At 41.7% G+C, this 144,179-nt stretch overlaps 5 protein-coding genes and 2 long non-coding RNA genes across 9 annotated transcripts; 4 read left to right on the plus strand and 3 right to left on the minus strand.

Annotated features, from left to right (window-relative positions):
* The first annotated feature begins 10,238 nt into the window (after positions 1-10,238).
* Positions 10,239-73,311, plus strand: kcnq1.1 (potassium voltage-gated channel, KQT-like subfamily, member 1.1). Its single transcript, XM_030413423.1, has 20 exons — positions 10,239-10,355; positions 10,913-10,984; positions 13,621-14,366; positions 22,651-22,741; positions 35,374-35,500; positions 35,954-36,032; positions 37,347-37,443; positions 43,802-43,942; positions 48,005-48,115; positions 49,684-49,779; positions 49,977-50,093; positions 51,325-51,463; positions 57,475-57,501; positions 57,790-57,846; positions 60,691-60,820; positions 65,559-65,634; positions 67,540-67,634; positions 67,811-67,857; positions 67,970-68,031; positions 69,953-73,311. Exons 3-20 carry the CDS (start codon positions 14,014-14,016, stop codon positions 70,208-70,210), a joined length of 2,103 nt encoding a protein of 700 aa, XP_030269283.1. The 5' UTR covers positions 10,239-10,355; positions 10,913-10,984; positions 13,621-14,013; the 3' UTR covers positions 70,211-73,311.
* On the minus strand, positions 62,471-64,288 carry LOC115579759 (uncharacterized). Its single transcript, XR_003983722.1, has 3 exons — positions 64,230-64,288; positions 62,994-63,027; positions 62,471-62,838 (listed from the first exon to the last, which is right to left on the minus strand). It is a non-coding gene; the product is annotated as an uncharacterized LOC115579759 (long non-coding RNA).
* Positions 73,312-76,235: 2,924 nt separating the features above from the next.
* cdkn1ca (cyclin dependent kinase inhibitor 1Ca) lies at positions 76,236-77,534 on the minus strand. Its single transcript, XM_030413745.1, has 2 exons — positions 76,993-77,534; positions 76,236-76,877 (listed from the first exon to the last, which is right to left on the minus strand). Exons 1-2 carry the CDS (start codon positions 77,417-77,419, stop codon positions 76,777-76,779), a joined length of 528 nt encoding a protein of 175 aa, XP_030269605.1. The 5' UTR covers positions 77,420-77,534; the 3' UTR covers positions 76,236-76,776.
* A 2,937-nt stretch (positions 77,535-80,471) lies between these two features.
* On the plus strand, positions 80,472-104,947 carry trpm5 (transient receptor potential cation channel, subfamily M, member 5). Its single transcript, XM_030413587.1, has 26 exons — positions 80,472-80,498; positions 82,256-82,323; positions 86,124-86,280; positions 86,373-86,553; positions 87,013-87,179; positions 87,314-87,491; positions 88,684-88,748; positions 89,152-89,337; positions 89,675-89,774; positions 89,997-90,115; positions 91,671-92,018; positions 93,299-93,442; positions 95,610-95,733; positions 95,963-96,108; positions 96,869-96,981; positions 97,504-97,605; positions 98,531-98,789; positions 100,977-101,095; positions 102,367-102,499; positions 102,629-102,803; positions 103,237-103,405; positions 103,530-103,708; positions 103,960-104,092; positions 104,274-104,346; positions 104,460-104,550; positions 104,684-104,947. Exons 1-26 carry the CDS (start codon positions 80,472-80,474, stop codon positions 104,827-104,829), a joined length of 3,702 nt encoding a protein of 1,233 aa, XP_030269447.1. The 3' UTR covers positions 104,830-104,947.
* Positions 104,948-105,583: 636 nt separating this feature from the next.
* Positions 105,584-114,734, minus strand: traf6 (TNF receptor-associated factor 6). 3 transcript variants are annotated; one of them, XM_030414347.1, is made up of 8 exons: positions 114,590-114,734; positions 112,437-112,762; positions 112,014-112,164; positions 110,489-110,647; positions 110,285-110,356; positions 109,841-109,918; positions 109,377-109,703; positions 107,486-108,091 (listed from the first exon to the last, which is right to left on the minus strand). In XM_030414347.1, exons 2-8 carry the CDS (start codon positions 112,760-112,762, stop codon positions 107,486-107,488), a joined length of 1,719 nt encoding a protein of 572 aa, XP_030270207.1. In that variant the 5' UTR covers positions 114,590-114,734. The 3 variants fall into 3 exon arrangements, with proteins under 3 accessions (XP_030270209.1, XP_030270207.1, XP_030270208.1); XM_030414348.1 differs by having other exon boundaries at positions 114,490-114,602; XM_030414349.1 differs by lacking the exon at positions 114,590-114,734 and having other exon boundaries at positions 105,584-108,091.
* Positions 114,701-130,616, plus strand: ttc17 (tetratricopeptide repeat domain 17). Its single transcript, XM_030414346.1, has 25 exons — positions 114,701-114,929; positions 115,509-115,598; positions 115,847-116,016; positions 116,192-116,303; positions 117,383-117,514; positions 118,008-118,117; positions 118,242-118,389; positions 118,608-118,747; positions 119,205-119,365; positions 119,769-119,881; positions 120,121-120,273; positions 120,862-120,977; positions 121,115-121,271; positions 121,493-121,564; positions 122,657-122,881; positions 123,769-123,988; positions 126,124-126,243; positions 126,669-126,964; positions 127,060-127,213; positions 127,327-127,447; positions 128,010-128,169; positions 128,609-128,692; positions 129,559-129,678; positions 130,088-130,231; positions 130,361-130,616. The coding sequence occupies exons 1-25, from the start codon at positions 114,759-114,761 to the stop codon at positions 130,490-130,492; spliced, it is 3,621 nt and encodes a 1,206-aa protein (XP_030270206.1). The 5' UTR covers positions 114,701-114,758; the 3' UTR covers positions 130,493-130,616.
* Positions 130,617-139,513: 8,897 nt separating this feature from the next.
* Positions 139,514-144,086, plus strand: LOC115579631 (uncharacterized). The gene is made up of 2 exons (XR_003983705.1): positions 139,514-139,899; positions 142,765-144,086. It is a non-coding gene; the product is annotated as an uncharacterized LOC115579631 (long non-coding RNA).
* The last annotated feature ends 93 nt before the right edge of the window (positions 144,087-144,179 follow it).

Below are 144,179 nucleotides of genomic sequence, written 5' to 3' on the forward strand. Positions count from 1 at the left end.
CTTTTCTCCAAGCACTCTCTTTTATTGTTCGGTCTCTGTATGCGTGTACAGCGGTACGGTGGCACAGAGCTCGGGGAGCAGATGGAGCGCTGCAGTCGGCGCTGCAGCCCTGGCTCGGAGCGACACAGCTGGGGCTAATGCTCGTTAGCTCCGTACTACTACCACACTCCATACGCATATAGATACCGGAGCTCGGGAGCTCTGGTCTGCGGTAGCGGTGCGGTGGCACAGAGCTCGGAGAGCAGACCAGAGTGCTGCTATCGGCGCTGCAGCCCCGGCTCAGAGCAACAGGCTGTTCTACTGTTGTGCTAACTGGGGCTAATGCTCTGTGCTCGGCGCCCCGGTACTACCACCACACTCCATACGCATATAGAGACCAGAGCTCGGGAGCTGCGGGACAGAACCAGATACACAGAGACTTGGACACATCAGGAGAGAGCTTGAAGAAAAGTCCGTGAGGTAGTTGGACTCTGTGTTGCCCAGAGACGGCTGGCACACGGGCCCTAACATGGTGTATTATGGCTGGACCGTCCAGCCCCGCCTTCCCGCAGGCTGCTGCCATTACCTTCTCAAATGATATGCAAACCGCGCTCTACTTGCCCCTCCCCTCAGGCCCCTCCCTCTCGACGCCAAAACAGTGACAGAAAGTTGAAACTGAAAATCAGTGACACTGAAAAAAAATTGACATTGTAAAAAAAATCTGTCACTGAAAAAAGTGACATGAAGAAAAAATCTGAAGATTGTCATTGAAAAATACAAAAAATCCAAATAAAATAAAATGATAAGATTTTCGGATTTGAATTTTTTGAATTACTTTCTTTTTTCAGTGCCAATACTTGTTTCAATGCCAATACAACTGTTTTCGATACAAATGTTTCAATGACAATGTTTCTTTTTTCAGTACTGGTTTTGTTTTCAATGCCAATTTTTTTTTTGGATGCCAAATTTTAAAGTCACCGTTCTGGCTCCATATATATCTTTTTCAGGGAAAACCCAGATTTGCAATTTTTGTTCTATGTGAGAGGGGACAATGCAAGAATACAGTTGTTTTCCGAGGGAATATCCGGAAATTACAACTGTCAAACAGTTGCAGTTTTAACAGCTGTTTGATTGACATCAACTCCGTGATTCGACCTGTGAAAAAGATTTACGGTTTTTATAAGCCTCCTTTTGGGAGACACTTATTCCAAATTTGGTCTCAGCAATCATTACTGTATATGTTTATGCACTTCCCCCTTCAAATGCACTTCACACTGAGCGAAGAAGTACAGACAAGTTTGTCAAGGATTTTTCATTGGGGCAAGTTGCTGGTGCACTTTAGCCATCAAATCACTTTAGAAAACCATAACTACAGTCCATCATTCAGTACTTCAGACTTACCTACCCCATTTCAGGCACTCAGCCTGAAGCACCTTATGTTCCTACTGGAGATGTATGTCCTAAAAAAAAAAAAAAAGGTAAATAATTTTCTAATAAAGCTGGGCACTGTAGATTTTAATCAATGTTACTCAGACAGGAGTGAAGTAAGCCTTTTGTTGTAGACCATTTTCAGCAGTGGATTAATGAACAATTGCTGCTCTGGTGAGTATCTGCAGCGGCAGGACCGTGTATGAGGAATTGAATGAAAATAAAATACAGCACTCATTTGCTCATGAACAGATAATTAAGGGCATATACAGTACACTACAGGGATATGAGAAACCGTTCCTACAATACTTGAGTGAACTCCTTCACATTATCTTCGGAGTGAGGCCATATTTTTCAGACGTGACCTCCCAGAGGCTACGTCTCCCAGATGACCAATTTAGGCGCACTGCCACTGTAAGCCAGCATTTGACGGTCTTAGAGGGAAAAGGGCTGGTAGGCTCGAGTGATGTGCAAATGTGATATTTGTAATAACAACTGCCAGATACAGAGGAGGTGAGAGCTGATCAGCGCGCTCACAACAGTAAGTCATCAGGGCTGTCAGTCCTTGCGTCAAGCATGGGCGGAAATGTAGTGTTTCAGATGATATACTTCCTTTCCTGTGCTGCCTGCACTGCACCATTTTTGTCCATGCGAACAGAAACATAAGCTTTTTCATCAACCAGAGTGTACCAAACTTATAACTAAACACATACTAACTATATCATAACCTTTATACTTTAAGCTGACCTTATACTTTAACCTCAAACTTTCACTTGACCAAAACTGTCACTGCCTGCTGACTATATTTTCATGTGTCAAAGTTGTATAACTTCCCAGATCTTGTAGCTGTCTCTAACACTTGCAGTACATGCCATCCTACACAAAATAAAATCAGTTCGAACATTATGCTTCCACAGCTTCCATCTCGCTCCTGACAGCATCATACATAAACGCAAGCTGCCCTCGCTGCTTCTCTGCAGGCCACACAGCACAGAGGCATTGGGGAGCACCGGCACCCTGAGGACACAACAGAAGAAATTACAGTTAACTCTTGGCATGTGAGTGACAAGAAAAATGATTCAGAAACAATCTGTAGCACAGACTACTTTTAAGTGCTAAAATCATTGCCGGGGAGGCTGTCAGGGAGTTGGACTGACACAACAAAGAAAGTTAAGTCACTATTTTGAAGCCTTTGTGCATTTCAGAGGGCTCAAGAAAAGTGGTAATCTGCTTCCTGTGATACGGCATGATAACCAGATGTGACAACACATCAGCATGGACCATGGGTTTACACTGCTAAGTCTCCAGCTGTGGAGTAGAAACGGGCAGTTCTTTTTGGTTTGATTTTAAGAGCAGAGTGTTAAAATCATCCCCTTTGAATTTTACACTTGACGGCAGTAGGGCACAAGGATGGTATCTGGGAAGCAGCAGAGTCCTGTCTTGTGTAGAGGGTTGTTGACACATTCTCTGCGTATAAATTCTCGTAAATCCATCACAATTGTTCATGCAGCGAGAGATCTGGCCATTGGAAAATATTACAGTGTTTGTGAGGCAGAGTATGACTGGCGACCGGGAGCACCAAGAGTATTCCCAGTGGGTGGGTGGCTGTGTAGGCCGGGCTTACAACAAATCACAAGTAACCAGGCACAGTGTGGCTGACCGGCCCCAGCAAATGGGCTGAATGCAGTTGGGTATTACACTTGTCAGCCTCTTTCTCCCAGCCAATAACCTCTGGTCCACTTTGTTCTAACTTTACCTAGATCGCTCTCCCATCTCTGTTAGGTGGTGGTCATTTGGATAAATAGTGGAACAGAGCATATGGTCAAAAAAACAGGGATAAATCATACAGTACGTGCTGAGGAAGAGAAGAGGTTTTAGTTTCCTTGAGGCTCATGCAGCCGAATGTTTTAAAATAACAAATTATTCATTTGGCTCTGTTACCAGTCAATCATCTGAACCTAGTCAGCCTGAAGGCATTGGCAACAGAGAGGAGAGAGCTGAGAGAGCAGCCCATTGAGCCCAGTGATACCAGCTCGTCAAGGTTTTCGCAGCTGAGGCCGTTAAGCAGAAGACAGTAAGGATAAGAGAGCAAGGTTAGAGTTTGGCTGGCTGGCTGCCTCTTGTTGAAACATGTTTAACTTTTCATAAAGTTGATGCACTCCTCAGTGTCACTTATTATTATAATGCCCAGTCGCAGCCTGGAGAGGGAAGGACAGTAAAAAAAGACTGACACGCTATGGTAAACTTTTAAAATTATTATGCGTGAATGGTCACGCTTATTGACAAGTTAGTACATAGCGTTAACAAATTAGAGTCAAACTGCCATTGTAGACTATTTTTCAGTGATGGAATGTAACCAAGAACATTTACTCGACTACTGTACTTTAGTACAATTTTAAGTTAGCTGTACTTAAGTATTTCCATTTCCTGCCATGTTGTTCCTCACTCTATTACACTCTGGGGGCAAATATTGTGCTTTTTACTCCACTGCATTCATTTGATAACCTCGGTTGCTGGTTAATTTTTTTGCAGATTACACACTGCATCAGAGCCAAAGAGGAGCATTTTTTAAATTCATCTGTTTTATCGGCAATCACAGCGAGAAATCATGGATTACGAGTATCAGAAAAATGCTAAATATCAAATTCAGTAATTGTACAAGACAATGACCCATTGTATACAGAATATACATACCTGTAAATTATGTAAAATGATGTCATTTTTATCAAAGCAATATTTAACAGGTTTCTTTACTTTTACGCGAATATGACTTTTAGGTACATTTTACAACACTGATTCTGATATACAAGTTTTACTGATTATACATCTAGGTTGTGGATAGTGCATCAGTGGACTTAGTATTTAGCCACAGCCAGGGTAAATGGCTGTACATTTAAAAAAGCAAAAACATGCATAACAGCTGCATGGGGAAAGTGAGACAATAAAAGTATATTGCCCGGAGCCATGCATGAAAAAAGGATTGCATTTGCCACATTTAGGGTTTAAAATGCCCTTTATTTTATATTGACAATCATTTAAAGAAAGCAAACCCATAATTTCCAAAGTATAACAATAAATGTCACTGCAAGCACTAAAGCATTGGCATAAAGAAAAACAAATGTCAGACACTGGTCACAGTACATGCAGACATGCCAAATGTTTATATATGTAAGGCCTGGGGATACAATAATCTCTTTAGTTCCTGCAATACAGTTACAAGTTTTGTGTTTGTCACAGCTGCTCCTGCGCCACTATCATCCCCCGCCTCTCTTTGTGTGTTTGTTTATGTCTCTTTTTCCGATGCCGACATTTCCCACCTGTCCACCAGTCAGCCTTGGTGTGTTGTTTCCCTCGTGCCTGACGTACGGCACAGCTGGCGGTCCTGTTTTCTGCTGTGACTTAATCTCATATCATACACTAATTCTCAATGTGTTTGGCGTTTCCTTGCCGCTAAAAGGAAAATACGACGCATATTTACTTGTCAGAAACAAATATTTTTTTTTTCTGTGGCCATAATAACAGGTAGTCTGCTCTACCTGGCAGGGCATGGCCGCATGATTTCAAGGGGTTGTGAAAGCAGATTGGGATAACATAGGCTATTAAAGAGGTATTATGTAGCCTCTGTTACAAACCATAAAACTGTGGTTCCTTCATGTTAGCCACTCCTCAGTTTTGATGTGGAAAAGGCTCAGGTGTGTCTCGCAATGATCCAAATTATATAATAGTGAAGCAATAACAGGGACAAACCTTGTTTGGCCATGATGAACAGCCCCCCACCACCACCACCACCACCACACACACGCAATGTTAGTGTCGGCAGTAACAGTTGTTTTGGAGCATATCCTACATACAACAGCATAACCCAAATTGTTGTTAACCAGAAGCATCCCCTCCCTGCCAGTCTTTTCCAAATGAATACTTTCATGAAGAAAATGCAGCCGGACAGTGACTTGCGTTTACTCCGATGGCCTCTACAGACGCTGGATTTTAACCGAACAGAGAATCTCAGGGACGAGTTACAACATATTTAACTCTGCAGGGATCATCTGTTTGAAGCTGATTAATCAGGATGGAACAAGATTTTTGTAAGTATCCCCAAAAAATCAAGAGGTGAGGAGCAGATGAGAAGCAATAGCTCACATGATCGATACAGATGATCATCAGGCCATGTGATGTTAAATATTCAATATTCGTTTGAATTCATTAATTCAGCCTGCCATCCTGTTAATGTTATTATTTCTTGTTGGAAGTGAGGGGTGTTCAGTTTTACCCTATCCAATCAGAGTACCCTACCCTAAATTCAGAGGGTGTACATTCTACTTTGACGTTACATTCAGGGTGGGAAGCTCAAATGCTAGGATTATTGTTTATTGCTGTGTTCCAGGTTGCACGTCGTAAAAGTGTAGGGAATTAGACAAATAGTTTCAAGTAACCGTGGTGTCAGGCTTACAAATTTTGAAGCAATCTTGCCCCCTGTCAAAATTATTCGGTTGTTTCACAATTACAGATGTTGGAACACAGCCCAGAAACTGGCGCAGTGGCTTGGCAGCCTCCTCATCTGTAACCGCGACACCATCCCCTCCACCTTTGAGTTTGAAAATCAGGTCATGAGAATGTAATTTGAGCATCATATGGCGCGTTTTGTTGAAATGTCAAGGTGCTATGGTGGTTCAGGTGGTTTTCACCAGTTAGAGGTGTCACAACATGGAGACGGGACTTGGAAACCATTTTTTTTATTTTTTTATTCTGGTTGTGCTATCAGCGTGCCATCACACCACTGAGCAGCTTCTTTCATCAAGCTGTACATAAAAAAAAGGTTTTAATTATATGACTTTATTAACCTGGATAAATCAACCTTGCTCACAGTCATTAAGAATAACTGCAATTACTATACCGAAACAGCCATTCTTCTCACTGATGGTATTAAATTGAGATAACCAGGTTCATAACCAGTTAAAAGTTCCTCGTCGTCATTTTAAGAGGTTCCGGAATGAGGTTGGCACAATTGCTTTTACTGTCTTTAAACAAATCTGTCTGTCATCAGAGCGGAATTTGGGTGTGTAAGAAATATACGGCAAATACAAGAACATTTAGTGGTAAGGGAATACACATAAAAGAAGGCAACTAACTAATGGACAGAAATCTCTAATCCAGAGTGTTAATCATAAAGGCTAGATATTTCCATGTAGCTTCATTATTACACTAAGTAAGGCTCTCTTTCACTGATAGTAGCATGAGAAACCACAACAAAACAGACAATGAGGGATGAACCCCATCAACATGGCTGCACGACAGTTTCTAAAACTGTTAACTGAACAGTCCACTTACATTCTGTCACCTTGCACACAACTGGTAAAGTTTACTTGGAAAAAGTCCCTTCACAGAGATCCGCTGGGGAGACTGTCTGCTGCTCAGGGATTTCTGAAGCGGGCCTTCGCTGGCGTTGCTATGGTGATTAATTAGCTCATTAACAAGTACACTGCAGAGGCTGTTCTTCTTTTCCTGAGATTAAAATGTTTCCAAATGTCTGAATCACCTCCCAGATGTGCGATTCATGCAGAGAAAGGAGGTCAAGTGTTTTGCCCATTGATGGCTGTTGCCATGGGCTCGAGCAATTGCGCAAACAGTGCATTGTAGGCAAGATTAACAATGGGGATGTCATTGTCCTTCATAGTTAGCTTGCGAGGCAGCTATATCCACAAAAAATAGCAATGGGAAAAAAACCCCACATGTGTAGTTGAAACAGTAGCAGAGATTAGTTTAAAAGTTAGTCATCTTGGTCCACTTTTGTGACAGAACAGCATTATAGAAAATGTTCATATGACAACCATTTTCATGTGACATTAGAGTGGGAAGCTCAACACAGCACACGGAGGCCAGGTCTGTGTGTGTGATACACATAGGGAATTTGTCAAATTGTTTTAATATGACTGCTTCACAATTACCTACTGAAAAGATAATGGAACGTGGAAATCTGGAGGGACAGGAAAAATAATACAATACATACTTGCAAGCCAATAAGATTCCATCAGAGAACAACTTTTGCATTCAACCACTTCTTAGCAAATATTACTGTTTGATACATAGCACAATAAAAAGGCGTGAATTAATTAGAAAAAACCAACACATGTCTTGGACACATTCATAATGAAACGCAGTGGATGCAATTAAACAATATAGTTAATTAGGAAGTGGTTGGAAGCTAACATTAGCTGATGGGTAATCAAATATGGTTTTGTACCTCGAAATATGGCCTGGTGTCACTGCAGATTTTCCCTATCCATCCAAAATAAACCAACTGCAAACAAATAGCGCTGTTATGTGCAAATTGCATTTTTTGCAACTTTTCAGTATTTGGTCCAGGTCATTTTTGATATTTTGACCAATGATCACCTGAACTCTCCAACAAAAAAGCATGATTTTTTCCCAGAACATCAGGGGCACATCATATGGCTTTAACATAACCCAAAAAATCAAATGTGTACAGTGCTGTGGAAGACAATTTCCCATTGGGCACAACAAAGTTCTAAAAGTTACATTTTCCAGCGAGTGCTAGTCAAAGTTGTTCACCAAAAGTATTTATTTTTTTTGTTATTCAAAATGGAAGAAAGTTGACAGCTTGTTTTGTAGTCCCCAGGGTGCTTCAGCCTTGAGTATCTGCATGTAGAATTAGGTTGGCAAAGGCTACACCAATTGTGTCCCTAAAATCCAAACATAAGTGGGACTCGTTTCTCAGGCTGCATTCAGAGGAACCTTCGGACGGGGACGGCCTTGTCATATTTGGTCTAGAAACACAGACTTCAAAAGATGCAGCCCCCCAAATTGGGCCACACTGAATAAGTGTACAACAGCCTCAACTCAGTGAAGCAGATGCTGGAGACTCTTCATCATTATTAATTGGGTTATATCACAAGATGTGATACCCTTACCCATCTTTACACTTTATGTGCCATGGCTTGATTAGCCATGTATTTACATGAATAGGCTTAGTCACTGATAATTTGTTTATACAGCCATCGAGGGACGGCTCTCCGTCCCTTTATGTGTTTATATTACGCATAAATATGGGGGACAATATAGTCTGAGATCCCATGACTAATTCCTACTGACTGGCCTGAACGCTTGGACAGAGCCTGTTTGGAAATGCTGTCTGTGGAGTACCCTGCAGAAACATTTCAACCTTATGTAACTGCCATGAGTTCAAAGCATTTACAACCAGAAAGATTGGAGACCGCTGATTTCTCTTCAGAGCTGTAATCTCTGTATCTTTTACTCCTTCTCCCCGTTTCCTTTTATCTCTGGTGTCTATTTCCTTCTATTTGAGTTCATCAATTAATTACATGGAATGTTATTGTTTGTTTCCACCACAAACTAAATTACGTGTTGCTGCTGTGTCAGTCGGGGCTTGGAAGGAGAATCCCTTAATCTCATCTCGATCAGCCTGGGTAAATAACAGAAAATAAAAAAGAGCGTCTGCATGCCCTTGCGGACGGAAATGAGCTTCTACATTTCTTCAACTGCATTGCAATGAGCGACACCAGACTCCAAAAGCTTTCTGGCTGCCCTCTGGCGTCAAACTCAGCAGGAGGCTTTTTCCTCTTGAGGTGAATTCAGTCTTCCAAAGTACTTGTAGACATGGGTTAATATGCGTAATATTATTAGCTCATGGGAGAATGAGTAAAGGATGATGAAACATGAATGTTACAGGGGATGTGTAGAGTGGAGTGTAGAACTGTCAAATAGATGTTGAAAATCTATATAAAAAAGTCCTTCTCAAAAGCAACATCACTATACATTAATGTACACTAAAATCGATTCAAGCTTCAGTATAATCCTTCTTTAAAGAAAACTTATAATGTTCCCTGTTTTGCCTGCACAATAATTGTGTGTATCATTTGAACAATTATTTGGTTAATTATTAATCTGCCAGTTGGTTCCTTGATTAATCAATTAACTATTAAGCCATAAAATGTCAACAAATAGTGTAAGTTGCCCATCTCACACACACGCCAGGCTGACTGGTCAGCATCACTGGCACTATAGTCTGGACTTACTGTTTGTTTGGGCCGGCAAAAAATGATTTATGGTTTCATGTTGGATCCAGACAAACGTAATTGATGCAAGTGGCCTATGTTGTGTTGCTGGTCAGTTGACTGTATGTATCACAAGCTGTACTTTACTTTAAACACACCGACCCCTTCAGCTCGCCGCTGTGTCTCTCGGCTAGGCAGAGTGTCCACATTCTTGCTTGTCAGCTCTCTCTAGCCCAGATACAGTCCAGCAGCTAACTGTGGTTCCAAAGGAGGAGTGTTAGCTCATAAGAGCAACAGCCTGCTGGTCAGGAGGGACCTGAACAGCCTAAGAGGGTGGTGTGTTTACTGGGGAAACTACTGCCATGCTACCAGCCAACCAGTCACAGTCATTGTGGTCTGTGTTGCTGCAAGAGCAATTATGTTTCTGGGGATGTTTGCGTCGGGCTATTGCACAGGGCATACATCTACTCAGTGGCTATGCTGTAGGTAAACCGTAGATGCAATGCAGAAGCATAAATCAAGCTTAAGCGAGTCAACTCAATCGCAGAGCCCATCGATGAGAAAAAAAATCTTTAAAAAAATCTAAATAGCTTTTAAGCTAAGGGAATCTACGGAAGAGGATTAGGGCCACATGTGAATTTTTTTTTTTTGTTCTGACTTTAAAGTCAGAATTCTGAGAAAAAAGTCAGAATTCTGAGATTAAAGTCAGAACTCAAAACAAATTTACATGTTCAGACTTCTGACTTTAATCTCAGAATTCTGAGATTAAAGTCAGAATTCTGATTCTCAGAATTCTGACTTTTTTCTCAGAATTCTGACTTTAAAGTCAGAACTAAAAAGAAAATTCACATGTGGCCCTAATCCTCTTCCAAAGGAATCAGTGTATAAGAACAGATATGGAAATAAAAAAGCAAAGTACGTTGAGCTTGGAATATCCACGATTTCACCCATTTAGAGGGGTTTCTCCATATCTTTTTGCCTTTGCAGTACAATTTGCAACTTCTTTTCAGTCATTCTCGATTAGAAGTGGCTGCAAAAGCGAGAAGTTTGTAGTTTGTACTGTATATCTGAATTACAACTGCAGACTACCACTCTATGACGGTATGAAGAGTTAATACCTCTGACGCAGGCACAGATTATACTGTACAAGCTAGTTGGCCGTTGGCTGCAGTCTTTGCTTTGCGTTCAACTTTTTGCCCAAGACACTGGCGATGAATCAGTCCTTGAAGTCAGTTCAGTTTGTCTGGGCCTTAAGCTGACACATCATCACTGTCCAAACAAAACCATGTATCTCCGAATGTGTTGTTCCTTTAGAGTTTGAGAACATTTAAAAAAATCTCCTGCCTCTTTAAGGTACCCTGTGGTGTTTTGGACCACTAGCAGCATTCTGGAGCATTTATTTGTATGTGGGTCCGCATTTTGTTTGTCTAAAGCTCCCATCAATGGTTTCACCCTGTTCTACTGATCAACAGGTGGCTGAAATGTGCCGAGAAATGCAGCAATGTGCAAAGGCAGTAAAAAAGAAGACTGTTAGATGGATGGAGGTAAGTAGTTTTAAAAAGGCAGCTTTCCAAATGTTTCCAATGTACATGCAACACGTTCGTTAGATGTCAGGCATACACATAATATGTTTTGGTGAATGACATTGAATGTAATGATAACTTTTGTTAATTCACAGGAAAACTAGGGGAGCTTTATCTTAAGTAAACCATTTAAAACTGCGACAGATGAGCAGAAAAAAGCAATGCCACAAAGCTTTCTTTTTTAAATGTTCATTTTCTTGAGTTACAATTTTAAGCAAGAGAGTACCAACAATTGTTAACATTCAAAAGGCTCGACCCAATGAATCTTTGACATTATTGCTTAAAAATGTCTTTAAAAAATAGTTAATTCTTATGATGGTGTCTCTTGACTTTTGTGTCAGTTGACTGGTGAATAATCTACTGATCGTTTCACCTCTAAACATCAACGCATATGTGTTTAAATGGGACATTTCTAATCAAATATTACATTTCCTTCACACAATCAAATATATGAGTGTGGGTGACCTTCAACATGAACTGCCCTCTCTGTATCGATAACAAAAACTCAAATGTAGTGAGTGGCATCTAACAGCAAGAATCAGCCAGAGTTGTGTTTAATATCTACCTGGCAACAGATCCTGTCATCACATGGATGCCACACGACTCCAATTAAAATCTGCTGCAGCGAGCTTGTTTCCTACTCCTTCCCTTGGACTAGCTTGGCCAAGGGCACTGTAATATAAATCCCACAGGGTGACCTTCTCAACGAAGCTGCATGTGTCCACAGAGTTTTCTTAGATTACACTTAAACCAAGGTTGACGACTCTAGGTCTAAACTGTGATGAATCTCCCATGAGTCAGGAAACAGGGATAACGTTGTATTACTCCAGCTCTGTAATAACACAAGTATGGTATTATGATCTATAGTCTGTCAGTAATTCTTAGTTGTTTTAGATTTTAGTTTTTTTTTTAATTCTGAACAGCTCAGAGTGGAGAAAATAGGAGATTGGATACGTTTTTATGTGTGAAACTGAGTGGCAAGTTAAAACCTAGAGAACAGTTTGCACATCTGAGTGCTGTTGGTGACAGCTATGTAAAAGAGGAACTGGATATAGCTTCCAAAAGTGCCAGACTTACGCACAATCACTGTTCCTTCTAATTTACTTCCAACTGACAGTTCAATGAGGGACAGTGTCTCACAGTCTGTGCCTTCTCAAACAATGGGAGGCCATTCTGTACACCCCTGCACAAGCAAAACTGGTAATGTGAAGTAAATGTAATGTATATACAATAGAGAAAGCATCTGTTTACATTGGATCCTAGTAACAATGCTATCATTACATGATTTTGTCTGCCACCAGACACGCGGTCACCCTGGCAAAGGAGGGTAAACTGGTGATCTGTTTCTTCTACAAATCCGATTCAAACTGAATGATTGAATAAACACACCTTTTGCCCGGTGTTGATGGAAACGTTCCAGTTGTCTTTGCAACAGCGGCGCCTACAATAATGAAAAAGGCCAGAGGGGAGAAGTTGTCTGTCGCCACTTTAATTAAATCAATCTTTAGAGATTATTTCCTGAATAATCACTGAATTGATAAACAAAAAAAAAAAAATAATGAATACAAAACTAAAGACATGTGACTGGTGTTTTGCTGATTATACATTCGTTTCAGTCGGCCTCCAAAAGGTGGAAATGTGTGCATGCTTGCACTAAAAACACATAAACGCAGTGCACTATGTAGTTTTGGGGAATACATTTTAATTGGAAGAGAAAGAGACAACTTAGAGCTTGTTTATTTATTTATTTATAAATAAACTAAATAAATAGTTTTCATGACTAAATAAGTGAATAAACAAGCTGAGGGCAACACAATTTCATGCTCTTTTACTTTGTTTACATTTGGCGGACCCTGCCACCTTCCTAGCCTCAAACAGTGCTTTGTGGACCTTATTTTTCCTCTGAGAACAGCTCGTTAATTCACTCATGGAAGAATATATATTTGACTTTGTATTATTACCTCATTAATATTGTACATTTTAAAATTCCAAAAACCTCAAAGGGCTCCTGTAAGACATTCTGAAGACATTTTTCTTGCTTTGTCATTATGTGAAAACTTTTTTTACTGCATCATAAAACAGTCATGACATATCTTTTTTTAAATTTTTTTTATTGATTTTAAATGAGCTGCTAATCACTTTAGAGAGGATAAAAGCTTCCAATCTTGCATTCTGAATTGGTGTCAGGCTTTTGTTTGTTTATGTGTCCCTCTAGAAGCTATAAGTGTATGATGCGAGTTTTTTTTTTTTTTTTTTTGTCTTTTTTTTACCCCATTGCAACTCAACTGTTAGTTAGTTAGTTAGTTAGTTAGTTATTCAGGTATTGTACTCTGTACTTACAGTACCTATATACTCTAAGTGAATGTAGTTTGCTGCTCATTTCCTATTGTCCATCCAAACCATCACACCTGCATACACCCTGTGAGAGTGAGATCATTTCCTGACCATCAACGTCACCACATCTATTCCAAACTACTTTTTAGAATTTCATCATGAAACCACATGACACCGGCGTTTACAAGTTCGCACTTTGTGTTAAAACTAATTACGATTGAAAAAAAAAAAACTGTTAATGGTGTTGCGTTTCTTTCGCACAGATTTGAGGATGGAGTTCATCAGCTGCAGATTGCTCAGCGGAAACAGTGCGTGTGTCTCAACAGCTGCCGGCTCGCAGCGCACCGCCTGGCGCCCACTGCTCTCCAGGCTGATAAGTGCTCGGAAAGAGGTAGGGGATGTTCATTCAGGGGCTGATACTCGCCATATCCTCAACGACCCAGAGAGCTGTAAAGTTAAATTAAAGCAACGCCGTCCTGGTGATTTGGAGCATTAGTAACGCAGTTTACGCTACAGTTATACGCGCCCAGGTGCGAGTCGGGCGCACAACAGAAGGGTTAAGCGCACATGGGCGAACATTTGTTCTTTTAAGTAAGTGACCGAGAAATAACTGCGATAAAGTGAACCCAGCGACAGCCCAACGACGGGAAGGTGCGATGTCTAATTCTGCCCCCCACGAGGGGAACATGAGGAGGTCTTCTGGTGTGGCACGTGGAAACCGACCACCGGATTTGGAGCTGTCGCAAACCACGTTCAGCGCGCCTGAGCTGGGGACACCTGTGGACACTTTTCTTGAAAGAGACAAAATGCCTGAGGACGGGAACACCCCTATCGAGGTACCCCCCGTCCACATCCACCCGTACTTATCTCATCCCCGGATGTCTGTGCGGATGTCGGTGTACAGCACCGGGGTCCGTCCTATCCTGACGCGCGCCTACATTCAAGGACGCGTGTATAACTTTCTGGAAAGGCCGTCTGGCTGGAAGTGCTTCGTGTATCACTTCACAGTGTGAGTGTTTTTATTTTTCATAATCATCCCGATCCACTGGGTATTCAAGGGTATAATTGCAACTCTAAGATCCTAATTAAACAGGGAGTTAATTGCGCATGTAGAGCCTTGGAAGCCCTCACAACAAAGAACTGTTAATCCTGTGAATTTTAGAAAGATGCTGCCCAGATATCACAGCACTACTGGAGGTCCCCCCCAGGAACATTAAAAGGATATTTTAGTCTCGCCTCGGCAGATTAAAAAAAATACCATATAATTCATCATAGACAAGAGAATCTCAGACAAAATATGCCCTCGCAGGAGTACTAAAGGGATATTGCACAGATCATTCATGTGGGAGACTATTTTCCTGGCCGCCATTGAGCATTTAATTTCGCAGAAGTGCCTGAGTGCAGCAGCACGGCAACAGCAACACATGGAGTGAGCCTAAACCAACAAGACTTTTAAACTAATTCAACCAGACAGGGGAGGTTTTAAAAAGTTGTTCCTCCCTGACAGTATGACAGGTGTGTGAGACTACCTGTTTTTTTTATTAAAAATCAAGCTCGTAATGAACATAAAACTTTGAGTAATCCCGCGTGGGGCTGATTTTATCTGCCGCAGCTTCGATATCATGAAGATGTCACATTACGGCCCACCATCCTGAGCTGATGTGACAGTTTTGCCAGATAGCTTGAAACACTGTCTTTTCTTTTGACAAATGCTGTTACTAACAATGAAGATGTGTCTTTAAAACATTGATGATGCGCCAAAGGATACATTTCACTGTTTCTGTTTCGTGGAATAACCCACATCCATGACACTGTCAGTCCAGTACATCCAGACTGGAGCATCCAGGCCGAGGTTCAGGAATGTGGGATATGATTGTCCACCTCACCCCCATGTGTGCATGTCTGTCCCCACTTGCTGGAACTGATAGCAAGCAGCTAAACTTGGCAGTGCGCGCGTGCGTGTGTGTGTGTGTGTTGTGCGTTGCTGTAGAGGAGGTAGAGGCACTGTCTGGCACTGCTGCCACCCTGTGACCCCGCAGTGTCTGAGGGGACGCAGGGGAACGCAGCCTGTCGCAGCAGGTTAGAGTCTCAGTGACTCAAAGGGAGCCTGAGCCAACACAGTGCAACTCAAACACGCTGGAACATTACAGAGAATAAGCGCACAATGCATAGTCACAGGCAAGCGAGTGGCTGCCATGATAGAAGGAAAATTAGCGCTCAGGCGTCTACATTTCCAGTGTTGTGCTATTCGACTGCACAGCGGGCGCAAACCAGCAGGACGAGGTGCCTCAACCTGAGCTCAGGACCGCACGAAACGACGGGAAACACCACAAAGTGTTCGTCAAAAAAGGCTAAAATGTCACATTGTCAGTAAATTAAACAATAATTAAACGATTGAACTCCACTTAGGAATGAAAGAGGTCTTTTCTGAGGTTGACCTGGCTGAGTGTTTTCTTTGATACTCAGCCGTGGTGGATGTTTGTTTACTGCAACTCAGCTCCATCCAGCTCTTGTTTGTCCTGAGCTGAGATTTCCGGTTTCAGTAGGTAAAGGTCACATTAGCGTCACCTCTGAACAAAATCGCCCTTGAAAGGAAAGGATGTCTGCAGTTTCTCTGTTTGTAATAAGCAGTAAGCAGAGTGATCACAAACTGCAGTTGTCACATTTGCGCTGACGTTTGCTCTGGCTGGTTGTGAATACACACGGTCGTACTTGAACGGAGACGGCCTTCAAACATCAAGTCCACTGGAGTCAGACAAGGAACCACAATGTTGAATTCCTCTTTTTTGTGGGTTTCAGTTCAATATTTGCACGACCAAACCAAGTTGGCAGAATAAATGTCGGAATCTTACACTCCTCAAGGTTTTAACTTTCAATTTTCATGTTGTCACTGTACACTGTGCTTATGATCTGGTTAGGTTGAAGCCAAAATCACGTGGTTAGGGTTACAAAAAGATCGTGTTTTAGCGTTAAAAAAAAAAAAAAAAAAAATTCAAACTAGAAAGCAAACAGTGTACTCTCGTTTGACGGCCCTCTCGCCTAATGCCTGACTTTGTTTCCACGAAGACGGCTGCGCGTCTCCCCTCAGCCTTCTAAGATTGGATAAGAAAGTGAGATCAAACACATGCAATCTAAACCTGATATGATAAGTCATGTGGACATGTTTATATAATACGAATGAAACGTACAAGATTAATGTATGTGTTTCGCAGAAACCTAAGTATGCTGTAACATTTTGTTCTGGTGACGGACAAAGATAGCAGGAAGCTGTACACCCGGAAGGTGTTTTGAGGGCAAACAAGGGGGGACGTCACCTCTCCCGATAGCCAAATGCTGACCCAGCGACATCCTATTCAGACCAGGACCTATACCTGAGTTATTTAGAATGATGACATTTTGACAGATCATTTTATTTTTATTTATTTATTTTTTTCTCTAGCCTTTACTGCAGCCCAGGAGACTCAGGCCCAGGCCAGCACGTTTTGCAAATCACTCACGTGACGCTACTCGGCCAATCAAATCTGTGCATTGCCCTACGGAATGTGATTCAAGTCAGACACAGACGAGAGCCGGGACGGGAGGCAACGGTCGGCTGAAAGTACACAGCGAAACCAGAGCTTTTAATCAAGTGCGGGCTCTCACACTTTCAATTCTTACCACGCCAGTTCAAAATCAGTATGACTCATATCAGAGACGCAGGGAACGCTAAAAGCTGCAGTGTGAAGGGCCGCAACTAAACAGCAAAGAGCATGTTCTGAGCAAAACATACCCACTCAAATCAGAACTGAGGGCACAGGTAATGTTATATTTTTGAGTTTTTATTTCTTTTTCTCGAGGTCCTGCTGTCCTGTCTGGGGGGGTCCCCCGGTTTATTCAACCCTCAAAGACCTGCACAGCTGGCATCGGCTTAAAAAAAAGCTCTAAAATGTTGAACAACTTTTGAACCGCTGATACTGTTGATATGCTTTGAAAACAAATGTAAAGTAGAGTTTCTCAGCTTTTCACTCATCTTGTTTGGGCTCTTCGGTAAGCGTGGTTATGCCATCACTCGAAATCCCATGTAGTGTCTTCCTCTCTGCATTGGTTGTCTACTTTTGTTGTTCATGTTCAGTAGATTTTATTTTATACTGTTTTTTCTGTGTATGTATGTGTGTGTGTGTGTGTGTGTGTGTCAGTGTCCTTGGTTATGATTGAATAACCCTCTTTTAATAACACATCTCTCATCTACATGGTCAATAAATGAAATATAGGACTGCACATAATAAGCTAACATAATAAATGGCTCTAACTTGCCCGGGAAAGGTCAGATATAGACAAAATAAATCATGTAAAAGTCTGAAACATCCACATCCACGTACATCTTTTAAAATGAGACTAAACTTATTATGGTTCCCATTTAAAAAAACACACTTTGACAGCCATTTTTTCTTTTTTCAATCTTGTAAATTCTTCCATTCTCAGACAAAGCAAATGAAAATGTGAGACTTTAAACGAGACAGACTGACTCAAATGATGTATGGCACTTGGTGCGGACAGTAGAGGAGAGTCAAGCACCCCAAACACTGTTCCAGGCCTGTTTACACCCTTAAAACTGAAGTAGGCTCCGTTTGGGAGTGTATCGTGGTGCATTCATACAAATCTCCCTCGGTGCTGGAACACAACCAGCTGTTTGTTGTAAGAGCATATTGTTGTGATGGCTCACCATCCTGCAGGTTTTCGGGGTCAGCTCAGTACCTTGTTTTGAACGTGTTTGAGTGGGAGCAAAGCAGTTAAGAACAAGCGTGGCCTTATCACTGACCCAGAACTGGAACGTCAGAGGGACCCAAGGCCTTATCAGAGGCTCCCTTGTGTTTGCGTGTTTGCACATGCATATGTTTGTCAGTCTGTGTGTGTGTGTGTGAGTGTGTGTGTGTGTGTGGGGTGAGACAGTATGCCTCCAGGTACGGGAGTAAAAAGAAAGCACTTGCTCCAATCTCCGGACAGAAAGAGGTGTATATATCGAACTTTATACAATTAATAAAGCATGTGTCTGGCGCTCCAGCTGCCCGTCTGTCTGCAACGCGCTGCAGTCTACAAGTAAATGCAGCATTTCAGTCAGCGTGCAGTTGCCCCGCATGCTGGTAATAGATGAGTCCTCCAGCAGAGATAAGAGAAAACTCAAATTTTTTTTTTTTAACTGAACCAGATATTCTGTCAAATTGTATCAAGCCGGAAGATTTCAATTCAGGCACAATGCTTCAGGATTCAATAGGCAGAGACTTGAGTGCATACATTGTTATTCTTCTCAATTTGAGCGGTTTGCACTCTGGCCTGTATTTCAGTAATTGGGGAAAAAAGCATCCGAGCTTTTATCTTTCCCTCTCTCTAGCCATAGCTCAGATTCTTAATGGAGCACAGAGACAAGGTCGCTCATTGTTGACCACCTTATATCTCCGAGCTGCTAACCAAAGACAAAGGCCTCTCTATTAGCTGTCCGAAATTGCACACACGGGGGGGGGGGGGGGAGGATTCAGGCCTGAAAACCTCACTTCATGTCAAACAGTATTTGATCTTTTATTAGCTTATTCTTCCAAATCTGTTTTGTGTGTCGTTGCTTTTTGGTTTGTTTACTTTTTTTGCGTGTGTCTTTTATCACTACAAGGCGCTTCGCAACGGTGATAAAAATAAGTGTGACTGTTGTTCCAAACAGGATGTTTGATGGTAACAGCCAGTGACATTCTCAGCATCATCACTGCTAACTCTTATCCTGTCCCCTGCTTTGTCTCGTTCTCAAGCTGAGGAGCGGGGGGCTCCCCTGGGGATAAGGAGGGTGGCGGGAAGACCAGGGGGTAAAATATTGAGTGAAGCGTTGAAATGTTGGAAAAATAAAGACAAACAAACTTGTATTGATGCTGTTGAGCTGACCTTTATGTCACCAAAAAAAACATCAACTTGGACCCTTGTTTATTCGCTGCTTTCCCTCGCACTGTTAATGATTGATCAAAATTGTCCCACAGGGGGGCATGAACTTTTTTTTTTTTTTTTTTTTTTACTGCTTCAGAAGCGGGGCATGACAGGGAAAGTGAAAACCATGGCTCTACACTCACTGCACAGCGCACTGTGAGTGAATCCGTCCATCAATAATAGATATGTGCAACGCTTTGAGCTTTTGTTTGAGTTCAATGGTGCCGATGTAGCCGAGCCAATGTATTATTTTGTCTGTAAGCTCAGTGGAGTTAAGGGAAGTGAAATATGATGGTGCAGTTGGTAGAGGGGGAGTGACGAGACGGATCGTCTCCGATGGATTAGAAGTGGAGCAGAAGTCTCCGCTCTGCATACTGAGTGTGTATGTTTACTGATATTTCAGACGCTCTGAAGCACAGATTCGCTGACAAATTACCACCATTAGCATACTGAAGTGTTTTGTCTGGAAAGTGCGGCGTTCGTTTGTGTCTCTTTTTGATCCTCTTTTTAACTTCCTCTGTCAAATTTCAACAGAAGATCTGGTGAATTGCACCGCATCCCCGAGAGCCATGCATGTTGTCTTGCATTGTAGCCTGCTCTTCTTAACAGACTCATCTACTAGCCATCTACACAGGTAGCAGACTGTGGACATCTCTTTGCAGGAAATGGCAAACTGCAGTCATTCCGCTGCGCTGCGTGGTCGAACTGTTAGACTCGTTACTCGCCAGTCGATCTTCCCGGAGCAATTCTCCCTCCCCTCTGTCTTTTATCTGTGTTGACGTGTGGCGTGCACGTTCAAGCCCGTGTTTGTGTGTGTGCGTGTGTGTGTGTGTGCGTGTCAGTTAGAAGGGGGGTATTTTGATTCCTGGCCCGTCTTCAATAAACTCAGACTGTAGCATGTGGCGATAAAGGCCTCCACGGCGCAAACACTGACTGGAAACTATAACTCCCTCTACACATAGTTTCCATCAAGTGTGCTCATATAGGAACAAGGCAGACAGAGTTTAGGGCTGTTTCCTGAACAAAAGTTTTAGACAGTATCAACATTGGAGTAAAAACTTCCAACCAATTCTGTATTTTCCAGGTAAGCCCATTCCAACATTGGATTTCTTCCATGTGTTTCAGTTGGACATGATTGTTCAAATATAACTTTTTTTAAAAGGATTCAGGTGGCTTCAGGTTGAAGTTACACTTGCCTTGGTAGCCTAAGGGACACTGAATAAATGTTGGCAATGTATGTTGCAACAAACCATGGACATGTTAAAACATTACACTTTCTTTATGGTCAGGTTAGGTGTAGGCACAAAAAAAACACTTTGTTAAAGTTCTGAATAAGGTCATGTTTGGCTAGAAATAGGTGTTTCAGTCACCACAAGCACGGCTGGAGATGTTACAAGGGCTCATCATAAAAACTAGGGATTGATTGATATGTTTTTTCCAGGGAAAAATATCAGTAATGATTATTTGTGTTAAAGGAGACAAATAATCCATTAATGAAATGTAAATAAGTAAGTACAATTTATTTTTCTGCTAGTTTAATACACATAAGATAAAATAGAATACATTTTGAGGCAATGTTATATACTTAATAACCCACTACACTGATTAGACAACTCAAGTTTATGCTTTACTCACGACGTGCAACCAATCAGATAGTGTTGTGGACGGGACATTGTGTGAAAGGTTTATATCCGTGACAAAGTAGCACATTTACTGTATCGGCAAAAAAATTACAGATATCGATGACTGGAAAAATATCGAGTGTCAGCCCTGATAATTGCCCAGGCAGATCATCCGTCTCTCTCTACTACAGACAGCTGCAACAGAGCCAAATTTGTGTGTTTTCTAAATTCATTTATTTTACTGGCCATTGCACAGAAACTCAGTGTCGAACTGCAGCCAGCCTCCTCGTCTGTAAGTTGAAAGTCAGGTTATAAACATGTAACGTGAACGTGATGTGATATGCATTGTAGAAATGTCTATAGGGTACGATTGATCCGACTAAACGTGAATGTTGTGGTTTTCAAAAACATAAACTATACTGTCTCCTGTAAATAATAGGCAATTATACTGGCAATGCAATTACTGGAAAACAGCTTTCCTGTGACTCCATTGCTTTTGATGGCGCCGAACATGAAAGGTTCTCCTGTCTGCTGCTTGATAAATAAAATCAGATGGTGTCATTGAATCCGTTCAAATATTCTTTCCTTGACCGACACATCTCTGCCAAACAGACGGGTGAAAAAGGGTCGAACTTCAGCTCATTGAATCAATACAGCAGCAACACAAATAAAAACAGGAGCCGAGGCTGCTCCTGGCTCGACGGGCTGAAACAGGCGTGAACAAGGTTATGAGTTTGGGGATGGCTCGTCATCAGCGATATTGCGGTCAGCCCTCCCTTCCTGTCTTCCTGCACTTTCATCAAATTAAACAGGACTTCTTCTTCCTGCTTTCATGTGCAGCTGTGAAAAGCAATCACTAAACTTCATTTGGTGTTGCGAGATGCTATATGGAGGCCTTTGTTGTCAGGAAAACTGTTTTTTTTTCTCAAGTAACAGAAACACGGTCATCAAGGGATCGCTGCTATCCTCTTTAAATGTGTCATTTCGTTTGAAGAGATTAAAACTAAAAAAAAACAAAAAAAAAACTCCAGCTTGAAGCCTTATCTCGAAGAAATAAAATCTCTCACTCTTAAGAAGGTAGAGGAGTTACAGACGTCTTATTGTTGCTCCAGTTAAAACGCATGTGACCTTGATGGGGAATAAGGAGAATGTTAAGGAGCAATTTAGCGTTTGTTGATACTGTGTGCATGTGTGTGTGTGTGTGTCATTATTTGACAAGTTTATCGCGCGCTTTGCATTCATATGGCGGAGTTCAAAAGGTTCGCAGAATTTCCTCCAGAGGGCTGTCCTTGAGTGTTTGCTCGCATTTACTCACATACACTCCCTGACAAAAATATAAAGCGATGTGATGATGTCTTAAAACTTTTTCTTTTTTTTTTTTCTTTCTGAGAAGTGGTTCAGAAGCTTAGACTCGAACGAGACACAGAAGCCGACTGAAGTTGCGCTGTGTAAATCAGAGACCGAAATGTTGGCATAAACATGAGGTGGAATGCAGAGAAGTGGCCTGAGCAGATTCTCGTTTGCATAACTTGACTGATGACAGCTTATGTATAGCTCTGATTTGAGGGAAATTATCATTTTTTTGTTAAGCGAGCGACAGCCAGTTGGACATCGTTATCCAATTAACTGCTAAGAATGTATTCGACGGAGAGAAGAATGACCAACAAGTGCAAGTGAAATAAAAATGAGACGCTTCAATCATGTGCAATTTGCTTTGTTTTCCTGCAGGTTTCTCATAGTTCTGGCATGTCTGATCCTCAGCGTTCTGTCTACCATCGAGCAGTACCAGGCCCTGGCTCATACGACGCTCTTCTGGGTGGTGAGTGTTTAAGAGTGACTCCTGGAATTAAACCTAAAAATATTGTTTTGCCCCTAAATATCATATTGGATCTACTTTTCAAAAAGCTTTTCGGTCAAAAGCTTAAAGGGATATTCCGGCGTAAGTTTAATTCATGGTCTAACACACCGTGACACCGAGTAAGACCCCCCCTCGAGAGATCAAGTTTTCCAACCGCTAGCTTATGTAGTTTTAGCACGATAACAATACACTGCAGTCTCTGCCTCCGCCATCAAAAAGCCACTCATAGCCAAAAATAATGCTCAAAACAGCACCAAACTTCAGCGACAGTACAAATAGGGTCCAAGCACATAGTTCCAGGCATCAAACATCTGCTAGCTTTGCTGGATTTCTACTGAAAAGAGAACACAACTCACCACTTTTACTGAGTGTGGTTAGAAATGCTCAATTCAGTTCTTTTCCCTGTCCGCTCTCGATAATAACTGTTATAAACTGGTAGGCAAGACACATATGAACTTTGATTGCATTTCCATGGAGTAATAACCATACATTTTCATCTTTGAGCTGCGGAACTCTACTGCACTCGGTAATCAACTTGTCAGGGCTTCCCCACGACGAGCAAGCTGCTGCAGGAGAGCGGTGAGTTGTGTTCTGTAGAATTCTGGCAAAACTAGCAGATGTTTGATGCCTAGAACTATGTGCTGGGACCCTATTTGTACTGTTGCTGAAGTTTGGCGCTGTTCTAAGCATTATTTGTGGCTATGAGTGGCTTTTTGATGGCGGTTTCTTGTTGGAGGCTTGGACTGCAGTGTATTGTTATCATGCTGTCTTTTCTGAGGTTGCTAAAACTGGGGGTGTTCTTACTCTGTGTCACAGTGTGTTAGACCATGGATTAAATTTACACCGAAATATCCCTTTAACATCACAATTTGATGATTTAAGTCCCAACTGGACCGTCCTAACCCTGAGAGTTGAGATCAGGGTTTCGGGTCAGACCGGTAAAGATTATTCTGCAGGCTTTAAGCCAACACCACAATTTGGCACATTGTCATACCGAAACGACTGGATAGCTTGATTGATAGTAATCCAAAACATGTATCATAGTTCCCAAAGCAGCTTGACCCTTGCAGTGTATGGTACCCTTGTCTTATGCTTGCAGTTTGGATGGTTTCAGGCCAGAAAACTGCCTGCATTACATACTCATTTTCAGGTACATCGTGTAGCTGATGTCCTGTGCTTGTTTATCCCAACCATCGGTCCCCGACCTCCTCTCTGTGTGGAGTTTCCACTCTTTTATCTATACTTCTCCGCCTTGCCTGGCTTTCTCATGAGGATGGGCCCCAATATAAGACAATCGGAGCCACTGCGCCACTCGATGCAGTATACAGAACGACAGTGCCTAGGGAGAGGTGGAGGTTTGGGTTGAATAGGGCTTCACACACGGGAAAGGGCTCCAGACCCTGAGCATTTCAGACAGTGCCACAAACTGTTAGAATTTGAGACTTTAGAAAGTGTACCAGATTTTTAATTTTTTTTTCACAATCATCATCATCATCATCATCATCATTATCCAGTAACAGTTTGACAATCATAGACAGGCGGGTAAAGGAACAAAATGTTAGCTTTAATAACAAACCCCGATGTCCAATTACAATATCCAAAAATCCCAAATGCAAGTTACAAAAGGCAATCGGCAAAAGAAACAAAGCCGTCAACAAAAACAAAACGAGAACGAAAGGCAAACTGAAAATGAAAAGAAGCACAAAAAAAACACAAAAAGCTAAATGATGCACAAACCAGCGAAGCACTGGGAGCACGAGGAGCAAAACAGGACGGGAGAAGCAGGACTGACGTGTGTAAACAGAACAGACGCACTGACTCAGACTCAGGGAAAACAGGCTTAAATACACTGGGACTAATTAACAAGTGTGCAGAGGTCTTCGCATAAAAAAGAGCAGGAAGGAGACAGACACAGGAAGTGGAAAGTCAGAACAAGACACATGAGGATGAATCTACAACACAACACAGAACATTACTAGCAAAACACTTTTTGTTATAGCTGCCTATCCTAACTATGAAAAAAAATCATTTGAATTAATGCAAACATTCTGTGATCAGTCATCTGATCCACACATATATATGTTGTTGTGCCTCTTTCCAGCGAGTCATGTCCATGACACATTACTATTTCATTTCAGTTCTGTAACACAGGAGCCTATAACGGATTTGTGCAATATTATATCACTGCGATATAGCTCGTGTTAATTGTGACCGCCTGAAGTTTAATGCTTTCTCTTTCTGTCGTTCGAGGGATCTGTGTGGTACTGGTACTGCGACACAACTGGTTTTAATTGGTGATCTGCTGAAGTGCTATGTCTCTTCCACACCACATTAACGAATTTCTTGAAAAAGACTTTCCTCACGGGGATAACAAAGTAGACCTAACCCAGGCACCGTGGTTATTGTTGATGCCTAATGCTCCACCGGCAGCGGGGCGGTGTCGCGAGGGCGCAGCCACTTCATGCGTGAGATCTCTGTATAACACGGACCTGCCGTTGAACTCTTCATGAGTCAGCTGTCACAGAGAATCCAGTCTCTGTTGTAGTTCAGACACTCGACTGCTGAATCGCAGAACTGTAGAGTAGCACTGGGCTTAGAAAGCTTTGTATCACGTTGCACCCCAACCCCTATTTTTCGTCTGGATGACTGTACAGCACATTTAACCATTACATTAACACTGTGATGAAACCTTCGTGTTTAAGAGCAATCTTTGGTTGTTTTTAATCAAGAGCTCAGACCAAATCCTGACCAGTGTCCCATCACAGGACCGGCACACGGGTGTCACTGTAAGCAGCAGTAATAGAAGTTACCTTGTTGAACTCCCTCCATGGGTCCGTCCCTGACCCCGATGTCTGTTACTTAGATTCTAAAACACCTGAATGTTTTATAGAGTCTGCATCACAAGGAGTCTGAGGGCTTTGCACGTCGCACACATCTGCGAAAAGTGGATGCTGTGCGTCTGGGTGAAATGCCCAGGGGCCTGGGAAAGCAGGCGCATTTGTCAAAATATATATTTTCATCCTTGAAAAATAGGCGATACTGAAAGCCTGCTGTAGTCATTACTTTTGGAACGAGCCAGCCTGATCACAAACAGGACAATAATCTGACATCGTTAGACATATTATTGGCATCGTCTGCTCCCTCTGATTGAACTAATTGTATCTCCAGCCTTCGGTTCCGTTCTGCCTCTCTAGACTCCAGCACACCAAGGTTACATGAAGTTTGATGAAGAGACATCAACTGACATGATGGCTTTCTCCCTTTGGTCTCTCTGCGAACAAGACGGCACTTCCAGGACAGTTTTTCAAGGGGTCTGCAGTGTGAACTCTCGAGTGAGTGTAGCTCCATTAGGATTCACTTTGCCTCCAGGACTGGATCTGCGGACTGCAGTGATTTTGCTGAAGTGAACTGATCTCCCTCGCACCTGCTCCAAATGCCACCAGACCAATAAGGAGGAATAAGACTTATTCGAGCGTGTGTGATTTTTTTTTTTGCTATACCCCGTCTGGTTGTGCTCATGTGGTGTGAAGCAATCAAAGGCTGAAAGACAGAAATTTGAAAGTGATTCTGGCAGCAGCTGAAGAGAAAGGAGAATTGCCTTAAAACCCCAGCCTTAAGCATCGCGGTACACTCCCAAAAAGCTTATATGGATTAGTGTAGCACTTTCACAGACAAAAAACAACTTGTGTTTCCGCATGTTAAACTGCCTCATGTTGTGATGACAGCAGGAATTTGTAAGAGTATCTGTTTTTACAGCTAATGGGTGTGTTGCTCTGTTTAGAGGAAGCATCTCACCAGTACAAAGAGGCAGCCCAGACTCCAGGGTAAAATGCTGACAGTTACCGTCTCTACAAACCACAGAGATTTTAATATTTGTATGTGTCTTAGGCTACATTTCTACAATCACAGTGCCAATTTCAAGCTGCGTTTTGGTGATTAAAAACTTGACCTTTTTGACGAGAAGTCTGGACATCCCCAGTTGTGTTTGCGGTGTCAAAACTGGGTGTCACTGACGCGACCTCAGGACATCTTCACCCGTATTTGTGCCGACCACAACCTGCCTAATCGCCACTAGAAATGTTCGCCAACCACGTTTCCGCAAAACCACAGAAAGGTCCAAACTTGAACGTTCCATTATGTGGCAGCTTTACGTCTGTTTAGGTTGAATTTTCTTGTTCTCCCTTGTCACAACACTGTGCTCTTGCTAAGCTTCGGTTCGCGTACAAAAACCGGCTTGGTTACGGTTCAGGGAAAAAAATCACGGTTTGGCTTAAAAGTATCTGGTTTGGTCGGAGATGGTCCAACTTCCTGTGATAAAAACACAATTGTACCCGTGTTTGTGGTGACCAAAACAGATATATTAAGTGCCTAAACATAACCAGGTCATAAACACAGGATTGTAACATAAACTAGAAAGCTGAACCTAAAGTTAATTATTTGTAGTTTGCAGAAATCTACATTGCCAACATTCATTCCGGTGATTGGGTTACAGCTGTGAGAAGACAGTCAGCTGATGAAAATAATGCAGGTTCACATCAGGTTTATATATACATATATGTATCCATGTTTTATACGCCTTAATGATGCACATGATGTGTCCGCGGGGGGAAGAAACGTCGAATGTAAAACAAAGCCGTGTTTGCTGGCGTGAAAACCCCCCCACGGCGTGTCTTAAATGATCCCCATCAGATATAAACAGAGTGATTGAGTCTGAAAAGAAAAGGATCTGAAATCTCAAGAGCAGGACGCACCTCTTTATCCTCTCACAGCGCTGTTTACACTGCAGACACAGCCCGCAGCCTTTCCTCCCTCCGCCGTCTCCTGATCTGATCTTTCCTTTGACTTTCACCATCTGCTCAGCACTTCTGTTTCGTCTGCTTTTGTTGGCTGGCATCTGCAGGAACAGGCCCGATTCTTACACTGTATGCGAGGTTAAGGAGGGCTTCCGTTGCCATTACATGCTGCCGACCTCATTTGACTAAACCAGAAGTGATAATGACACTCGTGAAACAATGCCGTTAAGAGACATAAAGTATTTATAGTTCATTTGAATGACAGATGTGTCGGGTAACCTTGTTTATCAAAGCCCTGAATAGGAGCAAACAGATGTCCAATTAGTTGTCTTTGTATATATTGTGTGCACGTAAGTGTTGCTGCAGCATTGTGTTGAATGTTGCTGAAACAACGAATATCACAACTCAGTTTTTGTTGTTTAGAAAAGCAATTTCAAGGGCAGATTGACCTAACCGCTGCCTGACAAGAAACAATTTTCGGGAACCCTACGTAGGCATCTATTTTTACAGACAGTTTCAGGGCGCCCTGCTGGCCTAAGAGGATGAAGGCTCCTCCTCTCGAATCAATAGTAAATGGGATAAACTTAACCCCGCGACACCGGCTGCTGAGATCAGGAACTGCTTTGGCGATGCTCGAGTCACTCAGGCTCAGATAAAAGAAACCCCCAAGAAAGGATAAAAAGGACTTGAGGATTTTCTTTAAAGGAGGACCGGAACGTGCCACATGTGACAAGTTCACCTTGGCCCAAGGATAATAGGATGAAATGGTCTTGGAGCGCCATGAGCTGGAGAATCAGAATCCTAAATCCTACAGGTCCGGTGCTGGATTCATGGAGATTCAGGCTCCTGTGTGTGAGAGTAACACCTGTAATTAAAAAAAAAAAGGAAAGTGTAAATTCGGTTCCTAAACAACACCATATCATGAACTCTCCATCTTATAACAAAATGTTTTCCAGCTCAAAGTTCGCCCTCTGGAGATGTTTAATCTTCTTATTCGTCTTTTCTACACAGATAATGAATAATTAAAATTTGCCGTGCTGCTAAACCTACTCAAAGCTCAAACATTCATCTTTTCCAGCCTCCCTCCCAGAGGGACTGTTTTGTACTCTGTGCTTTCTAGTTTAGATTTGCTCTGACCCTGCCGCTCTTTCATTCTCTCCTCCTCCATCACAGAAGCGTCTTCTTTGTCTTGCCTCTTTCTTCCTGCACATTCAAGGTTAACGGAGACCACTCTTTTCTCTAGTCGGAGAAGCAGCAGTGGCTGACAGTGTTTGTAGTGGTATGTTTGGCCAGATTCTTGGCAGCTTGCCCAAAGGATTCACATTCTCAAAACAACTTTGTTTGTTTTTGGGATCCAGAGCGGTTGTGAACTATTAAAAAAAGTACTGCTGCATTTTATCTCATGCTGCAGAGAAATCCTGGACACAAAAACACGTTACGCTTGAGATTTCACTGACAAAAGATGATCAGGTCTCTTCTGGATGCAAATTATGTTTTAGTACAGTGAGCTTGAATGCGTGTTGGGTGCCGGAGGGATGAGAGAGGTAGAGACTGAACGGTCGGATGGAATGCGGGTTGGATGAAGGGATGAACCGTGGGTCGAATGTCGACCATTGATTGGTTTAGGTTGGAGCTTGTTGTGGTGAGGAACCCGGGGAGTGAGTCTCAGTGTGGGGGGAATGATTAGACGAGGTGTGCTGGTTTTATTGTGCCCCTTGTGGTTCCTCTAATGAGAGAAAGAAGGTGAGGCAGAGCAGCGACTGCAGGGTGAGGGGTGTGAGAACTGAGAGCTATCAAAGACAAAGGCTTTAGCTACAGGTAGTTTGATGGGGATGAAGATTAGCCGTTGTGCGCAAATCAAACTTATAACGATTCACAATGAATCCATCATCTGTAACTAGGTGTTTAAAAACCACTGCTGCAAGATCCCCTCACTCACTTTTCCTACGGTATCACAAAGTAAAAGCTTTCTCAGGTACAAAGTCCTGATCTAAATTGGCTTGCGGATAATCAGACTTGATCTGAAATGCTGTCGTCCAGAACAGATCCTAATCTCGTAACCAGTTTAACATCTGTGAATCCAAATCCCAAAAAGTAATTTCACATTTCATGGCAGTTTTTAAAGGCACCACGTGATCAGAGCTGATATGCTCCAATCCATCCCGATCGTTACGACCCCTGAGGTCGTATAAACATTTCTGTATGTGCTAGTTTCTCCTTGAATTAACCATCTTTTACCTGAGTGTGTGTGATTGGTTGCAGGCGTGTTTGACCGCTGCGACGCCTGCCAGCTCCACAGTAGTGTGTACGTTCTGCGCTTGCGCGAGATGCAATAAGTCTCCTTAACATCGTTTGGCGCTAGACTCTTGCCAGTAATCCAAACCATGAAAAGAGGAAACGACGGAACGGCATGCATAGAAAAACAAAGTGCACACCATAGAGTTCAGTGGCGCACATAGTATTCCGCCCCTCCCACACACAGCACTGATTCAATAGCACACCGCCAATCAGAATGGTCATACAGCTAGCACGCAACCAGTCAGAGTATCCAATGGCTCAGACGGCCAACAGCCAACACTCTTAGACTTCGCAAGTTGAATCAGAGCAGATGCTGTCCACGCGGCTCCAAAAGCTTCCAACGCAGCTGAACACACCGAACAGATTTGTTCACGACCTCATCCGAGTCTCCCCAAACGCTTCAGGGCCCGTATTCACAAAGACTTTTATCTTAACGTTAGGAGTACTCCTAAATCGGACTAAAAGTTTTTATGTGGGAGTTGTTTCTTAAGAGTAATTCACAAAGCCGCTGAGACCTACTTTTACTTATGAAAACAGTGAACTCCTAAACTAGAAGTAACTCTCTGTTGCTATGGATGACGTCATTTTATAAGGACGCACTTAGAAGCGGTGACAACGGTGATTGGCTGTTGAGTGACAGGGCAGCCCATTGAAAAGTTATTTAGGCTACGCAATGCACAAAGTGAAAATAAGGAAGTTGCCTACAAGCCCGCCACAAAGCCTATGAAAAGATATTGGATAAAGAAATGTATTCATGAGGAGAATTAAGTGCACCCCCCACCCCCCGCCAAACAAAAACGCTTCGGACAAAAATGACAAATTTGAAGATAAATAAAAAAACGGCAATAAATAAAAACGGCATTTGCTCGAAAAGCTGCGTCAAACCACTCTCCATTAAAATTCGTGAATCGTGTGTTGATCCGGGCCATTTCGCAACAATGTCCAGTAGGCTATATTGTAATGTGTGTCAAAGACAATTTGTGTATAGATGGAATGCAAGCCCTATTCGCACGGGACTAGAATAACGTGGGGACCTCCAGTAATTCGTAATAATTGCGGAGGTCGTCTGTGATCTTAATCCCGTGTGAATCTGCCATGTCCGTAATTTGTAAAGTAAAAATTCCACTGCAAATTACCTACTATATTTCACCAAACACAGAGTTCATGTGATAATATCAGTCCTGTGCAAATCAGCATCTCTTTTTCCCGGTCCAGAATTATGGAGGCTGCGTTGGGAATTATAAATTAAAGTTTTGACAGCATTTTGGGTGCAAATTCAGGAGGCTCATCAGAAGAGCGAAATCTCGAAAGATGATTAGATGGATTACATGCATGGCAGCATGCGGTAAGGAACATTTTTCCATCTTTCAACAGGCTCACCAGTTATTATATTAAAAATATCCATATCTAACCGTTGTGCTGCTCCAGTAAGGGCTCCGGTGCGATCGACCCGGGGGATAATGTCAGTAAATTCGAGTTAAAACACAGACTTTGCTTATCCTGTGCGAATGCGCCGCACGAAACACAGACATGGTGGGATAATTTCTAAATCACTTGAGGTCTCCAGGTAATACTAGTCCCGGGTGAAGAGCTGCATTTTCCCCCTAGTCAAACACCGGAGTGTTGCCAAACATTTTAACTCTGGCGTTATTGGATTGTTTCAGTTGGTTGGGGACATTATTGCGTCCCTCACCATCTCAACCATAACTTCAGTCCCTTCACGGTCCATCCGATATCGTTTTAATAATTCCCTGTTATTTAGCGTCTCCAAAACATTCGGCTGTAACCAGGTCTTAGCGAGTTAGGAGTCCTCTGGACTACTTCTAAGGTCTCCCAGACTTAGGTGCTACTTTTAGGCTTAAAATGTTTTGTGAATAACTCTTATTTTCAAAAATTAGGAGTCCTAAAGTTACGACTGACACGCCCATTATTTTTAGGAGTTGCTCCTAAATTCGCCTGTTAGGAGCTACTTTTAGCCTTAAGATTCTTTGTGAATACAGGCCCAGACGTCCAACGGTTGGTGTTTCACGCTTCAGGGCCAGCTCCTCCCAGTTCCTGAGGGCTCTCCTCTGTCAGCCAGACTGCCAGTATGTTTGATTGTGTACAAGATATGTTTTGAATAAAATATTTAAGAATACTTTGCTGCTGGTGGTGCTTGGAGGAAGGGGGGTCTCATTTTCATGTTGCGGCAGGGTTTCCTTTAGGCCCTGGTCGTAACACCAATCTACTCAGGTGTTAACCATCAGCTAACTAAGACCCCAGCTGACTCGTTTAGAGATTAGTTAAGACCCAGTCCCACTATGGTCCTTGGTCGTGTCTCATTTCCTCGTGGATCAGTAAGGACCTCAATCACATTATGGTCATTAGCAGGTTGGGATTGCTCGGTTGTCATGCTGTTTGTGTTCAAACGTTCGGAAAAGTCTCACAGCAGTCAAACAATCACAGAATATCATCTGCGAGAATCGTGTACATTGATGGCAATGTTTTTCGTGCTTTCAGCATGACTGTATTTTCTGCAGGTTCTGTGTTTCTTTGACTGAATGACATTTTTTTTTTATTAACTATTCTGGCTTCAAAGGTAGAAGGTCAGGGTGGATGGAAGTGTACAAAGTTGATAACCCTCGCACTAAAATCTAACGTTCACACCCACTCTGTGATCAGGGTTTAGACAATAAAAGCATATGCAAGGAAAACATAGTTTATTCTGTGAAACAGTCCCAAAATCTACATGATTATTTTGGTTAAAGTTTGGAAAAGATGTTGATTTCACTTGCATGTGACAATAAATGAAACTGTACCTGTTGGATTCATGAAAACGGACACTTGATTTGATGCTTTGAGTGATTTGCTTCACTTCACTTGCTTTGACTGTCAGGGAAAAAAGAAAAAAGTGTCTGACTCACAAGTTCCATTTATAAAATTGGAAAGACTAATTGATGAACTGATTTTGTTCCAGGTTGTTTGAGCATTTTTAGTAGCTGTTCAAGGTCCCCAAAATTATCTGTTAAGCTCAACCTGTAAGCCAACACCTAGAGTTGTCTGAGAAAATCATAATTTGTTAATGAAGATCATGTTGTGCATTCAAAAGCCCTGGAAGGAGCAGGTAAACAGACATCAGGGTCATTTGCTGTTTAAAAGGTCATAATTAGCTTTCCACCTCGACCGAAAACAACTGTTCTGATTCTCTTCTGTGTCTGTTTTTGAACTTTTCCTGTTTGTTAATGTATTCCTTATTTGGATAGACCATTTGTTTTTTAACCTTGAAGCAGAAATCCTCCCTGAATAAATTAATATAGCATTTATTGCTTCCAAGAACACAACTTAACATATTACTAATCCAATTTTTGTTTTACAAGACATGCTGTTTTATATTCACTGACACTTTAATCTTTGGCTCTGATGAAGAAAAAACACCTCCAATAATTTAAAGCTGAAAACGTCTATGGCTCGACGACAGTGAACACATCTTCTGCCTGAATTATTCAACGCGGAATGATCAAGTCGCCATTCAGAACCTGTGAAAAGCTAGTGATTCACTTTCAGACTGCTTCATTTCCAAACGCTTGTCAGTTATAAAGAGACATGTGGAGGTAATTGCATTCACACCAGTTCATTAATTTCCACATGTTGGTGTAATTGTGTGCGTTAATTGATTTTTGGAATCCATTTGTCCTGCAGGAGCAATGGAGAAAACTTGCATGAAATTAAAACAGAGAAACTCTAATTAAGAAGCTTTAATTATCTGGGCTCCATGTTTGGACACATTCTGTCTGCTCTATGTAAATTATTGTCATGCGAATTCAAAATACGAACAAGAAGAAAATGAGGAAGTGATCTAGATGTGTCACGGTGAGTCTGAGGCTACCACGAGCTTAGCTTAGCTTAGCTTAGCTCAAAGATTGGGTAAGAGCTGGCATAGCTGTGGTAACAAAACCAACCAAGAAGGACTTTAAAAATTCACTAATTAACAGTGACATTTTGTGATTTTATGAGCGATTATGTGTGTGATTATTTCCTAGAGTCACCAGGAGCATCCAGGAACTGTCCGCCAAGACATTGTCCTGCACAAAACACATAATAACCACAGCATCTTGATTTTACATTGCAACTTATTGAACTGATTAAACTGTCAGGTATGACTTGTAACTTATAGACTTACGGTGAGCCAGGATGTAGCCAGGCTACCTGTTTTCCCGTTTCCCAGCCAACTAGCAACTGGCTAGACCTTCCTCACCCAAAAATTGACACATAGGTCATCTGTGAAAGCAGCTTGTTACGACCCTGGCAGCGACCTCTACTGCCCGTGGTGATTCTCATATGGTCAAAGAAGGAAGTGAGGTGACTTGGAGCAGGATGGGGTGGATGGATGGGTCCAACACATCAGGAGGCTGCTGTCCGTGTCCCAGCAAACGTGAAACCAGAAAAACCAGAAAAAGTTTACCAATTTTAATTTATATACATACGTTTACTCATCTGGTTAACTTAGTCACATACGTGACTTAAAGCAGCTACAGCGAAATTTCACTTTCTGTTGATGTTGGTGACCCCTGTGGAAAAAAAGTGGTATGAATGCCATGTGCTGAAGATCTAGATCTGGCGCGAATGTGCATTTGTTTTTAGAGGGGGTCGACCGATATGGCTTCTCAAGGGCCGATACCGATATGAGAAATTAGGGAGACTGAAGTTGACACTTGCTACTTGAAAAGCTTTTTGCAGGATGTATGGCGATGGTTCAATGTATCTACTTGTGGCTATGTAAGATTACTCAATGTAGTATGACATTATTTTTGTGCTGTACCTTTCCACCAGATTACAGAGCAGCTTCAACCTTCAAGCTGAGAGACCCCACAGCTCATCCTCAGCACTCTGCCACAAAAAAATAATTTTCATTTTATGACTTATGCAACCTGGATATGTCGGGAAGTGGCCTGGTTACAGGCAGTAAGAATGATATAACTTTATTGAAAAAAATAAATCAGTCTCCTTGCTGATGGTATGGTCTGCTTATGTAGGTCATAGAGAAGCATCAGAATTAAATTGAGACTGTTTCATAACCTCTTTAAAGGTCTTGAAGTACATTTTGTCGTTTTGGTGTGAGTTTGTGTTGCGTCCCTTTTGCATCCCGCTGTGGTTTAATCCCTCTTTTGTCCGACAGCTTCAAGAACATTTTGCAGCCGAGAAAAAAAGGAATTGATCAGCTGCGTGGTTCAAATTAAACAGTGATAAACGGTGTATCCGTTGAGCAAGAATCAATAATCCTTAATGAATTACTGGAACAGGCTTTGTGAGAAGCTCCACTTCAAAACAAAACAGGCAGCTGAGAGAACAATCGTTCAACCGCTGCATCTATAATTCAACAATATCTGTTGAAGCACACTTTGTTCAAGTCTGAGGTGTTGCTGCACCGCATGACCCGCAACAACATGTGGTGGTGGATTCTTTTTTTCTCCACCTGTCCTTCTCCCTCATCTGTCTGTTCTGTTTCCCTCATTTCTCTGACAGGAGATCGTCCTTGTGGTGTTCTTCGGTGTGGAATATTTTGTCCGCCTCTGGTCGGCAGGCTGCCGCAGTAAATATGTTGGCATCTGGGGCCGACTGCGCTTTGCCAGGAAGCCAATATCTATTATCGGTGGGAACACAACCCTTGCGCACACACACACAAACACACACACACACACACACACACACACACACACACACAGCAGGCACACAAGCAGACGTCTCACTCCCCACCCACACACAATATTTAAACAATATCTGTAATATATCCTGTGCTTTATCCCTAAATGAAATATCTCAGACAAATTCAGCATGAAATTAAAACAGGCCCTGCAATATTATTTCTCTACCTTCCTTTTTATTCATGGAATTGGAACCTCCAGGTGTTTTTCGAAATATGCAGCAATGAACATGAGCATTAATATTATTTGTAACCCTTCTCACCTCAATTGATTTATAGAACCATTTTGTAATGAAAACCAACGGTAATTTCTTAATGGAGCACTTTCCGTCCACTTTTTTGAATATATGCACTTTTCCGAATACCTCGTATGGTAAACCCCCTCATTTTCTATCAATACAGATCTGATTGTAGTTGTTGCCTCAGTAATTGTGCTGTCCGTGGGCTCCAAAGGCCAGGTGTTTGCCACCTCTGCTGTAAGGTAAGAGACACAGGTGTGCAGGGGGAAACCATAGGGACGAAAGTATGTGGACACACTCCAATTTCCAATTGTTTTGGAGTTCCTCCATGCCCCTGAGCACACAGTTACAAAGGGTATAAATCTCCCCATCTGAAATGGGATAACTGTTCAAGACCCTCACATGTCATCAAAGTTGTCAGTGGCGTTTGTATAAACAGACTGGACCGGACATTTCCAACATGCCATCAGCTGTGGTGATTCCTCCTGTGTTACTCTGGCAACTCTGGTATTATCGCTACCATTTTTTTTTGGTAAAGATAGAAAAGCACAGACACTCTCAATTTGTTCACGACTTCACACTGTCAGTTACGTTATCCATTAAACAAAGAGCACTGCATCATTACAGGGCCTCTTGCCTCTATATATGTTAACATCACCAACCTGTGCTCCTACCCTGCCAGTCTGCACTGATATATGAGGAGCGGTACAAAGTGCAGCAATTTCGCTGCTTAACCTTTGTTAAATTTCAGGGGGGGTCATATGCCATCGAAACTGCAACTTTGAAATACATAAAAATGAGAGTGTGTCATGAACAAATCAGCAATAACAATGTCAAAGCAGCCAGCAGTTTCTATAAGCGTTTTATAAAGAACACGTCAGTAACACATGGCGTGGTTTGAAATGTGCATCTAAAAAATGTGCCTGCATTTCAAGGGCAGCGTAGCTCTAACACTTCACACCTAGTGTTTTTGGAGCGGTAGGCCTTAAGTGGTAGAGGTGTATTGGGGTTCAGCCTTTGTGTGTTTCTGCTCTGGGGTTGTTTTCCATGGTTTGGGTTTGGCCCACTAGTTCCAATTAAGGAAAACCACAACATTGGAGCATATGATGTCATTTTAATAGTGGTGTTCCAACTGTGTTGCAACAGTTTGAGGAAGGCTCATTCAGGTCCATGAAGACATGGTTTTCACAGTTTGATGTGGAAGAGCTTGCCTGACCTGCACTTCACCCCCATCCAACACCAGTGGTAAAAAAAATTAACTAAAAGTGAGCCAGGTCAGGCACGACATCAGCGGCCAACCTCACCAGTGCTCCCAGGAGGACCTACCACAGCAAGGCTCCAAAGTCTTATGGAAACCCTTCCTAGAAGAGAGGAGTCTCTCGCAGCAGCAGATTAACGCCCATGGTTTTTGAATGACATGTTAAACAATCGCATAGAAGTGTAATGTTTGGGTGTCCACATACTTCCGGCTTTATTTTGTGTGTACACATGAATACCTACATGCACTTGGTTTGGAGTACAATGATAGCTTCTAAACACTCTTGTTATTTATCCAGAGGGATTCGCTTCCTGCAGATCCTGCGAATGCTCCATGTGGACCGGCAGGGAGGAACGTGGCGTCTCCTTGGCTCTGTTGTCTTCATCCATCGGCAGGTACACAATCACTGCTTTTAAGATTGCATTTCACGTCCTAAGGCGTCAGGGCTTTTGATTATTCGTGGTAAGCTGGATGCTTTCTGTCAGGGGATTCGTGGCGCTACCTTGTCATGTATTATTTTTCACTACCACACGGTGCAGAATCTCTAAATGGGAATGCATATTACAACAAAAAGAATATTCAGCAGAGCCAGATGAGAAGAGCAGGATCTTAGGGACAACTGTCCCTCCAGAGAATCATTCAGCTGAGACACAGAGGTGGCCATGATTACCCCCAGTGGCCACTGCTGATGTCTTCGATGCCTGTGTGAAAACAGAGAGTGAAGAAGGTGAGCAGAGCGTCAGGGATGTAACTCATCCAGCACCGCCTGCTGTGCTTCCTTGTATTGGCCTTGGCTGATGACCATATTGCTCCTGGCTGAGGGTGGCCATCAGCAGCCATTGACCGAGTCTGTAAACACAGCAAGAGTCGCAGAGGCAGACACTGGGGCCCTCTCACGAACTTACCAGCAAGCTGCAGGGTGCAACTCAATTCACTTCAGATTGAGGGTACAAAATAACAGGTACACTCTGAGATGCACTAACTAGGAAACATCTGTCACCATGGATACTGCGAAATCATGACTGCTTATGAAGCTGTTGTGGTGTTGTGTTTCCCTGCAGGTCGCTCATGTCCCACAAGCAATCACCATGTGTAATAAAATTGATGGTGCAATCTTTATTAAGTATAAGACGTATTAAGTTAGTTTTGATAGAACAAAGTCATGGTTACTTATTTATTAGCACATTCTGTGATACTGAACTGGCCATGAAAAGGCAGCGTGCAGGCTGAGTGTAACAAAGGTTAAGGCCAGTGGTTTTACAGCCATGTCTGCTGTGACCCTCTTTACTTGTTGTCCTTTTTTGTGTGCGTGATTTGTAATGAGTTCCTTCCTCCTTGTTTTCTCCCTCCCAGACTGCTTCATCTGAAGTACATTCATCTGATATTGCTGTGCTGTTGCTACAACATCATAATTAATGTTGCTCCAGAACTGTTGATGCACCTGACCAGAGAGAGACAAAGTCCTCACAGGTAGTAGTTCAATTTGGTTGAGGGGGACAACCACAGCACCTGTACAGAGGAAACCAGGGTTTTGATTGTTGTTGTTGCAGTAACCTGCCACAGTTTGAATACCTGGTTTAGGCAAAGTACTTAATTGAGTTAAATATCTAGTTTTGAGTAAAAAACTTTTCATGAGATGAGTCAAAGGACACACACACGCACACACACACTCCTTGAACACCACTTATCTCTTTCATTGTGGTACAGGAAAACAAATCTCCCCCAAAAATCTAATTCCAGTGAAAAAGTGTTACTTCCTGCTCACATCTGCACTGATATCATTGCAGAGGTCGAAATTGTGTGCAGGGAATTGACTATTTTTCACTAAAATTAGATAATCAGGCAGTACAGAAAATGCAAGTGGTCGTTTGAACGACATTAATTACGCTGTTGAAGGAACAGCACTGACATGGCAATATCCTTGAGGCAAACCAAGCAGAAATGAGAGAAAAACAAAGTTAATTTATGTAGAATTATTATTACTGTGAGGCCTTCTGATTTGTTGACCCCCGAGGATGAGAACCAGCCTTTTAGGCTACGTACATGACCAATATGATATTTAACAAAGGTGAAAGATTGAATTAAAATTAATATTTAATCCATTATCCGACACCTGCGTTGGCGATGCATTCAGGGTAGGGGACAATGATGAGTCAGCACTGGTTTTGCAGACTATTTGAAGGCTTTAGTGGCAAGTTTTGCTTCGTACTAGCTGGTGATGGACCTTAATATGGCACCCCGATGCACAAATTGCGACAGAGGAGAAATGGCTCCAGAAAGAGACTGACCTTGGGATACCAGCGTTACACTTAGCTATTGGGCTTTCAAGACATCACAAGCTTTACCTGAGATGTTTTAGGTAAAGGGAGCTTTCTTGTGAGGGCTTGCTGCTTGTGTATTCTTTTTTTGTCTCTGTTCCTTTTTTGCACAGTTTATTTATTTTTTGGCTATAAAGTAATGATAGACTCTGTTAAGGCCCCACAGAGCCCTGCGCTAGGAAAACACGGCGTGCTTTTGTACAACAGGCAGCACAGCAGAGGTCAAATTGTCACCAACCAGCTGGACGCTACAGTGCAGTGCCTCCAGAATTTGTTTCCTTTGAGAATTTCTAACTGTGTTTGAGTCAACAGGAGACATGGATATTTTGTTTGGCCATGCTCTCACACAAACACACAAAGCCGCGGCCCCTTCTGTGTAAACAGCTGGAGCTTTTTAAAGTCAATCGGGTTTCATGCACTCCAATCAGCATCCAGTCTCCGCGCATTTTAAATACACGCCGGGTAACATTCTGGTGCTCGTGGCTTGTAAACACAATTTTGCACAGTGGTTCCTTGCTGGCAGTATTTCTCCTGAATGCATTTGCCAGGTCACAGCGGCAGCTCTACACATCTACTAAATCTCTGGCAGCAGCTCGAGGAAGATGTACCTGAACGCTTTAGTCGCTTCTATTTCCAGAGAATCGTGCTCTTATGAGTTTGGAGCTCTGGTAGCTGAAGGTGCTAGAGGCTCTCGTATTTACTGCCAACTCTTTGATGCTCAGGAAACATTGAGAGAAAAGTGTGCAGTTTTATGAATAATACAAAGACTCACGCTGAGTACCAGTGGACCGCATGTGCCGTGTGTGTAAGGTAATGCAAGGGATGTTAACGATGCTTCGAGGGAGGCACAGAAAGCAGCCATTTCGCGCATCGTTTGTACAATAATCTGCTGCCGGTGCTACGTGACGCTCTGAAACATCTGGGAGTGACATTTTTGGGCCGAGGCATGAATAAGAATTTCACTCATCATGGATTCAGGACGATTTAGTGCTGTGAGTGGTTAAACACGGTTTAAATCACAAAGTAGGTGAGAGCAAAAAGGACATTCACTTTAAGAGCTCTTTCACAAAGCAGTAGTCCAATTAGAGTCAGAGGGGATAAGAGCCAAGCCCAATTAGGCCTCCGGAGCAAATTACAGGCAGCTCCTTATTGAATCTGCAATAAGATGCTTCATAGTTATTTTAAATGCAGCAGGGGAAGTCAGCTCTCTGAGATTCAAAGTAATATATACTGATTTATTCAGTCTACAGCACCTCACGACCCAATTGCCAGAAACAATGTTGGCAGCATACGTTTCTGCAAAATACTGATATGTTGAAACTTGACATTTGTTCATGTTGCATTTTTAGGTTTCTTTAGGTTAAATTTTATTTTTATTTTATGTTGTGACAATGCTGTGCTTTTGGACTGGTTAGGTTTAGTCTCCAAGACCACTTGGTTAGGGCTAGGAAAAGATCACGTTTTGCGTGGTAGTGTCACGCTTACAAATTTGAAAACACAGTCTTGAACTGCGGTCACTGGCTTGGCAGCTTTCTTGTCTGTGACTCCACCACCATCCCCTCCACCTCACGATAAGAGTGTCAGGTCAGAGATACTTAATGTGAATGTGACATGACACGTTTTGTAGCAGTGTCAACACAGTACGTAGCATGTGCAAACCTAAATGGTCAGCGGTTTGCAGAAATGTTAACTGTCGTCTTCTTTTTCCTGGAAACCGCGCTGAACCACAAGCGATTAGTGATTTTTATTAACCATACTTTCATTTTCAGCTGAGCTGTACTTGATTGCTTTATAACTGCATAAAGCATAATGGTACATGTGCTTTATGTTCTCCTTTCACATTAGTCGTTGGCGAAAGAGCTGTGTAAACAATACATGCTAAAGTTGTGTTAATTCTGTCCTGTAATCAAAAGTCAGTGCCAGCTTTAGTCACGTTTTTAGTTGACTATATCCTGTCAAACACAAAGAAAACGGGGAACACTTTTGTCTATTCATGGTGGATGATCAGCAAACAGCAGTTGGGGAGCAGGGGAGATGTATGTTTTCCTCGAAGGCTAAAATAACTTATGCCTCCAGACTCAAAACTTCACTTCTACCATCAGTGATGAAACAGCACATGGAAGACTTCACTTTGGTCTTGAGAAGCTGCAGCCTTTACTTACATTTTCTTTCCTGCCATACTGCAGAAATACAGCTAACTGCCCTCTTTTTTTCAGCCACTTTACTGCACACCTTGTCGCAAACTCCCTGCTCGCTCTCACGCTCAACCACTCCCAGCTCACATGCTGCCCTATTCTTAAAAGAGCCACACTACTCCTCTAACACTAGACTGAGACCTTTTTCATCCGCTAATCTCTTAACTACAGTAATCTGATCAACAAGAATGACCAAAACTTTGGAAAACTGCTGTCAAATGAGATTCCATCTTATTATTTTTAGACAAACTAGAGTTGATCTTGCGATGGGATCACACCGGCCACTACCCATGATTACTTAGTACTCTACTACTCCCACCTACCTCTGGCTGCCTTGATCAGACCCCGCCCATCTTCAAACTCTGCCTTTGTGTTTGTCTTTTGCACAGTTGTTACTCTTGTGAAACTTGTGGGCAAAAAACTGTCCACAGACACCTGCCAAAAACCTCCTCTGTGTTAATTCCAGCAAGTCCTATATGGAGGCGACAGGGCCTTCTTGGCTTTCTTAGAGACGTTTCTTCTCTCATCTTCTCTGAGGGGTGAAACGTCTTCAACAAACTCAAGCAAGTCCAGTTGCCTCAGTAGAACATTTAGGTAAACCACTACCCGGATGACTAAGAATCTTCACCAACGTGTCTCCAGAGCACATTTTACCATGATGACACACACACACACACACAAACACAGTCTTACAAGGTGGAAACATTACCAACCGATGCTGTCGCAGCTTAAAAGGAACTGTTACTGAAAATTAGTCACAGAATGACAGCTTATATGATGAAGAATGCAGCTTACAGAAGGGTTGTCTCGCCTGATGTTTATTTAAGCAGTACACCTCCACATGAAACATTGTCTGATTTGCGTATTTATTCTGTACAGAGACAGTTCAACAACGTGTTGTTTTGAGCAAGAAGGAGGTCGTCCCATTTGGCAGGCCAGGCTACTGACATCTAAGTTGAGCTAAACCCACAAATGCAAGCGAGTCCAGTTGTTTTGAAGATGCTTTTCATACACAGTGTTTACACCACTGCCTTTTGTAACTTACTCGGCTTTGGTGACAGGTCCTATTTGTGAGGAAAGTGGATTTCATTCCAAACTCGTCAAATAAATGACTCTTTGGGATTGTGGGATTGGTCGGCTGCCATCCCAGAGCTTTTTGACAAGTTTTTGGAATGAGACAACAAATAGGAAATTTAATATGACCACAAAATGTGATGGAATGTTTTAGAACATCTTGCGTTACTTTGATGTCTTTGTGCCGTGCTGTTTCTGTGTCTCGTTTTTTTTTCTTTGCTTGGCATCTCTCCTGGCAATAATGTTACGACACGCTCACTTTTTCCATTTGCTGCAATCGCGCAGATTTTGTGCTGGCTCCAAGTGTCGACCCCTTTGTTTTCAGTCCAATCCCCACCGTTGCCATCATGTGCCGTACCGATCACTGTCTCACATTGGCCGAGCTCCTGCAGCCATCAGCTCCGGGGCTTTAAGCTCAGTTAGCTGTGCATCGCTGGTGGGCAAAGTCACAGAGAAACACGCAGCCGTCCAGTGACAAGCGAGAGTTGGATTACAAAATTGTTTGTTATTTTAAAAAAAAATGTTGTTTCATCCCCTCCTTTTTGTCAATAACATTGTGTGGAGGTTTAGTCACTGATCTGGAATCACGTCTTATCATGGAAACACAATTATGACAGAGATTATGTTATAAAATAAATCACATAAATCATCGTCTAACAATTAATTCCTAAATATGTGTGGGTCCTTAACAAAGATAACAAATTGTTGTTGAACAATAATAGTAGAAAGTGTTGAGAAACTTTGATTTGTTAAAAAAAGGAGAATATAGAGATAGTAGCATCCCCTCAGTCAGGCATCATTCTACCAAACTGAAACCACTGAGCTTAAAGTGAGTGGGAATCCATCTTTAGTTCATGAGTAACACCGGCCAGAAGAGACAGCAGAAAAGACAGAATTATTATTTTTTCATCATATTCACAGCACATTTACATGAATATTCACACCCTTGTGTCATATTATTCACAAACACAGTCACAGCAGACTCCAGGTGGTCAAATGGAACATGGATATTTAAGCAAACACGAGGGATGGAGTAACAAATTATGTATATATAGATTATATTTACAGGGACAGATATCCAGTGTTCTTATGAAATTGTCTCTTTGTTGTTTATCGAGTTTGAAATATGTCACGTTTGTGTGTGTATTTGTGCGTATTTATTTCAGGAGCTGATCACTACCTTATACATTGGCTTTCTGAGCCTGATCTTCTCCTCGTACTTTGTCTACCTGGCAGAGAAAGATGCAGTGGACAGCAGCGGCTCCACCGAGTTTGGAAACTACGCCGATGCCCTGTGGTGGGGAGTGGTAAGAATCGGTGTGGATGTTTGCCTTTCTGTGTGCTTGCAGATTTTGCTCGTGGCGGTTGTGTCAGAAATGTGTTTTGTTCTACTACTCCCAACCAGGGCCTCAATACTTACAATACTTAATAAGACCTGGTCCAGTGTACACATGTCTGATATACTGTATGATGAAGTTTGAGTGACTGATTTGCAGAATTAATTTATTTAGGGAATAGTTTGACACTTTTGGAAACACGCTTGAGATGAGAAGATTGATTCCACACTCAAGTCTGTACAATAAATAAGGGTAGCTCCACCAATTTTACACATTGAACTCTGTCCTGGGGGAGTACAACTGCATATATGAAACAACAGTATAAGGCCTTTTGTGGCTCCATAGGAAGCTGCATATAATCTGATAAAAAGCCTCCAGTGACATCACCTAGTGGCTAAGTTGCATTGTTGGTAATGTAGACATCTGGTTTTGAAAAGGATAAAGAATTTGTTGAATAAAAAAAGAGGCGATATCTCCAAACAGTGTTTAAGGAGTACAATGCAGACTGTTTTTCAAAACCTGGTGCCTACATTACCCACGATGCAATTTAACCACAAAGTGATGTCTTTGTAGCCAGTTTATCAGATTACATGCATCTTCCTCTCAAAAGGCGTTATACTACTTTTTTTTAAAGACACAATGTTGGTTGAGTAACACTTTAAGGTGCAGCCAGTGGACTGCTACCTTAGCATAAAGCCTGATTTATGCTTCTGCGTCGCGGCGACGGCGTAGCTACGTCTTCGACGCAGACCCCTACGCTGACCCTACGCCGTAGCCTGACGTGCGCCTCCAAAAAATCCTGACTACGCGTCACGTCGACGCGTCAAGACGCAAACAGCAAGGACTGTGAATGGTCCGCTCAGAACGTCATTTCCGGCAGTTGCTTTTCCGGTCAACAGTATAACAACACCACCATTTTTAAAGTTTGTAATAACAGCATTTGTTGTTCAATAACCACGAGCTCCAGCTCCAAAAACACCCGCTCCATCTCAGTTGCCATTGTTTACTGTCTGACCAGAAGAAAACCAAGGAATCCGATATGAACCCCCCGAAACCAACAAAGACACAGCCACACCCCCCTAGCGGCTTGGCGGTGAATTGCAGAACAACGCGTTCCCTCGACGCAGAACTTCGAATGCTCAATGACGGCGTAGGGTCGACAACGTAGCTACGCCGTCGCCGCGACGCAGAAGCATAAATCAGGCTTAAGTAGGAACCTCTAAGGCTCATTGGTAATACATTGTATCATCTTTGTTTAAGCCACACACAAAAAAAAACAACTATTGTTTTTGTGTAAAACAATGGTCTGGGAGATTTTATGGGGGGGGGGGTGTTTTGCGCCTGATAAGAGCAGGGGACAGATCCTGGCTAGCCGTTTCCCCCTGCTTACAGTATTTATGCTAAGCTAAGCTACCAACCTGCTGGCTGCAGCTTCACAATAAAGGTGCAATATTTAAGAATTTTAGTTTAAGACATTCAAATATAAATGATGACATACAAATGATCTGAATGTCTGGAAAATGATCAACAGAATATGAAAAAATAAGGGTTTTGACATCAAAAAAGTCTAAGTATTGTATTGCAGAGATATCTATTGAAGTAAGCATGCTAACCTGCTACCCCCTCATCACTTTGTACAATAAGAGGTGATAGACCGATCGTAAACAAAACCGTCACTCCTCCACAGCTCTGAGCTCCCAGTCTGGCTGGATTCAGCTAATACGAACACTAGCTCCACAGTTAAGTGAGGTAACCGCTGTTAGAGGTTACTACACTGGTGATATGTTACCCCCTACTTGTTTGGAATATAATTTCAAAAATGTCAAAAAACTAATTTATCTCTCAGCTAAAAGGAAAATAATATTCCAAACTGCTATTCTGAATACTATATAAATTCAACTCTAAGTTAGAGTTATTTATCATTATTTTCAAGAATGTTATTCTCCCAATCAGAATCTATTCTGATCAGATTACACAGAACTAAGTTACTACATCACTAAACTACATCACTGTAACATTAACATGACCTTAATTGTTTTATTTTTTTTTAAAGAAACTGTAGTTTTCCACTTTTCTAAATATTTGTTTTGTGTGGCTTACTCATCCAGCCAACTGTAAGATTCTGCAGTAATACAACACTGACTTGTTTTAGACAGTGTTTGGCAAGTGAAAGGTCAAATATAGACTCTGTTTCATCTGTACTACTGTTGATACAGTAGGAGTTGTGTTGAAACCCCTGGGCACATCCAGTGGGCCGCTAATATGAGCAGCAAAACAAGTAGTGGAGAGGATACAAGATGAAATTTTATTTTCAGACAATAAGTCACCACCCACTCTGCTTCTTAGAGACTTCAGGGACTCTGATATTAAGAAAAGTGTACACACACACACACACACACACACACACACACACACACACACACACACACACACACACACAGTCAAACAACTCCTCTTTAAGGTTTACTTACAGTAAAGTAAAGAGTTAGCTCAGGTTTTGGTTTCACATACTCCTCTGTCTCTGCTGGGTATATTTCTGATGGTGTGAGAGGTGAAAAGGTCAGAGGTCATGTGCTACAGTAAAAACTGACAGTTAGCTGATCACATTCAACAAGAATTGTTTCTAAGTCTATTGGGACAAGTCCGAAATACAAATCATTCTAGTCGCGTACATGTCAAGAATTCTGAACAGTTAATTGACAGCATTTGGACAATTCCCTAAGCCTATGATAGCAGAGATCTTACTTATTTAAAAAAAAAAAAAAAGCCTTTCAGTGCTTCTTGTCAGCTGTTCTACCAACCTCTGTTTCTGAACTGACATAACCTTCTTGCCAAGTAGATCTGTCATATTGAACAAAGACAGTGATGTAGCCGACTAGATGGCTGTGCTGATTGGATGAATTACTTCATGTAGCTCTTTCTTTGGTGATGTAAGCGATGCTATTATAGCTTGCATAGTCTTTAATGCAATATTGTGTTTTTAAGGGGCAAATGGAGAAATTCTTAGGCTATTAAGTGTGGCTTTACTGTACAGGGCATTTCAAAACTGGCAAAAGATATCTCAGTTTAGATCATGGACCATTATTGCCATTAAACAGACTTTTTGACCAGCTCGCCCGCTTTTAAGGATAAAACTGGTCGGTCAGACATCCCGTCACTTTGGACTAGACTGAAGTAACTGTTGGACTGATTGCCATGTGATTTTGTACAAACATTGATGGTCCCCCTAGGATTAAGCCTACTGACTTTTCTCATGTAGTTTTTCCTGTTGTGTTACACTGTTGTCACATTCGTGGTTTGGGGTGGAATGTGTCAGACACTATTGGATGGATTACAGTGATTATAGCAAGTCTCCATTTTTGTGTCCAAAGTGATGTGCTCGGCAGCAGATGTTGGTTGGATCCAAGAGCGGACACCAAGGCGGAGGAAGGTTTATAAGGTTTTCATTGAATCACTCTGTGGAAGGTGTAACGATGAAGGCAGGGTGAGGCTCCGAAGAATGACTCCGCTGGTGTAGAGGGGAAGACTCACAGTGGCGCAGATGGAGGGCACAGAAGCTCAGAGGTTGGAGCACGCTGGAGGCAGAAGTGCTGGAGGCTGGGTCGCGGTGTGGCAAGAGCTGGTTCCAGAGAAGGTCACCATTCTTTCCAAAATAAAAAAACCTCACTAGAAACAAGAGAGGCTCGAGCAACAGGAGCGCTAATAGAGGACCATGTACCACGGCTCAGGAAATTATATGTCAGATAGCGAGGTGAAGAGCAGGGTTCTTAAGATGGAGCAGATGGAACCAAACGTGCAGCAGGTGTGCGAGAGAGTCAGCAGCTCCATGTCAGTTGGGAAAGCACGGCCAGCTTCTCCAACAACTGATTAAAAAAAAAAAAAAAAAAAAGTTTTTTTTGTTTTGTTTTTGCTGTTGGAAGGATTTATTTGTTTTCCTTTTGCAGTCAACCAACTGTGAGGAAGTGTTGGAAGATTCCCTACAGCAGTGCTTGATAGAAGCCTCTTGTGTTAATTACATTTTTTTTTTCAAAGGTGACAGTGACTACTATCGGATACGGAGACAAAGTGCCACAGACTTGGATTGGAAAGACCATTGCATCCTGTTTCTCTGTCTTTGCCATCTCCTTCTTTGCTCTGCCCGCAGTAAGTAGAAAGAGAAATTGCTGAGCAGCGGCATCTTTCAGGCTCATTGTCAATCCTTCTCTAAGGTTTCCTGTCACATGCAAATGTTACTAAGTGAAAAACAATCCCTGATGGAAAAACTGTATTATTTACGTGAACGGCATGCATTCATTAAACACGAGGCTCACTGAGGGCTTTAGTGAATGCTATCTAAACCAATATAACAGACTAAATAAGCTAAACATAACTTCACTTCAGACAGCCATAACAATAAATTATGTCTTACTTCATAAATTGTGTAGCAGTGCACTTGAACTCGGCTGCTAACAGCTAATCTAATGTCTTTGTATCACTTTGAAATTATTCTTGACAGCCTCAGACTATTCCCAGCTCTGGGGGAGGTTTCTTATGTGGAATAGCCCGGACTATTTACTACTTGTCTGCTGGTTGTTGATGAATGCTGTTGTTGACATTGATTTGGGTTCTGCCCGTCGATTCTATTGGCTCTGACAGTTTGATAGAGGTGTCACTAGCCATTAAGAACCGTTTGTGTGCAGAACCCACAGCAGAGCACATCCAGATATCCTTTCCTTTTATTCTGATATTCATTTCTGTGTCCTTCCCTACTCAATGTACGCGTAAACGGCCAAATTGGAGATTACGCCTCATATCACGTCTGCTCTAACTTTGCTCTGCTTCACATAATCAGCAAGTCTTAGCACAAAAAAAAATGTTCAGATGTTGTGGTTTGCTACAAGTTTTGGGCTTCAGCTGCATAATTGTAAAGGGGATATATTTTGCTCAATGAGTGTAACATTTTATTAAATAAACTCTTTCATTTGTTGTGTTCTTCATCTTCATTTACTCAGACCCAGTAACATCTAAGCTGATGCGTACATCTCTGCTGCAATTTCACACTTGTTACTTTCAGAATAATGCCAACTTATTCATATAGACGTAGTAGTTGCAGAGATCGCCTTCATTTGTTTAATGGTTGCAGTTCTTGAGCAGAGCAGAGGGTAGGTTTGGTTTCACATTATGCCTTTTGAGTGCTGCTGGGACCTTGACAAGCTATACAACGGCTTTACCTTGTACTATAAATCTCTTATCAGATTAATGATGAAGACCGAATGCAGCAGCTCAAAGGATTACGTTAGATTTGATCCTTTGTGTTACTGACTGCAAAAGAAAGTTTTAAGAGCCCCAAGTTGAAATATTGAAAAACAAGTTTTATGCACAAAGGAATTAAGTGAATTTTTTTTTTTTTTTTTTTACCGTCAATTATCGCGCTATTTATCGGTTCAGTAATGTTAAATTAGTAGAGCTCAAACTGTGTTCAATTCTTAGTAGTATGAAATCAAGGAAACCAAGGAATCCTTCATATTAAAATGAAAGGATGATTAGCATTTTAATGCGTCTCTTTCACTTAATGAACAAGGTGAGTAATAGATAATAATAGCATTAGAAAGCACATTGTTCCTTGATCGTGGCTTTATTTCTGTCTTTTGGATCACGCAGATGCCTGTACCGTACGTGCATTGTTAAAACTGAATTAATGAGCAGTAACCGTGCTGTGCTGTTGTTCACAGGGAATCTTAGGCTCAGGCTTTGCCTTGAAGGTGCAGCAGAAGCAAAGACAGAAACACTTCAATAGACAGATCCCCGCAGCTGCCTGTCTAATTCAGGTACTTTATATTCAACCAACAACTACTGAAACGGCAAAACAATACAGCCGGGGGACTGAACTGTCTGAAAGCCTCTGTTTTGTTATTGAGACCATCGTTTCCTGTAGCCCTCACTTCCTCTCTTGCATGGCACACATGTTGGCATGAAATGAGTTCCGTTCAACCAATATATTTTGCTATTTCCATGCCCCCTGCAGACAGCATGGAGAAGTTTTGCAGTGGAGAACTTGGATTCGGCCACATTCAAGACGTTTTTGAGAAAGCGATCTAACATCCCCGCCTCGTCTCTGTCCACCCCCAAGCCCAAGAAATCGGTTTGTAATCGTTTTATGTATTTCACTGCAACTGCTTCCTGTATTCGCTTTCCAGCTTATTATGTACACAAAGGCAAAACCAATGCAGTCTGAAGCAACAGCCCTGCAATACCATAAGCCCTTATGAAGATTATGTTCTTTTCTTTTTTCTATTCAACTTGATCAACATTTTGGAAGCTGTAGTTTGTGGTGGATTGAAAAGGACAGCAAGTCTGTCACTAACTGTCCTGTGTGAGACGGACTCAGAGGACAAGAATCTAAACTGCATTAGTTAGTGTAAAGATAACTGTATTTTTGTGGTGTCTGAAAACCAAACAGGCTAATAAGACCTGAAATTTAAAAATATAAAAACATAGAATTCTTGTGATAGGTGCAAGATTTGTGTGGGAAAGAACTGTGATGAATTAAGGCAGGGAAAAAAAAGAGCCAGCAGCAAGTTCATATTAATATTGATTATTCAATATGACTGCTACTTGGGCATCTGACCAATGCCCACAGCAATGAATGCATTTTAAAATGTTTCAAACATGTTCCCGGAAGACTTTGCAGCGCCTCACACTAAAGGTCTGAAGTTTCACATTTATATCGTCAAATCAGAACTTAATGTTTATACATTCATCTGACAACAGAAACAGGGAAACATATCTATGGTGTTTTCTTTTTTGTGCTCTGGGCTGTATTAGTATTGATTGACATTCAACTTCTCAACTTCTCTGCAAAGCCAAAATATTTGACCACTTTTCAAGAGAGGCTGACAACGTCTTTCCACAATGTCACTGTTGAAAACTTAAGGCGTGTCCACACCAGGAGCAAAAACGCTAACAAAAACTCTTGAAATATTGTATTAAAAAGCCTCTCCAACTCAACTTTAACGACAGTGGTGAGCAATATTGTGTGGATTTAATCAACGATAGAAACACTGACAGTCAACCAGAATTAATCTGAATTTACAGCGAGTCACATTCACAACTTATAAAATGCTTATACTGTGTAACATAATGATATTAGGCTGCAAAGTACACACACCAAAACATAAATCTACCTGAGACATATACTAACACAAACAAGAAACACCTTGGATTCATTGTTTTTAAAAAAAACTTATTACTGAAGTGACATTTTTCCAGTGCAGTGTGGTATTCACAGGTACGTTTTGCTGCTTTTCACACTGGTGTCAAATAAAACCCTCCACCAGTGCACTTTGTTGAGCTGTTTGCATTTCTTTGGGCAGGTGAAGATAAGGAGGAAGTTGAAGAGCAACGACAAGGACAACGGTCCAACTTCTCCCACAATTCCTAGCATCACCTACGACTCTGTATTTGACAGTGGGAGGGAGCTGAGCTCAGACGTTTACAGCACTGTGGGCACAGGTACTGTACAGCACGCTTATCTCTGACGCACTGGGTTGTGTTCTAGTTCACTTCAATCAGTGTTAAAAACTTTACAACAGAAAGCGTCCCAGTTATGTTGCTGAACAGATGTTGCACTAAACAGGATTCATACATTTTGCCAAAATCCAAACAGTCTTTTTATGTTTGGTGGATGTCAAACCGGTTAATTAGTTTTCCAAGTAATGTACTTGGTTTCATTAAAATCAGAGTAAACACTAAAGATGGAGCTCAGACATGAGTCAGGTCAAAACAGTGCACTGCTGAACTTGCAGAGCATCCCACCACATGCAGCTCTGCTGGATCAATAGTGGGGTGAGGGTGATACAGTGTAAAGAAGCAATTCAAATCAAATAATACTGGATATCCTTTCAACGTCTCTGAATGCAGCCTACATATGTCTCTATCAATGCATTTGAATTTTGTTGCAGTTTTTATAAAAACTTGAATCACTGACTTCAAGGGAAATTGTAAAAATCTCTGCTGACTTTGGTTTTGTAAATACCTTCACCTTCATCGCTGTAAAGTGTTCACAGGGACGCAGACTCAAAAGCAGGACTCAGTGGCAGAGCAGTTGAAAGCAATCAATCGTTCACTTGGTTAGAAGTTCAAGGCAGAGTTCAGTAGTGGGTAATCAGTCATCTATAAGAAGCAGGCGAGGGGGCAGGCAGGCGGAACAGGCAGGGAAGAAAAATAAAGGAAGGCTGGACAGCTCAGGCTGGGTGGTACCGTACATTAGACAATCAGACAAATGAGTGGGGCAAGAGGGCTGTTATATATGCAGGGGTGATGATGAGGAGATGTGAGGGAGGGGAGCACATGACTGGGAACAAGCTGAGGGCAGCAACACGGCAGGTGGGGAATGGCAGGAGAGTTCAATGACTGAAACAACAGGATAATGTAAAAAAAAATGAATAGCAGTTGTCCTTGTGTAGGGTGATATAAGTCTCCAGAACATGTTTTCTGGCCTTTATGATATAGACAAGGTCTATTTTTTGTCCAATGCTCGCAGAGCCACAATATCAGATTGTCAGCTGTTCCGACTTAAAATATCTCAAATGGATTGCCATGAAATTGGGACTACAGACGAAAATTAGCTTTTTGCTAACTCTGGCATATTTATATTTTGAGTGTAAACTGAAAATGTCAATTGATGTGCATTGTCCCTTTTAAATAAACAAACAAATAAATAAAATACATTTTGCATAGATATCCGGCTTTGGATTTAACGCTACCAGCAGGCCACAGTTCAGTGCTTACCCAGCACAATGTTTCAAAATCTACTGGATAGATGAGCACCAAATTTTGTTCTGCCATTCGTTATCCCCAGGGGCTAGCTGTTCAAAGGTAATATGATCGGATTTTGGTTTTCAGCTTGGATCAAATCTTGAAAATGGGTTGTTCAAAAGGGAAAGAAGGATTCTGAAATCAGATTAGATCACAGAATCCAATCCTAGTTTTAATCTGGATCAAACCTTTAGTTTGTGTTGTTCAAAACATTTCAGTAGGATTTGGATAACTTTGATCCAAAAAAACAGGATTATCCTGATCCCAACAGGGGGTAGGATTGCAAGGTGGATTTCAGGAAGAAAATGTAGTAAAAATTTAAAATTGGTCAAATAATACATTTGTATCATTTAGTGTATATACTTTTACTTATATTTTGCACTTGACTTGTTTAACCGTCACAGTGATAAAGTAGATAAAGTAGACATAGGCTACCAATTAAGCCTTTCAGTATAGTAAAGTAAAAAGAAATTAAGAATAAAAATGATCTTGTCCCCATGAAACAATCCCCCCAAACAGATTTCAATAACAGAGAAAAAAATATATTAAATTGTTCTGTCATTCATCACTGTATATTAATTTCAAAGAAACTATCATCAGAGATGAACCTGTCAAAAACAATTTCTAACAATTGTATCCCTTACTACACATCCAGTCAGTCCCTCATTCTGACAGAACGCCAGAGGTTGCTCTGGTTCTCCAACAGGCTCAGGTGCATCATAAACATCATCACAGAGAGGTACATTGTCATAGTCATCAGCCATGGTAGGAGTGGATAGGCACTGTCTCCTAATATTATGCCATCAAATCGGTTGGATTAGAGCACCGGTAATCTGGATTTGGTAATCTTAAAAACTGTGTGTCTGGATCAGGGTGATTTAGTGTATATACTTTTACTTATATTTTGCACTTGACTTGTTTAACCGTCACAGTGATAAAGTAGATAAAGTAGACATAGGCTACCAATTAAGCCTTTCAGTATAGTAAAGTAAAAAGAAATTAAGAATAAAAATGATCTTGTCCCCATGAAACAATCCCCCCAAACAGATTTCAATAACAGAGAAAAAAATATATTAAATTGTTCTGTCATTCATCACTGTATATTAATTTCAAAGAAACTATCATCAGAGATGAACCTGTCAAAAACAATTTCTAACAATTGTATCCCTTACTACACATCCAGTCAGTCCCTCATTCTGACAGAACGCCAGAGGTTGCTCTGGTTCTCCAACAGGCTCAGGTGCATCATAAACATCATCACAGAGAGGTACATTGTCATAGTCATCAGCCATGGTAGGAGTGGATAGGCACTGTCTCCTAATATTATGCCATCAAATCGGTTGGATTAGAGCACCGGTAATCTGGATTTGGTAATCTTAAAAACTGTGTGTCTGGATCAGGGTGATCCAGTCCAATGTTGCTTTGAAAAACTGGCATAAAAGTAAGGTGGATTACCTGATCCTGAATAGCAAAAAATGGGATTTCCAAATCCGGATCATTATGATCCAGATTAAATGTTTTGAACAACTGGCCCCAGATGATAATCCCTCGTGATACTGCTTTGGATCCAAGCGACACATTCAGTATCAATACATTTTGAATAAACAGCCTACACCACTCACAGCTCACAATGGCTCACACATCATGTCGTGGGGAAGCAGACGTAAACAAAATGGAGATTAGAGTGGTGCAGCAACTTGCTGTAGTAATGTGTTCCAGTGGAAAAAAACAAAGCAAAAGCAAAATGTTGAGTCTGAATGAGGGGAGACAGTCAAGAGTTTTCTGTTCTTCAGAGAGCACTAGAGGCGAGATTTTGAATTTATGTAGTATGCTAGCTAAAATTAGCTTAATGGCTAGAATGTTTGCTGTTGCTTGGCAGCATTGTCAGCTGCTCATGACTGGATCTGTAAATGCACCTTTCTCCATTCTTGCCTTGTGTGAGTCACCTGCATCTTTAATGCACAGAATTGAGGACTGTAAGAAGTATCACATAGACAGACAGATGGACAGACAGACAGACAGATAGATGAGTTGTTTTCATCAGACCATGTCACCTTACAAAACACAAGTACAAAACATTTACCAATTCAATGTCATCTGTGAAACTGCCTCATTTCATTTTTTCAGTCATGTCATTTTATTATGGTTATGTTTTTATCCTTGATTGTGTCCCTTAATGTGTCCTCTTCATTTAGTATATTACATTCATTTGTAAAACCTACCTTATAAACAGGATTATGAATAAAATGAATCATCTTCATTGTTGCCATCAGTTGTGCACTGAGGACATTACTGGAAGAATGTAGTAGAACAGAATGTAATACTGGAGAGGACAGCCTGTCCTCCACGGGAGATAAATGTGGGCCTTTTTACCATGTTTTACAAAATGTAAACATCTTCTTGGATCAAGCACTTTGTTGTGCTTAGTTATATAACCTTTTTTCTCTTACACCAGCTGGTAACCTGAAAAGCTGCCTAGATGCGTGACTGCAGCGCTGCCACCAACATATAACTGTGCAAATGGTTCTGCTCTGCGCTCAGTTCTCGGTACAGCAGCAGAATCTGATTTGCACAGTTGTAAGGATGTATATATAAATGTCTGTTTGCCTCATGCTCAAGGAAAATCAGAGCCTTTGATTTGAAGATAAATGGATTCTACAGGTTGTGCTGCACATCTCTCATCTACAGCATGCTGCTTTTAACGATGAATCATTTAACTAAATTCCCGGGTTGCCGTCTGGTGTGCGATATATTGACTAGATGCACACACACCCACACACCCACACACACACACACACACCCACACACCCACCCACACACACACACACACACACACACACACACACACACACACACACACACACACAGACACGCCGATTGTGGCTCAAGAGTTGTCAACTAACATAATTGTCCTCTGTGGACCTTCAGAAGACATAACCTAACTGTGAATTTCTGGTTTAGGCGTTTCAGTCCTAATTTAAATGTATTTGTTTATCTAAATGTCACACTATTGTGATTTTGACCTGTTGTTCAACAGATGCATTCATAGAATATCAATCACATGAACTACTACCACTTACACTCAGTTGCCACTTTATTACGTACACCTAGCTTAAACTTATGCCTTAACTTTTGTCTGATACAGCAGTTTAAGTATTTATAGATTGTTTGTTTGTTTGTTTGCTTGTGTACAGGGGCAGTCCACAGTTGTACCAGAGTGAGCTATAAGCTAATTTACATCTGTAATTCTTGAGCAGGAGAAAGAGACAACATCTGTTAAGAAAATTTGTGCAAAAAACAAAGTTACATGGCTCACAAGAATATTTTTACCACATTATAACACTAAAACAAAAACTGGATTTCACGGTATTGAGTGTTCATGTTAATGTGTGATGGCTACATGATTCAATGATTTCATCTTGAATTTAACACAAGTGAAGCTGCATACTTTCAACCAACCAACCAACCAGGTTTTTATTTGTGCCAGCTCACAACACAAAAGTTACCTTGTGAAACTTTCCAGTTGGAGCAGGTCTAGACCATACTCTTGAATGAAAGTATTTACAGAGACCCAACGTTTCCCCCATGAGCAAGCACTTGATGCCAGTTGTGATAAAAAACTGCCTTTTTTACACTCAGAAGCTCTGAGCGTAACTGGACTCAACAGTGGCGAGACCGTTGGACTTTATTTCAGGAAAAAAATGTATGGTAGTGAATGGCAAAGGACAAATATCTTTTTGATCCTGTTCGAATCGAACCATGAAATACACATAGGCCAAAACTAATGAAAAAAAAGATTGTAATAGTACATAATCTAAGACCTTTGAGTGAGACCTAGTAGGACCGGTTCCAAAGGTGACTAACTCTCCTTTCACTTACTTGCACTTTTCAGCATGGCCAGATTTATTGTGATTTTCAACTTTTTGAATACGTATCTGATGAAGGCTAGGGCGTTGTTAACGTGGGCAAGACAGTGTAGTTCTCTTAGCAATATTAGACACAGCTAAATGGCATTTCATTATCTTTCTCCAACCAACTGTTTGCAAAAGTATCTTTTAAATCATAAGTGTCATTCATAGCACAATTCAAATGGGATTAAAACAAAGCGTATTTGTCCCTCACCATTGAATATTGTATAATTTTTCCCAAAAATAAGGTCCCATGGGGCACACGGGAAAGGGGCAGGGACTCGCTCATCTATTATCTGATGGCAGTGATAAGAAATTTCATGGGGAGGGAGCCCGATCATTGATCACTTTGTAATATAAACAATCACCAGCAAGACAAACAAAGCTGTCAAGTGGCAGGAGGTCATGTTAATGACAGAAACTTGATGGATCTGTAGAGTGCTTTGACTGTTTGTATAGGCACTGTGTTTGTGTGTTGTTGGAGGTGTGTAAAGAAACCATTGAGTGCACATACAATTTAAATCCCACAGTCCCTTGGATTAAATTTTACAGTTAGACACCTGCTTCACGTGTTTCTTAAAGGACAGCTGTGAGTCAGTATATTCAAATATGAAACAGTCTGGGTCTCTTCATCCTTTGCAATCATATCTGTTTCCTTTCATGAGAAACAGGAGCTGTGTGTGTAGCTTCTACCTTTTCATCTTTATTTTTAAATCTTCTTTCATCCAATTTAAGTGCCTATTTCTTTGTCTGTGTCTTTCTCCCTCTCTTGATGTTTGGTCCATTCACCTGGTTCAGCAGGATCTCACACATTGGGAGGATGCGGTGAGCTGCTGTTAGTGTCCACATCCTGCACACATCCTCAGTACTCTCACTGTCCTCCATTATTGTCCGCTTTAACAGCATCCTTTTTTACCTTCTAAGTACCTCTAAGAGCATGTTCTCTTCAATGTATGATCCTGCTGTGTTGTGTTCAATTGACTCTTTAAGCGATGACTGCAAAATTGCATTCTCAACACCACAGTCTTTGACTAACATCGTCGTTGCTGTCCTTTTTTTGCCCTGTACTAAATGTCAGTGATGTTTTTGTGTTTCTTCATGTGTGTGCCTCAGATCTCCAGCAGTCCTGGACGTCTTTGTCTTCCCTTCAGTTCAGCTCACCGCCTCCAGGTAACAGAACGTTGTTGACGGGAGTGCCTCAGTGTTTTTTGCTTTGTGTCTCCGGAAGAGAAAACTGATCCGATTCCAAAAGAGTCGGGATGCGAGGTAAAACAGAATGTGATCATTTGCTTATTCTTTTTGACAGGTATGCAACTTTGTTGCTTTATGCTCTTTAACTCAATTTATTATTGTAAATATATGCTTTACTCAGAATTGTACGAACATCAAACACATTTCAAACAAGTTGTGACTGTGGAAACAAAAGACTGGGAAAGTTGTTGAATGCTCGAAAAAGATACCTGTTTGGAACATTAAGCAGGTAAACAGGTAAATTGGTAACAGGTGATGGTATCATGATTGTGTCCTTGAAAGAACCAGTCATTCACAAGCAAGGATGAGGCGAGGTTCAACGCTTTGTGAAACACATAAAGGACATTACCAAATGGGCTCGGAACACTTTGTGAAACAGTTGTCAGTAAACACAGTTCATTTGCACATGAAATGAAATGATTGCATTCTGTTTTTATTTACGTTTCACACAGCAGCCCAACTGTTTTGGGACCGGGTTGTAGTTTTATTCATCTTCACTCCAGGCGGAAGTATTGATATCTCAAATGCTGGGACTGAAGGGAAGTCTAAAGGGTTGATCTCTCAATATGATGATGTACCATGTGAAGTCAAATAGAAGTTTTTACTGGAATTTAGAGCTGTTTTTTAAAAACAAAATCGTAAATCTGGTGGAATATCAAACAAGTCAAGTGGTTGAAGCAGCTCTCTGCACCCTCTTAGTGAGGGGATATCAGTCAGCTTTTCATGGCTTGTCGTGTCACATCTGTCCCGGTTGACAGCGCCAATTAAATCCATTCCATCATTGGGATGAATCCGTCAATAAAGCAGATGCATTTCACATCGTGTTTTTATTTTCACATGTCAAAAATCAAGGGGTTAGACGAGTTCCTTAACACTTCCCTGCAAATTCAAATAACTAGCAGGTTTTTCCACAACAACTCTGCAGTCTTTGCTGTAGAGCTATTGCTGCTGGGTTGCCTACAACATTATGGATTTCCGGTTATGATTCAAAAATTGGAGTGCTCCTGGTTCTCTAGCTCCTGTATTTAAAATAGCTCTTTTTGTATACATATTTTTGTTCATATATATATATACGTGAAACTGACACCTACACCTGACCAGTTCTTGTGTTTTTGAGATTGACTGAGGCAGACTCGCATTGCCAAGTTTGAGACCTAAATTCAAGCCAGCCTCATGATAGTCTTTTCTTTCCTCAAAGAGAAATAGATGTGCCTTAGACACAGTGAAGTGTCTCGCAGGTGCAAAATAAATCTTCCGCGTTATATAAAACTCTCCACAGAATACGATAAGGCAGCCCGGCATTATAAAATCACATAATATCGGCCATCTCCCTGACCTGTTTGTCCAAATGAAGCTCAACTTTTCCCAGTGTGAGCCAGATGAATGTGGCTGTAAACGCAGGTTTTCTCCCCATTCGAAAATGACAGCACTTTCATAATATCAAACATCCAGGGATAGTCCCTCAAGGTAGTCATGATCCGATAAAGATGAAGCCTTCCACAAAGTATTAGCATTTTGAGAAGCTGCCTGAGCTCATGTTTTTTTTCTGCACTGCGTTACAGCCACTTTCTGTGGCTCCCAATCTTGGAACTCATCGGTCATCGTCTGATAACAATGGACCCTTTTCACGGCAGACATTTTAGCTGCAGGAAAAGCTTAGGTGTGACCAATAACGTTAAAGACGGCTCCATTCTATTTAGTCTCCTGGTAAGACATGTCAGTAAGTGAGCATGCACAAATACCAGAACCCAGTCCAGCCAGATGAATTCATTAAAAAAAAAAAAAATCAAAAAGGTCTCTCTCTCTCTCCATACAGGCAAAGATCAAGGGTGATTGGTCAAAACTAATTGGACTGTGTATGGAAACCAGACGATTCCGTTACCAAATCTTGTCCCGTGCCTATAGATTCTGCATTTCTTTGCAGACATCTGTTTTTAGAGGTTTCTGTGGCTCTGACGTTCAGCTCAGCAAGCTAATGCAACATGAAGGCTAATTTATTTTCTCTTTTCCCATTGTGCGCTGTAGTACACACTAGGCATGGGATGATTCTCCTGTTCGACATAGCCGCAATTAATGACATTATCCCGATTATCATCAAAATATTATTAAAACTCACTGAATTGCGCTGAAACAAAATAGTTTACATTTACATTTTACATTTTGTCAGGAAACAAATGTGTTCATTGCATCACAGACAGGATACACTGTTTTATTTAGCGAAAAACAATCAACTAATCGCATATTAGCTATCATAAATCATGAGATCTTCCTGCACAAGTAAGGTTTAAAAAAAAATGGGGTAACCTCAGCTGTCTGATGTCCTTGTGTTTTGGGAATTCATAGTAATTACACACATCTGATTTGACTTGTTTTTGTGGCAGATATCAACGTGCAAGACATGCCTTCAGCCATTGTGACAGACTAAATCAGGAAACCAATCTCGATCTGTACATCAGAAACTTGACAGCTTTTTCAAGTCATTTACATGAGGACGGTCACGATTATCTCCATTCACAATTATTCAGATGATGGCATTTCATCACGATCAACCCACTGACGGTGCTTTTTATTGCGGTTCGTGATAAAATCTTTCATTCTCACATTCCCACCAATAGACGCACATGGTGCAGCCAGAGTTCAAAAGAGAGCCGTGAATTTAACTGCACTGTGGTCACCCACCCTGAACCTAAGTTATATGCTGTTCAACTGACCGGCTCAACAAACTGATAAGTCTAAAGTGTGTGTTTGTGTGTGATCATGCAGTGAAAAGAAACCCTGGCCTTCTGGACATCCACTCCCCCGGCCCCCTCCAGAGGAACTGCAGCTTTGCAGACGACCTGGAGCTTGAGCCGGAGCGACACAGTGAGCTGTATCCTGCCACCTCGGTGTCACAGTGAGTTCACCAACATTACACTGACGCTGTCTCTCTGTGCGAGTGCATTGTCACAGAACATTTGCATGTATTTTTTTGCTATTTGTAATTAACCTTTGTAATATGCCATACCCCAGAGCGCTCCTGTCTCCTCTGTGTAATGATTCCCTATTAGGGAAAGGCACTTCTGCTTGCTGGGGCGCTCGCACAGCGAGAGACTGAGACTGATATGAGGAAATGAGTGTTAAGTAACTGCAGTGTAATGTAAGAGCAGAGTAAGTGAAACAAATGGAGCGACAGTTCTGACCCATGGGATTTTCTTCCTAAATGGTGGGGTGGTGATGCAGAGTGGGGATTGCATGCTGCAGCACTGTTGGCAAAAAATCACCATGCTCTGCTGACTCTAAAATAAGTAACCAGCTGTACCCAGAGCAATGACACATCAAATCCTGTGCTAAATTGAGCCATAACGAGATACTTCTGCGTGTTTAATCCACTACAGGAGTACATGTAGTTAAAAAAACAAAAAAAAAGCTTGAGAAATGTGTTTCCTTGTGCCATGTTTGTCCATTTTTCATGAAAAGTCTTCCATTTTAGGCTGAGCTACAGACTGAAACACACATTTTCCACATTGTCTACAGCAGTGTGGAAATCTCATCTGAGTTACAGTTATGAAGCCAAGATGCCGAATGGATTTTTTTGATGTTGAATAGTTCACAGAAGTCATATTTCTACAGCTGCCTCGGTATCGGCATCGCAGCGCAGTATGTTTTGGAAAATTGTAGATGATTGAGGTGTTGAGAGTTTTAACAAAATCACTACGTGTTTGTCCCAAACAAACAAATTACACCTCTAGTAACACAGCAGACATGGCCTTTGAAGTAAAACTAAACGAGCTGGGATTGTAGCAGTTAGCTAGGTGGGGGGTAAAAGTTTCCTCCTGAAACCCTTTTTAATGTTTCTCACATTGTATTGTTAGTTTCCATGAGTCAGGTGGACGAATCGCAGGAGAAAACAAGATGCAAATACCGCTGCACTCACACACTGAGGGGCCGTTGAGCCAAAGCATTATACTTTTACTTGACTGTGACAGAGGTTCTTAACTGAATACATTAAAGCGCAATTTTCCTGAAAAATGAATTGTGCAATTTTCTGTCCAATTGTTCTTTACAGTGATCGCAAAATCCTCCCACAATTCCAAGCAATATAATAACTGTTGATGGTGCAAACAAACACGACAGGGGGTGTTCTTTTTAGCATGCAATGATGATATAGGGCAGTGGTTCCCAACCTGGGGTCCGGGCCCCCCCTGGGGGGGGCCAGAGATCCCAGGGGGGGGCGCACAACTTTGTCTGCTCTGAGGTTGTGAGGTTACCAAAATTATATTTGTGCACATTAAATGTATAAAATCCCAATAACACACCCAACTGGATAATCAAAATTCTGTATAATCCAAATTGAACGTATTTTTGGTATTTTTAAATTCATTAAGCTATTTATCACCAACACCCCTATGAGGTAGGCAGGTAGGTAGGTAAACTGTGTGTGTGTGTGTTTTTGTGTGATACACCTGATGACACAAAAAAAGGAAGAAATGTATCTATATACATTGTAAAACAAGGAGAATAAGAGCAAAAACCTATAACTGTTGTTTATTTTTGCAAATAAAAGTTTGTAATTAATCACTTTATTATTTCAGTGTATGCGGGTTGGGGTTGGGGGGGCCTGGCTTGTCTTCGACACAGGCAAGGGGGGCTTCGAGGAAAAAAGGTTGGGAACCACTCATCTAGGGTTTGTGTTAATTTATCTTTTGAAGCTGTGCACATGCCAGCAAACTTTAAAAAAAATGCATATTTAGAGCTCCAGTTTTCATTTTAGATGAGATGATGGTTCTTGCAGGTCCCTGCATCACACCGCTTCACCATGGTTAAAAGACAAGAAAATTGAATATTAGCCGGATTTATTCTGTGAAAATGCTGATGACCTCTTCATTTGCCTCTCCAACTTCACGGCAGATTGGTCTTCACCCCAGCAAATACCTGCGTGTGTGAGAAAGAATAGCTGAAAATGCGTTCCATACAACTCCAGAGGTCAGAATTACCAAGATGAGGTTTTCAACACTTGGCAAAAGTGAACCAAAAAAAAATAAATTGGGTGACCAGAACAAAATGATATTTCAATGAAGCACACACACCATTGAACCCTCGGCAGCACAGCCTCTCTGCATTCTAAACGAAACGGAGGAGGAAAAAAATTGCACATTAGGTAGCAGACGCCATTATGCGTTTTATTTTACGGCACTTTAATACTCTGAAACATATCTAAACCTCAGACAACTCCCCCCTCAAGGTGTCGGCACAGATGGATGTGCCCCGAGTTTACAAATATATATATTCCGAGTGCCATTCCATGGCACTTTTTCTAGTAGGAGGTCGACATGTTTTTGAGTTCTGAGTTGTCTGGAACGCAGCATTGCCACTTCTGCTTCTGAGAAAAGGAGTTTGATAACAGTAAAGTGTTACTTTACATTACCATCTCAAATTTGTTCACGCTGTTGAAAGTACGTGAACATATCTATACAGCAGATGTTCTTTTTAACACCTACTGTATTACCTGTGGGTAAAAAAAAAAGAAAAAAAAAGAAAAAAAAACAACATGGATTCTGATCTGTCTAAAGTTATAATACTAGATTTTTAATTCCTAATTGAAGAACAAGAATCTTTATTTGATCACAAATCATACCATGTGCAACATGGTGAAACTGGTACTCTGCATTTAAGTGCAGTGGGTGCAGGTTAACCCTCGTACCCGGGGACCAACTCCTTGGCGCTTCGTGCATGTTCTCATGGTGGGGGGAAACCAGAGTACCCGCTAGAAACCCACGCAAGCACAGGGAGAACATGAGAGAACTGCCCCAGTGGGATTTGAATCCAGGACCGTCTTGCTGTGAGGCAAGAGTTCTAACCACTGCACCACCATGCTATCACATTACTGTGTGTTGAAACGTCAGAGAGGATTCATCAAGTCACACTGTGGTATTAAAGAAGACAGTTAACATGTTGTCCAAAACAGTAATACTGATCTCGTGACTAGATTGCGTGTTTGTTAATGAAAATCAATAGTTTGCTTGCACTCTCTCGCCACAAGTTAAGCATGAGAAGCTTCACACTACTCACAATTATAATATACAACCATTTTCCAACCCTGGAAAAAGTTTGTTACAGTTTGCAAAAATAGTGAGGACCCAAACACAACACCCATAAAGGCAGGTGGGTTGAAAACAAAAAGCAAGCTTTAATAATTAAGCTGTTCTCTAAAAATTCTAAAAACCCAAAAAGCAAGCCACTAACCAGCAGGCTCAGAATAAACAGGCTGGGGCAATGCCACCAAAAACCAAAAAAAGAGGTACAAAAATTAATTAAGTACAAACCAGAAGCTTCTCGAGGGCAGAAAACACGAGGTGCGACGGAGAGACTCCCGGAACAAAACAGAAGAAGTGTCAAAGAGAGGCAGGAAGACTCCGACTTTAATACACAGGAGGCTAATCAGGGACAGGTGAAGCTAATCATGACAATCACACGGGAGGGAAAACAAGAAGAAGACAGGAAGTGACAAAGTGCGATACATGTGGATGAAGCTTACACAATAAAACTGTTGAGTTAATTGTGTGCGTGTGTTAATGTGTTAATTAATGAGCTTAGAAGGTACTTGCTGGGATTTACTTTCCCTTCCGATCAGGTTTGCTGTTCAGCCCTTTTATTTTTTTTTTTGTCTTTTTGCGAAACTAAGCGAATCAGCTCCAGTCTGATATCGAACAGACTCTCTCTTTATTTATTGTTATAGCTTTTAAATTTTTTCCTTTTTAAGAGTTGAACACGTCTGCTAACGTTAAAGAACAGACCCACGCACACAATTCAAGTCTCACTTCCCGGACAATTCAGAAGGTCATCATGGGTGAAAGGAACTGCGTGCACCAGTTTGCCTCGCCACGCGTTTCAGGATACGTCACCGCCATTTGTGTTGGAAAATGTATTTCAGTATTTGGTCACAAAAGCACAGCATTTTCTTTTCATGAAACAGCGATCCTTTTACATTTTTATTTCAAAATTATACGTCCCCTGTGAAAAGTCCACAGCTGGACTGATGGTGCCTTTAGTCTGTCACTTAGGACTCAACAAAGAGCTCCCTTCTTTTTCCCTCCTCGCAGACTTATTCACTGCTTTTCCAGGGTAGAGAACCCAGGAGAGTAATAGCTCCTCAGCAATACCCACAACATCATAATGGAGGCTAAATGCTATCCCTCAGAGCTTTTTCTCAGTGTTTTACGGAGCAGCGCCGACCCCCTGAAATCACCCGCTCTTTGTTTCTTATCTCAGCTCACCTTGATAAAATTCAAAGGAAGTGAGAGGCTTTTGATGCAGACCAAGCAGTGATTGTGAAACCGCGCCTCAGTAAGTGTTTTACTACACATTAGAGTTCTGGTATGAAGGCCACGGTCAACCTTTTCATGGTTTCACAGTGATACCTTTTTCATACAAGAAGAAATGGAACAGGTAAGGGTCTAAAGCTGTTTGAAGAAAAATAACCTCCAATTTTAGAGGGGTTGCCATGTGCGTTCTCATTCTTCGTCTCTGATGCTTTGCTTTAAAAGAAAAAAATGAAAATAAAATACATTTCAACAGTAATTTCTAACACTGTCAGTTTCCTTTTTATTTTCCTTTCTAATTTTTCTACATTCAAATGGGACTCTTTTACACAGATTGACAGAGTCGCACCGAAAAGCCATCAGGGTGATCCAGAGAATGCGATATTTTGTGGCCAAGCGGAATTTTCAGGTGAGTAAGTCAACATGAATTCAACTTTAAAACATTACCCTGTCCGTGAACATTTGTGCCTGAGTCACATCCAGTATTCTTTTAATCAGCAGTGGTGGTTGTTTTAAGGGTGTGTTCACCACTAGCAGAGCGATCACTTGTGTTTATTTGGTTCACTCACACAGTGTTTATATGACTCAAAAGACCGCGTTACTTCACTGTGCATTAGCCTTAAGCTAACGTTAGCTCAACAGATGCCTGCTGCAGTCAGACTGATAAACTGGAGTGAAAATAAATCCCCTTTTAACCTAAAAAGTTCAATAGAATATTTGATCCGACTCCGGATCAGAGCAGAATCTGATGCGTCTCTGTGTCGTCAGTCTACAGAGGATCTGGCTCTACACCCGACTCTCCAGTCGACTCTGAGCAGCTGAGCAGCCTTTCTTACCCTCGCTCCACCCAGCCCTCCACACAACATAGATAGAGAGCTCCCTGGGGGCAGGAGTTACATTTTGTTGGTGTAACATTTGAGTTATCCACGTAATCTGAAATCTATTTGCTATCAAATGTCCAGTCTGTAGGATTTAGTGGCAGTGAGGTGAGGCTGCAGGTTGCATCCAAAGAAAGGTAACACTTCATAATGACCATCGTGAATAAAAGGTACATTTATAGTTAATTTATTTTTAGTTAATAGTTATTTCAGTGTTAATAAACATTAGTATCAACTGTACGATAGATGTCTGTAGATGTAAAAGCCTGTTCCTACCATAATGAAAACACAACTATTCTTCATTTCGGGTGATAATACGGCAATTAAAACCTAACTATGAATATTGTGTTCCATTTCATTCCACAAAAGACACTGCTGAATCCTTCCACATTGGACAGATACAGGAAGCACAGTCATTTTTTGGCATTTATACGCTCTGACTTCAGACTCCTTACAAGCTAGCGCAACCAGAGAGACTGGAGAGTGACAGTAACAATCTCTGCCCCAAGGCGACTTATTACAGACCTGCACGTGGCGAGAGGTCAGGTTCCAATTACAGTGTCTGATGGCGTGTCACAACAGAATTTCTAAAAGAGCAGCAGCATAAAAGAACAAGAAAGTGGGCGGAGCTTTAGCCTCTGAAATCTGAAATCTGTTTCAGCAAATCGTCTACGTACGGGATTTGTCCATTTCAGTCATCAATCCCATAGAAAGTGATTAAATACGTTATTAAAGCTCCTCTTTGTAAGATGGTAAAACTGACGCTTTGGGTTTCCCAACTCGTCAGATACTGACGCTTTAGGATTGTAGGGCGGGTCGGCCACCATCTGAAAGCGTCAGTATCTGACGAGTTGGGAAACCCAAAGCGTCAGTTTTACCACAGGAGCTTTAAGTAAACACTTAAAGGGATATAAGGGTGTAAATTTAGCACCAAACTTGACCAACATTAGAAATTGGGTCCCAGCACATATTTCGAGGCATCAAACATTTGATATCATTGCCGTATTTGTCGGAATAGATAAACAAAACTCACCACCCGAGAAGCCTTCCTTGTTGTGGGGAAGCCCTGTCAGTCGATTACCGAGTGCAGTAGAATCTCACAGTAATGATCTAAATATGTGCTGGGACCCTATTTCTAATGCTGGTCAAGTTTGGTGCTGTTCTGAGCATTTGTGGCTTTTTGATGGCGGTTTTATATTTGGACCCATTTACTGCAGTGTAATGTTGTCGTGCGGTCGTTTCTGAGGATGCTAAAACTACGTTAGCTAGGGGTCTGCAAACTTTATTTCTCGAGAGGGAGTCTAACACAGTTTCACGGTGTGTTAGACCATGGATTAAACTTACACCGGAATATCCCTTTAAGCACTGTATATGTAAAAAAGTGGTAATATTTTGATGTCATGTAAATAAAGACAAACTTGTTGTTTATGCTGTAGCAAGCGCGTAAGCCATACGATGTGCGAGATGTGATCGAGCAATACTCCCAGGGTCACCTCCACCTCATGGTGCGGATCAAGGAGCTGCAGAGAAGGTAAACTGCTCAACTGAACAGAATATATCCATTTGTACATATGTACATTTAAGTGATTTGTCTGTACAGGGGGTAGATGAACACATGAAAGCCAAAAGAGGTGGGAGGATGAGAGAGGAAATGGACAGCGTGTACATATATTCCTCTGACTTGAGCTTCCCATTGTTTTCTCTCAGACTGGACCAGTCTTTAGGGAAGATAACTTTGTTCCAGACGAGCTCAGGTAATTAGTGACTTCACTGCTCTTTCAAAAATATAGCACAGTAACTATGGAACAAACCCCAGTGCTAATCCTCTGGCCTTATTATTTGTTTTACTTTTGTCTCCCTCGGAAGACCGAGCCAAAGACAAAGGCAACAACTCTATTGGATCCAGACTCAACAGGATGGAGGACAAGGTAGGATTTGTACAACTTCAGTGGAAAACGGCGGTAATATCTCCCCGTCTTTTTTCTGCCTAAGATCATTTGTTTCTTTTGTGAAGTCAAAAAATGTGCGTGGCTGTGTTTGTCTCGTATTCGAGACACAAAAAAATGTTGTTGAAAATGTTACAAGCCCCCATCAAGAGGATGTTGACAACGCTGTGGCGGTCTCGCTTATCACTCAAAAACTGGGAATCGTTTTGGATAATGCAACAAAAGTTTAACTTGCTTTGACTGCTGTAATATGAAATGTCTGTGCACAGACGTGTGGCCCCGTTATTGTCGACTCGAATATAAAACTTTGACAGCTTGTGCCAGTTCTGCGGCACTAGAAGAGGAACCACGAGATTGTTTCTTTCATTTCTTTTTAAGACCTGTCAAAACAAAGAACAAGTTGAATCACAAACTTTCCGACTCGCTCGCCGAGTGCGCCTCACATGTCTGCCTTGCAACCAACAGACCAAAACTGTTTTCTTGTTGAGAAATAAAGTTTATTAATAACAAGGTGATTTTCAGGTTTATTTGTTGGCCAATAGGAAGAAATAACTGAAATGTTTGTGCGGTGGCAGATGAAGGGCACATCATTTTCAGTGTTGAAGAAGTATTTCACCATTGGAAAGATGTCTATGGAGTAGTGAAACCGAGTTGGGTGGTGCATGGTTTATGCTCACAGTCAGTTTTGAAATGAGAAACAGTAAGGTGGCCAGCTGGTAGAAAAATAGTCCACTCAAACGTGTTTCTGTGAACATTTTAGGTGAGAAATACGCAATGAACAGGATCGCGGTTCGTATTTGATCAGCGCTGCCTTGATTTATAGTTCCATTTTCACAGTACAGAAACAATAGGATGCTGACTTCCAGCTCAAACGTATCTCTATTGCAGCTAAAGTATTTTTCTGAAAACATTTTAGGCGAGGAAGTAGTGTCAGAATCTTGGTTAACAGTCTACCGGCACTGTGCGTAGAGTGTGTTTTCTGCATTCTGGTCATGGACATGTGAAGAATGAAAATAACAAAATAATGACTTAATTGCTACTTATAGTATATTTAAATATTTACATTTCTCAGAAGTGATTTGCTTACTCATGCAAAACTAACATAGACCCGTAGCACAAAGTACTATTCATCGCTTTTCATGCCGCTGCTGCCATGTGTCTGTCAGCCTCATTTTACAGCCTCTTCCCTTTAAAGGCTGCACTTGAATTCTTCTCTCCGGGGCATCTGAAATTAGTTTGAATATTTTTTCCAGTCACCATTTCCTTGTGCCTCAGCGAGGAGGACAGGGTTCAGCGGAACATCAGGCTTGTGCAGTGCCAGAAACAGGTTATGATAACTAAAAGGGGAAAAAGAGCAAACAATTGTCACAAATTCCGGATTCTGACCCCTGGAGGAAACCGGAAAAGGGGCATCTCTCTCTCTCTCTTGGTGCGACCATAGGCTTTGTGTTCTTTGATGAGCACACGCACAATGCAGACCAACAATCTGCAGTTGATGCAACAGCCCGAAAGACGTCGACTCTTGTTGGCAAATAATGTCGCCAACATTGCAGTGACACAGAGCTGGTTAAAGACTGCAAAGTTCTAGCTCAAAGCTCTGTTGTGTCCTATCAACTTGTAACACATTTCCATCATTGAAATTTGATTTACTTTGAAGGACCGTGGATGACCAAAGACAATACAGCCGAAAAAATATTCAGCGCAGGTTAATGCCTTTTTCCTTTTGTGAGACACGTTGATTGAATCACAGAAGGTAACATCATCCTTGAACCTACTTGATATTACTCTCACTCACTTAATTTAATTGAAATGAGTGAAAAGCATTTGTGGCGTCATGAATCCGAGTCTGAGCCCCTATGCTGTCTTTACTTTTGTTCACAAATATGTGCCTCACCTCTCACAGATAACACAAATGGACCAGACGCTGAATCGCATCGCAGAATCGCTCACCTTCCTGCTGGACCAGAGGGACGTCGCTGAGGGTGAAGGTGGAGGCAGGTCGAGGCCGCGACTTAGACGGACCTTTGTTGTCGTCCCCAGCCATGACAGCTTGCCAAGCTACGACCAGCTATCGTCATCGCCTTCGTCCTTCTCCTCCAACCCCCCGGCCTGCCCCAACCCTCCCCTTAGCTCCACCGCCAGTCAGGAAGAGAGCTGCTGAAAGCTAACAGCCTCAACGTTTTTCTCTTTTTAATATGAGGTATTCAGGTTCTAATGCAGTTTTTTTCTATTAAGCTATCTTATAATGATATAATGCTCACAATTGATTTAAAGGATATCCATTTCACTTTCCCTTTAAAGTATTTTTTTTTTAAACTGAAATATATTATGCCATGGAAATTTAGCATTTCTGTAAAAGAATGTCTTTTACATTTGCAGTACCAAAGAAAATTGAGCTAAGATAAATGTTTAACTGCCGTAACCGGTCTCTGTTTTGGTAAATCTCATAGCTCTAACTGCCTCAGCACTTATAGGCCACAAACAAACAGACAGAAAGGTAAGGCAACAGCAGCAAAATAGGCATCAGCAAAAGCCAGGCAGGCGGATAAAAAGGATACATTTAAGTGAAAGGGGTTAGAGAGGCAGAAAAAAAATATTGATACACATATGATAATATGATAATATGCATGGGAATGATATAGAAAGAGACACACTGCCTGTATTGTACACATTTCCAGACAAACTGGGGTAAATGGGAAGCTGAAAAAGCTCATTTCTTGGTAAATGGACTTGCATTTCTATAGCGCCTTTCCAGTCTATTGCTTTACAGCACTTGTCACATTCACCCATTCACACTGATAGCAGAGGCTGATGGTGCCAACTGCTCATCAGGAGCAATTTGGGGTTGAGTATCTTGCTCAAGGGACACTTCGACATGCAGCTCGGGGGAGCTGGGTATCTGAACCAGCAACCTTCCGATTACTAGATGACCCGCTCTACCTCCTGAGCTACAGCCACCCCTGGTAGATTCTACATGAGGCTATTCTGTGGCATTGTGTTAATGACGTGACATATCTCATCCTTGGAAGTTGAATGCAGTATATGACACATGTGTGAAAGAACAAAGTTACCTTAGTTGCATTTTTTGAAGCTATAAGGGACTTGTATGTATTCAGGCAAATGCCAAAGTTATTGCCACAGAGACAGCATCATATACTGTGATTCAGTAGTCTATCCTGTAGGCCATAATCACATTGCGGCCATTTTCCTCTGGTGTCACCCTCACGGTGGGAATCTCGAATGCTGGGATAAAGTTGTTCTACTGTATTTCAGGTCAAAAGTCATATAGTAGAGAATCTGAAAAAAACAATTATCATTTCACCACTTCCTAATTGTTTAGTAACAAAAAATTCAATAGATGCTGAAAATCTGGCAGCATATTTGTCCGTATTTCAAGGTAGAAAAACATATCTGATAATCAATGAGCTAACGTTAGCATTTAATCAGTTAATGGCTAATTTGGCTTCATCCAGGGGGTTTCACTTCTAGGCTTAAATTAATGTGTCCAAGATGTATGTTGATATATTTTACTTTCCTATCGTGTCTTGTAACACTATCAAACAATACAATTAGCTAGGAATCGGTTGAATGCTAAGGGTTAACTGTGGTCTAATGTAAGCTAATGGGTTATCAAATCTGTTGTTTTACCCTGAAGTATGGCATGGCGTCCCTTCAGATTTTAAGTATCCTGTGTCTTTTTAGCTGCTGATAGATCAGGTAGGAGCATAATAATAGCAATTTGTCAGACATCCTACATTTATAGGCAACCTGGATCACAGCAGTACGACATCTGAGCTCCGCGCCCTGAACATGATGTCAGAGGAAACAGCTGCTGTCTGAAAATTATGTATGAGCCTATTCTGTTGAGTTTATTGTCAGTTTAATCGCACCCATCTTTGGGGCGAGGTCTTAGATTTCAATATTTCACTTGAAATCGATATATAGCTGTTCTCACTCTTTTAATTTTGTTTCACTTTTTAAAACGTATTTTGAAATATTCTTCTAAAAAGAATGTGGTAATTATCATCAAGTCTCTATGTGATGTGATCTTGGTTATGCAGTTAGGCAACCCGCGAGCCTCAATATGGCATTAACTGACCAACCGTGATAGCTTTCTAAGCTACCATTATTAGCTTGGCGGATCTCCGTAGCGACCGTCTCAGCATTTGACAACTTGATGTCGGATCCAAAGGTACTGTAGGTGAAAGTCATGCGAAAGCTAACTGAACTAGCTTAGCAGCTCTTGGTAACTGTCACCTCAGCTTTTGACCCCTGTTGAATTCCATATATTTAAATGTTTTGGTGTGTAAGTGATTCATACCTACCAAAGGTTTTAGAATCATGCAAAGTAATCTTTTGGGGCAAATGAGGCCCTCAAAGTTACGTCCACTGACAGGCTGAGGTTTGGTATCATAAGTGTCTCAAAACATGGCTGAAACAATTTCTACAGTGATCGACCTGTAACACAAGTCTCATTCAAGAATTCTCGTTCTGAAATCTCCCGAGAGGTGAGATCTTGCAGTTGTTGTCCCATCTAGATCAGTTAAATAGTCAGCCACGACTTTGGAAATACATCCTTGCTGGCAGTTCCTCAAGGTTAAACTCCAAACTCCTCTCTTCAGCTATTTTCACCATCATTTCTTCTGCAACATCTCACCTCTAGCAAGGCTTCAGAGCGCAACTTCCTCCTCTAAAAGGTGACGGTTGTGGCCGATTTTATCACATGACACACCTCAGAGAGAAAGAGAGAGAGAGCACACATTGCTGCAATGCGTTTTGTACATTTTATTGGCATTTTTGTCAGCGTTTCAGCCGTTTGTTGCATATTTTGGGCCTGATTGCTTTCCCTCTGGCAGGCGTACTGTACGACTTCAACTTCATGCGAAAGACAAAGCAACATTACTGACATTTCAACACTGATTTTCCATCATGTTGTATCAACACGAGTTACTTAACCTTGAAGTTCATTGTCCCTTATTTTTGGGAGAATTCATTATTTGCCTGTGAGTGTTACACTTGACATTTATTCAGGTTAATGCCAACTGCCGCGCCATCATGCTCGGTGATCTAATAACTTAGGTTCTTGTGAAATAACACATTTAATTGCATTCATCTTGGGGAAGAGGCCTTGCGTTTTGAATACTTCACTTGAATATCTCACTCTAATCAAACTCTTTTATCACTGTTTTAATTTTGCACTTTTTTGTAAATGTTTAGATATATTCTTCTATAGCAATAAAAGATTGCAGTAATTATTACCAAGTGTCTGTGTGTTGTGTCTGGGTCCTTAAGAGGAATCGCTGACTAATACAAATGAGCAAAATGTTTCCCTTTCAGAGGTTTTTTTTTTTCTTTAATTCTTTGGCTAGAGGTGGTTCGATAGGAGGACAGAAGTTATGTTTTTTCATTAAAAACTGAATGTTTGTATCATTTTTTTCTTCTCGGTCATCACTCAAATGGATGCTTCACTTCTGAGTTTTAAGAGATTCATTCTGTTGTTTCTTTAATAATCGTGTATCACTCGTGTTGGCAGCAGATTTTCCTTTATTGTTGTGATGTGGGGGTGGCGATGTCGTGTCCTTGCTGACTTATGGAAATATCTAAAAAGCGTGGCTAAAGCCTTGCTCTTTAAACAGCTGACCTTTGGGCAGCAGATGGTGACCTTTTCCCTGCTGGCCATCCATGGGGTGTCCAGGCATTCCTTCACACAAGTGGCCATGTGGTGAAAAGGCCCAAATGACCATCTGCCTCTGGTCTCCACAACAATGGGCCCCACCCTCCTAAAGTGTGCTGAGGGTGGTTGGCCTTTGTGCTGGCCAGGAGGTGGGTGAGGGGGGAGTTGTGGAGGTAATTAGTTTTATTTGGCGTAGGAAAACTGTTAAAAAAAAAAAAAAAAAGAAGTATAACAGTCGTAAACACACAACAATATAAAGGATCAGTTTATCCAAAACACTGCAAAAAATGTTTCCCTTTTTACGTGTATACCAGCTTTGGTTTAAGCGTGTCTCAATCTTAGCCTGCAATTCACTGAGAAGCTGTTTACTGAGCTGTTCCTAAATGTAGAAAGCTACAAATCTGCATAAATTCTTAATGACTTTTTGGTCAATTTCACTTTTAGATTTCAAACCTGTGACTTCCTAAAACACTCCTAGATTGGGCATGTACCACATCAAGGACTTTCAAGCCCTAATGTGTGCCTCGGCGGCAGTTTTCTCATTTCACTCCTTCTAATTTGGACAATTTAATCAAAGCCTGATTAGAAGACGCCGCGATCATGCAGATTAGTACAATCTCCAGTCCCGAGTAGTAGAACTTGCAGCATGTGGTTTATGTGAAGATTAGGATACGTTTATGACACATTTAGAGACATAATTGATATATTGATTGACACAACCATTGCATTGCTGTTTGCGAACGACCATTCACTGATGATGTACTGTGCAGCTGTGTAGTTACATCTTTGAGAGTGTTTTAATTGAGGTAGTGGGTGTGGAGCTGGGGAGCCCACGGGACTCCTCGGACCCATGGGATACTTTGATTATTGATTTCATGTACACATCTACCCACTGGAACAGATTGTAAGATCATCTGTTTGTAATGCAGAGATAATTCACTCAAAAACGGTTGTCCTTGGTAGTAAAGCGTTCAAACATGTAAATGTGGATGTTTGCTCTTCTCTTTATCCTCGAACACAGTCACTTGGCTCCTGCAGCTTAGAAGTAAACACGAGCCAAAGTGAGAAATAAACATTAGTGGGACTGGTTTGGGCACATGTCAATGATAATAGCTGCTTTGACTATGAAAAGGGACGGAGTGAAAAGGGAAAAGTTGGGGAGAGACCTGGGGGGGTTGAGGAGCTCCAAAGGCTGATTTGCAGGTGAAATGGATGGCACACTCTGCATTGTGGCCATTGTCCTGCTCCACGTCCAGATGGCCTCTTGAAATTCTTTAGAGTCGAAATCCCAACACTGTGGGAGTGAATACGCTCCCTGTGGGATTTGGCCTCTCTAATGGGCTAATTTGGCAGCTACGGCTCATATTAACGGATATAATTTTAAGCCTGACAGCACAGTCCTTACGATTGTGGTTACGACACATCTCATAATACGACCCAGAAAAAAAGCAATTACTGAGAAATGCTTTTCTTCTTTCTCGATCCCCAAAAACTTGCAACTCAAATTGATTTTTCTATGACTTTAGTAGGACACTTATTATTAGTTTAGTCATCTGTGGCCGCCACAAGAGTCGGCACAAAAAAAAAACACAAGATGTGCTTTCACATAAAGCCGAAGTCATATTGAGTCTAATAATTTGAAAATCCCTTCACAAATGGCTGTAATTATAGAACCCTGGGGTCATTTTTCTTGTGCGAGCTTTTAGACGAGGGGAAATTTAAGGAGTGTTAGCTGCTCTTTTGTTGGGTCGCAGCAGAGGCAGATATCGTACTGTGTACATTTTATTTTGCCGCTTCTATTCCTGAGAAAAGATGGAATCTACTTCAATTGTATGTCAAATTTCATGTCTGTCAGAACATCACACTCTGTGAAATTATGATAAAGTCTTTGTTAAAACAAGAAAAAAATCCTTTTATGTTTTTATCCTTTAACGGTTACTGTCATTTTATGAAACTGATACCTCTGGATTATCATAATCAGTATGTTAAAGGTACCAGAATCTGAAGTTAATGCCATAAACGCGTTAAGAAAATCAGCTTCAGTGTCCAACAGATGTATAAATGCAGAGCTTAATGAGATCTTTGACCTCCTTTAAATCTTCTTCCAGAGATTTTTGCTTCAGGCCAACTGCAAAAGAGGAAATGTGTTGCACATCAACTAGCATTATTTTGTATATAACTTCTCGCTTCTTGAACTGTCTCCACCATGCGCTGGAGGGCCTTTAGATAATTAATCCCTAGACTATTTTTTATGAGGTTTCGGTTGGGAAAAGCTAATGTTGCTTTCGGAGCTGTTTTGTCACAATATACTCGGCATAGGAAAACAATTACAAAGCAATGTGAATGTTCTACATGAGTAAATATACCAGTTTGATGCAGTTAACGCAAAATCATTCACTTAGCCTCCCTCGACAAATGAATCTAGACTGGATTACTGAAGGGGTTTTTTTTTATCTGCGTGTGTTTTTCGGTCTGGTAAAGTAGACATCTGAAATACAACAATCACTCAATCTGAGGTACAATTCGTTTTACTGACAAAATAGTTTATTACAATTACAATATTTGTTGGCATTTACAAGCTTTTTTTTTATTTGCGGCTTGGTTCACATGGGCAGCACAGCAGGGACAAAACAGTGCTTTACCATACAGGAGAAGCAGCTCCAGCAATTCACAGGGCAAATAGATTAAAATACACAGAAACAAAAGATGCATTCAATAAATGCATTCAGTCTTGAGATGCACCTTGCTCACATGACAATAATACTGACGGAAATGAGAAAGAGAACACAGATGACCAACACATGTGCGACTTTATCAATGAAAACATGCAGAGAAATTAAATAAAACGTCATAAATAAAATAAATAACACAGAGCGGTGTAAAGTTGGCAATAAAATAAGATCAAATAAAATAAGATAGAATAAAATAAAATAGAATAAAATAAAATAGAATAACATAACATAACATAACATAAAGCCCATTTGGTGCAGTGAATGGCTTTGGTCCATAGAACAGTGTGTAGAGAAACAAATAGTCCTTTTTCAGTGGCATGTTCATCTTATTGTTTTGCACTGAGCTGCCTCACTGGAACTTGTGTGGAAAGGACTCGGGGCGCTCTTTGTTTCTGTCGTCCTCCTTCTCTTTGCGAAGAAATCTATTAGGAAAAAAAAAAAAGAGGGAAAGGGGGATTAATATTCTGTCATCACGATTCAAATAAAAGTAGGTCACAGGGTTAAACTCGTCTCGGATCTGGCGGACTTGCTCCTCACCTGTAATTCGTGCGTTCCTGCTCCTGGGCTTGGCTGCCGGTCTGGAGTGCGCCCTCTTCCTCCGGACGGGCGTCACCTCGGCGGGGCGCTTGTGCGTGTTGGAGACGCTGGAGCGGTTCTCCTGGTCGGTGTCTGCGCTCTCCTCGCGGTCGCTCAGCCTGTCACCATGCTCGGTGTGAGGGGAGCAGACGGTGTCCATCTTCTCTGCGGGCTCCTGGTAGAGCGCAGCGGCGCAGTCTGCGGGCACTTCCTCCCACTGAAACCTGCCGGGCAGCGGCGTGTCGGCCTGGAAGTTAAAGTTCCAGCGGCGGCTGTCTTGCTCGGTGATCTCCTTCAGCCTCTGCTTCAAGTCCCGGCGCAGCTGCTCCTGGTCCACCGGGCCGAACAGGCTCCTGCAGACCGACTCTCTGCCCTTGATGGGGTTCATCGTGCAAATGGTTGGAGCTCTGGTTGGAGACGAAGCCGGTGCTGTTGTCTGGTCAGCTGCGGTCAGCACAATGCTGCAGGGCGATTTAAAGGCTGCAGGGCGCACCGTGTTGTGTTTGTACACAATGAGCAGAGGCTGCTGATTGGCTGCAGCTCTTTGAACTGGCGGACAAGAGGAGGGGGGCGAAATTCAGGCATTGTGTGATGAAGACCATTGAGACCATCAACAATGCACCCTGGGGCCGTTCAGGATACCTTCTGTCACAAAATGATTCAGGGACAAAAATCTAATTTCTTGGAGGGGACAGCCACATTACACTGTCTCAACAGCAGTTTAGAGGGGACACTCTGCTAACAAACACTCTGTCACCCTGCCCGCTAAGGAAACAACATTGCTGCATTTGTAACTGCAAACAGTGCTGGATGTCACCGCATCTGAACACCAGCTAACCTCTAACATAAAAAGTGAACATCCATCGCAGAGAAAATGAAGACCGCTGATGATTACAAATGTGTGTTTTTTTTTTTTTGTGGTAGAACTAAAGAAATGTCTAACACTGTTTGAACTACGTAGAGCTTACACACATTCTTTAGCCAAGTAGAAGAGCAGATACTAAACTCTTTACTCAAGCTAAAGTAAGAAAGAGCAGGCTCTGAAATGTGCTCACTAAAAAAGGAAAACTTTTCCACCGGCCATTTCTGTGCACAAAAACCAACTGCACCTCATGTCTTATTAATATAATCCAAAGACTATTAAACTTTAAGATAGAATCAGTAGGTTTTGTCCGAGCCGTTCATAAATGTACCAGAAAGACTCTTGATTGTTACGTCTCATTACTAGGACGTCAAATATCAATATTTTGTGTCGTCCCCAGCACAAGAAAAGATAAAAAAAACAAATAAATAAACAAAGTCCGGACAGAGGGCTCTGCAGATACCAGACACTAACACAACATTCTCTCCATCCTCCATCTTGATTCGTCTTTGACAACATTTCCCCTTTTGTATGCACTGATGAGTTGAAAACAGCCATGTGACGTCCGGAACAGAACATGTAAGAAGAAGAACAGTACAGATGTTTGTGTTAAAATGTAGGCAGTGAGAGTAACATAGCTGCCGGAAAAATAAATACACAAGCAAAGTACAGACACCCGAAAGAATCGACTCAAGAACATTAACAAGTATTCGCCCTTCGTTACTTCCCACCTCTGGAACTACTCACAGGAAATCAACCACCAACAACAGACTTAGATGTCCTGCCTGCATCATGTGCTGCTACTGAGGGCTAAAGATGCCCCAGTGCTTTCAGTGTGTGTTATTACCATTATTGAATCAATCATATTTCTTCCAGAATGGGCAGGTCATGTCCCCGCTTCCCGCCTAGTATTTATTTGTGTAATGATCCGTTGTGAACTTATCATAACAACGACGCTATCCTCCGGCTGACATCATCCTTGGTGCGTTTGTCCTCCGCAGTTAATCCTGCTTTTGTTATTTGCATGGAGGCGAACTGTGAGCAAGAGAGCAAAGCAGAAAGGAAAAAAAAAAAAAACCTCAGTGTTTCTTTACACTTTATGTGTTTCCAAATGAAAGAGCGATAAAATGCAGCAGTGCAGTGCAGCCTCCGGGGAACAGTGATTAGTGGCCACTACAGGCATTTCTGCCTGCAGGCAATCGAGGCCAGAGTCTTCTTGCCAAGGAAAGATTGAAAGTAAGTTTATGGTCCAAAATGAAAAGTAGTTCAAATCAGGAGATGAGATTTAGTTTAAGTTACATGTAGGTCAGGCCTACAGTAATTAACAAGTCATTGCTTTAATTGCTTTTTCTACTCATTAAAAGAGGGGTTTTCCCCACAGGTTAGGGTTGTAGACAGGTTCTCATTTCTGCACTTGCTTTAGACAACCAAATCAATTAAGCCACTTTAATTAGGCCCTGTGTTATATCTACTCCATTGAACTGATATTTTTCAAGATTTCTCTGAGCAACTTGAGGAAGTCCCCGTTCTCTCTCACACACAGTTAGACTCATCCACAGCTGCCAGTAAAATCCCAGTCTGATTGGCTGGCTACTGTGCGGCTCCACTGGAGCAGCTGGAGGTTATGGGCCTCTTGCTCAGCCTTAGCGGTGGTGATGAGGCAGGGGGCGTTTACTTTCCCCACCCAGATTCTGCTGATCAGTCCTGCGTGCTATAAAATGCAAGTGCGACTACGAGGCTGGCATACTGAGACGCGAACCTGACAAACGACTGGCTTCCTGTGAGTTCTCCGTGCATGTGATGGCTGAGTAAAAAACAGACACTGAAGTAGAGCACTAATGTGAAATTCATCAGACTTTCTGTGAAAAGTAGCTTGTTTTGACAGCGCAGAAATGGATGGAAATGTCCCCAGGTATTTTAATAATATCCAGTGGCGTGATGGCAACCTTGTTGGCTTGTAATAACACCACCTCCACCCACTCCACCTCCTGATATGAAAGGCGTTTAATGAGCATGCAAAGTGAACAGAATTTGCCACGTTTGGTAAAAATGTCAACCTTGGAAGTATCTGTGGTTTGCAGAAACTTCAATTGCTAACATTATACCATGGCGACTGGGCTGCTGTTATCCAATGATCAGTACTTCACATACCAGGTCCTCCGCTGGAATTTTGTCATACTCCACAAGAGAATCAGCAGTGATCAGTTTCAACTTCTGGTGCTGATGGACATCCAAGCATTCTCATTTTCTAGTTAACATTTTTTTTCTAGCTATTTTTCAGAAAGAAAGCGATGGGGACAAAAAAAAATGAGCCTTTTAAAAAGTGGTCACCAGTGTCATCATCGTCCCCAGTGTAAATGACACATATGCCTGGTCCTGAGGAGAGCAATGTGCAGCGGCCGACCAACATGCAAAGCAATGGTGCACAGAGGTGTCCAGGATTGGCCGGAGGTAGAGCCCCACCTTTGAGCCACTTCCTAATGGCCCCGGCGGTTCACCTGTGGGCTGTTAAAGGAAATTTCTTCAGCCCTTACAGGTGTGGTTCAGCAGGAGGAGGAGAGGCACATTCATTTGAGCCATGCAGGAGACACAAGACACACCTCTGGTGAGTACACTCAGTGCAGCAGCTGTTTAGTTTTTAGATGTCTAAATTTTGTCATCTGAAAAGATGCTTTCTGGTAAGGTTGAATATGTGTTGTACATGATGACTAACATTTTCACATAAAGTGTCTGTTAATGATGCACAGTTTTATGTCCACATTAGGTCAAGGATGATAAAGCAATAGGGAAACGATCTTATGATTTGTGTTTCGTATGGAAAATCGTAAAACATATCATATCTGGAGGATGCAATTACACAGTCGGAAGAGTTTCACCTAAAGAGATGTATCCATGTGCCCAAAATGTTTTATATATTAAAATAGTAATATTTCTAGACACGTATTTCATACATCTCTCCCTTAGCGCAATGCAATCATTACATTACCCAGTTGTACCTATATATTAGTAAGCAAAACTTTTTTCAGGTTTTATTTATCTTCCCTCTCGTGGTTTATGCTAAAGTGAAAGATTGATTTTTTTCAATGTTAAAACGATCAGGGACCCGAGAGGCGACTGCTGAAATTCTGCTGAAAACCTAATTTCTACAATAGTGGTTTGTTATTATGTTCTTTCAGTGGAGGCCTCAGATATTACCATTTCATCATTACGTTTGGAAACTTTTAAACAAAGTTTCTATTGGATTTTTTTGGATGGATGAAAAATGTTAAGATTGAAAAACAAAATATTGATTTCAAAACATTATATCACTTTCTCCTCAAAAACACTCAAATCTTTATATCGAGAGGAGGTCTCTGTGTATGTCTAAATGGAGTCGCTGGGTTCCTCCTGTTTTACACATGCTCATACTGAAGCTACGCAAATAGATTTGACATCCAAGATCATCATCTCTTCTGCCTGAGAAGAGAGGTTCATTATGCCAGACTTCAAGCGAGATGGAAAGTGTGAATGTGTGTAAGGGTGTGTGTGTCCATGAAACACACTGACACGCGTGCACAGCACACACACGCACACTCAGCTGGGCATCCTCTCCTCTACCTTTGCATGCAAATCATCCTGTTTGCATGCCCAATAGTCGTTTCCCTTCCAGACCCAGACCTGCAGTCAAATAAAGGCTCCCACAACAAGCTGCTCACTTACATTAAACAGATGGCTTTACACAAATTGACTCTCAGTCTGTGTATTAACCATCGCACCTCAATTCTATTAAAACACACCGTACCCAGGGAGGGTGCTGCGTTTTGTCTGTGCGCCTGGGCCTCATGCATTTTATGTTATAATCGTCTTTCACGAGCCCACGCAAAATGAGGCTGGCTGATAAAAGTCTGCATTTACTTAGGCAAATGGATAATCTTATCAATAATTAATGAGTTTCCTTTCTGAACTCATTGTCATTTACTTCCGCGAAATTAATCATGCAGAGATAAACAGATTGTAGCTGTTGACAGAAACTATACAAACCAGGGCAGAATGTCAAAAAGCACATTCCAGACTGATCACAGTAATAAAGCCTGTATAGATTATTGTCATTTGACATAATATCTGAAGGTTTCTGGGGGGAGACTGAGGCATTGTGGCCCACTTTCTCTTGGCTTCATGCATATGAGCCACAGCGTTTTGTGTATTTTCTAGTTCAAATGCAGGAAGCACTTTGCATATGAAGCGAGGATGAAAATTCTGCCAACTTTGCATGCACCACAAGTACTTCTAAGAACCGTCCCCCTTTGTGAAAAGAGTGGTTAGTGAGTCATAATGCATTTAGAGGAAAATGGACATAATACCGGTGCATTAATTTGTTTACAGGGGACACTGCGGCCACAAACGAGATGCCTTCGATGTGGGGACGTACTGGAGTGGTCAGAGGAGCACAGGTGTGTGTGTGTGTGTGTGTGTGTGTGTGTTTGTGTATATAGAGAGTCCTATTCCATTAAGTGACAATTGGCAGAAGGTCTTTATTCAGTTACAGTGCTGTTAAGTATTTGTGATGCAGAAATCCCTATTAGATCAATGAAAGAATAGACATTTGCGATATTCAAATCAGCAAAGTCATTTGCGGGCCATAAGTGTATGAGTTGCTGGAATAAGCAAACATTTGTACATGAATAACAAGCCTTAACTAATTCCAAGTACAGTTTTCTATCTAAATTATTCATGAGGGCTAGCCATAATTTCCTAGCTGTTTAATAGAATGCGCTCTCTAATATTGAATACTAAGGGCAAAAGCAAAGGGGGATATCCTTGATGCAGCAGATCTGCCAAACCAGTAGCAAACCATACAAAGTGGCCAAATCATGGGAAATTATTAAACACCATTACCTTTCCTTTCATTCACACTGCAGGACATTTTCCTCGTTCGCATGAGTGGATGAAATGTTTTCGCACTGTAAGCTAGAAACTCCCCCCAAACCTTCAAATGTCCACAGCACTTGAGTCACTTTTGTCACATTAATATGACTGTTTCAAACACATTCAAAGTTTTGTGCAAGTCAAATTTGTCAAAAAATCCCTCTTAATATATTAAATGGCACATGAAATCCAATACAAATTAAAATGGCTTTTTTTTCCTAACCATTATCAAACATTTAGCTCCCAGCTGTTATGAAACAATGTAGTTTAGCCCCCAGCTGTCATCAAACGATGTAGTTCCCAGCTGTTATCAAACAATGTAGTTTAGGTCCCAGCTGTTATCAGACAATGTAGTTTAGTTCTTAGCTGTTATTGAAAAATTTAGTTTAGCTCCCAGCTGTTATCAAACAATGTAGTTTAGCTCCCAGCTGTTATCAGACAATGTAGTTTAGTTTTCAGCTGTTATTAAACAATGTAGTTAGCTCCCAGCTGTTATCGAACAATGTAGTTTAGCTCCCAGCTATTAATAAACAATGTAGTTAGCTCCCAGCTGTTATAAAACAATGTAGTTTAGCTCCCAGCTGTTATCAAATGAAGTAGTTTAACTCCGTACTGTTTTTTAAAAAACGTAGTTTAGCTCCCAGCTATTTTCAAGCGATGTAGTTTGTTCCATCCTAGACATTTTCATGCATTTTTCAGCTATTCAATACTTTTAGTGAAACACTCCAATCCAGCAATGCAGTTTGGCAACAGCTTTTCAATGTCCAGTATTCACACTACAATTTCTTCAGACATTACTTCTTTAGTTTTTAATGTGCCCAGTGGAGTTTTGTAATTAACAAACAAATAAATGTTTATATTACTTGTGAAAACATATTGTAGGGGAGACCGGGGATGGTTGTAACATGCAGAATGTTTGTGGTAGGGCACTCAAATTTTGACACAAAGTACCCGTATTTGTCTACTACCACTAGCAATGTTCTTAACTCCTCCAACTATATCACAGAATTCATTATTTGTTGTCAAATGCAAAGAGTGTCATTGTTACAACAAACCCCACTACCAGGGTATGTTGTAACACAGCCTGGGGTCAATTGTAACAGCAAGAGTGCAACAGTAACATGACTAAAAACTTACACAACACCACAAAATATGCATCTATATAGCTTATAATTTATATTGTGCATGTGCCAACACAAAAGCATCATCCTGTGCTTCACTAAGAAAAAAAAATAACTCATCACTGATGGCTTAATATAGAACAGTGTCAGGGGTATGGATCCTAACAATCCATAAAAGAACATTTTGTGATAATACCTATGAATGTTTTACACATACAAATGGAAACCTTCAGCAGGAGGTCAGAAGTAGCTAAATGATAAAACATGAACCTGATTGTGTGTATCTGTGTGCGTTAATCAGAGTGATCAGAGTCACAGTGGGGACATATATATGTGGGTTTTCCAGCGGTGCAGTTTTGTGGGCCTAGAACTTGCAATTAGCACTTTTCTTTGGGTTTGGAATTTGCTGTGCATCAAAGACTTTTTGACTGCTGTGATAGCCCACCCTGGGCAGCTTTCTTGAACCTTGTTCTCTGAGGTTTTGATTTCTTGCAGTACCTGCTCAGTATCACTTATCAGATGGAGTAGTCTTGGCAACTGACCTCACTGTTTTACCCTGCCTCACTTCATCTGATGCAACTTTAAGTACATGTGAAGACACACCCCTATTCGTTTTCCTCACCCACTGTCTCGGCATACTGACATAAAAAGGAGTAGGGTAGAGAAAATATGTGAATTGTGATTCATGGATGGTTGTAACGTTTTCTTATAAGGTGTTACAACCATCCCCACCCATGTCTGCCATTGTATAGCTAGCTGTATCAACAGGGTTGTTTGAAATTAGCATATATGAAATGACTCACATTTTACAAAAGAACCTACTCTTTGAACTAATACAAGTTATCTAATTCAAATGTCAACAGTATCAGTACTAATCAAAATATAGACTTGGTCAAAAAAATTACTTTGTTACCTGTTTTGGCTGTAAAATCTGCACACTTCTTCTTACAGCCATGCAAATTCACTTGCAAGATCAGGGAGGGAGAGGTTATACATGAAATTGATGACATGACTCTTATGTTATCCCTTATTGGTGAAAGTGATGCTGTTACAACTATCCCTGTGTTACAACCATCCCCGATCGCCCATATGTTTTTCCTTTTTTTTTTTTTTTTTTAAGTATTTTAAATCGTGTATTGTTGACATCCATGTTTACAGACTCACAGTCTTCTCTCTGACTGCCTTTGTTGGTTCATTTCTGTGTATTGTGGCACATTTCCACCACTTGATGATCAGTACAATAGTGTAAAATCATTGGCAGGAGTGCAAGACAAAACAAAACAGGGACACGGACATAAATAACTGCTCCATAGCACTGCTTATGGTCCAAAAATCCACGGGGTACCTTTAATGATAGTGTATAGATTTTGTAAATAAACCATCTCTTCATCTGGATCTGTTTCAGCTTTAACACTGCCTGGAAATATTAGGGCCTTGCCAATTATGGATGAAAGTGAGGTTGATGGTATGGTGTTGATCAAAGAGTGAATGTCCAACTATGTATAAAACAAAAAGAAATGATACAGCATACAGTAAAAAAAAAAAAAAAAAAAAAAAGTGTTTTTGGCTCATTCAAATACGAACTGCCAATTATGATGATTTCAATGAATCACAGTAACAGATAAGTTCTGAAAAAGATTAACATTGGCGGAAAGCCATTTAGACAGAAATGGGTTTTCCATTCCAGAATTTCCATTCAATGTTTTACAGGAGTTATGATCCAAAAGGATTAATAGACTGCCACATATGGCAATAAATTGTTTGTCCATGGCCCATGGCGTTGCTGTCCTGTAAACTTCATCAGCTGCTAAATAAAAACCCCGACAGGCAAACAGAGCAACATAGGAAACCTTTTATCTATTTCACTAGATTAAATTCAGATCTGATCTGACAGTTATAGCAAAGATTATAGACTTCCTTTGTATCCTGAAAAAGTAGAGACTAAAAAGTTATACGTTTGCAGAGGTGAGACTTAAGATCGGGTTTGAAGAAGGCCAGGGATTCCACCATACTATCCAGGTGCTTGACACCCTCAAAGATTGCAGGAGGAGGGAAAAGTCCTGGTGCATAATTGTGAGAAACTTTGTGAGAGGGATCTTCTGGCAGAGCAGTAGAAGTAAAAGTCTTTTTTTCCACTATTGTGTTTAGTTAGAAAGGGCTGTATGCGTCAACACACATATTTATTTCATGTGTGCCTCTCTTAGTGTCCTGCTGGGCTGTTCCTGCTGCTCTACAGTGGATGAGACACTGGAGAATGTAGCCAGAGGTATGGCCAGCAGAATGAAGAAGGAGAAGAGTCACTGGGCAGCCGGAAGAGTGGGTGACATCGACTTCATCGGTACTACTAAGACAAGGGCAAAGGTGAGGCCGGATAACAGATACTGAAGGTTATTTAACAACATACGAAGAGATTCAGGCTTAATGCTGATACCAACTTGTCTATTTATGTCTAGTTTCTGAGGGTGCGCAGCAACACAGACCCAGTGCTGATCTACCAGATGCTGACAGAGGAGTGGGGCCTGGCTCCTCCACACCTGGTGGTGGCCCTGGTGGGAGGAGACGAGCTGGCTCAGATGAAGCCGTGGCTCAGGGACACTCTGAGAAAAGGACTTGTGAAGGCTGCACAGAGTACAGGTTATAATCAAGAGGCAAAATGTGGCCCAGGCTTTCAGAAATCAACAGCAGATGATAGAGAAGGGGTTCTCTGTTGCCCTCCTTTGGCTGGTAGCAGAATTACTGGGGACAAATCACCAAGATGAAAGCCTGTCTTTTATTTAGATGGATGAAGTCCAAAATAAGAGTCATAAATAATTTATCATTTTTTTCATTTGTTTTTAATTGCATAATTAGTCATGAATTTCAATGCATGTGAGGAGAACAAACACAGGCTGGTATATAACCATATAAGGCAGCAATCTAATACGCATAATCAATAGGCCAGCTGTTTATATGCAATCTAGGACACAACTCTCTGGTTTAATGCAGACACATGTTGGAGACTGGCTCCTAGTTCCCCTTGCTTTCCGCTTCCAAGTGCACAAAAAATCTGTTATTCAACACAAACACAAATGGAACTGCTTCTCCGTTCTCTAGGGGCATGGATTTTGACAAATGGCTTTCGCTTTGGCATCACCAAACACTTGGGCCAGGCAGTGAGAGATCACTCCTTGGCCAGCACCTCCTCCAAAGTTCGTGTAGTGGCCATTGGCATTGCACCCTGGAACATGATCCACAACAGAGAGGCTCTGCTCACTGCCAAGGTTTCTGTACATGCACAGACATTATAGAGCTAATAAAAACAGCAGCAACGTTTGTCAGCAAATATTTACATATTTCAACATTAACATGCTCACACTGCCCTCGGTCTGTATCTCTGCATATTCTTATTCTCAAGGTGGATGAGCCCGCAGTATACAAGCCACAGGATTTGCCTCATGGGTCAGTGTATTCCCTGGACAGCCACCACTCTCACTTTTTGCTGGTGGAAGAGGATCCCAACCGACCGGGGGCCACCAGTGAAATGAGGGTGAAGCTGCTCAAACACATCTCTCTCCAGCGTACTGGTTATGGAGGTAAAGCCCTTTGGGTCACTGCTGGGAACCAGTAGTGGGATTTGATTAAGCTATATCAACAATATCGGTTTAAAATTTATGTATAATATAAAAAGTTAAATGTAATCAAATATTAATAATACGGGCACTCGTCCCAATAAATGGTCCTTTTATAGTGTTAAATTATGCATCAAGATGCATTAGGAGTTATTTCACTGTGCCGCTGTTCTAAGCACTGGTGCTGCTTTATATTTCATGACCTTTTCATATGGCTTACCGTGAAATCACATTCGTCAATATTGTACACAAGTGCAATATCGAGTAAAGTACGTTTGCTCAGAGTTATACACAATGTTAGGACTTTCTCTATTCTTGGTTGCAAAGATTTACTAGGTTACTGGATCAACTTTACAAATATACTGAGTAATCAAAAGCACCCTGTGGAGTTTTCTTCAGGCAACATAAGATAAGATGAAGCTTTATTTGTCCATCAGGATCTCCAGCTATGTTTGTGGTGACCAAAACATTTATTTTAAGCCAACAAAAAAAAACAGAAATGTAAAGTTGTAACATATAGATTTCTTTTTGCTTTAACATATCCAGGGCTTTCTGGAACGTACATTTGCAAGACTGATTCCAGCATTTGGTAAAATATAGTGGATATAAACCTTACAGGATACCTTTACGTTCAAAAAATTGCTTTATAGTTACCTCTTACTGCCTTCAAGCCACTGCAAAATTTGATATTCCTTTATTTTTCTGGGATATCCTAGCACATAGTATCTACCTGTGAATATGTTAGTTCTCAGCTTAGGGGTCGATATCTCCAGAGGCGTTATATGAAAAATATGAAGAATTGAGAGATGATTGATGATGCAAATTAGTTTTTCTCCCCTCCATTTTGTTTTGCTTGTTGAACTCTGGAGAGGTTACCCTCCAAGACTGCTCAGATTTAACAATCTCAGACGGGAACATCGCTCTTTGGTCCCGCCGCTGACAACTCTGAGGCAAAGCGAATCCGTGGAAAAGATATGTGTCACTGAATGTGTGAAAAAAAAAAAAGCACTGCTAAGACAATGGTTGAGTAGCAGTTGGCAGGAAATGCCTATGCACCATTCATGCTGCAGTGTGTGGTAGTTACAGAGTGGTAATAATTAGAGATACTCTGAGATGGGAAAGATAATAATGTGAATGTGCTATTTGGTGCCTGCAGGTGCGGGAAGTTTTGAGATCCCTGTTCTGTGTCTCTTGGTACATGGCGAACCCAGGATTCTTAAGGTGGGTTTCATTTTGCTCCGTTACGATTACTCATGAACTTTAAAGATGTGACCACAAAGAGGCCCTTTGAAAGCTGGATGTCTGTTCTGTCATATGAATGTGCACATCCTGACAGAACAGTAGCTCAGGCTTGAATTAGGCTCCAAGTCAAATTTTGGTTGTGCCACCTCGTGAAGTTGCGAGCCAGAAGCCAGACTGAGAAACAAATTCTATCTTTTTTTCACAAACCTAATCTCTTTGGCTAGAAAGCCTGTCACAGCCACCAGTTTGTTTGCATAAATAGACCATAACCGAGACTTTGGAAGATAGCTAACCCTGGTCAATATGACTGCCTGTCATTTACTGAAAATAAAGACGTGTGTGAGTTTGGCTGCACGTCTGAACACCATGTCCCCCTCTGCAGAGGATGTACAAAGGCATTGGCAATTCGACACCATGGCTCATCCTGGCAGGCTCAGGAGGCGTGGCTGACATCCTCGTCACGCTGATGAATAGGGGCTGCTGGGATACGGACAGTGTTCATGAGCTGCTGCTGGACACCTTTCCAAGTGCCCACCACAGCACAGACATCAGTAACTGGGTCAAGCTGGTGAGAGTGCTGTGCACAGCATGGAGGCAGGCACATACACAGATATGCAGATCACAAGACTTGAACGCTGCCAGAAAAATGGGGTACACTGGGGAAAGATTGTGAGGGAAGCTAAAGTGGGATTTTCATCCTTATCGTCAAAATTTGTATGTGATGGCCTAATTAAGAGTATGAAGGAGGAGGGAGAGCAACAAGTCACATAACATGTTTTCAAGCTATCATACACAGTGGAAGGGATTGTAATATGAGAAAAATACGCAGGAGTGGTAAACAAAATTGCCCATTTCTTCACTCAAATGTGTTTTTGATAATTACTGACTGTCAACCTGCCAATCAGATCCAGAAGATACTTGACCACGGGCACCTCCTTACCGTCCACGACCCTGAGCAGGAGAGCTCTGAGCTGGATACGGTCATACTCAAAGCTCTAGTCAAGGGTAAGGTACCTTGTGAGAAATATGTTATCAAGAAACTTGCAATTTTCTCAGGCTGCACAATCACAGGTATTGAGACTTGATGGGTGCATGGAACAGGAGCCTTGACATTTTGAGTAGTTCATGGGCTGCGAACTTGCTGACATGACGCACATCGTGTTTGTGTGTGGGTGTGTTTGTGTGGGTGTGTGTGTGTGTGTGTGTGTGGTCCTGTGTGTGTCTCAGCTTGTAAGAGCCAAAGTCAGGAAGCTCAAGACTTCCTGGATGAACTAAAGCTGGCTGTGGCCTGGAACAGGGTGGATATTGCCAAGAGTGACATCTTTAACGGAGATGTGGAGTGGAAGGTGAGATGAATGCATAGTGACATCATAAGATATTTGGTGGGATTGTTTGTAATTGATGTAATTTGATTTAAACTTAATGCCTCACACACAAAAAATACAAACATGTTTCACAGATTCAATTGAATTGTATGAAGTTGTTGAAAATACACATAGGCCTTTATGATTAAATAAATGCTGTATATAAATAAGTCAAAAGAAGTCGTATTTCTCATTATTTATCAATTACATTGTGATAAATGTTTGTAGCATTTTAGTAATGGACACACAAGTTAGATCAGACACGACGTGCAAAACTCCTTTCACACTATATATGTCACACAATGCTACGGGTTGCACTTGTAGGTGTCATAGTTTGGGTTTTTTAGTTTTTGATCTGTGATTTGATGTGTCACATTTCACCTCCTACATCCTCCCTTGGTCTGTTTTCCCACCTGTGTCCTATTAGTCATTCTGTCCCTGGGGATTGAGGCCTGTGTTTTCTCCTCACTCTTCGTCGGATCGTCTGCTTGTCTCACCTGTCCCGCAGTCATCTGCTCTACTTGTGTCTGCCTGTGTTGCTTCACGCGTTCCTCATATCTCCCTGTTACATTTAGTTTTTCGCTCGACATTTTCTGTTTTGCTGTCTGGAATGCCTTTTGCTTTTGCTTTTCTCTGCAGCCTTTATTGCTTACCTTTTGGATTTAGTATTTTTAGTATTTGGAACATCAGCTTCATTAAAGCTCACTGTTGTTTTCATTTGCCCGTCCCCGTATCTGCGTTTTGGGTCCTCGCCATTTTGCATCTGTGACAGCAGGCTGTGAGATGATGCTCGCTTTCTTTGTTGTAAACACACCATACGTCTAATTAATTTGAGCAATTTGTCACTTTAATTCAAGACTTTAAGAATATAAATATATTCTAAAATTAACGAGGACATGACCTCGGTATCCTCACTGCTAGCTTCAGGCTGTGCGTGTGTTTAAACTGTTAAATCCAATCTACAATTAAGTCAACACTGGGCATATTTATTCAACAAAATGAGGCAGAAGAAGAAGGAGAACTTTATTTATCCCCAAGTGAGAAAAATAGGGGGGCTTACTGATTTTGGGGGGCTGCCGTACAGTGGAGCCCCCTGAGCAGTTAACCCCTGATGCCTTGCTGAAGCAGCAGTTCCCAGGAGCGAAACTGGCCCCTCTCCTGCTACCAGTCCACACTGTGTACTGTTGCCCATGTTGTATAAGCCAAGTCTCCACAGACTGAGCTTCTGCTGCCCAAATGAAAACAACACTAAGAGTCGAGCAACCATACTAGCAATTCTCTAAAACTGTACTTAGGCGCAGTGGTGCATTGTGATAAACACAAGTATGCTTACATGCTCACAGTCAATATCAGTCAATCAGGATGAAAGGGGCTGCTTGACTAGTGACTCTCTAAATAGCACAAAAATAGTGACAAGCCTGTGTCACATTGAACAGGAAAGGAAGAGTGGAAAGGAAGCAGACAATTACACAAACAGTTTATTTAGATGAAAAGAACACAGCTGCTGTATTCTAACGAAGACACATGGTCTTTGCAGGCGTGCGACCTCGAAGAGGTGATGATGGACGCGCTGATCAATGACAAACCTGACTTTGTGCGCCTCTTTGTGGACAACGGCGTGAACCTGGGCGAGTTCCTCACCTACGGCCGTCTACAGGAGCTCTACTGGTCCGTGTCGGAGAAGAGCCTCCTTCACAACCTGCTCCTCAAGAAGTACGAGGAGAAGCAGCTGCTGCTCGGAGCTGCCAGGACACACGGTCCACCTGTGCACCATCCGCCTGAGCAAGGCGACCGAAAACCACGCGTCACCCTCTTCGAGGTTGCTAAAGTGCTGAAAGACTTTCTGCACGACTCCTGCAAAGGCTTTTACCAAAAGATTCCCACGGTGAGTGATGTACTGTACACTGACTAAGAAAGGCTTTCAACTGATGAATTGAATTCCACCTTGTAAAGCTTCCTGCAGCGGGTCTCCTCTCCTTTTGATTTTCAAATTGAAGCTATTTGTGCCCCCTCTTAGGAGTTTATATCTGGCTTTGAGTTGCGAGCAGTGAGTGATTTCCCTTCTTAACCTCTGTTGAAGGCCTGAAAGATGCAATTAAACAGACGATATGCAGACTTCATAGTAAACTCCCTCACTGAATCTAAAAAGGCAACCTCGTCTTGCATTAGTCGGAGAGAAACATCAGTTCTAACCATGAAGGACATCACAATATTTAGGTAATCCTGCCCTTCCTATCAAGTCAGCCTCACACTTCAGAAGGAACTCCCTCTGTGTTCTTTCTTACCCCGACAGTCCTGTTTTAAAGACATGATATGTAGGAAATCTGCAATAAAATGCCTATAAATGACTAGGCCTTTATCTAGTCTCTTCTCTCCATTCTTTTCCCCCTATTATTCTGTAACATTGTTCATGAAATAAAGTATATTTCCCCTTCAGCTCCAGTCAGGCAGTCAACATTACAGTACATAAGGAGTACAGAGGAGGCGACCTCGGACCGCGGATTGCTGCTGCAGTCGGGTTGATAAACAGGGGTGAAGATTAATCCGAAAGTTTAAAAGTAATCTCTGAGCTCTCCTCCCGTCAGTAAACGGTTCCGGATCGGACCAGAATCCTAAGAGAATCCAGATGTTTATTCTCCAGGGGGTCCGGCTATAATCCAGACTCTCTCACCGGCTCTAAGCGACAGTTCTCACGCCCGGCTACGCCCAGCCCTTCATACAACACTGAGCAACCATCTTTTGTTTTGTTTCGATGGAGTGCCCCCCAGAGTCAGAAGTTACAGAAGCTATCGTATTTGCCCTCCCTGGGCCTAAGAAGTAAAATCACCTCTCTCTTTGTGGTGTATTATAAATGTCATACTACACAGCTTTAAAAGGTGATTTTCTCAGGGAAGAAATTATAACTCGTACAATGATGAAAATTGTTTGTTTTTCCTGGCTGAAGGTCAGCGTGTTTTTATAGAAATCACTTCATAGATTTTTAAAATATCCACTGCTGATAGACACAACCAGACTGTCTCCTTGGCAGAGGAGGTAATTGGTTATTTATTAATAAGTTATTTTGCCATGTATGACTCATGCTATAAAACGTTCCATGCGCCGTTTGCAGCGTCCCTGTTTAAAATTAATTTCTGATACATGTAGTGGCCTGTCTTTGTGCTCCAGGAGAAACCAGCAAAGGGTCGACTGTTCCACACCCAGAAGAACCTGCCAGAGTTAGAGGAGTGCTGCGAACATCCTTGGAGGGATCTCTTCCTCTGGGCCGTCCTTCAGAACCGGCAGCAGATGGCTAACTACTTCTGGGCCATGGTCAGTCTTCTGTAGTCAGTCAAGCTCCGGCTCGTTCTGTCTCAGCCCCGTGTGGTTCAGCCACTAAACGTCAAAATGTGCCTGGCATTGGCAAAAAACGTCACTCAAACCAAACTGAAGTGAGCTGAATTACTGAATTACGGAATTACTGCGATGGTTTGTATTCCGGCCTCAGTGTGAGCAAGAGTGATGTGGGCCAGCAGCAGCGCAGGTGCAGGTCAGGCCTGCCATATGAAAATGTCACTTTAGATAAAAGAGCCTGGCAAACGGCATATTTATCAAGAAGTGAGGTGAAGTAAAAAGCTATCTTATCTCCGAGAGCATTATTCAAATGAAGGTCACGCTGCTTCATGGGGCAGTATATTCATCGAGCGGTGAGGTGGCGCAGGGGTAGCTAAAGTCGTGATGAAATTGATGAGAAATGTATCCTGACACTGGATTGATGCCCGGTGAATAGATTAAATGACACCAATCAATGATAATTGCTCTTTGTTTTCAACATCTTTTCAAGGCACCTTTCTTTTCTTCATTGCCATTAACCGAACTAAGGGAGCCAATTATTGTAATCCCACAAGCGGTCACCCAGATGTGCTCCGTTGCTGCGTTCTTATTTCAAACATTATCTGAAATTATGGTAATTACATTCAGTGTGTGTGCATCCCCCTACTGCAAATCTTTCTAACTCTCCGACTCGGGCCAAGATATCTGCATTCGTAATTAGATTGTTTGAAGTATCTCTCACGTTTGAAGGCCTCATCACTATTATTCTTGCAGGCTGGCTAATGCTAGCAAAATATGTACATACATATGAGCCCAGGAGTGAGATAGCCTACAGCGTAATGTATACGAATCATTCATCATTATCATAATGAGGTGTGAAGTGGTTTGAAGTGAAACCTCCCAGCTTTAGTTGGCCCATGTTGCTCTTTATGTACACACTTGACATGTTAGTCCTTTAAAGTTCCTGCCTGCTGATTATAGAAAATGACAATAGAATAACATAATGCACTTAATTGCCTTAATAGACACTGCAAATCTCTATCCAGAAAGGACCAACTGAAGACTTTCTTTGTAAAAAAAAAAAAAAAAGAGGACATTTGAGGTCTTTTGGATTCTACAAACATCATCTTCCTCCTATCCTCACATGTAAAAGGGGACAGGAAATCCGACCAGTTTTTTTGAAGAAACAGTTGAACACTTTCAGAAATAAGTGTATTTGCCATCTTGATCAGAGACAAATAAGACTGATACCACTATCATATCATATATCATATGTGACCATTCAACATAAAGCGGGACCTACAGGAGACAGTTAAAGTGGCTTAGCATAACATCTGAAAACAGCTAGCACGTCTCTGTCCTAAAGTGACACTAGTACACTAATCTGTACAAAAAACACAATTTAACCAGGGGGTAGGTGCCAGTCTATTTCTTGGTCCGGAGCAGGCTATTTCTTGGAGCAGATCAGCTCCAGGCAGATACTTTGGACGGAGTGAGACGAGCATCCATTTCTAGACATTATGCAAAACCAAGCTAACAGTCTCCTGGCTCCAGCTTCATATCGCATGGACAGATATGAAAGGGGTGTCTATCGTCTTATCTAACTCTCGCTAAGAAGACAAATTAGTACCTGTCTCTAAATATTGAACTGTTCCTCAAGCTAAGGACCATATGGATATTTTTTATTGTCATTTACCAAAACTGCCAATACTTTTAACTTATTTTAAAAAACTAACCCTCCAGAAAATCACTGTTATTTAAATCAACAGGCGGAGATGGGGATCAATATAAAGAAGGAAGGAAGAAAAGTAGGCAGGAAGGAAAAGCATACCAAAATTCTTGAAACACATTATGTAATCCTTTTGAGGTGAAGTCCTCAAAGGTTGAGGTTGTTTAATCTTTCTCAGGTCTATAAAAAACACCACTGTAGTCATGTCCAAGGTAAGACTGCATTTGGACATTTGAAGTCCACCATTAAAAAAAAAAAAAACACCAAAATGTTTAAGGTAAAGACGTCTACAACTTCAAATACGATCAGCTGAGGACAGGGGTGCGGTACGCCACATTGAGATGCAAAAAGAAGCATCTCTCTAAAATTCTTAACTGAATTTCTCAGATCCTTCTCTCAGACCCATTTCTCCGATCCAGCTTTCTTTTAATCCTTCAGGGCCCCGAGGCGGTTGCGGCAGCGCTGGCGGGTTGTAAGATTCTGAAAGAGATGGCACGACTGGAATCTGAAGCTGAGTCTGCACGGAGTATGAAGGAGGCCAAGTATGAGCAGTTTGCCCTTGGTGAGTACACAAACCATTCAATGATGACAACTGACAGTGTGATTGGAAAAAAAGTAAAGGTCAAACATAGCAAGAGATTCACTCCCTGACCTCAACAGCACAACAGAACAGCACACAAACACGAACACACCCCACTCAAGGGGAATAATGAATATGAATCTGAATGTGTGAATCCTTCAACTGCAGCCAAGAGGCTGACACTGAGTGCCTATTGTTCTTATTGTGGCAGATGTCTTTGGAGAGTGTTACTCCAACAGTGAAGACAGGGCTTATGCTTTGTTAGTGAGGAGAACACACTGCTGGAGCAAATCTACGGTCCTTAACTTGGCAACTGAGGCAGATGCCAAATCCTTCTTTGCCCACGACGGAGTTCAGGTAACAAGGAGACACGTCCATATGCTCATTTGGCTCCAATTTAACTGATGATTATTATTATAAAACATTAACTTTCATCATTCATCTTTCAGCCGTTTCAGAGAGCGTGCTGACTTTTGTATTTGAATTGTGTGTTGCCCCGCAGTTATTAAAAGCTTTTCCAGTGCCTTGCGTGCCATTGTTTATTTAAAAGTTGTGTCTTTTTGCTGCTCCCTGGGCTCCAATCAGCGCACAGTTTTGCTTGAATATCCCACCAACAGGCGACCTTGTCATTACAAAGTCATCACCGAGAGTTAATTGGTAGTCAATGTCAGCAGGGAGTGTCGGTAGGCAGAAAACTCCTGACAGTAAAGTAATATTTTATTAGAGCGCGCAGTCACAGCCGTTCAGCCTTATTTAAAATGGGATGCTGTTAATCATAATCCAGGACATGTGTAATGTTTCGAGAGAAGGTGGATATTAATGGAATGTTATTAAGAGAGGACAAGCCCCTGACTAAGTATTAAGTATCCTTTCATGTAAGGGATCTCATTCCCAACTGCAGCTAGACAGCTCCGGAGAAGGAAATAGTTCACGTCTTTTGCAATATTACACTTTCCCCCATCCCGTTAACCAGCTTAGGTAACTCCCTGTATGATGCATGGGTATAGTCACAGGGCTGTAAGGCAGAAATATTCCGCGGCATGTGGTGCCCTCTTGTGGTGAACTTCGCCCTGTTTGGAGTCAACATGAATCATAAGCAGCTGAACCTTTACTGCAGGCTCTCCTCACAAAGATCTGGTGGGGGGCGATGACGACAGACACAGCCATCTCCAAACTCGTGGTGTCTTTCTTCTGTCCTCCACTCATCTGGACCAACCTCATAAAGTTCAGGTGATCAATCTGATGCTACTCCAGCGCTGTACCGTTTAGCCGTGTTGCCACAACAAGAACTTTCCCCCGGGGGGACTAGAAGGTTTCCACTGAAGGGATACAGGGTCTGTATTAAGTTCTTACCCCCCAGAACAGTCCCGGCTCAGAATGTAGTGGTTTCAGTAAGAGGAGATATGACCGCACTGAGCAGTTCTGATTGGTCGAGCCCTGGCAACATTTTCTTTCAACCACCTTTTATTTATTTTTTTTAAATCTATTGCTGCAAACCACTTTCAACAGTTAGATGTGGAGTTACCATATAGGCTACAGTTAAAGCCTTATTGTTGTATAGTCTTCTGCAGAAATTATGCGCACGACTAGGTTTTTTTAATTTGCCAGCAGACTAATTTGACAACAGGCTGAAGGAACCCTTTGGCTCCCTGAAAAGTAGTTCTGGGGACTAAAAGCTCCTGTTAGATTGGGCGGAAACATGGCTGATGTCCTCCCATTGTGTCCACTGACGCTCTTGTGTGTGTTTCTCAGCGATGAGGAGCTTGATAATCGCAACGGCCGCGAGCAGTTTGTGGAGCTGGACAGCCTGGACACAGAAAAGGCTTTACTGTTAACTGACGACGACGACCCTTTGTGAGTGTGAAATCAGCTAACCCTCAAATTAGCTTTACATATTCAGAAATGATCTTGTGAATTTCTCATTTTCATTTTTCCTTCTGAAATATGTATTATCTCATTAACCTGCATTGCATATTGACATTAAATCTGCATTTGACCTCAGTCTAAATTCCGCTTTAGTATAAAAGATGCAATGCATTGATTTACATTTAATTTCAACTTCAACTTTATTGGAGCAAAAAAAAGACCCAAATGCAAGACACTGAGGTGGGAAGGAGACGTGACAAAACGTAAAGGGGAATCCACAAAACAGAAGTCAAGTCAAAGCGTTTATTGTCATATGCACAGGAAAATAAACATGTTCCCCAATTTAATTCTTCTTTTGCCTTACACTATGAGGCAGGCGATAAAAAGCAGGCAACAAAAGCAAGAATCCAAGAGCAAAAATCAGAACAATACACAAAACTACTAACAAAGGGTAACACAGGCTGCAGCGACAGGCAAACCAAGCGGAGAAAACAGGACCATGGCACAGACATGAAACACAGAAGAACTGACAAAGAAAGAGAGTAAAAACTCAGACTTAAATATACTAGTTATTGAAGCCTAATAAGGGGCCGGTGTGGCTAATAGAGCAATCACAAATCACAAAAAAGACAAAGACACGTAGTGTGATTTTGATCAAGAACACACGAGGATGAAACCTGCAAAACAGAACAGGAACATTTTAACTAAATCTCCAAACTAAAGGCACAAAGGGTCACAGACATTCATCTGGCCTGCATTAACAAACCCATTTAGCAGTGTCATCAACAACATCCGTTATCTGGTCTTTTTTAAAGAAGCCTATACTAAGGTAATTTTATAGTTAGGTAAGCTGTGTACATAAAAAAAGAGCTTGAGAAGCACTGAGGTATGTTTTCCTCTCTTTGTATCTCAGGGACTCTGCACCTGGAGGTCCAGCAGCACAGAGCTGCGCCTCTGTCTGGTGGCGTTTCTTGCTCCGCCGCTGGCGTCGCTTCTGGAGCGCTCCTGTCACCGTGTTCCTCGGTAACGTCATCATGTACTTCGCCTTCCTCTTCCTTTTCACCTACGTGCTCCTGCTAGACTTCCGCCCACCGCCGCCCTTTGGCCCTGGAGCCGCAGAGATCATGCTCTATTTCTGGGTCTTCACCTTGGTGCTGGAGGAACTTAGACAGGTAACCGTCGAAGCATCCAAATCACCGGTTCCCTTAGCGTCTCGCTTTAGACACATTTTAAGCTGTCACACCATTACTTAGGGATATTTTTCTGTTAAGGATCTGAGTCCTCCCCTATTCACTGTCATACTTATTAGATGTGTTTCTATCACAGCGTTCTGGCTCGACAACTCAGACAATTCTGAGTAGGAGGTGATGCGAATCACTTCAATGACCTCAATCTCTCTGGGGTTTTAAGGATCCACAAGCCTCTCGCCTCTCTGTTTGACTTCCTCCCGGTGAGCCCGGTCAGACATGCATGATCCCTTATTGCACTGATCCCGCTGAGCCTTCCTCCCTTGGGCACAAAAGCCCCAGATGAGACAGGCCTTCACTGCTGTTCCCTCCGCTTGCCTTTTTCAACGCGCATCCCAGAAAGTCCCTGAGCTGAGCAGAACTGTGGCACAGGTTTCCAAAAAAAGAACCACTCAGCTTGAGGCGGCCCTGGCATCCTACCGAGCCCAGGGGTTCCTGCCTCTCCCTGAGGGAAGGCGGTGCCACGGGGGCCCCTGTTCTTACCACACTTGTCACAGTATAGAGTTCAGAGACTGTGGGTTTAACAGCTTTTTAAATCTGATTGATGGGCTGGTGCAAGGCTGCTCGCTCTCACAAAGGTGTGACAGCCACTATGACATTGCATATATTGTTAGAGGCCTGCATGTGTCGATGTATTGTCTAAGCCAATTTGGATCCTTTTTTGCAGTGCAGTGCAGTGCGGTGAGTCAGTCTAGGCGAGATGTTGGCTAATTAGGGCTGTGTCACTGATATGTAAACAGAATCCATCACCTCCTCATATTAAGGCAAAACATTTGTGGTAAATGTGAGGCAAGGTGAGGATCAATTCGGCGTCTGTCTCTAACACTTCCTGCTCTATTTACAAATCAATGTATGCCCTGTAAAGATCAAACACCATCCGCAGTGCTGCAAAGAAATTACCCAGGCAGAGCAGACTCCCATCCTGCTTCTGTTAAAGCATTTTACCACCGGGGAATTCGGACTCCTAAACACACTGAACCTGAACAGCCATTCATTTGATGATATATCAGACCGAAGGTGATAGTTTTCTCCTCTTTTTTTGGCATAATACTCATTGAAAACACCACAAAGACAATACATTGAATCTTCAACCTCACCAACTTTGTTGATTTTTGTAAATATAATTGTATTCTGGGTGTAATGCTGGCAAGACATCGGGACAGGAGCAACACTCGACCGTCGCCACTTTGTGAAACACAGTTTGCATTCTGTTTTCATTTATGTTTTACACGGCGTCCCAACAATTTCCGCAATCAGGGTTGTAAGCGAACATGTTTGGTCGCCATGCTGGACTTTGCAGTATGACACGCAGAAACCTTCACATCAGTCTCAGCTTGTTCTTGAACTATATGTACCACTGAGGTGAGGGACCGAGCACTGGTTCTTAATGCACTTTCATGCTCCCTCTTCAAACCACAGGAGACGACTCAACCTTACAGCCTAAGTGTCAGAGACATTTGGCAGTACTGAGAATTTGGGACACTGCAGGTGCTGGTAGAGCAGCAGAGTTGTGTATTCACTAACTCCCTTTTGGCCCTGCAGGTGCGTCTGAACGGCGCTAGAGTGTATGACCTGGAAGAGGGCAAATATTCCTCAGCTCTACTAGAGAAAAAAACCAGCTGAGTTCAGTCATAATGGATGCCTTTAAAAAGGTTAAAAATATGTGTTAATGCCTCATTTACCCATAAAAAGGATAGGATGTGAACACATTTACATATCAAATGTCAACTTTACACACTTAGTTCACAACCTAAACTACTTTGTACTTCCGTAATGTTATTTATATTTCAGTCCCATTAATTGAGCGCAAAATTGTTCAATTGCTTCAAAAAGAAATATCAAGGAAACACATTAAGATGTTCAATATATGCATCATATTTTGATTTCTGTACTAAAAAATTATACACTATCACTTTCTATCAAAATACTAATACTATTTAAGCAGATAAGGAAAATGAGATGAAAGCGAGGCTCAAGCCTTTCATACCAAAGATAAGGTTTCTCGAAAAATGACTGGCTGTGAACTACCTGTTTAAAGATTTTTTTTCAATATACAAATGATAATGTCTTGTGTCGCATAATAATGCATAAACTATCTATTTTATGACGCAGAGCTTCTTCACGGATGAAGAGATAAGCATCCTGAAAAAGTTCAAACTCTACGTTGAGGACAACTGGAACAAATGCGACATGGTTGCCATCTCGCTCTTTGTCGTCGGGGTTTCCTGCAGGTAATCAACATTAGATGCCGCTAAAAAAATATCAGACAAAACATCAGTATGAGGGCCTCTACATTTGATGGTCTAGGCCAGGGGTTCTCAACCTTTTGCAAGCTGGGCCCCCCCAAAGTCCCCCCCCCCACAGCTGTCCAGAATTGCTACAGGTCCTGTTTTTGTGAATGAAATATCTAGGGGCGGGTCGGCAAGGTAACGCTGAGTGGCCTTGATGCCTGTCAGTCATGATGAGTCTCGTCACCTCTCCGCTGTGTCTGCAGCTGAGCACGCCTTCTTCCTCCCTCCGGCAGGCAGCCTGGCCCTGCTGCAGTCCTCCTCGGACAGACGCTGAAGCTCAGTTTGATTTTTTTCATCATCTCTCCCTCTCTTGGGGTCGACAGAGAAACGTCTAGCGGCAGCTTCTCCCGAGTTTTCCTCTGCATATTTTACGACAGAAAGTTTGTATTTGAAGTGGTACTTTTTATTTTGTGCTGCACCGGAGCCATGGTGATCATCAATGTGATACTGACTGACAGGAAACAAGCACAATATGTGAATAAGGCGAAGAAGAAAAACGTGCAGTTGTCAGTGGTCACGTCTTCTTCCTTGATTTAAAAATAATAAATGAATTAGACCCGGCATTTATTTGGTTATTTATCAAAATATACACCTGCATCCGGCGGGTCCCTGCGGTTAATTAAAACCCGGCTATTATTTGGTAATATAAGTTACATTTACACCCCGCTCTGTACGCCAGGGCGGGTACGGCGGCGGCCATGCGCATCCTGGAGGCGGAGTGGTGTGTCTCCTCTCTGCTCCGACTGCAGGCTGGACTGCTGCGCGAGGCTACTGAGAGACTGACCGCCTGTGAGCGCTTTTGGACGGGGGAGGGACTCACGGCAGCACCCGCTGCTCGTTGAGCACAGTAACTGCAGAGTGATACGTGCTTTCAAGTCAGAGTCTCCAAACACCAAAAAAGTCTCCAATAACACCAGTAAAAGATAGATTTGTCGGTAGTCGCTTTTGACAAAAAATAAGCCACCAGAAGGATGAGTTGTTTGTGTGTTATAATAGTCCAACTACTTGCTTTTCGACATGGGGGGAATTTTCGTGATTTTGTTTTTTTTTTCAGATTTTTTTTTTCTTCTCCCAGCCTACTCGCGCCCCCCCAGGGGGGCGGGCCCCACCGGTTAAGAACCACTGGTCTAGGCTACAGCATTAAAATAAAGTACTGAGTGGATGGATGGGAAGGAGGGCCACAGTGATGTCCGATTTCTTTGATTTTGCAGGATGGCAAACAACACCTACGAGGCAGGAAGGACCGTCCTGGCGATCGACTTCATGGTGTTCACTCTACGTCTGATCCACATCTTTGCCATTCATAAACAGCTGGGCCCTAAGATCATCATTGTGGAAAGAATGGTGACCGAGACATAATACTATCTAACCACTCTAGTCATTATTTCATTTTTTGTATGACGTTGATGGTCATAGATGAAGACAAAGTGGCTCATGAAGAGGAATAAAAACGCGTGTCTTTCTGTTTTGCAGATGAAGGACGTTTTCTTCTTCCTCTTTTTCCTGAGTGTGTGGCTCATTGCCTACGGCGTCGCCACCCAGGCTCTTCTCCACCCCAATGACCCGAGGATCGATTGGGTGTTTCGCAGAGCCTTGTACCGCCCCTACCTGCACATCTTTGGCCAGATTCCCTTGGAGGAAATAGATGGTGAGTTATACACTAGATTAGCAAATTTTCCAATGTATTCAGTGAAAAGAAGATTCAACTGTTAAATAATAATGATAATCTTTATTTTTTTATAGTAACCTTCATAAAAGATGCGCAGCTCAAAGTGCTTTCTTCGAGAAAAGACATTCACCTAGGGCTTCACATAATAAAAAGACAGAATGTACTTAAAAACAAGAGAATAAAACCTGCTTCATAATAGCAGTAAAAGCTAGAATAAGGATGCATAAAACAAAGGGATAGAATGCGGTAACTAATCTGAAATAAGATGGAGAATACGACCAGATAAAGGTGTGTTTGCCCATGAACAATGTTCGTTCTGTTCATTTGTGCAGTCGGGGATGCCTTTCTGTTGGCCTCAATGTTACATCTCCTTACATCTAATTTTCTTGTTCTTTCATTAAACGGAGCACAGCTGCTCGCATGCCTGAAATTAACTGCACCAATGACTCAGAGGAGATAATCATGGGCCTACGGCCGCCCTGTCCCAACATCTACGCCAACTGGCTGGTCATCCTGCTTCTAGTTATCTTCCTCCTTGTCACCAATGTCCTGCTGCTGAACCTGCTCATTGCCATGTTCAGGTCAGTGTCCGGGAATCGAGTAAAACCATTTACGTGTTTGTCTGATGAAACGAGTTGAGCTACTCGACTCTTTCTGTCCCTCTCTTTCCTCGGTTGCACTGAACTGTTGTTGTGTTTTCCCCAGCTACACATTCCAGGTGGTCCAGGGCAACACGGACATCTTTTGGAAGTTCCAGAGATACAACCTGATCGTGGAATACCACAGCCGTCCAGCGTTGGCCCCACCCTTCATCATCATCAGCCACCTCTCCCAGCTCCTCCTCAGCCTGGTCAAACAGCCTGAGTCCAAGCAGGAGCATCTTGGTACGAAGGTTACATGCATATATTTCATCACATTGCCATTAGGAGCCATAAAGACATTCTAATTTAATTTAAGCACACATTGGAATAGTTCCTTGTGGATTAAGATTAAAATTAAATGAAATACTGGAAAACACACCGTATGCTTATCTCTGTCCTTCACCTGCTCTCTCCATAGAAATTGCCTGTTGATTAATTTGTTATTGGACTCCATCCTTGTGTGTGTGTGTGTATGTGTGTGTGTGTTTTTCCAGAGAGAGAGCTGCCGGCAGGGCTGGACCAGAGGCTGATAACATGGGAGACAGTGCAGAAAGAGAACTACCTGGCCAAACTGGAGCGCCAGCACTGGGAGAGCAGTGAGGAGAGGCTGAAGAGCACCTCCTCAAAGTAATTGTTGTTTTGCATTTCTGGAAAACATTGCTGCAGGGCAGGTGATGTGCAGTGGGTCCATCAGAGTTTGATGCCAAACTGTAGCTGGTTTTAAAGCTCTTCTGCCCCCTGGTGGTAAACATGAATAAATATTGCAGAATTGTATATGATTTGAACTGTTTTTTGATTGGGATCAAAGGGTTCAGAGCTTGCTGAGGATTGTTGGCGGGTTCAAGGACCAAGAGAAACGAATGGCATCCATGGATGCTCAGGTAAACCTGGAACAGTGACCTCAATCACACCATCGGACACAGTATCAGGTTGCATTTAGCTTGAAGGTAAAGTGACAGTTTGCATTGTAAATCATCTGTGTCTCTGCCTCCAGATCAAGTACTGTGCAGAGGTGTTGTCCTGGATGGCAGAGTGCTTTGCTCAAAGCACCCTCAAGTGCGGGAAAGACGCTCCAAGAGCTCCAAGTGAGATAAAACTCAGACACATTTAAGAGTGATTTTCAACTCACAATCATGTGACTATACTGTAGTATACTCTGATTATACTCATGTACTACTGAATGCTATATTTAAGTATTAACTTGGCATGCCATTTCAGTGTCTCTGACAGGCTCCAAGCCGACCAGCGACCAGGACGCACCTCAAAGTCAACCAGAGAAAGAAGTCAAACAAGAGGGTGGAGCAGCCAGACCAGGTCACCCAGGATATGGAGCCAACAAGAAATTCCCTTACATCGATGAATAAACGTGATGACAGTAACTGGTGGCTTGCAGACAGCTAATTGCAAAATGTAAGATTATTTTCAAGTACGATTATGGTGTAATGAGGAGTTATCGGTTTGGACCTTGATTTAAATCAATAAAATGATGTGGATGTATTCACAGACGTCTCCCTGTGTGTTTCAGAGTTGTTGCAGAAAAAGTTTTTCGAGGTTTATCTCAGGAAAAACAAATTCACTTAATTGCTTTCATCTCTCTGCAAGTTAATTTTTGGAGTTTTAAAGTATTTATTCAATGATCCCACCCTGGTGCAAAACTGGGCGCTTCAGGCGCTCCTTTGTACCCGCCGCCGTCAGACTCTGCAACAGCAGCAGCAGTGCAAGCTACAGCCTGTGATCCCACTGATCACACACAAACACAGCACCTGCCGAACTCAGGACTTTTTATTTAATTTATGTTTATTTTTCTTTATCTATCCTATTTCAATTTTTATACGCGCTTACTTTTTTTACTTGCTACTTTCTCTCTGTGCTGCAGTGACACTTTAATCAATACAGGATTTTCTTATCATAATGATCTGAAAAAATCTGAGTTTCAGCATTTCAGGACACAGTATTATTAGATCTGCAGCCACCTGTAGTTGTAAAACTTTCCTAAAATGCTTTTACTCTGTTTTCTTTCTTATTGGAACTTGTTTCTTTAGTCCAGCAAAAGGCAGTGAAAATTTGCCGAAGACGCACTTTTTTAAACCATGGTCAAAGTCAGTATAAAACATTACATGAGATTAACTTAAGTTTATTCTCATCAGTATAGGATCATATGTTATGATCCATGGCAAACAACATTGACACAGCACAAACAACAACATCAGCTCACTCTACACAGCATCATCACGATGAATAAATCTTACAGATGGGGAAAGAACTAAAAACAAACAAAAAACAACACACTGACCCATATTGGATTTATGTCTACTCTCGAGAACATTTTTCCACATCATGTTGTGCAGGAATTTGTGTGACAGGCACCAATAGTTCTATAAAAAGCTAAATGAGCAGTGTAGTGACAAATCTGCACAGCTCTAACGTGTTATGTTGAAGGTCCACAGTTGATAATGAAACCAGATAAACAGCAGAGTGTGGAATATTGAATTTGGAGAGCATATTGATGTCAGTTATGCTCTTCCCATTCCTTATAATGAGCTTAATTAAAAGCTACCATGTGTGTTTAGGTGTAAACACAGCAATGTTTACAGTCAGTTTCCAATCAGAACATACTCTATGTATCCTTGAGGTTGAACAAATGTGAGTATTTCTAAATTCTAGTATTCCTTTGAGTATTTTGAAACTTGCATTACTTCTAAAAGCAGCTGCTTGCCATGCTAGCACCACCAAATATACTGCACAATACAACGAAGCAAAGTGATGTCACCGCGTATAATTTTTTAATTTTGTTTGACACGGCCACATTTATTTCTTGGCTCTGTGCTGCCTTCTCCAGTTGACTCCGCGTCTTGTTTTACCCATAGATATATTAAAAGAAATGGATAGGGTGTTCTGCGATAGCATCCCAATCATTCAAATGAAAGTTGCTCACACACAGAATTAAAGTTTCTGATAACAAGAGAGGCAGGACAATAACATAACGTTAAAGAGCTTCCGAGGTGTCATTTCTGATGGACTGAGGTTTTAAATTCTATTCCAGATTCCAGCGCCCCAGATTAACGTTTTTAAACCGGCTGCACTGGTGCGCCTGACTTTTCATTTAGGTACATTCACACATGATTTAAGTGCACCCAATAATACATTACAAACTTCTTAACCCATTATGTAAACGATTGTATGCATGAAATAGAAGGTGCAAATACATTTTTTTCCCCCTAAATCACAGCACACGCAACAACAAAAAAAGTGATGACCTCAGTTGTTTAAAAACTGCTAAATTTCAGGCGTGACCAATGAAAATATTAAGTTGCGTTTGACAGATTTTTGGGTGCATCTGTGACCAAAATAGTTGGAACCTGGAGCCCTATAAGAGAAGTAGCTTCAGAGTTTTCATGGCACTTCTTTATTGTTTTATTATGTTATTTGGTACAGGAAAATGTCTTTCTGGACCCAGGCACTCCAATGTCAAGTCTCCTGTGCAGCAGTAGAGTAGAGTGTGTATCACGTGACTCACATACCACTGTGCATACATTTAAATCCTTTTATGCGCGCTAGGAGAGGATAAGGTAAAAACTACACTATGTGGCTCTGTCAAAAAGCTCCACAGTTCCACCAGTGATCAAAAACTCCAAAGGGACGATCTTTAACATTCAGTGCAGTTTCCAGCAACCAGACCAAGAGAGCAAAGTCTTTAGTAACATTCAGTCTGTAGGTAGTAAGTGTACATTATAAAACTAGTGATATTGAGCTGATGAAGTATTATTGACTATGGTACTATATACAGACTTTGAACTTATGAGGCTTGCTGAATGTTGGTACAATGTGTGAGTACTTTTAAAAACTACCTAACTAAAGGATTGTATTGTATTTATTGATTGAAACAAAAAAGCTGGCAGACAAATAAATACTAGCATACTTGCAAGAACATGAATTTTCCATTTGTCCATGAATTAAACAGGGAGATGTACTGAACTGACAACTCAGCAAAATGTCGATCCAGTAGATGTGATTTTGACTTTAGTCCCTCGAAACTGAGGCCTCTGGTCCTCTAGGCTGCACTGGTGGTCCCTCACGGTGAACCATATTGTCAAAACGTGGAGTCACCTCACAGCGGATAAGTAGAGTATCATCTTTAACAAAGGATCTCTGATTCAGCTGATGCAGATGCAGAAAGGTGACATAGCCGAATCCTTTGGGGTTGCGCTGGATGGTGGGCTTCTGGAAGGCTTGCAGGTCTGGTTTAGTCTCCATCACTTCAGTGTGGTGCTGACCTTCAGGGCCCTGGTCTAGGATGGAAAGGCGGATGGTGCCCTGGAATGGCCAGGTCAGCTGCCCATCAAAAGCTCCTTGCATTGTGTGGACGAAGAGGGAGATAAAGTTGGAGCAGCGCGGGGCATTGGGGGTCTGCAGGTGTAAGCGCAGGCACAGCTTATAGCCAGGACGGCCCGTGTAGAAGCCGGGGCTGTGCTCAACCACTGGCTGACCTGCTTCTTGGTTCCGCAGGTGTACGGAGAAACCTTTGAGGCGCCAGATGAAGATACCGTGACACTGCTGGGACTCCAGCTCCTTCACTGTCTCCTCTAGAATCGAAACCCTACGTCTGAGTTCTGCAAGCTGGCCAGCCTGTGGAAGAGATGGAACAATCATTTTAATTGATAAAGGCTTACATCATGTTCACACAGGAGCAGTGTGAGCCGCAACTTCGCAAAGCATCAACAGCCTCAGTGCTTCATCTGTGTCTACACAAGCTGCGTTCAGGTTGAGGGTCAAGCACATTTTGGCAGTGCTCAGAGTCCAATATATAAATACTGTAGTCACAATGTATTAATTAAAATATAGTCGATCTGTTAAGTCAAATAAGTGTGAGCCAGATTTCTAAAAATGCAGCTGAAATGCCTTCTGAGTAGATACACCATTGAAAAACGTAATAGACAAGATCTTAACTGTTTGTGAAAAAAACAGAAAAACAACATGCTGCCAAAAATTAAGCATGGGGGAAGTTCAGGAAGGCCAAGGAAGTCAAGCTCAGCTCACAATCCAAGCTAAATCAGCTGATAACAGCTGATATCAAAGTCAGCCAACATCAGTTGATGGCTCAGCTGATCCCCTTCTCGACAAATCTCGCACAGGGTGCGTTATTCGCTGCTTTTGCTTGCCTACTCTTGCTGCTTCCTCTGCAAGCTGCGTTGCAACCGACCTTCACGCCACCTCCTCATTTTCATGCTGCGTCTGCCTAATTAATGTCACTTCTTTTGTCACTGATGCCTGCTCTTTTCTGCACCCTGCAGGGGTCTTTGCTGCTGCTCTTCCTATTAAAGGCTTCCCATGTATGCATGTGGAAGCCATACTGCCAAACATAACTTACTGCAAATAGGCATTCAGTTGTGTTTACTAAAGTGGCCCTCACTGAAGACACATCTTTTGGCTTATATCTCTAAGATCTAATGATGCCTAGGCTACAACACTTATATAGTGTAAAAATATAGTATTTTACTACAACTACTATTTTTCTACAGAGAACGTTTCAAATCACCTTTTCTTCTCGTTATTCACACTTTCCAACAGATGAATAGATTCTGATGAAAGAACCAAACAACTGTAAGTATTCCTTTATGTGAAACCACTGAGCCACTGAGTACCACACAAGTATGATGCTTGACTCTTTGGTATCTCCTTGTCTTTTCAAAGCTACCAACTCCTTCTACATTAAATCATTAATGTGACAAGATAATAACAATTTAATAACTGTAAGTTTAAGTCACATATGTGCTGGAACGTCACATTTGATGTCTGACGTGTAGGAAAGAGATCAAAGACATGACGGAGACATGTTGTCATCACAAAGACAACAAACGCGATGACAGGTCCTGTGATTACACATTGTGACAAACTTCATTCCATCCTTTACCTGGGTTTCCTTTAAAATGATGACCTCACGCAGCTGGTGATCTTGCTTTACCAATCGTCCATCCATCTCCCTGAGCCTCTGCATCTCCTCGTTGGGCTGACTCGGGGCACAGTTGTTGCCGCTGCAGCTCGCAGCTCCTCTGGGTCCACTACAGGCTGGTACTGATGCTGCTGCTCCTAGATCTTCAGAGGAAACAGAAGGTCCTTGGGCCCACAGGGATTTGGGTGTGGTGCCATTGAGGCAAAGGCCACGCAAGAACTCCGCCATGTAGCGCATATGCATCTGCGTGAACTCCTGCATGTGCTGAGCCAGGTTGTGGCGCTGCATCTGCAGAGGCAAACAATTGTTTCTTTGTGACACCTGATCTGCAGGGCTGACAGGACTAATAGATGTTATTTGTTATTGTTATTTTGATAGTGTGTGGAAGATTTGTAATGCAAGAAACTTTGCATTTGATTACCTACCCGTTCCTTACATCCAAAGGTGCTAAAGTTACAGGCGATGGGTGCTTTTGGACAATCTGTATCACAATGAGATTCCATCTGAAACAAAAACATCATCAGCTAGGCTTCAAATGTATTCAAATCAGGATTTCAACAACTCAGTTATGACTGTTTAACTGTGGACAGTAGTAAACAGGGAAATAACTCAATTCCTGAAAAAAAAAAAAAAAAAAAAAAAAAACCTTTCTAAGGTTTTTAGCCTTTGGCACAGAAGAAACAGTGGTGACCTACATTAACTGTGAAATGTGTTGTGTGTGTGTGACTGGGTGGGAAACGGTTTACCATTGTTAAAACAAAAGAGAAGTTGATGTTGACAGAAGTTAGCTTAAGTAAATAACAATTCACGGCTGAAAAACATTCTCATTCATCTGAGGCCAAATTCATGGTGGACATTCTATCACCCACCTGGTCTCTGATCAGATCCATCTCACAGTACTGGCACGTCACGTTGGCAAAGGGACACTGTTGTTCATGGAGCTGAGGGAGCAACCGAAACCAGACTGTAAGGAGACTAATCCTCACTGATTCACAATGCAGCTGTGTAATTCTCCTATGAGAAATATTCTGAAAAAAGCAGCAGGAGCAATTACAGAAGCAAGTCCACATTACCTCTTTCTCCTCAAAAACAAAGGTTGCCACACAATCTTGGCACGACACAGGTCTCCTTTGGCACTCAACAGTTGTGTGCTGCTCTAGGTGGCTCTTCCGCACAGACTGTTGGCATTGTTGGCAAGGCACAGTGGCAAACTGACAGCATGCTAAATGATTCTGGAAGGTAAACAATATGTTGACACAATGCAGGTAATTTTATTGTGTAGCAGGACAGCAGTGGTTCACAGTAAACAATTTAATCGTTCACACCAGAGAAAGATGCCATTCTTAACTTGACAACTAACATTTTTTTTCTTTATGTAGACACATAGAAAGCTCCCTTAATTCCTCACCACTATTTAGTGGACAGTAGTGAGTGCATGAAATGTTCATCATGCATCCACAAAGATCGTGAACAAACAAACAAACAAACAATTTCTTTAGGTGTAGTGGCATTATTAGGATTTCAACATGTGTCATTCAGAACTAAACCTTCCTTGATTAGGAGCCAGCAGTTTGAGGGACAGTCAGAAGGAACAGCCTGTGCTGACGCTGGTGGTGTTGACAGAGAAGAGGAAAGCTGAGCTGCCAGTATCTTATTTTATTGCCAACTTTTAGAGTTGTTTTTAGTCAAACTGGCTTTTGTTTCTCCTAGTTTGTGTCTGTTATTGTGATTGTGAAAATCGGTTGTTTCCCCAGGCCTATTGCTTGTCCTGCGTACAGTTTGTCTTATTTTTAAACTATTTTACTTGTGAAGCACTTGCTCTGTGAAAGGTGCTTTATTAAATAAGAATTACTTCCTTCCTCATTCACCTATTGATGGAGTTCTTCGTTTGTTACACTCAGGGTTCGTACACATTTTTCAGGGTCAAATTCAAGCACTTTTCAAGCACTTTTAAGGGTCATTTTTAAGATTTTCCAGCACCTTATTGCTGGGGTAAAATATGTATCTAAAGGAATATATATACTTATGATTTTTTTCTTCACTTTTTATCACAATTATGTACATTGCATTATGCTGTAAACATCTAAAATTATATTCTATTATAGCAAAAACTTCAGAAATTAATTATCCAGTCTGATCCCAATTTTGTGAAAGACACGTAGTTATAATATCAAGCACTTTCAAGCACTTAAACTAAAATCCAAGCACTTTTCAGACCTTGAAAACACAACATTGAAATTCAAGCACTTTCAAGGATTTCAAGCACCCGTACTAACCCTGTACACTACAATCACAGAACAATACTGAACACTGAAACTAGGGTGCACTCTTAACATGAACTGGGACATGTCCTCCAGGAAAGTTTGTATACAAGTTGTTGAAGACTTTATTTTCATCGATAGAGATAGATCAACCATAAGCAATTACAGTTACATGTTTTTTTTTAATATTTTATAGTCTATTAAATATAATCTCAAATACCAAAATGATCTGAATATCATTAATCTTATTAAGCAACCAAAGGTCATTTTAGTTTCTTGTTTTCATGTTCTTGCTTGTCCTGCATTCAAAATAAGCATCACTCACTCACTCACTCACCTCTAAATGTCGGAGCTCCATTTTGTCATCACAGCCAGAATTGGGACAGCGAACAGTTAGTGACAGGATTTCACGTTTAGCAAAGTTATCAGGAAACAGCTGGTCCTCTGACAGCATTTCATTGTCCACAGGGCACCTTTGTCCTGTATCACTGTTTTGCGATAAGAGGGAGAACAACAAGGATTCTGAATGAACATTAAGATTATCAGGTTCTGCATACAGCAGGAGAGCTAGAGTCAGTGTTAAATATTGCATAATTCATACACATACTGTAACGAGATGACATTTATCTTTAATCATTACTCGGTAATTGACAGATTGTTCTGTTAATAATAAAGAATTATTTCAATGACGCTGGTAACAAATGCATAACAGACCTGATTTAGTATTCAGTGTTATCTAAAGTGCTGTACAAAAGCATACCGAATGGACTTCTCGATGCAGTTCTTGCAGAAACGGTGACCACAGGGTGTTTGAATGGCATTCCTCAAAGCCATGAGGCAGATAGGGCACTCATATTTACTCTCGAGAGGTGGGTCAAACTCTACATCATAGCCCTGGGGGGGGACAGGAGCTGGAAAACTAGCAGAGCTGCTGCTGATGTAGGTGCCAGGGCTCTCTGAAGGGCTGAGAAGGGACTCCCGCTCCTTTTCCATCATTGCCAATGCACAGCCAGACAGCTCTCCACCAACAGCTCCTTCATAGCTGTCCTCCTCCAGACTCCCCTTACTGCTATCAAAGCAAGCCATCTGTGCAGAGGGGGACATATTCATTATTTTTCCAAGTTGGCATCAGCGACTATTTCCTCTCTTAAAGCTGGATATTCAACAGTATCACAGAACACTCAGCAGAGATTTTCATATTTACGACATGACATTAATGAAGGGATGGTATGAAGTCATTTTCCTATGATGGTTTCAACTAATAACTATGTGGTTTGGCAACAGCTAAATTCAAGGAAACAGCTGGACAAAATTGCATAAAATAATCACAGGTCAGCAACCATCCCCCCCCCCCCCTTTTTTTTTGTTTTTTTACACCATTAGTCTCAACTTCCTCTCTTCTTTGAAAAAAAAGGGGGGGAGGTATTACGACATTATATTCGACCAAGATAAGCTAGGTTATGTTACTATAAGGTACTGTACGTATTGTGTGTACACAACGGTACATAACATATGGTGCTAAAAGCATTCAAGGATGCTAAAAATATTTTCATTATTGTATAATCTGTATATTTGTGTTTTAAATACATTAATCATTATTTGGTCTTTAAATTGGCAAGAAATTGTTTAAAAAGTCTGTCACAATTTTCTAAAGCCCAATCTGATGTCTTCAAATTGCTTCAATTTGGAAGATTCAGGGAATGCGCAACATTTTCTAATAATAATACAATTTTTGTGTCAACTGACCAATCATATTGGCTGTATAATGATTGCTTTATTTTTCTGTTTTCTGTTTTTATGAATAATACTGTTAAAGGTGCAATTTGACGTTGCGGGGAAGACATTTTAATCAGAGCAGGAACTGAATGATTATGAACTGTTTGTTTTCATGACTGAAAATACTGAATAAACAAATCTTAACCTTAAAGGATATTTTAATTGGTTTATATTTGGCGGACCCTTCCACCTTTGTACCCTCAAACAGTGCTCTGGGGACCTTATTTTCCTCTGAGAACAGCTTACATGGAAAAACTAAATATTTTTGAATTTGTATTATTACCTCATCAATATTGTGCATATTTAAACTATTTGTTTGAATTTTTTCTCCAAAACTACACAGTGTCCCTTTGATGTGAATTTACAGCCATTTTTCAGCTTTTACTCTCAGTGAGGTGAGGACCTGTGACGTCTTGTGGTTTCTGTTTTGATTTGTGTTTAATATGAGGTCACCTAAATTGAATTCCCATCAATCTAATCCTGAATCTGCCAAAACAATCCTGAATCTTGAACCTTAAACTTGACATGAACGTAGTTTTCTTGCCATAGCATCCTTATATTAATATATTTGTGGCATTTTAGCTTAACACACAAAACACTATCAAAACGATCACAGCGCAGCTTTATTCATTCAAGTAATTTAACTGGATGACTGCAACGGGACTAAGACCGCACATCTATGTCTAACTTACTGACTTACTGTCATCCAGTAACTTAAGACTGTAAGACACAAAGTGGATGTCATGTGTCGAAACTGAAATGAGGTGAAGCTACACCTAGCTACATGGGAAGTACCCCGTAAGCCATTACCGTAGCAGTAATGTAGCTATAACTAAAGTTGTACCTTCACTGAACTCTCACTAACTTTAACACTTAAACGGCGTCGCTAATTATTTCACAACGTGTAATTGAAGCTAAACCCCAGCATAGAATAAAGAGCGCTCGCAATGTTGTCACTTGGTGGACCAGTCATGCCCTTGGATGCGGAACTTTTGCAGCCTGGCTGATAAAAAGCGGTTAAAAGATAGAATACTGACCTAAACAGAAGGCAGCACGCACACGTCCTCACCAAAAACAGAGGCAGCAAAGTAGTGACTGTATATATGGAAGCAGTTATCATTATTATTTGGTGCTTACCTTTGATTTCAAAACGTCTCGAACTTTTCGTTTCTACAGAATTTCCTGTTTTTTCGGTCCAAACGTCATCAGAGATGATGTGTGCAGTTGTCGCCCTGTGCGCACGTGAGCACCGCCGCCTGGCCGGAGGCTGGTAACGGCTGCCACAGAGCAAAACTGAGACAGAAAAATGGCGGACCTCAGGAAAATCTGTCCTGAGTCTTTGCCCTGTCGTGTCAATTATTCGCGAAAACCGTCATTTCAGGGGAAGCTTTTCATCCTTCTTTGCATACTTATAGTGGACTCCGGAGGAGCTACGACCCATTGGGTTGTCACAGAGGATGGGAAAATCCAACAACAAGTATGACAGTTAACGTTAGCTCATTGACCTGCTAACGCTTGCGTTAGGTGGCTAGCATGCAAAGCTATTTTTGTTAGCATTAATGGTTACGTTTTGGTACGTGGTTTGTGAATGTTAAATCCAGCACTTTATCTGAACTCAACGAAACTCGTTTGCCACCTTTGGTAAGGCTGCATTCAGAGCGAAAGCAGCACCACAATTCGTTTTGTTTGGCGAAAACGGTTAGCATACACGAGCTAACCCTACCTTAAAAGTGACGTTATCGTGAGGTGTTTGAGGTCAAGATGACCAAAGTATTCCAGGCCCGTGTCAACATCCGCATTGGAAACTGCTCATCAAAGTGCCAGAGACAACGTTAACGATTTATGGAGGCACATACCAGCAAACAGTACCCCCCTATGTAGATGGAGGGAAAGACCGTGTTTACGTTTATGTGACAGGCTTTGGGGTTGTAAAAAGCGTATTTGCCCATCTGGAATTAGAGTTGCATAGACATTGTGTAACATGACTCAATATAATTTAAGTAAACTGCCACATCCTTAGATTAACCCGCTGGTTAACACACTGTTTATGTTTCAGGTTCACTCACCTTTGAATCTGAAGCATCCACATGACGTTGTGATCTTCATGAGGCAAGATGCTCGTGTTAACTACCTCAAGAAGCTGGAGGTGTGTGGCTTTCACTTTGATTGTGTCCTGTGCAAATATGTATTTTTGTCATTGTATGTTTATCTTTGGATTCCAACCCTTTAGATTAATTTCAATCTGTGCAGAAAAGAGGTACCAGTATCTCTGTTCTGTTGGGGGAAGAGCACTCTGGCACCACTTTGTTCATTGCTTAGAGTTACTGGTCATGACAGCTGTCCATTTCTTGTGTTTACTAGTCCTCACTCTTTGTCACGGTCATTGTTGAACAGAAGCAGCTTGTGGCACAGAAGATTCATATTGAGGAGAATGAGGACAGAGACACAGGGCTGGAGCAGAGACACTACAAAGAGGACCCAGACTGTGTCATGGCTAAGGTACCACTGGGAGACCTGGACCTGTATGATGGCACTTATATTTCTTTGGAAAGCAAAGACATCAGGTAAGCCTTCATCAATAAAACATGCCCCTGCCCGTGTTGCTGCTATCTCCACAGTGTTTTTTAAATCTTACATAGCCAAAACATGGAGCTATTTTTGGACAAGATGTATTAACCTAAAAAGAGTGTGTCTTTTATTATGAGAATGTCTAATGATTTTTCTCCTCTCCTCAAATAGCCCTGAAGATTATGTGGACTCCAGGTCAGCTATGCCCCCAGATCTAGAAAAGCCTGACTGTGCGAAAGTGTTTGAACTACCATATAGTATCCATGCTTTCCAGCATCTCAGGGTAAGTAGAGGTCAAAGCTGCTAATAATCTGTTCAGAATGGAACTAGATGTGAATGACTCATGATAATGACTACCATCTAGGTTAGTTTCATTTTGAAAAGAGGGTTGCTGTAGATGTATCCGGTAACTGTATTGGTAAAAATACTATCCATTCTCAGATATGTCAATATGAAACTCGTAGCTGTGGGCAGGGAGGATTCTCAAGAAAGGTCTAATTGGATGAAAGTGTTAGATCTGTTGGTGGCTTTGCAGATTTGCAGAGCTGAAGAAAATCACTTGATCGTGAACAGTTCTGGTCAGAGGTTACTGAAGCATCGGCTAGTCAGTTTAAGAATGTTATTTTTAACAGGACATTTTCTGCCAAAGACTTTGCATATGTATGAATATACACAGGGAAGCCCAGCCAACCTCTGGATGCAGCTGCATGTCAATAAATTACATCCCAATAATTCAGAACTAATAAGAAAACTGCTTCAACAGCTCTCATGTTACAGCTTAGAAGGAAGCTGGTTTTGTTTTTGTATAAACAGCCAGGCTTTTGTTACTGTTTTTTAAACAAAGTTGTTTGTTTGTGATATTTGAAGATATGTTTGTCATTGGGCCGGATACCAACACATTCATTTATGGCCCTTTTTAGCAATAAAAAAATGTGCCTGTGGGGATATGTAAATGACTTTGATATGTGTCTCTGGATCTTGAGAACAGCTTGATTTTGTCTTAAGGTTGGATTCATGTCCAGCAGCCTATTTATAAATGGCACCCTTAGGTAAAGATTAAAGGACAGTGGTTTTTCTAGTCCCCTACATTTAATTCTATTTTCCATTTATTGCCCTTACTTGGCTTATCAGGTTGGAGTCCAATGGGTGTTAACCAGCATGACACATTTATTTATATACAGTTTCAGAGACATTTAAGCTGTCAGTGTTGGAAGTTTGTATGCTGTTTATCTTGTCATAAAACACTTTAGAATTTAATTGAACCTTTCTGTCATTATGTTCACAACAGAAATGTAGCCTTTGTGTTTGCCTGGTCACATACTAAAATTCCAAGTGTGTGACCCGTTTTTTCTGTCTGTACAGGGTGTGCAAGAGAGGGCAAACTTGACCTCCCCACTGCTTTCTAAGGAGGATCCAATTTTTAGTTCTTTGTCTAATAAGCTGGGCCGCAGTGTTGATGAGGTGGGCCATCGCATCCATCAAGGATTAATGAGGGTAAGATCTGCCTGTACAACATGCTTCACTAAACAGCACAGATATTCAAGACATTTGTTTCCCTCTTTGCAGATATTGGAAGAAAGCATTTTGGCATTTACAAGATTCAGCCTTTTTTTTTTTTTTTTTAATAGTTAGCATGGAAAATACAAAAATATCGACTAATTTGGAGCAGACTTGCATTATTAAGATACAGTGTATGTATGTAATTATCTACCTTCCTTTCAGTCAAACAGTTAACATCAGGAAATCTGTAGTTTAGGAAATTGTTTAATGACACCAAGATACTGAGGCAATAGTCATTGTCAGCACAAGCCCAGACGCATTCAGAGAATCTGCAAGTCAGCACAAAGGGGCATGTGACTAAGATCCATTGTAAATTCAACAGAACTATGTTGCGGAATACTAAGAGGCCTAACAATATGCTGTCAGTCCTTTTGACTATGTTTTTTAAAAGTGTATGTGTGCATGTGTTAATGGTTGTGTGTTCCAGAATTCATCATCCTGGGTGCTGTACAACATGGCGTCATTTTACTGGCGTATGAAGAATGAGCCTCAGAAGGCCGTGGACTGTGTAGTGCGTGCTCTGCATTTCTCCCCAAGGTACTGTCAGGCTGCTCAGAAGGCCACTGCAGTAGTACTCTGTTTATCACATGAGAATGTTCACGGGTGTTCACATTCTCTCACTGTGTGTGTGTGTGTGTGTGTGTGTACATTGTACTTGTAGGCAGCAGAAGGATGTAGCCCTGGTCAACATGGCCAACATCCTCCACCGTGCTCACTTCTCAGCAGATGCTGCAATTCTTGCCCACGCTGCCCTGGACCTCACCTCCGATCTGTTCACCAGCCACTACACCTTAGGCAACATTTATGCTGTAAGTCAAAGAGACGTGTGTATCAGAACTACACACTTACTGTCTGGTTAACCATTAACTATGCTGTTAACTGTTTAGTTAACAGTATCACAGCTATTGCTTCTGCTGCTGCTTTACTTTTTGGTTACGGCATCTGTTTTCTACATTAAATGAATCAGTGTTTGACCTCTCCTGTACCCACGGTTTCTCTGTCTCCTCTCCTATCACTGTCTGATTAGATGCTTGGGGAATACAACCACTCAGTGCTGTGTTATGAGCAGGCACTGCAGGCCCAGCCAGGCTTTGAGCAAGCCCTGAGGAGGAAACATGCTGTGCTTTGTCAGCAGAAGTTGGAGCAGCGCCTGGAAGCTCAGCATAGGTAGGCAAGCACTCGTATGTACACCTAAGTACTGCAGATGTTTCCACACAATTATGAAATACTAACTAATAAATAACTGTGATAAGAAAGAAGACATTTCCAAACACGTCCCATTAAATGCAACTGATGCACCAACAGTTACCAACCAACTACTAATCAGATTACCATACAACACATTTGACTCAGGGTTTGGCTGTCTGAGAAAGCATTCATATATTATATTTTTCCTTGTTTCCCTTTCAAAGTCTGTTTAAAAATGTCTTGTAGATCCGAACTCATATTTAAGGTCACAGCTGTCCTTTACAAAGTAGGTTTCAACCTGGAAGGCATTTTAAAGCACCTTTAAGTGACTGGTATTTACGGGTGAAATAAATTAAATGTAATATGCTGTGGTTCCCAGCGATTTATTTACGCTAATTGTATTATATTTTTCCCCCCTCACTTAATATATTTGTAGATCCCTGCAGAGGACCCTGAATGAGCTGAAGGAGTACCAGAAGCAGCATGACCACTACCTTCACCAGCAGGAGGCACTGGACAAGTACAAGCTGCTGCAGGAAGAGCAGATCCTGCGCAACATTATCCATGAGACCCAGATGGCCAAGGAAGCCCAACTTGGTAAGATGCCACAAACATAGAACTGATAACACACTACTGATATGTGCAAGGCATATATAACTTTTTGGATTTTGCATAGAGTGTATTCCATTCTTAACTCTAGAAAAGCTAATTGCTTTAACTAGATAATTACAGAAATTATTAATTATTAAATAAAAAGTGATAAGTGCCCTGCAGTAAAGTGATACATTTACATGAAAAGGGTAACGCTTCACAGAACAGAAGAAGCAGTGATTTGAGTCGAGATAAATGTGATTGTAGGGAAAGTATTTGAGGCATGAGAAAGCAAGCCAAAAGATCATTAATCTAGCTTTGACATTCAAACACATTTCTACATATTGTGCCTTGATCTGGTAGAGAAGGAAAATCAGCACCTGAGTATTGTATGTCTTGTTTGCTCCAGGGAACCATCAGATGTGTCGGCTGGGTCAGCAGCAGCGCAGCCTCTACTGCCCCTTTGACCTGCCTGTCCGTTATCATCGCGGTGATCTGTTTGAACATGTCCATTATGTCCAAGTGAGTCTTTTGAGATGTAACAGTGAACATTATGGCTAAGAAGGAGGGTGATCATCAGCCCATATGTTTTTCCTTTGATATATAATTTAATTGGTGACCCCACAAATTCTATTTTACAGTGAAAAGAATGTCTGTTGGTGTGCACGTTTCAGTGGATATTCATAAATAGACAAATACAACCAATGACTGTTTCTGTTTTCTTAGTTCCTTCTGTTTTCTGTCTTTATGTCTGTTTATAGTTTGGGGAGGAGGTATCAGTGGCATCCAGTGTGGCACTTGTGTCAGAGCGCAACTCAAACCAGACATCAGCCAGCCCCCCGCTCCATCCCTCTGTGTCTGGAGACCAAGACCCTGCTGCTGCTCTCTGGGGCAGCCATCAGGATTACACACAGGCAAGACAGAGCTACATTTGCAATGTGTCTTTGTTTATGTTAGAATCAGTTTTTTGCAGGTGAGCCCAGTGTCTGCAGAGAACTCTGTCAAATTAAAATCAAAAGTACAAACGATGCCCCTGCAATGCTGATGCATACTCATCAAAATTCAGAGACTGCCCTAGACCTGTCAAACAAAGTTATGATCCTGCAGAAAAAAATGTTGGATCACATTTTGTCTTACATATGAATTTGAGGACAGACCAAAAGAAATATGAAAAAGTTGGCTGGTCTTTTAGACTTCTGAGATTGTGTTAACCATTACAAGCATACGATTACCACATTTCTAAAGGGAATGATTCAGGGTTTTTTTTTTTTGTAAAAATAAGCCGCAATAAGCTGTAGCTCGGTTAATTGAAAAAGGCTCTGTAGCATTGTTTTCTACTGTACTGCTTTGTTGGCATTAATTTTATTACTTGTTGTTTGCTTTTTCCAAATTGTTTGTGTAATTATTTACATACTGAAATACATTTCATTTTGAATGTGATTTTATGAATATTCAACCATGCAATTGTTGGAGAATGAGAGCAAAGTGTGTTTTTGCTTTAGGACGTACAGAAGATGTTGTGGCCTCAGAAGAGTGACTGTGCCCATGAGTATCCAAATGTCCCCCCTCCCCACCTGCTGCCAACCTACTACCTTTCACCTGAAACACAGGGCCTCAGGTTGGTCCACATTCCTGGACAATGAGTATATCTAAATGAGAAAAGTTGTAGCTTGTGTCTCGAGGGTTACGTTATTTATCAAAACATACCACATTCAAATTATTTTAGTGAAATATGTCTATGCTGTGTACGTTCAGCCCAGTGGCAACTCTTCTCTATGGGAGCAACAGTCCTCCCCAGACGGTAGAACTCCCAAACTGTGGTCCTGTCCCCCAACCATATCCAACCCTGCTGCCTGCCTCACTAGACTGGCCTCTGGAGGAAAAGGAGCTGCCAGATTCTTCTGCCTCGCAGGTATCTGTCTGCCTGTTTTTTTGTTTTTTTTTTATATAGGTGTGTGTCTGATTTGAATAGGAACATAATGGAGATGTATAGCTATCATGAGGAGTATATTGTAAAATACATATGCCCTTTTATGTGTATTTCTGTGTTTGTGTACATGTAAGTGATATCTATGCTATGTGGAAATGTGCAGAAAAATGTTCATTGATTAATAATACTATGTGTAATTACAGATACTGCTATCACGTAGTGGAGGATGGACGCTGGAGCAGATTGGCTCCAGAATAGCTGAAGCTATGAAACAAGTAAGAAGGCTACTCACTCCTGTGACGTCATAGCAACAATAAATCTTACTACCCCAGGTGAAATGCTTCTTACAGTTCAGATCTGTAGCGAGTGAGACAGCACACAACGTGTTTTCTGTTTAATTTAATTTATTTTTTATTTCGATATTGAGTATGTTCGACACACAGTCCAATCTGATACCAATATTTACCTCTAAATGGTGATTGGATGTATATCTGACATATACAAATAACTTCTGTATATATTCATGGGCCAATTGATCCAAATACTGATGGCCCTTTTTCAAAGCAAAGCTTAGATTATAGGTTGGAACTGGGAGAATGTGACTCCTGGAATTGACGTGCAACAATTAATTGGAGAAAATGTAGCCCACTGTTGGAAATGTTGGCTACAAACACACTTGTGTTACAGAGTTGTTGAACGTTACCTCATGAACAATCTTTGGCAGAGTATAGACACCAGCTTGCAGAGAGCACACAAACCAGACAGTATCCAAGTTTTTTTTTGGCCCGTCTTCAACTTAGTCATGGAATTAGCATTAATTAGCGGCAGTAGATATGACCTGCCACTAGAAACATTTGTCATTTTAGCTGGCAAAAGTGACAATCAGAGCTGGCTAAAAATCAAAGGCTGCTTTCTGAGTGTTCTGTACTCTGTTCTTTGCTAATGAGAAAGAGAAAGGAGAGATGACACATTTGTTACTGTCGAAGCTTATCAAATTTTGCCAAACCAGGTGTAAGAACAGAGTCTTGCTTGTGCAATCAAATCATTTTTTACCTTCACTCTAATAACTATTTGCGATACAACATTAGCAGGCTGATGTGGACAAAACACTGTAGACTTAAATATAGAGAGGATCAGATTTTTCCTGGCTTTACTTGAGCTGATATCAGTCCAATTAAAATATGCCTTGATTGGTCCCACTGCTGATAATTCGGATCGGCTTGGAAAATTTGTACCAATAAACTTTGGTTTAGAGAAAGTCTCAGGTTATATCTCAGGTTTAAGAATTTGATCACGAATCACTGAAAATGCTGTAGTCCAAACACATATTTATCAGAGCTAACAGTAATGTGTTTGTGTATATATAGGCCACTGTACCCCGCTGGCTGATCCACAACGAGGCAGCTCTATTCTGGCGGGCCAAAGGCAATGGCAGCCATGCCCTGCAGTGCTTGCGCCAAGTGTTGAGCTCAGCCCCGCCTTCCCACCGCCAATTGTCCCACACCAACGCTGCTAACCTGCTGCTACACCACGGCTTGACCACCCAAGCACAAACACTACTGGAACAAGCAGTGGCCCTCAACGCATCCGAGGTAAAGGGAGTTTGGGAGGGAGTTACACACATACACTGCATTATGTTCACGCTATAGTTTTGGTCACTATAGAAGGCATACTAGTTTGTTGACAAAGACATGCAGCTGCTACATTTAGTAATCTTCGTCTTCTTGTGCTTATGTCATATGTCATTGTCAATAGATTTGTATCCATCAGATAATCCTTTCCAATTCTGCCATCACAGCACACAGAATTTATGCAAAAAAAATGCATGTAAATTCAATCACAGCGATGCATAAATACTCAAAGAGCCACATTAAAGTTGGATCACTGAATATCTCATACATTAAGTGGGAGGATCAGTACCCTTAATACCAGTAACATAACCATGTTACTGTTACTGTGTGGCCTGTCATGCCCAAACATTTCTAAGTGCATCTTTTCATGGACACTCACTGTACCTTTTGATGATTAGATGTGTCCAACAGTAAATCGTGTCGCATCACAAAGCACTCACCATCTCAAGGTGTTTCCAGGAACATGTAGATTAAGTCCTCTTCAGTGGCCTGCAGATGTTCCACATTTCAACACAGAGCGGTACCCTGGAGGGGATATGAAGAATACGTTGTCAACTTAAGCCTTGGAAAAACATTTGTAGATGTTACAACTGGCCTTAAGTGTAAACTATGCATGTTGATGACATACCAAGCCAGAAACCAGAATTAAAGAAAGAGGAAACAAAAAAAAAAAACCATGTAATAGCTTTTGTGCACAGTGTAGATAGAATTACAGTAGGGACACCCAAATGACAAAATTATAGATTGTTAATATACATGAAACATATTTGCTAAATCTGAGTGTCAGTTTCCATGTACGTTACCCATCAGTTAATATTCCCCTGTTTTGATTTGCTTTCCTCCTTCAGCCCCACACCCTATTCAGCCTGGTGAGTCTGCAGTTGGCCCAGGGCAATGTGACAGGTGCACTGGCCTTGTTCCGCCACATTCTGGTGACGGCCCTTTCCTCCTCCGCTTCCTTCGCGTCCCTTGCTGAGTGTAAACAGTGTCGCACCAGTCTACCTCTGCTGCGTTGTCTGCAGTTCTACCCCTTCCTTTACAATCTGTCACAGCGGCAGCCTTGCTCAGGTAAAAGAATCTCACACACAGACAGACTTACTTGACTCTCACTCAAAAGCATAATGGATTATTCCTTAGAATTTGATTACTTATATTGGTGCAATCCTTGATTTTGTTACAGCGGGCAACTAAACTGTTCATTTTGGTAACATTTAGGATATTGGGGAAATTAGGTAAGGAGCTACAGTGAAGTAAGTTAAGTTAAACTTTTATAGATTCTCAGTGTTTTTTGAAGGCCTAACAATTGCGTAATTAGATTGTGTTTAAATTGAGCAAGAAGCTTAATCATTTGTAGAATCCAAAACACAATCCACTTTGTTGGTTAGTCTTACCATAGTTAATAAACATGCAAGGGCATAGCAGTGATGAGCATCATTTGCTGAAGTTTTTTAAGAAAATGGAGCAGGATCACAAAAGTAGCTGTTTATCAGACAAATTCGGAAAGACACCATAAATCCTCTGCTTAATTTCTTTGCTGCAACACATTCATAAATTGAAATTCGGTTACAAATATTGTTCTCCATATTTTGCCAGATTATATAACTTGTTTTGATGATTAAGGGATATGAGGAAACCTGTGACTTCATCTTTAAATTTGAAATTTAATTTCATAATTTGAAATGATTATGAATTTTCAATGATGGGACTACAAATAAGATTGGATTGAATTTAATCAGATCACTGATGAGTCTGAAGAATAATTACAAAAATAAGTTTCTATTCTGTTACAAAAACCCAAATGTTTTTTTTTCTACAGTATATTGTCCAGCTCCACCAGCTGGACAAGACTACAGGCATCTTTTGCACTTTTTTTCTTTTAAATCTTAAGCTCCGAAACCCTACATGTTGTCTCTTGCAGCTGCAAGAGTAGCTGTGCAAAACAAGTAGTATGTTGTGCTCTAAATGCAAATAGAGACTGCACCTTCTTTTTTATTCATATCAGTGGGAGTGAAAAGAAAAGTGCTTTGAAGTGGAGAAATTTTGCCACTCAATAATTTAGGGTGCAGAAAATAGCTAATGCCAAATTTAGAACGGTCTATATTTTACTCTGCAAAGCTAAATATTGCTCCCATGAAGCACGCTGAGTACATGAGGTCACAGAAACACTTATAAAACACACACCCACCTTAAGTCAGGTCAAAGTGGTTGAATTATCCAGATAAAATACACAACTTTTCTCATGTTAAATTCCAAGCTGGATGCAATTCCTCCCACATGATTGATCTTGTTAGGGTTGTTGCAACTGTAAAAAAAAAAAAAAAAAAGGAGTCTGCTTCTGTATAATGGTTGTGAAAAAACAGCATATCATACATAGATTGAGAATCTCAGTCAGTAGCTAACAAATGCTCTTGGGAAATAGATCCACAGCTGAACATTGTGATGATGGCATTCATTGTCGAAAAACCTCTCGAACAACAAAAAACATACCAGTGCAACAAAGGCAGCCAACAGGGCTGCAACAATAATAGCATTCTTGCAATACTGCTGTGTTAGGGGGTGTAATCCATGGCAATGTATGTTCTCATTACTATTTTAACAGCCTCCTGCATTTATTAACCAGCTATATCCAAGTTGAAATAAATGCCTACTGAGTTAGATGTTGCAGTAAGTCTGGGCAATATAGTGTTATTATAGAAATACTGGGCTGTTGCACACCAGCTATCTATTGTGTCCCTTGTACCTCTACATCTGTTTTTGTATGTCTCCCATGGCTTTTACAAGATCGTGACATACAGTAGCGTAGCGCACAGATCTAATGTCTTCCTGGCAATAGTAGGAGTTTCCAAGTTGAAATATCCAAGCATTGCCAGAGTAAATTGAGACAGTGAACGCAGTCAGCATAGTGTACAGAGAGAGAGAGAGAAGCTGAAAGACTGATTTGTTTGTTCCAAAAAACAAACACAGTTGCTCTGTCTCGAAATATAAAATGCATCACTTACTGTTCAGGAGGGAATTGTTCCCAGAAAAGAGCCAGTGCAAAGCTTAAATGATCTGGCTTTGGCTTGAAGCACTAAATTGGTCAGTGACAGAGTAGCAATAGGAACCATATTTACAGATAAAAACTTTGAAGGTTATTATTTCAATTCAAAGTAAATAAACATACTGACTTTTCTGTACTAACATTATAATGAAACTACATCCAGACGGTGCTGCTTGCATGGCCGAGGAGGACCTTGGTATACAGCTGGAGGAATGGGATGGCAGTGAAGAGAACCAAGATGCACCCGCCATTTCTGCCATTGAGGACTCCTTGCTCTTTGAGAGTAAGAATGTGATTTTGTGAAGCCTTCAATGGCAATATGAAAGAGTCAAAACACTCTTTCCAGTCTACTGTAGTGAAGAGTGTTTGTTAAAAAGAAACACACATGGCACAGACTTTAGAAGGATTTAAAGTAACACTTTGTTTTGTACTTACAATTTGATTGATTTTAATGGTGCATGCTCACTATTCTTAGTCTGGCTCCTGGAGTTGAATGGGGTTTATTCACTCAGTAATGTCCTCGAACAGTATAACAGCATTTTCTTGACTTTTACTTGACTGACAACATGCTGTTTAAAATTGACAGCTTAAATCTCATATGTTAAAATCCAACCTAAATAATTTGCTAATTGGTTCTGTTGCTCATCACAACTCTGATTTACTTCACTCATTATTCCCGTGTTCACACCTGTTATCCCTGCTTTTCAGAGGTCATCTTGGACAGTAACGGGTCAGGTGAGGCAGCTGGACAGCAACAGACCTCTCCCTCTGCCTCAGGAACCGCTAAAATGGCCACCCCATTTGGAGGTGGAGGAGTAGAAGGGGAGGAGGAGTGGCAGCTGAAGGAGGACCTGATGGGAGCTTTTGAGGGCGCTCTGGATGTTGGAGGCAAACGAGGGGACCTGCGTGGGATCCGAGTGTTGAAGAATGACCGTGTTATGGGTGCCCGTGCTGGAGGTGGGCCCTGCTTTGGAAACTGTGAGGATGACGACGGCGCTGAGTGGGTAAGTGTACCCGCTTGTTCTGCTTATTTCTTGTAGCTGTTGTGAGAAGTCTGTATAGCCAAACTGAATGTTTGAGGGTGTTTGTTGTTTATCAGATCACCTTCCAGGTAAAGCGGGTCAGGAAGGCAAAGGTGGATGGGACAGACAGTGTTGCCAGCTCTGATGACAGCCAGAACGGGGAGTCACTGCCTGGAGGACACTCTGTCTTGGAGATAAGCGGGCCAACTATCCCATCACCTGGCCCTTCAGGTACCGCACACACCTGCATTTTATTTACTTACACAAGCATGAAAAAAAGCACTGAGGTCCTGGGCTTGACCCAGCTGAGAGAGATGTGTTGTGGTTTTTGTGTTTTCGGGCAGGTCGCTGGAAGGACTACACGAGTCTTGGCTGGCCAGGGCCAGAAGAGTGCCAGCGGACACGCAGGGTCGACCTCACCACTGTAGCCAGCACCTGGTTGGCTGTGTCTGCTAAGAACATTGAGTAAGACTGTCACTGATCTGATCATTGACACATTTAAAAAGATATATAAAATATTTGACACTTAGATTTTATTAGATTGTAAACACAAAGAAAAAACTAAAAAAACGAAGACATCCACAACTGCTAGACTGGTCAGAGGATCCTTATACAGCACTTTATAACTTGTATGTAGGTCTCCACGATGAGTAGATTATGTTGAAGAGTTAGCAGAGGAATGTAAAAGACGTTTACAGTATTCAAGGAAAAAGAGAGGAATTGACCATGTACACACAGTTTCAGTTGGGAAGGCTCTTTTTTTTTGTTTTGCTCACAGAAGAACAGCTGTGCTTACAGTAATTTGTTTGAAAAATAGTAAAAAAAAAAAATAATAATAATAGTAATTTGAGATTGTGAAGTGTCTCTATGACATATCTGTTAAGTGAATGGAACAGGAAAACAAAGGGAAAAAGAAAACTTTGTTACCTCTTGATGTCATTGCAACACAGCATTCCAACACCCAAAATTGAGGTGTTTTTATCTTTTGTGTTTTATTTTATATTTCCTCTTCACTGCCTCTTTTCAGTATCACAGAGCACATAGACTTTGGCACCCCACTCCAGGAGCCAGCCGCTGAACCTTTATGCAATGCCAACCTAGCAGCCAGTATGCACACCCTCGACCACCTGGCAGGGGTGGCCAATCGTGCCGCCATTCACTACACTGGAGAGAGTCAACTGCGTGAGGTAAGTGGAGGCAGAAGCCACAGCCATACATACGCTCCTTTTCTGTTCCTAAACACTAGACCCAAAAAATATCAACCAACAGGATCACAGAAAAGATGTTAATCAGTTCCACAGCTGTAACTCCATAAAGTATGGATTGTATGAAGCTTGTGATAATTCAAATCTCAGGAGGGTAATAACATACTGGCAACCACAAAAAGTCATGTCCAGCAGGGTGTACAGGTTATTGTCTGAACCTAAAGTGGTTCAACAGCCAAGACGATCATCGGTTGATTTTTAAGAGAATGCACAAGTGTAGATGATTGTCATGTGGAAAATCAGTCTGTGGTTCAATCTTTGGCAAAAATGTCAGAATTAACAGTCAGGCTATTGTTAAATAATCAGCATGGCACCAAGTCTTAGATAATTATCCCAAACTTGTCCCTTGTTGTTCATGCAGGTCCTGCAGAACCTCGGCAAAGATAAGTTCTCTCCTCAGTCTTTTGAGCAGGTGGGAACACGCATTGCTAAAGTACTGGAGAAGGTAAGCGCTCCCACATCTGCCTGTATTAATGTAATGGATGTTTCGACAACCTTGAAAAAAAAACCTGAATGTACAACAGCAAAGCAATGTTTATTGAGTTTAGATCTGATTTGTTTTTGGTTCCTACTATATTCAATTTACTACAGTTAACAATAAAGGAGCTCTGTGGAACTTGTCTGTTGTGAAGGTCATGGTTAGTTTGTGTAAGCTGACTCCATTTCTAAACTTACGTGAGCTACTGTTGGTCCTTGTTAGCGCAGCAGAGAGGAGGCACTAGACTAACATGCATAGTCACATCCTTTTGACTGTCGTGAAAGATCCAAACCAAGTCCTTCACAAAAAAATTCACTATCCATCTTTTTTTTTTAGGATTGAAAAGACTCTTTACATTGTGATACATGTTAAAACACATCCAGTTGTGTAAACACAAATCAATTAAGCTCTGCTGTCACAGCTATTCTCAGTGCTCAAGTCCAAAACAGAAGCTCTCATTATGAAACTATGTGCTGTAACTCATACTGTCTGTTTGCTCAATTTTGTCTAACTCTTCAGATTGTCTGAATATAGATAATCAGAGTCATTAGAGACAGGGTTCGAACTTTAAAATGTCTTTTTGTCAATGAAAAGTGCTGATCTTGCAGAGTTATCATCCTTGTGGCCTAGAATACATTTGCAGTGAAACTTCTGAAATGTAAAGATGTAACTAGCATGCAGACTGTTGCAGGTCTACAGGAAAAAAGCAATTATTTGAAAAAAGTGTCATTGCTGTGTATACGTTAGCAGTAACACCCTGGTATAGTAACGCCTTACTGTAACAATCTGCCAATGAGACTTTAGCTGTGCATTTATTCCCCTTCAAACTTCAGAATCAGACATCATGGGTGTTATCCAGCATGGCTGCACTGTACTGGAGGGTGAAAGGTCAGGGCAAGAGAGCCATCGACTGCCTTCGACAGGCCCTCAACTACGCTCCCCATCACATGAAGGCAAGTTAGACATCAGCTGTTCACAACAATTGACCCTGTCATTCATTACCGGATGCGAGTGGCTGCCTGATCTGAGTATGAACTCATTACTTGTCATAGAATGTTTTCAATAACAAAGGCAACATGAACATTGAAAGATATGCTATACTACGCAGTCAACCACTCACCACCGTCCAAAATAATTAAATGTAGTCATAATCATCAACTAACTTAAAAGATATTCCAATTATTCTGCAGTTCTGTATGTGCTTTGTCTTCGAGGTGATGATGGACCCATTGGCTCTAGCCCTACTCTGATTGAGTAGTGACAGACTCATGTGGTACTTCTGTTGAATAAAGTATTGTTTTGAATATTATTTTAAAAGAAACGAAATATTTTTTTTTTTTCCCCCTCCTGAATTTAAACCAGGATGTGCCCCTCATCAGCTTGGCCAACATCTTCCAGAACGCTCGGCTATGGGAGGATGCTCTTACAGTCGCCCGCATGGCAGTAGAAATCGCCCCACACTTTGTCGTGAACCACTTTACCCTTGCCAACGTTTATATAACAATGGTAATGACTGCTGTCACATTTTCTGCTACCGCTTCTTTGACTTACTGCCACCTAAGGTCAGCAAGTGCTTCAACAGAAAGTCAAGACGTGTCCTTATGCTGACGTGGTTTTTGTGTTTCTTGACGACAGGAGGAATTTGAGAAAGCTATGCACTGGTACGAGTCTACTTTGAAGCTGCAGCCAGAGTTCGCCCCTGCCAAAGATCGACTAAGAACCATTCAGTGTTACCTGCTCACCAAGAGGGAACGCCGGCAGCCCTGAACTACCGACCCCAAGAGTGTCCGCCAGTCATGCACACACCAGATAAAGAATAGGCCAACAGACACATGCACACTCACACAGACGCACACTCATCTGACAACCAGAGATCTTTGATAAAGTTAAAGCGCAAGAAGCCTGATTTTTGTCAAAGATGAGGTATCAAAATTCATATATGGTAGAATCTGTGTTTCTTCTTCTCTTTGAGATTGAACTCCCCAAAGAGTTAGGATTGAAACATCAGAGAACAATTGTAGATAATTTGCCCCCAAACTTATCTGTCAAATGCAGGACCTCTTGTTATCAACTTGAGAAGTTATGAAACTCTTTTTCTAGGTTTGCTTGGGAAAAATGGAAAGGGGCTGGGGGTGGGGGTGGGGGAGGGGGGTAGAATAAGGCTCTCAAGTTTTCCACTTAATCCTTTCTGCAATATTCTGATTTCAAACTATGCTAATTGGAAGAATAGCTCACATTGTCATTCTGGAACCAATTTAGCATTTTGGTGTGAGGAGGTGGCATATCGGAGGATCTTCAGGACAATAACACGCTACAGCCTGGAGATGGCGCCATGTTTTAATGTAACTTAACTGGAAATTTTATGTGGAAAGGATGTTATACAGTGTTTGTTAAATTCTTTTGCTGAGATGGTAAGAAATGTGGCTCTCAACTCAGAGGTTAAAGGAGTTGGAATCAAAACAATATAAGCCCTCACTACTTCTGCTTCATAAAATGAATGGGAATTCTTAGTTTTTGCACTTTTTCTCTATCATTCCTATTTATATGGGACCTACGGACTGTTTGATTTTGCTCCAAGGTAATTTAAATACAAAAACACAAACTGAAATATGCTATTACATTTGCTTCTTAACTTATGGAAATCATAAGCCAGAAAAAGGATTTGCCATTGACCATCTATAAAAAAAAAAATCTTAAAAGTGGAATCTGTATTAAATGTACAGTATTAAAGGCAGTGTGTGGATTTCATCTGTTCTTTTCTCGGCCTCAGTTCTTTGTCTCTTTGGGAAATTTTAAAAAAGAGTGGAACGTCAACACAGTAAATCCAGAAAAATATAACGTCCTGGTTGGTCCTCATCCTCAAGTCATCAAATACCGACACTTTTGGTTGATGTCCGATCTAAGCTGCCAGGAAGTTACATTCTGATACCTTTCAATTAAATTGCAGAGGCTGTAGCACATAACCATTAACACTTTCCAACCACAGTCTTTGATTGAAAACTGCTGTCATAAAGCATGATTGCAACCTGGTTCTAGTAAACATTTTAAAACTACTCCCATGGTGGCACTGTCCAACCTTTTTAGGTACACTCTTTTTTTATCAGCTACAATCTCTTTAATGTAAAAATCCGATCATTTCAAAGACTGCATACCCTTAACTTATGCATATCTGACTGACAGTGTCATCGTAAGGCTGTAATTGCAGGCTCTTCTAAGTGAAGGATGAAATGACAGTCTTACAACATAATATAAAACTCCACAATATTCCAATGTGATCTCTGTTGGTCTTTGTAGATCAGTTCAGATGTTGATGAGCATCTTCAGTCCAGCAATCTTTGCTCTCGGCCTTGCTTTTCATCAAGAACCTGGGATCAAAATAGTTAACTTTTTTTTTTAATTGGTACATTTTCTACCTCGCACCTGTAAGCAGATACTTGACACTACAGTCATGAGTCAACTATCAGCCGGTAAATAAAAGCTTGGCCTGTCCGTTGCACAGGAAGCGATACAATGTTAAAAATGTGTTTGCACTGGTTATGACTGAGGTGGAGCCAACACGCAAAGAGTGCACATTACTAAAGCAATCCAGCAATACTGTTGGCAGGTTCTCTGACAATAAGATCTTCTTTGAAAGCAATAGGTTAAACTTTAAATAAAGATCTTCTTCCTAATCTATACCATATATGGAAAAACTGAAAAGTTTGACTCGGGTGTTTTTGATACAATCTGCTTCAGGAGTGAGCAGATGTACTTTTTTAAGAGCTAAGAGAAAATAAGTTCCCTAAAACTATACACCATTCTGCTTTCACTTGCAGAGATGATAGTTTCTAGTTCTTGTATTTTTTCTAGTGTCAAGGGCGTGAATGAACTATTTACAGGCTCGACATATTTCATGTAGTCAAATTAATTATTATAGTCATTGCATTCCATGTAGAAGGCATTTTTTAACTTTTAGAACTACAGCAGTTTAGTTTTAAAGCACTTCGCAGACCACAAGCAAACATTCACATTTCATCTCGTACACATCATTACATTCAGCTAATGTGACGGCCATTATTCTGGGGAAACATTCGTGTTGACTAATGTATGTTTCCAGGGGTGGGAGTGACTAATTACAGCTACTACAATTACTGTTATTAAGTAATTTTGGGGGTTACTTGTATTTTTTCAACTCACTTTACTCATACCAGTGCATTACACCATTTTATCTACTTGGTTACTTTGAGTGTGAGTCCAATTTTGAGTGCAATTGGAGTTGATATCTAAACCTCTTATCTGCGTTTTTGTTGCCAATAAGGCTATCTGATCACAGACTGGCCAGTGAAAACTTGAGTACAGATTGTCTTTCCACCAGTGTATATTGCATACTGTAAAGGAGAACTAATAAAGCTTTGCAGGGGCGGGTCAGAGCCACATTCATGACTTGCTAAGCGATTTGCTTGGTGTTCCTGCGACCAGTCCTTTTGCCTAAATAATCCGAGTAAACGGGTGTGCATCTTTCCCATAGAGTTTTAAATTTGGTGAAATTTGACACCCAAGTTTGCACCCTTGGCTAGTTGCAAACTGTCCAGTACCAGTATTTTTTTTAGCAAAAGCATTAATCCACAATCGGCTTAATTTAGCCAAAGACAATTTGCAATGGTCAAATGAAATGCTTCAAAAAATATGAACACTTAAATTAAAACCTTGCAGTTTAAAGCTGTTTATTTGAATATGATGTTGCCGGTGCAGCGTTGAGCACCTCAGAACAAAGATGGAACAGTTTGTCCACTCACACAAAAGAAACTGCATCCACATAGTGTCCTTATGAAGCAGCACATATTTTTTTTTTTTTACCCCCGCTGCCTTTTTTTCCCCTTTAAATTGCAAGAACTAAAAATGGCACACACACACAGAGCGGCCTGCTATTTTTAGAATCCTGTAAAGGAACAAGATGGTTGCAGAGGAGCTGAAGTGTATGCACAGACTCCTATAAATACAAGCGCAACACATGAGCGGGCAAATCTGCAGCTACACATTTCCCGCCCTTCTCCTTCAGATTCAGAGGCGCTGAGGACAAACTGAGCTGCTGCATTGCTAATGGACATTATTTATTGTTAGCCCCATGCTCTATTCCTGTGCAGGCGAACCCACTCCCCTCTCTGTTTTGGAATGTTTCTCAATGAATAATTGACTGGAGTGGTATTTTTGACCAGCCCTGTCTTGGGTGCAGCGTATAAATAGCTCATGTGCAGCAAAGCGTGCATGGATTTGTCAGGGGCGTTAGGCCTGGGAGTAGGAGCCCTGTTATGTAATAGGCATGTGAGTTGGCACACCACAGAGACACTGCATTGAATGGGTGTGTGTGTGCGTGTGACGCTCTGTCCCCATTGAGCGTTTTCAGAGTGATAGTATACTCACTGAGAGTCCTTTGTTAAGTCTGCTGCAGCTGAGGCAGCTCATTTTTATTTTTGCATTCGCCAAACGTGAACTTAAACAATGTATACGCTTAAATAATGCACTTCATGTTTTATTGGCCGAAGGGTGCTCACGTTTAATATCCATTCAACATTTTCATCTTGGTAAACCTGCCATATCCAGATTTATATGAACTCGAGGCTTTTCACGGCATACTGGAACTAAAAAAATTTATATAAATGTAGTGCTGCTGTTGTTTACACTGTCTGATAGAGTGTGTCATTAATCTGGCCATCACACAAACATCAGTTCCATGTTAGCATCAGGGTTGTTGGTTTTTTTTTTAAATGTTTGCAACACTCTGTTGTCTAAATATGGAAGCACATAGGGGATTTTGTTAAAATGTGAATGTTATTGTGTGTTGAAAATGAAACTCGTGATTCAACAACACTAATATACATTTTATTTTTTAACCTTGATTTTACTGGGAATATTCCCAGTAGGAAGGTCACGATATCGGATTTTCACGATGCGTTTATTTGTGACCAAAATAAAAGAAAAAAACGTCAAGATAGCGATATTATCACAACAGACCTCCATCACTTTTCCATTTTATGGCTGGTGGCAAACAGTGTTAAGGTGCACTTAAAAAGGGAAGGAAATGATTTAAGAGGAGCTGGAGTATTTACACGATATGATATTCAATATTTGATTTTTTAAAATATCATGATTATCGTCAATATCGGCATATCGCGACACTCCTAATTCCCGGCTGCATGCAAAGTTTCACATAAAGGAACAAAAAGCATTCAAAAAACAAACATGCATTATTTTTTTTTATCTTCCACAGATGTGTGTTATTTGTGTAAAATGAGTGAAATGCAATAATCTGGTTTTCATTTCAGCAAACTTGATCCAAATAGATGATGCAATAGACACTGGGGGTGAAGGAACGTTCAAAGTTCATCTGAGGCTCTTGGATGTTGTCATCTGTTCCGATGCTAAACTTTTGATGCCCATTTCCACCACGCTGGAATTTGTTATTGCACATCGCAGTGCGTAGATATATTTGGCTCACCGCTGCTGAATATAGAAACACTGAATGGATGTTGCTGCAAGATATTACATAATAATAGTGAATTTCCTACACGGACATGAAAGGAGATGACTGATTTAAAGACACAGCTTGTTCAGAGCGGATCCAGGTTACAGCGCACAAGGACGGAATGTTAACGTGAACGAGGCTGTCTCTTGTTTATGGTGTGTAGACGGACAAACACTCGCATTTATTGTTGTTTTTTTATTTCCATGACGTTGTCGACTTCTCAGATGCTGCAGCAGAGTCGCGCAGGACCGGATTAAGAGAGTTTTCTAGATGTTAGAAGAAAATTATTGTTTGTAGCTTCAACAAACAAAAGTGTATATGCAGAAAACTGGCTTGGCATTTGCATGTGTGTAAAAAAAAAAAAAAGGCACAAATTTTTGATATGTACATGTAAGTTTGTTTTTTTTACATGTAAACATCGGTACATCACACCATAGTAAAAACCCATCGCACCAGTTGTATGCACGGAAATGGACAGTGTTCTGCCTCCTCTGATCTTTGAACTTGAAGAAAGTGTATCTGAAGAGTCCATGCGATGAAATGGAATACAGCAAGAAAAAAATCGATTTTCTCCACAATTTGTCCTTTATGTTTTGGTTGGAATGTATCTCAATACAGCAGTGGTTCACTAGACATTCATAAAGCATGCATTATGTTTTGCTAGGCTGTAGCTACAAGGGGGTTTTCTGGCCATTTCTCTCTACTTTAGTGTAATAAAAATGCATTGGCCCTGTGGGAACAATAGTTTTTCACTGCCATTAACAACAAAGTCTTTTCTTCTTCTTCTTCTTCTTCTTGCACCCTGAATCAGTTTACATCTGCAGTCGATTGCTGCGTACCTCTCTGTGTTTTACTCGAAGTGGCTAATACATTGTGGAAATTCTCTGCAGCCAAACAGTTGTCCCCGTCTAATCTGAATTTGGTCCCGGCCATGCGTCACTGTTGTTTTGGTACCATGGACAGCTCCGGAGTAGTGTCATCACACTCTGTCCTCAGCTGCACCGCTGAAGTTACAGCCCCACTCACAGTGTTGTGCAAAGTACCCGCAAATCACACTTGAGTGGAAGTGAAGATATCAAGTTGAAATATTACTTCGGATTAAGAGAAAGTATCGGATACGACATGTGGTTACAAGTATCAAATGCACAGTTACCGATAAAGTACGGACCGAGCGATTATCGGCCTGAAAGACGATCAGATCTGATATCCAGTATTATCGGAAGCATTGGTGGTTTTCATCAGACCCAACAGCCGATAAAATAAATTATTTCTAATATTGCGTTACTTCTGCAAAGTAAGTTGTGACTAGAGCAGTTAGAAATAGAGTCAAAAGTAAAGTCATTGTCAAAATGAAGTGGAGTTGAAGTTTAATACCCAAGTACCTCAAAATTGTACCAAAGTACAGTACTTGAGTACATCTAGGTAGTTACATTCTGTCACTACCTTTTCATGTAGACGGATGACAAGAGACCACATGCTTCCAGGACAGCTCCAGTGCACCCTGACGTACAAGTCCTGTGACATCATAAAGGAACCCTGCTGTTGCTTGGGGTGTAAATAAAGCCAGGAAGTTATCTGAAGTTGAAGTTTGAACTTTTTCTGTGTGCACAACACACACAAAGAACTGTTCAACAACAGATATGTCGAAGCTTTACTTTTCCTTATGTTCAGTTTTCAGTTTTATATTCTGACTCCCCTGCGTTTATGGTCTGGTTAGGTGTAGGCGCAAAAAAACACTCAGTTAGGGTTAGGAGGAGATCATGTTTTGGCTTAGAATACCTGTTTTGGTCACCGGAGAACATGGCTGGACGTATCCTGAGGTCTCGTTAAAATACCTCGCAAACCAGAAACTGTCCCAAGGTCCTCCTAAAAATATCCTTTGGTGTCACGCTCACAAATGTTGAAATGATGCTGATACTTAAGACACGTACAAATCTGGATGTATCAGTCCATTCACCCAGAGACTGGGCTGGTCTCAGAGCAGTGAGGACTCTTTTATCTCTTTGCATCTTTGCTTTCGCACTTAAAATAATTGACTTTTTGTGCGTGCATTGCATGTTTTTTGGGGGGTTGAAAGCTGTAATGATACAGTCTGCCCTTTTGATACTCACACACACTCATAGCATGCAAGAGCTGCATGCTAACACATGTCAGTAACTTGTGGTGCTCGTATGGAAGAGCTGTGAGTGGCTGGTGTAATCACACACTTCCTCTTCATCAGAGCAGGTCTCTTCAGTCCTGATGGGCAGCAGGAACCTGTTCCCAACTTAGCCTCTGGTTTAAACTTAACATCGGCTCTCAAAAAGCCGTCGGTGGATAACACACATACAGTACGAACAGAAGGTAGTATGTGTGTCTGCAGTGGCGTGCACAGACTTTTTGAAGGGCAGGGGCAAAAATAAGGGCACTTTAGCGCACGTTTTTGCCGGCCAAGAGGGCACTTTAGCGCGTGTTTTGACTCCCAAGAGGGCACTTTAGCGCGCGTTTTGGCTCCCAAGAGGGCATGCACTTTAGCGCCCTTTAGACATTTTGTCTTTGCATGAGACAACACAACACAACAGAGGTTATGAGTCCATTTGAGTTGCTTCATTGGCCAAGTGGTCAGCTGTGTCAGACCTGGCAACTTCGAACACAAGCGGTTTGAAATTCAGAGTGGTGCGGTTTATCGAGTTAGATTTTTGGACGAGACTCAACTGAATTAAAGGGGAGGTGTGCGCTCTACTAAGAGCCTTCTAGCTCTTTCCAGGGGGGAAAAAACCCAAAACAAAAACGTTATGAAATGTGCCTTTTAAGGGTTTGTCATACTCAGCGCACCACAACTTACACTTGTGGTGTGCATGATGCGTGTGACATTCTAGGCGGGCCCTGATCCAAATCACACGTCTAAAATCTGAACATAAATGAAATGTATACGATGAAAAGACATGACACCATCAGACAGAGGAACTGGTCCAAAGGTGAAGTCTCCTGTCAGTTTAAAGCCATATTAATCCCACAGGTTGCAGCTTTAGAGAATGAGACACTCTCTCATTCTTAAAGAGACACATTGATAAAGGAAATAAATAAATAAAATGAAATAAAAAAAACACATCTCATGATCTGCCCAGGATTATTCCTCTCTCTGGTTGTATATATATTTTTTTTTTGCTGTGGGTAGAGCAGCAGATGCAGCCTGGAAGCCGTCCTGTGTTTATGTTTCGCCTCTCGTACAGTAGTAGGCTACCCTGAGCAGAGAAACCCGCAGCGCCAGGCATGTTGAGGATGGGAGTTAAAAATAGCATCATCGGTCGGCCAAGCGCCGCTCCGTTACTACGCGTTTCAGCATTCTGCCCTGTGCAGGGGGAGTCTGCAGGACTGAGACCGCGGCAGCCTGTAATCAGCCCCTCCACCTTTTGCGTGGAGCTCCGCATCGTCACACTGAAGGGGGGCCACTTCTGATGGTGGACTCGTTTACATTGACCGTGCCCTGTGATCTGAAAATAAGGAGGGAAGCGTCAAAAGTGAAACGCCTTGTTGTGTGTGTGTGTGTGTGTGTGTGTGTGTGTGTGTGTTGTCTCATGGTGACCAGTGGAGCTCATAGTTTACTCACCATGTTATCTGTGTGGCAGGCTCCTCCTGTGACATGAGAGGGAGCCTGCAAACAATGGCCTCTCCAGGTTGGAGGAGCAGGAGGAGGAGGGGGCTGCGCCTCCCGCAGCCTATCCTCCGCCGCCGTGCGTCTCCAGCGGGTGTTCCATTGGACCTCCGTCGCTCCTTCAGCCGCGGCATAGGCAACGGTGGCGCCTGCTTCCACCTTCAAAGTGGGAGATTCTCCACCTGACGTCAACAGTGACTGACACAGGCCCCCACCACCACCACCACCCCCGGAGAGGAGGAAGGCTATTTTATTCGCTTTTCTTCTTGGGGGGGTTAAATGGAAGACACAAAACAAGACATGCGAGCCAATGAGCTTGAGAATTTATCCAAGCACAGTGTTCCTAATTATAAAAGGGTGGATGGCGTGCGCGTGCGTGTGTGAATTGGGGAAATTGGAGGAAGGGGCGGAGGAGGCAGGTGTGTGTGTGTGTTTGTGTGTGTGTGTGTGTGTATGTTGGGGGGGGGGGGGGTGTCGCCACCATGCGCCATGAATTAATAAAAGCCAAATTCTGCACACTTCCATGATTCCGTTGAAATCCGGGCGTTCAAGTTTCCCCCCCCCCCCCCAACAGCATCATCATCATTATTAAAGGAGATGCTGCACCGTGCACGCGCATCAGTCGTGCAAAAGGGGGGGGGGGGGTCGACGGTGGTAGGGGGGGCAGAAGCGGGAGCTCGCGCCAGCTCTCAAACGCCGCACGCTCGAAATTCCTCCAAGGAACCTCTGCGAGCTTTTCTTTTTTTTCTTTTTTCTTTTTTTTTTTTCCATCACGCGCGGCGCTAAAAATAGAAACGGGGTTGGATCGTGATCCAGAAATAGATAGGGGGCATCACTCCTATAAAAGGCACACCATTCAAGAGTACAGTGTGTGCACAGTTTGAAGGAGCGAAAAGCCAGAGCATGTTTTGTGGAGAAAAACGGGCTTTTTTTTATGGCGCTTTTCGCGTTTTTTTTTTGGGGGTGTTTTTTTGTTCATTTTTCATATTTTTGTTTATTTGTAATTTTTTTTTTAGAGGAGGCTTCGCTGCTACACCGGTGAGTTGTGTGAACCCTTTCCTCTCTCCTGCTGCACCTGTTCTCTGTTCCCTTTGCTGTAAATGTGAACCCTGTGTGTGCTTTCTCTCTCTTTTAATTTTTTACATTTTTTATTTATATTCACGCCACAGCAGCGAACGGTGATTGTTTGATTCTTGCGCTGAGAGAATCGCGATGTCATGAGTGTTGTTTTTTGTGCGGATTTCTGCAGCATGCTGTGAAGCAGCTACACGGGAATCTCCCTTAGTTGTGATTAAAAAAAAAAAAAAAAAAAAAGGGGGGGTGGATGTGTCTTCTGTCGGCGTGCTCCGGTTGATTTCATCCGTGTCAGTGTGTTTGAACGGAAGATGTGTGTGGATTCTTCTGGAGTTTCCTTGTGAGAGGAGGGGAGCTGTCCTCTGGCTGTGGTGCTGAAGTCTCTCCGCTCTTTGCACACGGAGCGTCTTTTGGGCATTCCTGATGAGTTTTACGCACCAGATCTCACATAAACATCAGGATACATCGTCCATGATGCTTACTTGCTTTTTTTTTTTTTTCTTTTTTTTTTTTTTTCTTTATCTCCCAACCATTCTGAGCGCGCAAATCTCAACCATCACCTCACATTTCGCGGATGTCTCCGCGCAGGAGCTGAAGGGCAGCCCACCGCCTGCACGATCCGCTGCTTGTTTGCAGGTTTTTTCCCTTTTGTGCGCGATGAGTCTCGAGTCGTGACTGCTAAAAGTGAGTAAGGCGCGTGCTGCGTCAGTGGCGTCTGGCTCCGGTGCGCTCGAGACAGATGGGGGGAATCGTGACCGGCTGGGAGACCGCGTCCACGAGTGAAGGGCTGGACGGCCCAATGAAAACGGAGCGAGGGTGGGGCCCCTGCTTCGGCAGCTGGAGGTTTGGAGCCAAATTAACCCTTTGCAAATAAAGCGAACTTTACTATTAATGAAACTGGAGCCTTTTAATCACCATTTCAACTGGTGGTGTTTCTCTTTCAGCCGTGAAAATAATACCCAAATAGAGATTTACGCACCGGATCAGGACGCTGCCTCGCGTATTTTCGTCTTTAAAGTCCCTCTTATTGGTTGTTGTTTGGTGTAATGTCGCACTAGTGGATGTTGGAGGAGGAGGAGGAGGGGGGGGGGCGAGTAATGAAACTGCCAGGTGCTTTGGCCTCCTGCTTAGGTGCTCTTTTCCTCCGCGCCGCGATTGGTGGATGACGACTCGTCCCGTCCAATGAGAGCGCGGCCATCCCTCTGCTGCGCGTTAAAGTCTATAACGGCGACGAGATGCCGCCTCTCCTCACCGCCGCTCTTTTTAATAACAAGCCTGCGTGTTGCTGCAAAGCAATGCCAATCCAGTGGGGTTTTTCAGTTTGGTTTCTGCTTCTACATCTTTCTGAACCAAACAACCGAGTGCACAAAGAAACACCCCGAATGCACGCACGAGGTGTTCTGTATCTGGAAACACTCGGAGGATGGAGAGCCCCGAGGAGTCGTGGACTGGACTGGATGTGGATGTTGTTGGGGAGCTGGAGCAGTTGTGTCCGTCACGAATCTTTTTGCGGTCTGGGCTTGCTGTGCATACACGAATCTGGGAAGCCCTTACCCCAAAAAGCATTTGTGGAGGATGTTGAACGTCGTGCATGTTGCCGAGGGCTTGAGAAGTCACACTGCTGCTGTCAACACAGGCTCAGTTGTAACACGGAGGTCTGGACTCACAAAGTGGCCCCATGCTCTCATCATGCACACACACACGCACATGCACAGACACACACACACACACACACACACAGACACACACACACACACACACGACAGACAGTTGTAACAGCATTCTGTTAAACATTTAAATGGGCTCAGATCACCTGCCCCTCCAGCTGTGACACGTCACGAGCAGTGCTGCTGTCCTGCACTCACTCAGCAGTCCCTGGGTTGTTTGCTGTTGCGCCTCTGATGTGCCTAATTCTGCACAATGTTTGCTTCTGTTGTACTGTAAATAAACATGTTCGAAACAGGGGCCGATGTGGAGGCTTTTCATAAATGTGTGCATTATTATACACACCAGACACACACACAAAAAAAATTAGTTTTTTATTGACTCATTATTCTGCATCAGAATTGCATCTTTGTAATTTCTTCTCTGGACGTGTAACAGCTTCTTATCCTTTGTCTGTTTTTTTATCTTTCTTTTCTTTTTTTTTTTTTTTTTTTACAGGATCTTCAAAATGCAACAGTTTTGTTGTTCACGCGAGCAGATGAAAACGCAGACATGTTCTCCGGCTGAAGCTTTTGTATTTAGCAACACGTTGTTTGATTCTTGTGTTTCTGCTGACTAAACATTTGGGAGCGTTGACGATGAGTCGGCTCTGACTCTGAGGAGTTGCTTTTACCTGTGTTTACGGACATAGCTATTAAGGCTCTCGTACAAAAGCCTTTTTCCTCAATGCCACAGATTCAGGTTACAAGTGTGTTAACTTTGAATCGGGACTCTGAGGTTCTGGGACTCCTGCGTGGACGTCATGTGCTAGAAATCATTGAATCACTGGAGGCACCTGAAGTGCACTCGCCTCATTCTTAAATTCTCTTGCAGTCTAAATATTTCACCTTTTCAAACACACCTTTTATCTCTTTTTTTTTTTTTTTTTTTGTCCATACACATACTCAGAACTCAACAGAATGCAAGCCTGAACGTGCAGGAATTCCTATTCTTGTTGTATTTCATTCTAATTTGAATTTGGTGCATTTTTCCCAGTTACACCTTTTCCATCTGAAGCAGGAGCTCGATAAGAAAAAAAACCTGCTCTCTGTCCTGTGATGTTAGTCTGCCTCCCCCGTTCTCATGATGTTTTTACTCTTTTCTTTATGTCTTTCGGTCTCACAGGCTCACTACGTCACGCACACGGCGCTTGGTGACAGCAGCAGTGACCGGACCACAGCGGGGTCAGCAGGTGGAATCCACAGAGTGAGTGGGAAAGACTGTGAGAGAGACGTAAACAGTGATATTCAATCATATGGATGCTCACGCAGCATAGACGTGACCCCCACACACTGCATTTATTTTTCACTCGGTGCGTCACCCTGAGATTTTGTTACGTCTGAAATATCTTCTTCTTCTTCTTCTCCTTCCTCTTCTCTGTTCTCTTCTTCTTCTTCTTCTTCTTCTTCTTCTTCTTCTTCTTCTTCCTCTCGTCATAAAAGTTATTGATCACCACAGTATTACAAGATTTGAAATGAATTTTGTCCTCACAACCTCTTCTTCCTTTGAAATTAAACAGTAAACTTGCTTTGCAGTGTTATCTGCAACAAAAAAAAAAAAAACAGAGCATCCGCTTGTTATCACGCTAATAATGAGCCCAAATCGCAATGCTTAGCAGCCATGTAAGGGATTTCCTTTGTTCCCATTCAGGCTCGGCACTAAAACAAGGAGAATTTGACACAAGAAAGACATCGTGCTGACAGTCAATCATGGGCAATATGTCTACTAACGCTTCTACCGGCGTTAATTTTCTATATTATTTTCAATATGGATCAGTAAGTGTGAACATCCTTCAGAAAACCCAAGGTGACATATGATACCTTCCAAATGTTTGAGCTTTTCCCGCCCTTTGGTGCGAGACACAAGTAAACGACCCCTTTAAATCTGCACTATGAAATACTTTAATGAGTCACTTCCTACAGGAGCTCCAGCTCAGAGGGCCCCACCCCTGCCGGGTCCTGGGGTCTCACGGACACCCCGTGAGCAAGTAGTGATCCCCCCCCCCCTTCAGCTCCAGTAAGGGAAGTCCTGCAGCTCACAAGCGGGGAGCTCCTGGTTTAGGAGAGTGAGAGAATGTGTTTCAACCTTCTCCTCCACGCAGCCTCCCCCTGCAGGACTCCCATCGTTTTTTAATCGGCTCACCAGCTTCAAGGTGGAGTGATGGCAGTGATACCGAAGTCAGAATAACACACACGCTGGTCACACGAGACTGTGTTGTGTTTAGGTCGCTGTTTTGTGAGGTGTGAGGGAGGTGACAGTAACATGGCCCACACATAGGATATTAAAAAGATTTAAAAGGAATTATAGCAATACAAATTAAAGTAAAAGTTATACATTTTTTTTTATATATATAAATACAGTTTAGATCCAGGTTGTCAAGATTGTGTGTGTGTGTCCTTTTGTTTGCAGGGTCCCAATTTAAATGTCTCTGTAAACATAAAGTAGATTTGTTTTTGTTTGTTTTTTTTTATCGGCTCATTTTCATTTTTTAGCGTGAACGAATTCTCACACTCGTTGTGTGACGTACGTGCTTTGAATGT

Source organism: Sparus aurata, chromosome 4 (genome assembly GCF_900880675.1).
Source record: "Sparus aurata chromosome 4, fSpaAur1.1, whole genome shotgun sequence".
Classification (NCBI taxonomy): domain Eukaryota; kingdom Metazoa; phylum Chordata; class Actinopteri; order Spariformes; family Sparidae; genus Sparus; species Sparus aurata.

What these genes read in the sequence shown, in the direction of transcription:
- kcnq1.1 (XM_030413423.1), top strand. Translation starts at nt 14,014, where the DNA reads ATGTCTAATTCTGCCCCCCACGAGGGGAACATGAGGAGGTCTTCTGGT. An exon ending in TTACAGCACTGTGGGCACAG is followed by an intron (nt 51,464 to 57,474) that starts GTACTGTACAGC and finishes CACCTGGTTCAG; the next exon opens with CAGGATCTCACACATTGGGA. An exon ending in TCAACAGGATGGAGGACAAG is followed by an intron (nt 68,032 to 69,952) that starts GTAGGATTTGTA and finishes CACCTCTCACAG; the next exon opens with ATAACACAAATGGACCAGAC.
- cdkn1ca (XM_030413745.1), bottom strand. Translation starts at nt 77,419, where the DNA reads ATGAACCCCATCAAGGGCAGAGAGTCGGTCTGCAGGAGCCTGTTCGGC. An exon ending in CAGGAACGCACGAATTACAG is followed by an intron (nt 76,878 to 76,992) that starts GTGAGGAGCAAG and finishes TTTTCCTAATAG; the next exon opens with ATTTCTTCGCAAAGAGAAGG.
- trpm5 (XM_030413587.1), top strand. Translation starts at nt 80,472, where the DNA reads ATGCAGGAGACACAAGACACACCTCTG. An exon ending in AGGCTCTGCTCACTGCCAAG is followed by an intron (nt 87,180 to 87,313) that starts GTTTCTGTACAT and finishes CTTATTCTCAAG; the next exon opens with GTGGATGAGCCCGCAGTATA. An exon ending in ACGGAGATGTGGAGTGGAAG is followed by an intron (nt 90,116 to 91,670) that starts GTGAGATGAATG and finishes TGGTCTTTGCAG; the next exon opens with GCGTGCGACCTCGAAGAGGT.
- traf6 (XM_030414349.1), bottom strand. Translation starts at nt 112,762, where the DNA reads ATGGCTTGCTTTGATAGCAGTAAGGGGAGTCTGGAGGAGGACAGCTAT. An exon ending in TTGTTTTTGAGGAGAAAGAG is followed by an intron (nt 110,357 to 110,488) that starts GTAATGTGGACT and finishes TTGCTCCCTCAG; the next exon opens with CTCCATGAACAACAGTGTCC. An exon ending in TCATTTTAAAGGAAACCCAG is followed by an intron (nt 108,092 to 109,376) that starts GTAAAGGATGGA and finishes TCTCTTCCACAG; the next exon opens with GCTGGCCAGCTTGCAGAACT.
- ttc17 (XM_030414346.1), top strand. Translation starts at nt 114,759, where the DNA reads ATGGCGGACCTCAGGAAAATCTGTCCTGAGTCTTTGCCCTGTCGTGTC. An exon ending in ATGGGAAAATCCAACAACAA is followed by an intron (nt 114,930 to 115,508) that starts GTATGACAGTTA and finishes TTTATGTTTCAG; the next exon opens with GTTCACTCACCTTTGAATCT. An exon ending in CCTTAGGCAACATTTATGCT is followed by an intron (nt 118,390 to 118,607) that starts GTAAGTCAAAGA and finishes CTGTCTGATTAG; the next exon opens with ATGCTTGGGGAATACAACCA.